The 143,037-nt window shown below is 46.5% G+C and overlaps 3 protein-coding genes and 1 pseudogene across 11 annotated transcripts in view; 1 reads left to right on the top strand and 3 right to left on the bottom strand.

The window, feature by feature from the left end:
- SLC13A3 (solute carrier family 13 member 3) overlaps positions 1–53,525 on the bottom strand; it is an 84,463-nt gene extending 30,938 nt beyond the window's left edge. For 3 of the 6 annotated variants that reach the window (XM_032263671.1, XM_032263673.1, XM_032263672.1), the window contains exons 1-4: positions 53,379–53,525; positions 17,694–17,959; positions 14,936–15,099; positions 114–299 (exon numbers count right to left, since the gene is read on the bottom strand). In XM_032263671.1, coding sequence (XP_032119562.1) covers positions 114–299; positions 14,936–15,099; positions 17,694–17,959; positions 53,379–53,489 — 727 coding nt within the window. In that variant the 5' untranslated portion in view covers positions 53,490–53,525. Of the gene's footprint in view, positions 1–113; positions 300–4,172; positions 4,240–14,935; positions 15,100–17,693; positions 17,960–53,378 lie in introns of all 6 variants that reach the window. The other 3 variants (XM_032263670.1, XM_032263669.1, XM_032263668.1) reach the window with 2 other exon arrangements.
- Positions 53,526–64,533: 11,008 nt separating this feature from the next.
- Positions 64,534–66,095, bottom strand: LOC116540246 (annotated as a pseudogene). The gene has a single exon (XR_004264362.1). The product of XR_004264362.1 is annotated as a histone H2A.Z pseudogene (transcript).
- Positions 66,096–68,541: 2,446 nt separating this feature from the next.
- TP53RK (TP53 regulating kinase) lies at positions 68,542–89,266 on the bottom strand. Of its 3 annotated transcripts, XM_032263664.1 has the most exons (4): positions 88,148–89,266; positions 85,798–86,237; positions 71,843–71,939; positions 68,542–69,198 (listed from the first exon to the last, which is right to left on the bottom strand). In XM_032263664.1, the coding sequence occupies exons 1-4, from the start codon at positions 88,428–88,430 to the stop codon at positions 68,963–68,965; spliced, it is 1,056 nt and encodes a 351-aa protein (XP_032119555.1). In that variant the 5' UTR covers positions 88,431–89,266; the 3' UTR covers positions 68,542–68,962. The 3 variants fall into 3 exon arrangements, with proteins under 3 accessions (XP_032119555.1, XP_032119557.1, XP_032119556.1); XM_032263666.1 differs by lacking the exons at positions 68,542–69,198; positions 71,843–71,939 and adding an exon at positions 80,911–82,110; XM_032263665.1 differs by lacking the exons at positions 68,542–69,198; positions 71,843–71,939 and having other exon boundaries at positions 80,911–86,237.
- Positions 89,267–108,434: 19,168 nt separating this feature from the next.
- On the top strand, positions 108,435–126,861 carry SLC2A10 (solute carrier family 2 member 10). The gene is made up of 5 exons (XM_032263546.1): positions 108,435–108,545; positions 117,517–118,794; positions 119,337–119,459; positions 121,816–121,951; positions 126,497–126,861. The coding sequence occupies exons 1-5, from the start codon at positions 108,542–108,544 to the stop codon at positions 126,573–126,575; spliced, it is 1,620 nt and encodes a 539-aa protein (XP_032119437.1). The 5' UTR covers positions 108,435–108,541; the 3' UTR covers positions 126,576–126,861.
- The last annotated feature ends 16,176 nt before the right edge of the window (positions 126,862–143,037 follow it).

Here is a 143,037-nt window from a genome sequence, read left to right as displayed (position 1 = left end):
CAGAGCCTGGCCCAGAGAAAGCCCTCAATATACATTCTCTGGATGGTGAATGAATGAGGGACGAGGAAGGGGGGAGCAGAACCCTCCCTACCAGTGGGGACTCTTGCTTTTACCTCTTGAGCTGTCCAAGCAGGATGAGGTTAGGGGCCGTGCCCGTGAGTGTGGCTGTGCCCCCAATGCTGGCTGAGTAGGGGATGGAGATGAGGAAGCCCTTCCAGATGTTCCCACGATATTCCTCCTCCTTCCTGGAGTCAGCCAGCAGATCCAGTGGAACCTCCGTCTCCCCAGAGGGGTCTTTGCTTTAAACAAATCCAGAGAGAAGCCATTCAGAACACATGGAGAACAGGCCATAGACTGCCCAGGGATTGGGGGAGCTAAGTGATCTTTCTAGAAGGTAATTTGGCACAGGTATCAAAAAACCTGTAACAAGGTGCAACTTTTGAGCTCAGATATTCTACTCTAAAAATGTATCCTAAAGAAATAGACTAGTGTCTCAGGTATGGGTACAGGGGAATTCACCATGCCACTAAATATAATTTAAGTGAAGAATAGCCTAAATGCCCATAAAAAAGGGGCTGGTAATAAAGATGACCCTCTTCCTGGATGGAACACCAATGCGGCTATTAAACGGATGCTTGGTAAGATGAAAGCTGTCCATTCACAAACTACAGTGGAAAAGCATGTCACAGTAATATGTAGTTTTTTATTTTGTAAATACTCATGTTTCAGCTGGGTGTGGTGGGTCACTCCAGTAACTCTAATACTTTGGGAGACCAAGGCAAAAGGATTGCTTGAGGACAGAAGTTTGAGACCAGCCTGGGCAATATGGTGAGACCCCATCTCTAAAAAATTTTTTTAAATCAGCTGGGTATGGTAGCACACACCTGTAGTCCCAGCTACTCAGGAGGCTGAGGCAGGAGGGTTGATTGAGCCCAGAAGTTTGAGGCTGTGGTGAGCTATGATTGCACCACTGCCCTCTAGCCTGGGTAACAGAGTGAGACCCTGTCTCTAAAAAAATTAATAAACAATAAATAAAAATAAAGGAACAGCCATGTTTCATGAATACAAGAGCATTTAAAGTCTAGAAATAGATGCAAATTGTTTTGCTACTTTTCCCAGGAGTGAAATTATGTATTTTTTTTTTCCTTTTTTATCTTCTGGGTTGTTTTTCTTGTGCAGTTGAAGAGTTTTGGGAAATAATGAAATTAAGAATTATTAAGTACATAATTAAAAGACCATAAGGTTGGCATTATTGAGGTGAAATGATGTCCACTATACTCCATTAAGTAAAATAAGTTTTGAAAACAGGCTGAAATGAAGAAAAAAAGTGAACCAGCAGGTTACAAAACAGCATTAGCAATTTTTATTTTATTTATTTATTTATATTTTTCGAGACGGAGTTTCACTCTTGTCACCCAGGCTGGAGTGCAATGGCGTGAACTCAGCTCACTGCAACATCTGCCTCCCAGGTTCAAGCGATTTTGCTGCCTCAGCCCCCAGAGTAGCTGAGACTATAGGTGCCCACCACCATGCCCAGCTAATTTTTGTATTTTTAGTAGAGATGGGATTTCACCATGTTGGCCTGGCTGGTCTCAAACTCCTGACGCCAGGTGATCTGCCTTCCTTGTCCTCCCAAAGTACTGGGATTACAGGTGTGAGCCACCATGGTAAAAATGCATTTATGTATATAGCTCTCTATCAAGAAATAGTTTAGAATGGTATTCATTTAATGGTTACAATCTACCTCTGGAAGTGAGTTGCTGAATACATTTATTTTTTAGTTTAAGGGTATTTTTGGACATGTGCAATTGTAAAATGTTTATAAGTGAATGAAATTTAGAACTGCTACAGCACTGTAACTAGGTGACAAGATAGATATGTTAATGAGCTTGTGATCATGTCACAATGTACCCATATATCAAAACATTACATTGTATATTTTAAATATATAATTTTTATTTGTCAATTGCAGTTCAATGAAGCTGAAAAAAAGGGAAATTCAGATTTTTTAAAAAGAAAACTGTTCTAACAAGAACACACAGACACAGGGAGGGGAATATCAGACACCAGGGCCTGCGGGATGGGTGACTAGGGGAGGAATAGCGGGGGGGGGGGGGGTTGGGGAGGGATAGCATCAGGAGAAACACCTGATGTAGATGACAGGGCGATGGATGCAGCAAACCACCACCATGGCACGTGTATACCTATGTAACAAACCTGCACTATCTGCAATGTACCCCAGAATTTAAAGTATAATAAATAAAAAATAACAATAAAGTAGTTGCTGTTCAAAAAAAAAAAAAAAACAGAAGAAAAAAGAAAACTATTCTGTGTAATGAATCAAATTTTTAAAATTAAAGTAGAAACTAAAATGAAAATTATTTCCTTAAAGAAGGAATGATAATTCAAATACCCTCTGGCCTGAATCACTACATAACGGACTCCTTCCTCAGAGGACAATGGGGACATGAGCTGGGGTCTGAGTAGCTGATTTCCAGTATGACAGGAAGGCAAAGACTAGAAGCAGCTGGAAACCACCATCATGGTCTGACTTCTCAGGGGTGGCAGGCCCGGGCCAGTACTGTGGCCTCCCTTAGACCTGGGCACCCCAACCATCCTAAGTATCAAAAGAGAAATAGCAGAAAGGGCCCTAGGGTTTATCTAGAGCGACCACTTTTTTGTTCGGGTGAGGAAACCGAGGCCCAGAGAGGGGAAGGGGTTTGCATCCAACATAGACTTCCAGAGAGTGAGGACTGGTTTCCCAATAGACCCAGTGCAAGCACTGCACGGGCAGATGTTTAAAACATATTTCCAGGCTACATGGTCATGAGTGGCTGGACCAATCATATAACCCATGTCTCAAAGGTGGACTCAAAGACCCCAAACATGGGGCCAAGAAGGAGCACAGGCTGTGGGATGAAACAAGCACAAGGTCATGCCCCTCCCCTGTTAAAAACTCCATCAGCTCCCATCTTATTCAAAGTCAAGGCTATAGCCACGGCTCATGAGGTCCCACGTGCTCTGTCCTCCACCATCACTCTCTCCCCACCCAAGAAAACTCTCTGATCCAGCCTCCTACCATGTGCTCTCTCACTCACTCACCTCCAGCCACACTGGCTTCCTGGCCGCTCTTTGACCTCTCAGGAGCTTTGCACGTGCTGGTCCCCATGCTGAGAACACTCTTCCCATGGTTACCCCCAAGATCCCCCACTTCTTGAAGGGATTTGCTCAAGCACGACCTCCTTGTGAGGCCTTCCCTGACCACCCATATTCAAACTGCCCCTTCCCGCTTACCAGCTCACCTCTCCGCCCTCTTTCCTGCTTTGCTCTCCCTCCGAAGCTTATCAACCACCTGGCACACCATGGATTATTCATTTTTCCGTTTCTTGGCACTAGAATCTAAGCCCAAAAGGGCTGGGATTTCTGCCTGTCCCTTGCTGTATCTCCATCCCTAGAATAGTGCCTGGCTTATCATAAGCTCTCAATAACTATTTGCTGAATGAATGAAATAGACCAGATCAATGCCCAGCACTGCCTTGAGCAGATCGCTTGACTCCCTGCTGTGTCATCACTGTTAAATTGAGATCACAATGTACGGTCCAGCCAACCTGCTGTATCTACATTATCTCACATAGCCAGTATGCAGCAGAGCCAGAGTTCCAAGTCAGGTGTTTGTGACTGCAGATCCCATGATCTTAACCACAGTGCCAAAATGCAAAGGATACACTAGACTAAATGTGATTTTGACATCAATGTGAAGATGCTTTCTAAGTCATGTAAGGGTGAAGGGCTGTTATTGTTTTACAGGGTGTTTTGTCTGTATGGACTCCGAACCCTGCCCGCTCCCCTCTCCTGCTTGATTGTCGTTAGTTTGTGCGGTCTTGCTCTTCTGGGTCCCTTCTTTCAAGAGGAAAGTACCTGTGATCCTCAATCTCACCAGACCTTTAGGGATTTAATATACTGCCCTACCCTTTCCATGTCTGCATTTTTTTTTAAAAGGAGGCTGTTGAGGTTCAGTTTAAGCCACAGAGATGAATGATGAAAACTTAGGCATTAGGTTGTTTGGAGAAAAATTCAGGGATGGGAGGAAAATGGTTTGCAGCATTGAATTCTTATTCATTGACTCCTTGAATCAAGCACTGGCTCCTCTACGAATTTCACCAATAACTTACTCTTCTGTGCTGGCGAGAAACTGCATCTCCGTGGGCACAGTGTGTAGGCCGTTTCTCCGCACAGCAGCTAGGAGGAAAGAGCATGATGTCTTTAGTGTAATGCAGCGAACGGGGCAGGAGTGTCCCAAGTCTGTGCAGTCAGTCAAGAATGCTTTCTTTGCCAAGGAACCTATACTATTCATAGAATCAAAAGACAAAGACAGAGAGGAAAGGAAGGAGGGAGGGAGGGAGGGAGAGAGGAAGGTGGGGGAGGGAGAGGGAGGGAGGGAGGAAGGAAGGAAAGAAGGAAGGGAGGGAGGGGAAGGGGGAGGGAGGGAAAGAGAGAGAGAGAAAGAAAGAGAGAGAAAGAGAAAGAGAGAGAGAGAGAGAAAAAGAAAGTACAAGAAAAAGAGAGAAAAAAGAAAGAGAGAAAGAAAAAGAAAGAGAGAGAGAGAAAGAAAAAGAGAAAGAGAGAGAAAGAAAGTGAGAGAGAGAAAAAGAAGGAAGGAAGGAAAGAGAGAAAAAGACGGAAGGAAAGAGAGAGAAAAAGAAGAAAGAAAGAAAGAAAAAGAAAATTAAAAAGATGAGTCAGTCAGCATTCTGTCCCCCTGTGCTACCATCCATCTGTGAAGATGTGCCCAGGCCTGTTGGCAGGGGGTTAACAGGGGTTTAGCTGCAAGGCTAATTGACAATCCATAACTCAAGCCTAGGCTTACCTGAATAGCTATTGCCAAAGTTGTGAAACGCCAGGTCTGATAGTACTGAATCAGCAATGGGTTGGGCGACCCTACTTATCCATTCATTCATGCATTCATTCATCCAAAAAGTGTTTACTGAGCACCTACTATGTGCTATTGACTATGTTCTTGGGATACTCTGTGAATAAGTAGCGCATGTGTTTCAGTTCTTCTTTTGAGGTAAGAGCTTCGTGCAACTTGGAACCCAGAGCCACAGCTTGGGCACTTGAACCCTAGCCAATTAATCCACCGGCAAACCACTGTGGAGCACCTGCCATGTGCCCGGTGCTGAGCGACAAGAGATGAAAGTCCATGTCCCCGTGGAGCTGATCTTCTGGTGGGGGAGACAGGCCACACATGACCAAGTTACATATGCAGTATGTGAAGTGAAGGTGCGTGCCATGCAAAAACACAAGGCGGGGAAGGGCCAGGCACCCTGGGGTGAGGTACCCTCTTCAAGGCTCAAAGAAAGTCTGATAAAGAGGGGAATCTGACTTCAAACCAAGACCTGAAGGTGGGGTGGTGAGCCATGCAAACATCTGGGGCAAGAAAGAACAGGTGCAAAGCCCTGGGTGGGAGCACACCCAGTGTCAGGAAGCAGAGGGGAGGCCGGTGGGGCTGCAGGGGCTGAGGGAGGAGAGTAGGAGCAGGCAAGGTAAGAGAAGTGGCAGGGGGTGGACGGGGCAGGAAGCGGGTGGGGTCATGCAGGAGTCTCAGAGCTCACAGGAAGAACTGTGGCTTCTCCTCTGAGTCAGGTAGGGGCTTGGGTAGCATTTGAGCAGAGGAGGCTCAGGACAGGAGCTGACTTCATCTTTAAAGTTCTTTCTCTGGTCAAGTATGGTGGTTCACGCCTATAATCTCAGCTACTCAGGAGGCTGAGGCAGGAGGATTGCTTGAGCCCAGGAGATTGAAGCCAGCCTGAGCCATGCAGCTAGATCCCATCTCTAAAAGATATTTTAAAAAATTAGCTGGGTGTAGTGGCGCATGCTTGTAGTCCCAACTACTCAGAGGTTGAGGTGGGAGGATCAGTTGAGGCCAGGAGTTGGAGGCTGCAGTGAGGTATAATCATGCCACATAACCAGGCCACTGCTTGGGCAACAGAGAAAGACCTTGTCTCTTAAAGCAAATACACAAAAATGATAAAGTTATTCCTCTGCTTGATGGACCAGACTCCCCAGCAGCCTTTGACAGTGCCTTGGAGACGAGAAAATTAGAACGAGTTAAACGTTCCTGCAGCTGGAACCACCAAGAGTAAAACAACCCAGGCCTGGAAGTTGGGTGTGTGGCTGGTGAACAAACACATAGGCCTTGGGTTCAAATCCTAGCTCCGTCACTGACTATGTGACTTTAGGCCAGTGGCTCTCAGTGAAGGCCAACTCTGTACCCCAGGGATGTTGGGCAGTGTCTGGGGGCATTTTTGGTTATCACAGTTGGGTGGAAGGGCAAAGAATTACTGGCATCTATCAGTTAGAGGCCAGAAATGCTGCTAAACTTCCTGCAATACATAGGTCAGCCCACCCCAGCAAAGACTCATCCCACCCAAATGCCACTGATAATGAAGTTGAGAAACCCTGGTTAGGCTCTATCTCTTAATCTCCCCCTACCTCAGTTCTTTAACTCATAAAATGGAAGTAACACTTCCAGGATCATCAAGAGGATTAAGAGTTAACCTACTGCCGGCGCGGTGGCTCACGGCTATAATCCCAGCACTTTGGGAGGCCGAGGCCGGTGGATCACCTGAGGTTGGGAGTTTGAGACCAGACTGACCAAACTGACCAACATGGAGAAACCCCGCCTCTACTAAAAATATAAAATTAACTGAGCATAGTGGTGCATGCCTATAATCCCAGCTACTCAGGAGGCTGAAGCAGGAGAATCATTTGAACCCAGGAGGCAGAGGTTGCAGTGACCTGGGATTGCGCCTTTGCACTCTAGCCTGGGGGACAAGAGTAAAACTCCGTCTCAAAAAAAAAAAAAAAAAAAGTTAACCTACTAAAACTAGGGATGAGCAAACCTCTTCTGTAAAAAACCAGACAATAAACATTTTAGGTTTTGGGGACCATCAGGTCTTTGCCGTAACAATACATCTCTGCCATGGGAGCAGCAAATCAGCCACAGATGACACATCGGTGATTGGGTTTGGCTAAACTTTAGTTGGGGGACATAAAAAATTTTTTTGAGACAGGGTCTTGCTCTGTTGCCCAGGCTGGAGTGCGGTGGCACGATCATGGCTCACAACCGCCTCGACGTCCTGGACAAAGGTGATCCTCCCACCTCAGTCTCCCAAGTAGCTGGGACCACAGGTGTGTGCCACCATGCCCGGCTAATTGTTGTATTTTTCTGTAGAGTGGAAGTCTATGTTTCTGAGGCTGGTCTCTAACTCTGGGGCTCAAGTGATCCTCTCATCTTAGCCTCTCAAAGTGCTGGGATTACAGACGTGACCTACCAGCCCTGGCCTGAAATTTGAATTTCATATAATTTTTCACATGTCACAAAATATTTTTCTTATGATTTATTTCAACCATTTAAAAATATGAAAACTATTCTTAGCTCCCAGGCTGCATAAAAAATAAGCAGCAGGCTGGATGTGGAGGGTCATGGTTTGTCAATCTTGATATAAAGAATTTAACAGGTCCGTGTAGTCCCAGCTACTTGAGAGGCTGAGGTGGGAGGACTGGTTGAGCTAGGGAGGTTGAGGCTGCAGTGAGCGGTGATCATGCCACCACACGCTACCCTAGGTGGCAGAGCAAGACCCTGTCTCAAAAAGAAAAAAAAGGAAAGGAAGAGAGAGAGAAAGGAAGGAAGGAGGGAGGGAGGGAGGGAGGAAAAAGAAGGAAAGAGGAAGGGAGGGAGGGAACGAAGGGAGAGAGGGAAGGGAAGGAAAGGAAAAAGAAAGAAAAAGAAAAGAGGGAGGGAGGGAGTGAAGGAAGGAAGGAAGGAAGGAGTGAAAGAAGGAAGGAAGGAGGGAGGGAAGGAAGGAAGGAAGGAAGGAAGGAAGGAAGGAAGGAAGGAGTGAAGGAAGGAAGGAAGGAGGGAGGGAGGGAAGGAAGGATTGATTTAACAGGAAGCTGAGTGCTAGCAAAGGTTCAGTAAATGTGGGTTACCCCTGAGAAATAACAAAACAGAGCCCCTGGCACCGGGAACGAGTCTGACTCTCAGAGCCAGGTTACTTTGTTCTCCTGTTGGACTTCCACAATCTAACAGAACACTGACCTCAGACAAAGTCATAAGCAAGGTCGTATTACCACCCTCAAAATCCCGAGCACCCCTCTCTCTTGCTAAATGAGTGACTGCTCCTTCCTTACCCAGGTCAGAATTGCCTCTGGTCTCCCACAGTGCCCAACCTCCAGCCCTGATCCTGTCTTGAGTTCCTTTTAACACCCCCATCCTAAGACACTCAGGGTGGCTCATGCCTGCGTGCCCCCTCCCTGCTGCCATAAATGATAACTCAGCTTGTTTCATGACTAGCATGTTCCTCGGGTCTCTGGTGAAGGCCACTGATGCTCTTCAAGGAGCCTATGCAGGACACAAAACAAGTTTGATTTTTTTTCTTTTTTACATGGGATTTTCCTTCACAGGGATGTCAGGCCACACACCCAGCCACGTGGACATTCCTTGTCTCACCCAGCAGCTTGGGGAAGTCCCTTCCCCACCCTGGGCTGCTCTCGTGGTACCCCATTGGTACCAGATTCCATGGTGGCTGGCCGTGTCATTTTTTCTGTGACTGGCCTTGTTGGTCACCTGCAGGGGTCTAAGGGTGAAAGTCGAGTCAGCTGCTCTGAGCCTTACGGATGAGGGCCCCTGGGCATGAGTGCTGGGAACAGGTCCACACGCCACGCACGAGGCCAGGGTCCAGGGCACTGAAGTAGGAAGCGAGGGGCTATTAATAACACACTAATGTGGAGGGCAAAGTTGCTCCCCGGGGGATGGCCAGACAGGAAAAACTCTGACTTGGTGACTCCCAGCCCCCACCATCTCTAGCTCACTCTACCATCTTCCCACCTGGGCACTGTGCAGGTGAGTCCTTTATGCAGCCAGGGTGAGCAGCAACTTGTCTGAGGTTACAGATAGGGAAACTGAGCTCAGCAGCTGGCCACAGCCCTCACCTGGCCCCGTTTGCTCTGCATCTGAGTTGGAAGAGCCCTGATAAGAGATTGTATGTGGTATAAATAAGGTAGTGGAGGGTATTCATACATGCAGAACTCTAAACGGTAATTAGCTTTATCATGTAAGATCAGGAAGGAAGGAGTTTTGCCTTTTCCCTAGAGACTGGTAATGTGAAAAAAGTTAATAACAGGTATTATTTTCTGATGATGATGAAGTCATGTAGATGAAATTGGAAAGCCTGATGCTGAGCTGAGCTCTTAGGCATTTACCCAGGATCCACCCCTGTGCTTCCTGTGATCTCAGTGGCCCAAGAGACCACGTGGAAACAGGCCAATAAGGCTAAGGCCCCAGAGAGACTTCTCTGGGTCCAGAAATCGCCGGTTGGTTAGAAGCTTGATTCTTCTGTAAAGTGTTATTCAAATCATACCAATCCATGAGTCTGTGTCAGGCCACGGGACTGAGAACTCTCACATTTATAACCTTACAGCTGTCTCCAAGCAGCCTTAGAGAGCTACGCAATGTTTATTACCTTCCTTTTTACAACAGGGGAAACTGAGGCCCAGAGAGGTGGGCTAAAGTTGGGATCAAGAGGACCCAATGAGTCAGTGGCAGAGTCAGGCTTATATGTAGAACTTTGGATCCCCTACCCCTGAACCTCGGTCCATCTCCAAGGCACCCACTTGGCACTCAGCAGGTCTGATGTGAAACTGATAACTGATCTAGCCTCCCTGGTATGCCCGAGGTGTTCTTAAAGTCTGACATGAAGAAGGCCCTCAGGAAAGAGCTCTTGTGTCAGTTAGGTAAAAAGCACTCCAGGGAAGGTCAAAAGCCCCAAGTTAAGCAGGTTTATGTCCATTCATCCATTTAGCACTCATGCCAGCCTAGGTAGTGAGGATTCTTATCCCTGTTTTAGGTTTGAGGAAACTGAGGCATAGAACAATTAGTTAAATGGCCTATTTGCGTATTCATTAATTCTACACATTTATTTAACATCTACTATATCCCAACAGTGTCTTAGGGGAACAAGGCTGCACCAGTGAAGATTCACAACACTGAAAAAGATTGATACACCCCTCGTGGAGCTTGGAGTCCATGGAGGAAACAGATTGTCAACCAGGAAGCGAATAAATCCCGCTCAAGTAGGAGGGGCAATGTCGATGCGCATCAAGGTAGGTCTTAATACCTGTGCCTCCGATTCCGGGACGTCTCAGAGGTCGTTTTTAATACAACTGCCACATATTAACCACTTCCTATGTACCTGGCTCTCGTTTCTCATGCAAGAGTCAGTGTTCTTGTTTTATAGATGAGGAAAGTCGCAGGAGGTGGGTTAGCATTACGGATGAAGTCTGAAGGAGGACAACGCTTCGCCCAATGTAAAACACCTGTGTGTTGTGAAGGGTGGCGTCCTGGACCTTTCTATAAAAGAAAGATGCAGACGGCAAGCTAGCTTTCTATGGACAGAGAAAGGAGGTGAAAGTGTTTAGATTCAAAAGCCAGGTGGAGGGCCAGACGTGGTGGCTCACGCCTGTAATCCCAGTGCTTTGGGAGGCTGCGGCTAGAGGATCACTTGAACCAGGGGTTTGGGGCTGCATTGAGCTAATTACACCACTACACCCCAGCCTGGGAGACAGAACAAGACTCTGTTCTAAAACACAAAAACAAAATCTAGGTGGGCCTTTTACTGGCCAAGGGACACGGGGCCAATCATACCTTGGAGCTTCAGTTTCCTCCTCTGTAAAATGGACATGCTAATACAGCCTCCCTACAGGGTGGCAGAGAATCGAAGGAGAGCATCCATGCAGGGGGACGTTGGCGAAGCCATCACTCACATGGCCCCTGGGTGCCCTAGGCAGTGCAGGGCACAGAACTGGGTAAAGGAACCAGAGAAAGGCAGCAGCGCTGCCCTCCAAGGCTGAGGACCTCTAAAGTCTTATCTAGATAGTCCCACCCTGCCCTAGGTTCTGCCTTCTCTGTACCAGGCCCCACGGCAAGGTGCTTAGAAGCATAGATTCTGGATTCAGACGGAACTCAGCAAATCACCACGTTACTTTGGGCAAATCATTTTGCCTCTCTGAGTCTCAGTCTCTTTATCTATATAATGAGCATCATTACCTCCTAGTGCAATTATGAAGATTAGATGAGCTAATGAGTATTAAAAAAAATAGCACAGGCCAGGCACGGTGGCTGACCCCTGTAATCCCAGCACTTTAGGAGGCAGAGGTGGGTGGATCACAAGGTCAGGAGATCGAGACCAGCTTGGCTAACACAGTGAAATCCTATCTCTACTAAAACTGCAAAAAATCAGCTGGGCATGGTGGCATGTACCTGTAATCCCAGCTACTCAGGAGGCTGAGGCAGGAAAATCGCTTGAACTCAGGAGACAGAGTTTGCAGTGAGCCAAGTTCGTGCCACTGTACTCCAGCCTGGGGGACAGAGTAAGACTCCGTCACACACACACACAAATTAGCACAGTATCTGGCATGTGGTGGTTGCTCAGAACATGAGAGCCTTGCTCACATTATAATTATGGTTGCTGCTGCTGCTACAGATGTCCTCATAAACCTAAAGCCCCGAGGAATTTCCCGGTCCCTCTCCTAGTCCACTGGCAGAATCTCTACTCCCTCCACCCCTGTCCTCACCTCCTGCCACCTGGTCAAAGCTCAGAACTGGTGAAAGTGAATAGCTCTCTTTGCATTGGAATTAGCCTTGTTTTAGGTCTTAGGGGTTGATCATTAACCAATTCCTGCTCCCTGATCCCACAGCCTGTAAAGGTAGGTATCTATCCCAGCCACCAGGGTCCCCTCCCTCCTGACATCCTGCAGCATGGGGGGAAAGACTCCGGACTTCACTGCACGGCCACCACTGTGTGTGGCCTTGGACAAGTCCCTTCCCCTTCCTGAGTCTCAGATTTTTCATCTTCATAATGAAGGACTTGGCTTTCAGTACTTTGCTTGGCCACTTTCAGAGTCTCATGTGGGGGGCAGAATAATGGAGCCTGAGAGCGCAGGCTCTGGTCAGCCAGCCTGGATTCGAAATACCAGAGCCACTGTTTGGAAACTGGGTAACCGGGGGTGGGAGGTACTCTTCTCAATTCCTTCCTCAATTCCGTTTCTCTAAATGAGGTCGATGCTTGCTCCATCTCATTCAGATACAAGGCCCACCTAAGAGTCTGTGCACAGTAAACACTGGTTATTATTGCTTGGAAGTCCAGTGTATAAAATGGATAAAGTGAGCCTAACGAGGGTTGAAATGGGGGAAAGGGCAGAGGCCCAGGTGCTTGCTGCCACCTCAGGGTGACCGTCAGGCCATTCTCTTAGGGGAAACAGTTTGAAAATCAAGAAAGCCAATATTGTACAGCAGGGGTCAGCCACCTACAATATGCACCCCGGATCCAGCCCATCACCCGTTCTTGTGTGACCTGCCAACTAGAAATGGCTTTTACATTTTGCAATGGTTGGAAAAAATCTATAGAAGAATATTTCCTGATGTGAAAATTATATAAAATTTTAATTTCAGCACGCATAAATAAAATCGTGTTGGCACATCGCCACGCCTGCTTGTTTGTTTTGTCTGTGGCTGCTTTCTCTCTGCAAGGGCAGAGTTGAGTGGTTGCAACAGAGCGGCTCACAAAGCCTGCAGTATTTACTATTTGGTCATTTATAGAGAAAGTTTGTTAATCCATGTGATAAAGCTTCTCCTCCCTTCCTCGTGGAAGACTCTGCCCTTGCGTGGAGCTGGCTCTGCTACTGGATCAATGCTATGATTCTGACCACATCATCTCACCTCTCCAAACTCCATCTGCAAAGTACATATAATCAATTCCAGTGTTCAGGACTGTCGTGAAAATAAAATCAGCAGGACCCCTTAGGGTATGACAGGGAAATAATCATGGGACTGTCAGTGAGATGAACTTCGATGGTTCATGGATCAACACTTAAATTTTAACAAATATATATTTAATTTAATTCCTATTTGAAAAAATGGAACTAACACCCAAACCTATGGTTTCATGGATAATGCTTGTCGTGTTCCTTGGGGTAAATGACACAAGGCCACAGGGCAGATCTGCCGTCTATCTCTCGAGATGTGGCTTCTGTCTTTGGATCCCAGGTGCCATCATATTCACATTCCATCCAGCAGGAAGGGCAGAGCCCAGAAACTGCACACATCATTTCCACTCATAGGCCATTGACCAGACTTAGTCACCTGACCACATCTAATCAAAGGGGAGCTGGGAGATTCAGCCTTTCCTAACAGAACAAAGGAAGAGTCGATGCTGGGGTTAAACCAGCCATTTCTGCCCACGTATGTACCGATTCAAAGCTTCCTTTTAGAAGACAGTTATAGAAATTAAAGGTAAGATATTTTAAAGTGACATGATGTGGCAGCTACTTTGCAAACCGTAAGACCAAGGGAACCACAGAGTCGCCAATGAAAAGTCATGACATCCTTGTGCCTCTGACTTGATCCTGAGCTTCTTTAACTTCATTACATGATTTGGGAAAATCATCTCCCTCTCAGAGCCTGTAGGTAGTCACCTAAAAATACAATGGCTGTGTATGTTTTGTTTTGTTAAGAACACAATTTCAGAGGATTGAGGGAACCCAATCCCTCTGTTCATAATACATTATCACTATTTACTGCACAAACCTTCTCTTTTCTATAATTGATTGGGTTTCTTTAGCTTTTTCTCTCCCCATATCCCACTCTCACCCTTTCTGTAGCAACTGTTCCGATATGTTTACTGTGTAGCTTTTCATTACACATTTCTTATAAAATGTTTTGCTATTCATGTGTATTTTCAGCTTACATATTGAAGTTGTGTTCTAGATCTCATTCTAGTTTTTACCCCCAATCATAACTGCTCTATGAGATCTATTTATAGAACTATTTAGTTCACTAATTATTTTTATTTTCTTTTATTTATTTATTTATTTATTTTTGAGATGGAGTCTAGCTTTGTATCCCAGGCTGCGTGATCTTGGCTCACTTCAAACTCCACCTGCCAGGTCCTGGTTCAAGCAATTCTCCTGCCTCAGCCTCCCGAGTAGCTGGGATGGCAGGCATGTGCCATGTCCAGCTAATTTTTGTAATTTTAGCAGAAATAGGGTTTTTACCATGCTGGCCAGGCTGGTCTTGAACTCCTGACCTTGTGATCCACCTGCCTTGGCCTCCCAGAGCGCTAGGATTACAGGTGTGAGCCACCATACTGGCCCTCTCCTTTCAAAGCAGCGTAATGCTCAATGGTGTGTACCCACCATATTTGCCTTTGCTTGTACTAGCGATAAAGCCCACGTAGCCAGCAACTCCCCCCACACAGAGAACGCTACAGTGAATATCACTGTGTGTGTTCCCTCCTGGACCTATGGGAGAATTCCTTTGGTGTCTGGGAGCAAAACTGTGGGTTACAGAGTATAAACACATTTAATGACATTAAATCCTTACAGAAGATCCTTAAGAAATGCTAACCCAGTCTACAGTCTTTCAATCAGTGCACAAGAGTTCCTGTGGTTCCCATTTCTGCCGACATGGGGATTCACCAGCTTTCTTATTTCTGCCTGTCTCATTGATTAAAATGTCATTGTTTCAATTTGCATTTCTCTCAGTGCTGGTGATGCTGAGCATTTCTTTGAATGCTGTAGAACACAGTTTAATTATAGTGCCTACTTTATAGAGCTGTTTTGAGAATTGAGGGAGATAACGTATGTAAAGAGTTTAACTCAGTGCTCAGTATATAGTATGTGCTTAATAAGTAGAAATTTTTTTTACAAAACAAGGTACATGATTTTGTATCTGACGGTCAGTCATTATCATAATTAAAACACCTGACACACAGTAGGTACTCAATAAGTGTGCATGCCCTTGGCCTTCCCTTTGAACATTCCACTCCCACTTCCAAACCCTGGTGGAGTTGGCCCCAATGCCTTTGCACAGCCTCACCTGTGTTCTCTTCACTCTCCTGGCTGGGGTCCTTTTGAACTTCCTTCTGGCCGAAGAGGCTTTTCAGGATGGCATTGGCAATGGGAAGCATCATGGCAGTGGAGGCGGTGTTGCTCAGCCACATGGACAGGAATGAGGTGGTCACCATCATCCCCAGGATGAGCCTGCGGAACAGATGGCATTACAGGCAAATCCAGAGGCCGGGACCCAAGAGATCCTGTGGTCCCAGTTTGCCATCCCTGAGGAATCCAACCATCCATTTTACAGATGGAAGCTTGAGACTCCAAGCAGAAACCAAATCCACTCACGAGGTTTATTTCAGATCTAGGAAAACTGGGGTTCAATGCATTTAAGTGAACTGTCCACAGGTACCCAGGTTCTAAAGACATCCCTAGCCTGATGTTTTCTTTTTCTTGCCCCCAAATCCTCAATGACACCCATTTCAGAATAAAGTTGCCCCGGAACCAAGACATTCCACCATGTTTCTCTCATGGCCTTCCTAGCTTCCTCCCCCTTTGCTCCTCCCACTCTTACCAGCCACCCCCTGCTGAGATTCTGCTGAACTTCTCAGTAACATCCAACACACTTTAACTCTCCTGCCTCCCTGCTTCTGGTTGGTCCATTCCCACCAACAGAATCTAAGCCTCAGGATTTTTTTTTTCTTTATATTGAACTCTGAATCCACCTGAAATTTACTGAGATGCATAGTACAAAGTAAGATGTAAAGAGATTTTTTTTCATGGAACAAACCAATTATCCCAGCTCCCACTATTTATTGGAGAATCCTTCCCTACTGATTTGGATTTCCTTTAGATTTATTCTGTGTTTCAAAAATCTGTTTCCAGACTTGTCTTACTGTTTTCATTACTGTAACTTTAGAATATGTTTAAGAGCAGCCCTACTCATTCTTCAAAGTCAAGCTCAAATGTCATGACCTCCTCCAGGAAGTGTCCCCCTATTCTGCCTACCTCTCATGTGGGCTCTCACACCATGGTGTGCCCTTGGAGATCAAATTCCACTTGGCATTGGAATCAGTTCCATAGATGTGATTTTATCACCCAAACAGCTCTCAAATATATCCAATTTGTCATCTCCACTGCCACCTCCTAGTCTAAGCTGCTACTGTTTCTTGTTAGGACACCCTAAGTGGTCTTCTAACTGGAATGTATCAACTTCTCACACCCGTCCCCTCCCATCTGATCTCTGCTAGGCAGCTAAGAGGAATCTTTAAAAAAGCAGATCTGGCCATATCCCTCCCTGGCTTAGAACCCTTTAAAGCCCAGGTTTATAACAATAAGTCTATGGATATAATTCAGAACTAGATTGGGGGGAAATGTGTATCTTCATTTTGCTAACATCTAATCAAATTAAGCATTTCCTTCAGTGATAAACAGGCAACAAAGTTCAGGCGTATGAGCAGTGCCTGAGGCTCTGTCACACCCAAAAAAATCTCTGACGTTTTCTTTTTTTTTTTCTTTCCTTTTCTTTTTCTTTCTTTCTTTTTTTTTGAGACAAGGTCTCACTGTCACTGAGGTTGGAGTGCAGTGGCGTGATCTTGGCTCACTGTAACCTCCGCCTCCTGGGGTCAAGCGATCTGCCCACCTCAGCCTTTTGAGTAGCTGGGACTGCAAGCAGCACCACGACGCCCAGCTAATTTTTTGTATTTTTAGTAGAGACGGGTGTTTCGCCATGTTGGCCAGGCTGGTCTTGAACTCCTGACCTCAATGATCTGCCTGCCTTGGCCTCCCAAAGAGCTGGGATTACAGGGCGTGAGCCATTGCACCTGGCAAGATCCCTGACATTTTTATGTCACATTATAATCATTGCAGACGTCCTGAAATATCATCGGCACTCAAAGCTGCTCAACATTATGGGTGTGATTAGGCCCATTGCTGGGTCTTGCCATTTGCTGTGTTAATTAAGTAGTTTCGATGGCACCAGGGCACAGGTGTCTGGGTTTAAAAAAAAATTAGGTAATTGCATTTTGCTGTAGTTGTTTCAAACTCTGATGGGCTTTATGCATTTAAAAACGTTATTCTGGGAAGATCCTTGAGATTCACCAAATGCCAAAGGGGTTCATGGAACAAAAATTAAGATGAAAATAACACCCCTATTTTAAAGGCCACCCAATCCTCTAAGAATAAAAGCCGAAATCCTAGCCAGAGGGCCTGAGGCTCTCTGGGATTGGACCCTGCCTCCCTTTCCCTCCAAGGCCATCTTCCCTCCTCCTTCGCCTCCCCCACCTTCAACTCCCATCTGACCTTCATTACCTAGGCAGGTAAATAGCAAACAAGAATGCTAACAGCCAGCATTGCCTGCCCAAGTCTAGGGGATTTACCTGCATTCACTCATCTAATGTAGTGGCGGGTGCCACGACATCCTATTTACAGGCAGACAGACGTTAAGTCAGTTTTCAGAGCAGGTCATCTGGGATTCAGCCCTGAGCAGTCCGGGTCATACGCTCAGTGTAGCCCCCTCCAAAACTGAGGGACTGGAATCCCGGGGTGTGGGGCCTGGGGGTCAGGATCTCAACCCTCTCCCCAGGTAATTCTTCTGCACCTCTGAGAAAAGTTCCCCATGATGGGCCTAGTGCTGTGTCTAGCATGCAGCGGGTGCTTGCTGAATAGCTGAGGAATGAATGGTAGGAACTGATGAGTTTCCTGGCCTGGACGAGTAAACCAAGAAAAGCAGGTATAGGCTTCAGAGCGGCGGTCCCTCCGCCTCCCCACTGTAGTCTGGACCTGTTACCTGTTCTTACCTGGCCGGCTGGACTCCAACGAGCATCAGGATCTTGAGGGCGATTCGCCGGTGCAGGTTCCACTCCTCAATGGCGCTAGCCATGATCAGGCCGCTGAGGAAGAGGAAGTTGGTGTCGAGGAAGTACTGGGGGCAGACCTTGCTGGAAGGCAAGATGCCCATGAAGGGGAAGAGGACGATGGGCAGCAGCGCTGTCACCGAGAGCGGCAGGGCCTCCGTGCACCAGTACACCGCCATGAGCAGGATGATGAACAGGCAGCGGCCTTCCTGCAGGAGAAGAGGCATGCTCAGAGGGTCTGAGAGGCTCGGGAAGACCCGGAAGGAGGCCCGGGGCGGGGTCTGCCCCGGCTCATTCTCAGGGCAACAGCGGAGCAGGTGCGTGCCTTAAGGCATTGACCTTAAGCAGGTGATATCATCTTTCTAAGGCTCGTTTTGCTCACCTATATAATGAGGAAGCTATTTTGGTCCACCACATAGGACTGTCTGAGAATTAAATGAAATACACTATTGTCTTAGAGATAAAGATGAAAATGAGAATAATTTACTCGATAGGGGATCCCAGGAGGTTCTGGAAGGACGTTGGGGAAGTGAAACAGCAGGAACCCTATACAGAGAGTGTCCCATGAGAAAGTCACCACTGTGGACACCTGGAGCTCAATTCTGATGGAGAACCCTGGGGGACAGGGCAGACCATGCCTTAGAGCTGTCTCAACTGGAGGCAAGGAAGTTGAAGCATTTATCTGCCAACTCCTGGCCATCATTGGTTGAGGTAGATATCAAGTTACGTGGGACACGTATGATTAACTTTTAGCACTTCTGGCCTCCTTATGTGCAGCCTGAGCCCGCTCCTGCAGCCGGAGGAAATGCTCCCTCAGAGCATCTCAGATGCAGTAAGAAGCTGCTGGTGTGTGCGGGAATGGTGAGCACCAGCGGGGACGTGGAGAGGGCACAGGGAGCAGCTGCCACATCCTTACGCAGTACTTAGCACAATGCCCAACACAAAATGCATACTCCACAAACAGTAACGGTAGCTGTTATCTGTTGGGCTATTAAGTGCTATTTATTCCTAACAAAGTCCTAGGGAAATAGGTATGATTATTATCCCCACTGGATGGATTAGGAAACTGAGATGCAAGGAGGTCATTAGCAAGGCTGCACAGACCGGGGTAGACCAAGGCAATCTACCTCCACAGCCAGACCTTCACGCAAGTGCCCTGCTGCTGTTCTCAGCTGAATATTAGAATCAATAAAAGGCAGACAAAATTAAGTCTGAACAGTGGTTGCCAGGGCTAGGGTGGAAAGTCTATGTTGTGGGGGTGTAGGTAGGGGTTGCAGAGGAGCACAGAGGAACCTTTTGGGCTGAAGGGAATGTTCTAGACCTACATTGGAGTGGTAGCTACATTAGGGTGCACATTTATCAAAACCTGTCAAACTACACACCTGTTCTCATGATGAGAGTGATAATGACGACCTCACATCTGATGCATCGGTGTCCCACAGGATTCATAATACCTAATGTCTTATTATCTGTGTGGTCACTGGTGGAATGAAACTATTCCTGCCCTGCCCTTGCTCTCTTATGTCCTCTCAAGGCAGCGATCTTGCATGTTCTAGGAAACATGAACTTTTTCTGGGATTTGGTCCCATCTGGAGCCATCTTATGGCTCTTACTTCCTACTCATGATAAGTTTTGTTGACTTTATTCCATGTTCACAGGACACCAAACAAAGCATCATCCTAAGAGCCACCCTCATAGAACATACACTCAGTGAAACCGGGCAGGTATCAAGTTACGTGGCAGACGTGTGATTAGTTAATCCATCTTACAGGGAGGCCAGGGAGGGACCACGGAGACCCATCAGACAGCTGTGGCAACAATCCAAGTGAAAGACACTGGCCACTAGTGTACATTGTGGTGTAGGTAGTGAGAAGTAGCTGAATTCTCGATCTATTTCCAAGGTCACGTCTGACAGCCTGGCTGATAGATCTGTTGTGATATGTGAGGGAAAGAGAAGCCAAGGGCAATTCCAAAGTTGCTGGTCTCAGCAGTGGGAAGGTAGTGTTGTCATTTACTGAGATGGGGAAGACACACTGTCACCAGTTTCCATATCTTAAAAAACACATCCCGAGACTCTGCTCAAAACACCCTACATTGGAAAATGTCCAGATTCCCAAGTCCCTTAGCTTTTGTATCAGTGCTCACATTCACTCATGAAATTTACAGATGTGCACAAGTCTCCCACAGAGGGAATTTCTGTACAGCACCTCCTATTTTCCTATTGACCTAAGATATATTGTTTTAGAGAAAAAATTAAATAAGCTGTCAGAGTTAATACAAAGTTATCCTTCAGAATACCTAAAATGTATTTGTTGGGGTCCAGAGAAAAATGACTGTACAACAAATTAACTCAACTTGAAATGAATATCCCAAGAACCTAGGTTATTGGACACACACGTTAAAGGTTGAAAGCAAAGCAATAATATAGAATCAAATGCCACAATTAAAAAATCCCTAAGTTTCGATCTGTCACCATTCTTTCAGTTTCCCAAATCAGGCAGATCCCTGCATCTCAGAGGTAAGATGCCTTTGAGAATCACAAGACCAGAGTCTATAAATACTTACAAACCCTAGCCCTTTGTTCAAGCAAAATCATATATTGGATCACAATATATAAAACAGACACCTTGAATGTAAAAATCAGAAAAAAAGGCCCTTTTCTGGAGAAGTGGGATGAGGAGCTGTCCATGGGCCTCTCTGTTCTCTCCCTCTCTTCCACCTACCCTGGCAGCCCCTAAGCCTCCACGATTTGGGAATTCAATGGCAGATCATCAGATCATCACCAAGCCCCTATCATTTCCCTGGCTCCACAGATGTGGAGACTGGGACCAGAGAGGGGAAGAGAGAGTCAGCAGGTGAATGTCAGAGTTGCTTCCAGAACCCCAAAACTCCCCCCACAAGAAGCGGAGGCCCTTTTGTGGAAAAAAGCCCTCTTTTGTGGAAAATCTTCAATGTGTGCTCAGAGCCAACGGCCATCATCCCAGAATTCCACAGAGACAAACAGAGGGCAGGCCTGTCCCAGGTATTCCCAGCACCGCAAGTAAGGATGTGGGGAAGCAGTGGCACAATAAACAGCACCCTGTTAAGAGAAGCTCCTGGAATCCCAACATTCTGCCTACAGAGCTTTAGTCACTGCCTGGGGAGCCGTGGACCCAAGGCTTCAGACCTGGCCAAGGCCACTTTGGCCTTCTTAGGCTGGGAACCTGAGTATCAGCTAGGGACAATTGGTTTCCACAGCTCAAAGAGGCAAAAGGGCCTTCCTGAAGACACACAGCTTTGGAGAGATGGAGCCACCTCTCCTCTTGAGTCTTGGCTCCTGGTACAGAAGCAGCATGACGCCCTGTCTCCAGCCCCTTATCCTGCTTCATGTTCTTTTGTGTAACCGGTTAAGCTCTATATGTTTTCTCCTCTATTAGAATGCAAGCTCTAGGAGGGCAGGGATCCTGTTTTCAGTGCCAAGAACAGTGCCTGGCACATAGCAGGCACTCAAATCAGTTGCAGACAAGAGCAGAACTTTCCATGGAAATTTTAAACAAATGGGATCAAGATCCTGAAGCATTTCTTCTAAGAATTGTAACAGGAGATGAAACATGGCTTTGCCAGTGTGATCCTGAAGACAAAGCACAATCAAAGCAATGGCCATCAAGAGTTGGAAGTGGTCTAGTCATGGCAAAAGTGAACTAGTCAAGAGCAAAATTCATGGCAACATTTTTGGGAGGATACTTAAGGCATTTTGCTTGTTGATTTTCTGGAGGGCCAAAGAGCAATAGCATCTGCTCATTATGAGAGTTTCATGAGGGTTAGCCAAAGCTTTAGCAGAAAAATGCCAGGGAAAGCTTCCCAGTCCTTCACCACAGCAATGTGCCTGCTCCTTCCTCTCATCAAACAAGGGCAATTTTGTGAGAGTTTTAATGGGAAATCATTAAGCATCTGTCTTATGGTCCTGATTTGGCTTCTTCTGACTTCTTTTTCTTCTCTAATCTTTAAAAATCTTTAAAGAGGACCCATTTTCTTAATAATGCAAAAACAGATGGCATTGAGATGGTTAAATTCCCCAGACTCTTAGTTCTTTAAGGATGGACTAGCCAGGCGCAGTGGCTCACATCTGTAATCCCAGTACTTTGGGAGACCAAGGCAGGCAGATCATGAGGTCAAGAGATCTAGACCATCCTGGCCAACATGGTGAAACCCCGTCTCTACTAAAACTACAAAAAAAAAAAAATTCGCTGGGCATGGTGGCACGCGCCTGTAGTCCCATCTACTCGGGGGGCTGAGGCAGGAGAATTGCTTGAACCCGGGAGGCGGAGGTTGCAGTAAGCTGAGGTCTCGCCACTGCACTTCAGCCTGGCACCTGGTGATGGAGTGAGACTCTGTCTCAAAAAAATAAATAAATAAAGGATGGACTAAATAGCTGGTATCATCATTATAAAAGTGTCTACAACTTGAGGTGGCTTATGTTGAGAAACAAAGTTTATATTTTTATTTTTGTCTTTTAATTCCATTTTTTTGAACTTCTCTCATCTTATAGATGGTTCTGGAATAGAAGAAGCTGTGACTCCAAATCCAGAAAAATATATTGAGTACATTCTGCACGGATAGAATAACTGGCAGCTGAGTCAGCTGCTAGGGGGCCACCCAGGAGGTCTCAAGCAAAGTCTTTGTGGAACTTCCCAGCACAGCACATCCAAGGTCACGTGGTATCTTTACAAGAAAGGGTTCTAAAACCAAGTAAGTTTTTCAGGAACTGTTCGCCCTACCACTCCCCTAAAAATCCATAAATAGTACACTGAAAGGGCTGACAAATCATGCAGTACATACATTTATTTGACTTTGTCCAACCCAAAGTTTCCAAAATACATTTGACCACAGATTGAAATATTTCTTAAAATCCTCCACAACTTATGCTCCCTGGAAAACAGGGTGGAAATGCTGCCAAATTGTAACCCGCAAAGGTTCATCCATTCAAAATGATTTATGGACGCTGTCTCCTCGACTACAATGAAAGTTCCCTGAGAAGAGGGACCCCATTGCTTTTGTCTTGTTCACGTCTGTGTCCCCAGCACTTGGCACAGTGCCCAACACACTGAGGGGGTTGGTATCAGAGAGTGTGGAATGAGTGAATGAATAAGTCGGTTGTGACCCTGACTCTTTGCTGGCCACCATGCTGGAAGTTCAGGAGGTAGAGATGAGTAAGAGAACATCTGCCCTCGAGGAGCTCAGAGTCTGGGATCAGGCAGTGGATGCAGACTTAAATAACTACAATGGGACCAACATGTCCCATTGCAGATATGGTTATAAGTAAGCTAGGGACACCTAGGGGAAAGTATTTAACTTAACTTAGAGGATAAAGGGAGAGAGCAGGGAACACTTATCTTAGAAAGAGCTATTTAAACAAAATCTTAGAGAATAAAGGCTTTTGCAGATTCCTAAGGTCAGAGCCTCCCTTTTGTCCAGCAGGCACTTGAGAATTTATTTGCCGATTGTATTTTAAAATACGAGGGTGGATTTCTGGAGCAGTAGGGGATCCTTGCAAATTTGCTCCTCTAACTCAACAGGCATTGGTGTATGTTGTGTGTGTGTGCGTGTGTGTGTGTGCGCGCGCGTGTGTGTGCGTGTGTGTGTGTGTGTGTTTCCTCCCAATCCCTCATTCACAGGAACCCCATCCTTCTAGTGTGTGTGTGATCCTCATGAATAGCACCAGTTACAAATTTAAGAAGGCAATATAGCTTCCTGCTAGGGACACTCTAAGGTCAGAACTTAACAGATGACAACAATTTTAAAAAGACATGGCTCAGATCTTACAATATCAAAGGGATACAAAAGGGATAGTCTGAACAACTTTTTTACCAATAACTTGGATAATTTCAAATAACCAGAGAAACTTCTTGATAAACACATACCGTTCTCAACTATCAGAAAAAGAAATTAAAAAGCTGAATATCTCAGTGTCTACTGAAGAAACAGAATCAATCATTAAAAACCTTCCCACAAAAAAGTTCCAAGCCCTTCTGGCTTCAATGGTAATTCTATCGAACACTGAAGGAATAAATAATCCCATCTTGCACAAACTCTTTCAAGAGCAGAGAAAAAGGGAACATTTCCCAATCCATTTTATGAGGAAAGGATAACCCTGTTACCTGGGTGATCCTGATAGGGGCATTAAAAGAAAGGAAAATAGAATAGAACGTTTGAGAATGGTGATAGGCAGTCACCTGGAACCAATTCTGACGAGCTCTGGTGAGTTCCTTTTTCTATCCAGCTTCCCATCACTATGAAGGAGAATAACTGCAGTATAATGACAATCATAATCACCAACATTTTTTGAGGATTCTCTAAGTTTCAGCTATCTTATATGTATTAACTCATTTAATGCCCCTAACAACCTTTTCAGAGAGACATTTTTTTACTCTGTTTTTCTTTTTGAACCAAGGTCTCGCTATGTTGCCTAGGCTGGTCTTGAATTCTTGGGCTCAAGTGAACCTTCTATCTCAGCCTCCCAAGCAGCTGGGATGACAGACATACACCAACACATCTGGCTTCAGGGAGGTACTATTACTTGCCCCCTCTTTTGGGGGGAGAAATTACAAAAAGTCATCAATTTAGTCATGCATATAACACTGTGTCCCAGGTAATTCAGTCCCAGGGTAGTGCTGTGGCTTACAAGCTGCACAGTCTAAACAGGAATTCTGATTAGTAAACTCTTCTTTCTTAAACATATAAGGGACTCAAAGTATAATGATCGCTTGCAATTAATCAGCAAGTAATTTCCAAGTAATTGCATTTATGAACTCATGTTATTCTCACAACAATCCTTTGAGGCAGAGATTATTAGCTCTGTTTTACTGATGGGACAACTGAGGCGAACAAGAAAAGTCAGATAACTTGCCCACCAGCTGCTGAGGCAGTCAGGATTTGAACCCAGGTGGTGGTCTGATCAGAGTTTTCTCTTTATCACTTTGTATTTCTGCATAATTGGTGGGTGTTCTTGCCAAATGCCCCCCTCCTCTCTACTCTCTAGCATGCCGGAAAATCTCTTGCATTTCTAGATGAGGAGTACCTCTCTCAAGCTCCCCGGCTTGTCCTTTCCATTCCTGCTTCTCCGTCACTCCCCATCTCTGCCTCATTGTTTCCCATAAGGCATACTCATAATAACCATCCCGTTTCCTCTCAATCCTTCATTCACAGGAACCCTATCCTTCTAGTTCTGTCTCTGTTTTTCCAGAAAATAACCTATCTATAGGCTCTAGAGCTTCCTCTCTTCATGTGATGGCAAAAACAATCACTATCATCATAATACTAATAATAGTCAATACCCACTGAGAACTTGCTGTAGGAGAGACACTGCCCAAACAATTGTACCTGCATATGATCTCAGTTTAATTGTGATTGTCACAGCAGCCCTATGAAGTACGTTCCATGATTATCTCCATTTAACAGATAAGGCAACTGAAGCACAGAGGAAATAAGTCACCTGACCAGAGTCACAGAGATGAGAGTAGGGGACAGCCTGCTACTATCCCCTCCAAAATAGTGCTGTGATTTCTGTCACTAGGTAGACACCAGGCAAGCTGCTCTTAGTGTTATGCTATTATACAAGGGGGAGATGGGGACAGCTAAGGCAAGCTATTCCCAAATATCCAATCAGTATTAGGATGGACAGCAGCAAATAATTGTTTAGCATAAGTATATCCCATACACTATTTGGGATATACTTATACTTTAAAAACAACTTCTTGTTCATCTGAAAGTGAACTTAACATCCTGTGCGTTATCCCTCAATCCTAGCTGGGACAACTTTCCAAAGACGTGAGGAGGGAAAGCCCAAGTATTTCTAAAGATCAGATGTGGTTATGAGGTGAGAGTTTCAGCCCAAGGCCTCTTTAAGACACTGCCTAAGAGGTCTGCTCCTAAGTGATATAGAACCCCTGAGGGAGATCCCATGTATAGGAAACCAGGAACCAGAGGAGGAGAAGCCAGGGAAAAAACCCAAGGGAAGGACTGTGAAGTGTCCTGAGAAGCGGGGGGACCCTTTAGTCCTCCAACGCTGTAATGCTCACGAGAGAAGTGTCTGCTGTAAAGGGAAGCCGGGGGGCAGGAGTTGGGTACCTGCTGTGCCCCTGCACTCTTCCTGCCCCCTGGCTTCTTTCACTGTGGCTGTCACAAACCTTGCTTAATAAGGAAGAAGAGGAGGTAAGATCGTAAGGGGGAACTCAGGAGACTGATCTCTCTTTCCTGTTTCTTTCCCAGCTTCACGCCTGTAAAGCCCCAGGAAGGGGAGCAGAAAGGATTTCACTTCAAATTGAGTTCCACGTTTTGATGATCACCTGGAACTGACCATTCTAGCTTCTGAATTGAGATGATGTTTGTGTATTAAAGTAATTGGAGAATTTTAATTACATCTCAAGAGTGATAGGAAAAGGCATGTGTCTGCAGGGGGTTTTGTCCAAGTAATAGAAAAAGAACTTCCCCCGCTGAAAATATTTTAGAGCAATAGTTGGAGAAAAAAATAAACATGACTTAAAAAAAAAAAGTCATGAGCTATAGTCATTGGGCTACAGTTTACATAAAAGTTCTAACATATGTTCATATAACCCCCATCCCAATCAAGATACAGGACATTTACATCTCTCCAGAAAGTTCCTGCATACCACTTTCAGGTCAATTCCCACATCCCCTCCAAATTAGTGCTGTGATTTCTATCACTATAGATTGGTTTTGCCTGTTCTGGGACATAATGGAATCTACAGGATGTACTTTTGTCTCTGGTTGTTTTTTAATTTTAATTTTACCAACAAGAATGAGCTTGAAGCGTGTCTGGCTGTTTTGCCCGGCATAATGTCTGTGAGATTCCTCCAGGCAGTTGCGTGTATCAGCAGTCCATTCTTTTTTACTGCTGAGTAGTATTTCATTCTGTGAATAGATGGCAATTTATTTGTACATTTTCTTGCTGGTGGACATTTGGATTATTTCCAGTTTGGGGCTACCACGGAATAAGCTGCTGTAAACATTTGAATCCAACTGCTTTGGAGGTGACATGCTGTGAGTCCTTTTGTGCAATGTATTCATTCTGTACATGACATAAATGGGAGGAAAGGTTGTGGTTTAAATTCTGGCTCCACACTGTTTACAATAGCAAAGACCTGGAAACAACCCAAGTGCCCATCGATGATAGACTGGACAGGGAAAATGTGGCACATATACACCATGGAATATTATGCAGCCATCAAAAACAATGAGTTTGTGTCCTTTGTAGGGACATGGATAAACCTGGAAACCATCATTCTCAGCAAACTGACAGAAGAGCAGAAGATCAAACACCGCATGTTCTCACTCATAGGCGGGTGTTGAACAATGAGAACACATGGACACAGGGAGGGGAGCACTACACACTGGGGTCAGTTGGGGGGAAATAGGGGAGGGACGGTGGGGGGTGGGGAGCTGGGGAGAGATAGCAAGGGGAGAGATGCCAGATGTAGGTGATGGGGAGGAAGGCAGCAAATCACACTGCCACGTGTGTACCTATGCAACAATCTTGCATGTTCTTCACATGTACCCCAAAACCTAAAATGTAATAAAATAAATAAATGGAAAAAAAAATAACAAATAAATAAATTCTGGCTGCAAGGGTTGCTTTGCAATATTCTCTCTCTCTCTCCCCCTCTCCCTCCCTCCTTTCTCTCCTCTCCCTCCTTCATTCCTCCCACTCCCACTCCGTCTTTTCTCTCTGCCTCCCCCTCCCTCTCCTCCCTTTCTCTCTCCCTCCCCCTCCCTTTCTCTCTCCCCCTCCTTCCTCCTCCCTCTCTCTTTTTCCACTCTCCCCTTTCATCACGCCCCCACTTTCTCTCCCTCCTCTCTCTTCTCTCTCTCTCTGGATGCTCCTGTCAGGATGTCAACTCAGCCCTGTGTGAAGAAATGACTCCAGATACAGCACATGTCAGCTGGTGAGGTGACCCAAGAGAAATGGCAGGGGTTGGGAAGTCAATCTTTGGCCCACTTGGGGCTCTGGCAGCAAGTGGGTCAAGAGTGTGTTTTATTACCTTGGTGGAGAGGGACTGGAGCAGGGCCCGAGTGTCCCCATTTGCAGTCACTCTGCTGAGCTTCCTGTGGGTAAATAGATTCAGATTTGCCAGCTGAATTCAGACATCTGATGGAGAATTAGTAGGAAGTGCTGCTGCCCCTCATCCCCCCACTTTCCCATTCTGCCAGGCCTTAAGAACAAAACTAACTTCCGGAGAGCAAAAATCTCTCAGGGGACTTAGAGGCAAGGACTAGAGCACTGCAGCCTGCCTGTAAGACGCTGAATGGTGGGCTCTCAGGACGAGCAGGCCAGGCCTGTTCCCACTTCCGGGTCTTTGCACCTGCTGTTCCCTCTGCCTGGCCCTCTTGACGCCACCCACCCCCCTCCTGTCTCTGGCTGGCTGGCTCCTTGCTGTTCAGCCCTCACTTCAAAGGTCCCCCCTTCAGGGAGTCCGTCTCTGATCACACTGTTGATTGTGGTCTGCTGCACATTGTCCGGCTCCGTCCTTGTGGAGCCGCTGACGGCGAGCCGAAGTTTACTTTTCCTTCATTCGCTTATTATCTCTCTCTCCTCCCTGCAGACCATGAGCACCATGCAAACAGGGCTTTATCTTTGTTCACCTCTGTCCTCAGTGCCTCAATAGGTATTTGTTAGATGAATGAATAAATGATATAAAGTCAGCCACTTCAAACTCAGATGCAGGGGACACTTGAATGAGTAATGTGGGGTGGTGTCAGAAAAGTCACATTTTCTCAAGTCTGATTTGCACTTCCAACAATGCTGTGGGTACAGAAAATTATCATTTTAGCAGGGGATAAAAATGCCCAAGCTTAATGGTAACGTACAGCTGGACTGGACTTCAGTGTCATGAGGGCAATAGGGAGGGGTGGGGACTGTGGTGAAGTGGGGACCACGGGGGCCTTTCCTGCCACGAGGACAGCGACTGCTGCTCAGCTCCTCTGATTGTTGTGATGCCGTAATGTGGGTCCCGTGATGCCAGATCTCCTGATGTTTCAAGAGAAACTTGAAATTGTGCTTCTACGTGAAATCTCACAATTTTAAAAGACTGGCTCATTAAAAGGAAACTGTGGGTCAATTAAAAAAAACACAAAAACTACATCTGCAGGTGGTGTCCAACCCATAGTCACAATTTATGACCTTTCACTTAAGTGATTTGTATTAGTAGAAGGAAGGACCCCTGCGGTAATTAATGAAAACCCCGGAAAAGTGCTCACACACACAGGATACTGAATGTAATGTCAAGGTGTTGACAGATTAGTCGGGATCGCCGGGCTCTATGCTAAAAACCCCTGTTCCATTTTAAAATCCCCATTTTAAAGATATAAACTGAGGTCTGGAGAGGATGGGTGATATCTTCAGGACCATGCAGAGCCTAAGAGTAGATCTCATCGCTCCCAGCCCTGGTTTTGAAACAGTGGAACCACAGAGGGGAGTCCAGGAGGGTCCATGATTTTACTGCACCCAACAGCACCTCCAGCTGCCTCTGCCTCTGGGCCCCCTGTTTCATGAACTCACACCAGCCACAGGGCCACACTGAGGTTCAGCCTGTGTGTTTACAAAATAGAGTCTTCCCCTGGGCCCTCAAGGGCAGATTCAGGCAGGAAGGAGTGCGGGGCCACATAGCCCCGAGGCACTGTTCCTTTCTATTTTAACTTCAGAGTTCAGAGGTTGAGGGAGGTGTCTGATTTTGCAGACTCATTTTCTGGGTCAACCCAGGGTGAGCAGTTTGCCTTCTTGCCACTCGTTTCTGTCCAGAGGCTCCATCTGGGGAGGGAGAATCTTGCTGAATGGGCCCAGGGAAAAAGGAGTAGCGGCTCCGGGTAAAACATGGCTCAACTCCTAGACTATTCCCTCTGCCTTCAGAAGCCAGTGGGACCCAGCTAAAATCTCTAGGGCTGAACGAACTGACAGCAAGGCCTGACAGAGACTGCACCTGGAGAAGACAGGTGGCGCAAGCAAGAAGCCTAGTCGTGATGATCAAGGCTGATCCCAGAGGCCAGACTCAAAGAACTTGATATGGAAGAGGTTGGGAGGGAGGCTGAAATGGAATGCGGTCAGCTGCCTTTGAAGGGGAAAGAATGCCAAGGAACTTTCCAGAGCTGGCCTGTCTAAACAGGGGAGCTCTGGGCCACCTGTGGCATTTAAGTTCAAGTTCTTTAAAATCAAAAGAAATTTAAAATTCCAGTTTCTTAGTAACACTAGCCACATTTCAAGTGCTCGACAGCCACAGGGGACTAGTGTCTACCATTTTGGACAGAGCAAATACGGACCATTTCCAACATCACAGAAAGTTTTATAGGATGGAGCTGTTCTAAAGAACTCAGGCCCAAGGGCCAGGAAGCCTGGGCATAGGTAGTTTTGCTGCTGAATTCTTGCAGCAAATCACTGAACACTCTGAGCCGAAGTTTCTTCATCTTCTAATTAGAAATGATAATATTGGGATGTCTACCTCACAGTGGATTCCATTAGGACAAATGTCTGTGAAAGCATTTTGAAGTGTGTGATTGACAATTCTATCCTAGGGATGAGGTTATGAATAAATTTTGATTTCTTTCTTATATGCTCTGTTTTCCAAATTTCAACAACAAATATGTGTATATTTTTGGAAGAAGGCATTCTCTGAATACAAAAGTGATATATCTGTGAAATTCTTGTTTTTTTCTCTGAGAATTAGTAGATATTTAATTATTGCAGAAATTTGAGGCCAGGCTGATTTCTCCCACCCCACCCCCTTTATAGCTCACTTGAATTTTTTGTCTAGATATCCCTAAGGTTTTTTGATTAAGCTTCAAGTCCATTAATGTTACCACAATTTGTCTTGGTGTTGATGAGAGTCTATATGTTTTTTTCTGGAAGATAGTATGTTCTTTCAACCTGTATGTGTTTTAGTTTTGTTTAGGAGAAATTTTCTTCCATTAAAGATTCCAATATTGTTTCCCGTTTTATTTTCCTCTTCAGTAACACCAATTATGCTGATGGTGGATTTCCTCTGTCTTCCGTATTGATTCTTTTTCATTCATCCTTTATTACTCTTTTTTTCACTTGATTTTGTTCAATCTTTTCAGCCTGTATATCATGTCTCTATGTTTTTAATATTTCCCCATTTTGCTCTAATAGAGCATTTATAATAGAATCGCTTTATTTTCCCTCTTCCACTTCCTGCGTGCTGCCTTTTCACCACCCTCTGCTTCTTAATGTCTCTTCTTTGCCCTGTTTGTTTCTTATTTTGAGATTTGTTTTAGGCAGGCAATGTTGTTTTTATATATGAAACAGAAAAATCTCTGTCCAATAGTTTCTCCTACTTCATAACACAAATCTTCTAGTGTTTATTCTTTTTTTCTCCTATTTTGTGTTTCTTTCCTTTTCATTTCTCACACTCTCATTTTGGCAGATCTCATGCTGGCTGCTTATTATAGAATTGGGGTCATTCTTTTAAGACTGTTCTTTGTTGGAGGAAAGTGTGGGGAAAGGCTGGCCCCCAGGTATCCACGCTCTGTTGACTGTCTCAGAATGCTTTCTCACCAACATGGTCCCTAATATGCATCTCCTCTGAGCAAGCTGGAGCCCCTGACTCAGTGTGAAGACCCAAGAAGGTCACAGTTCTTTGGTGTCTCTTTAGCATTTATGTCTCTTTGACTGACTGGAAGAGAAAACTAGAACCTTTCCAGCCATACGGGTGACCACTATCCACAATCTCTCCCACCTGCCATGCCAACATCCCACTTCTTGACAAGGGTCTTGGAGCCTCCTCAGTCAGTTCATCTAAATGCTGTACTGTCACATGCATCTCAGGGACTCTCCCTCACGTGCATGCTCCAGGCTTTCCCAGTATTAGGAAGTGTTGGAGTTCAAAAACACTTCTGGAGAACTCCCAGTCCTGCCCATGATCTGGAGAAACATGTGCCACTTTTGATTTCTGTCTGCAATTTGGTCAAAGTCCTCTGCCATGGTCAGCTCTTCTCCATATGCTGGGAAGATGGGAGTACGGTCTTTCCTTCTTTCATCAAAGACGGCATATTCTTCTTTCCTTTTGTTGCTTTTGTGGCTGTTTTCACACTGCTTCAGAAAGGTGAATGGAATAGAAAAGTCTTTGTTCTACTAACTTAAACCATAGGTGCCTCCCACCTAGTAATTCTGTGATCAGAAAGTGCTGTTTTCTTTTGCATATCTGTATTTTCTAATCTTTGTACAACAAATATGCACAGTTGAAACAATGGAATTTGGAATCAGAGGAGCCTGAATTCAAGACCCAATTCTTCCACATTCTAGCTGTTGATTGTGGACGTGTTAACTCTCTTCACTTTCAGTTTCCTTGTGTGCTGTAGACATATGACCATAGAACCTTCCTCGGAGAGATAGTTATTAATATAAGATAACCACTGACCCAGTGATTGATACAGTAGCTCAATAAATATATTATGTTGTACTAAATAACATTATTATTAATAATACAGTTAATTTCATAAAGGTGGGCTTCAAAAATGTTGTTCTTAAATCTTAAAATATGAGAGTCAGAATGAAGCTGAGATCATTTAATCCAGTGGTTCTCTACAGGGGGTGACTATGTCCCCCAGGGGACAGGTTTCATTGTCATGACTGGTGGAGGGTGCCCCTGGCATCTAGTGAGTATAGGGCAGGGATGCTGCCAGACACCCTGCAGTGTCCAGGACAGCCCCTCACAATAAAGAATTATTTGCTCCAAGAGTGTCAATGTCCATAGAGCTGAAAGAAGTGGAGGAACCATGGTCTCATCTAACTTCTAGTACATACAGTAGAGGAAATGGTTGCCCTTGGAAGGAAAGTGGCTTGCCTGAGGTCACACAGTGAGCCAGAGGCAGATTGTGCAAGTTAAGGCTGTGCTTTCTCTTAGTTCATTGAAAGATCGTTGTGTCCTGAGCTTTATCAGGCAGCAGGAGTTGGGAGCAGGGCTGCCATGTGGGTGAAGCTTGTGCACGGCCCCGAGTGAGCTCCTCCTTCGATCTTGCTCTCCGACTACCTCATGTGGCCCACCCTAATCCTAGTCTTGGTCCCCACCTCAGTCCTTCTCACACCCACCCAGCCCAGACATATGCTCCAAGGTCTGGCTTTCTTACAGGAAGCCTTATGATCCCTCTGCCAAAGAAATCCCAGCTTCTCAGGCTTAGCCAATACATGACCACAGGGATTAAAGTCTGCAAGCAAAACACGCAGAGGTGAGAGGAGGGTGGAGAGAGAAAGAAAATGCCATGTCAGGTGGTTAATTTTTGAGCTGGAGAATGATTTCCTGGCATACACAAGGCAACTTTTTCCCTACTGACCCCCCAACTTGCCCTCTTCTTGTGGGAAAGGAAAGAAAGAGAAATGGTCTGTTTTCCGGGAGCCAGGGCAGGAGTTTTAAGGACACTGTCTCCACCACCACCTTCCCCTTCCCCTTGCCCCAGCTTCCTACTGGGCTGCAACTGGCATTTTTTGTCAGGGCACTGGGCAGTGACCTGGTTCTTGGCAGGTGCTGGTAGCTCCATGCCAGGCAGAGAGCTGGCTGGCCCGCACTTTGGATACAGGACTGAGGCCAGCTGCCCACAGCAGTGTCCTCCTGCTGCCTGCTAGGGTCCCGCTCCTCAGGCGTGTCCAGGGCTGGGGCTGTGAAGTACTGAATTTTAAACTCTAGCAAGGCAGAAGCCAAGCTTTAAACCTTATGGCCTCTCCTCGCCCAGGACTGATCCTGCACGGTGCTAGAGCCTCTGGAGCCATGTCGGATTTGAAGCATCACGGCTCAGGCACTCAGGACTGGTGTGACTTCCCCACTCTGAGCCTCAGTTCACTCATGGAAAACATGGGAATGACAGCATCACAGAATCACCACAGTGGACATTGCCTGGAAGAAGGCCATCCCCCAAGGGAAAAAAAAAAGCTTTCAGTGTCAGGGGAAAGAGCCACTGGCAGGGAGCTGGGAGCTGGGGTTTGAAATCCTGACCTGATGCCAAGAAGCAAACAAGCCTATGGGTTATGAGCTTCGCATCCAGTGCCTGGGTTCCAATCCTGCCTCTACAGCTTCCGGAGCAAATGACTTAACTTTGTGTTTTGGTTTCCTCATCTGCAAAATGGGAGTGATGATAATAACGATAAGAGTTTCAACCTCATAGAGTTATTGTTGGAAGGATTAAATAAGTTCATGTAGGTAAAGTGCTGGGTACAAGGCATAACGCTGAGTAATCTCTCTCTTCCCTTCCTTCTTCCCTCCCTTTCTCTCTTGAGATAGATAAATAGACAGATGAGTTAGACAGATATATAGATAGATGATAGACAGGTCTGGGTGGATGAAGAGCTATCTATCTGTTTATCTACTGTCTATCTGTCTACATATCTAGTGTCACCTACTACTGGCAGCTGTTTGTTACGTTCCTTGCCCTCATTATGTTAGAAAGTTCACAGTGATCTAAAGCCACTTTAAGTCCACCATTTGGGGATAAAGGTAATGATTTCAGGTGCCACATATATACGGATCCCGAAGGGAAAGGAATTTGGAGCACACCAGCAGGGAAAGGATCCAACCTGGTAAGAAGAGAGAGAACCCAAGAGAAACCCTGTCTGCCAAGGCCAAGAAACACATGGGCATGAGACCTCCACTTGGAAGGAGGAGGGTAAACAAGGCAGGTGAAGCCTCAGGGAAACAAGACCACCAGGAGTCACAGAGAGCGGTGCAAACCTCAGCTCCGCCACTGACAAGCCAGCAGCTTCAGGCTGACTCACTGGCTTTTTGGAGCCTCCTTCTCTCCATCTGTAATTTCGGATGCAGATTAGGTCATCTCAGAGAATGCCTGCGGGAGATGAGAAGGCACGTGGACATGGCTATGCTTTGACAGCCCTGCAATGCTGGGCGTTTCTCCCCAAGCATCTGGGCAACTCTCCCTCATGGCCTCAGTGTCATATCACTGATGTGCGGGATAGCGACACGTGCTGAGCCCTTACTACACGCCAGGCACTGTTCTGCAATTCCCTCGTTAAACTCTACACACTGCCCTAAGAGGCAGCAACAACTACTGTTTATGTGTGGCGCAGTTTACCATGCTCAGAGAGTTCAAGTGACTTGCTCAAGGTCATTCTGCCTCAGTGCAAGCCACAGACAAGAACAAAGCAACTATTTATTGAGGGCTTACTACTCGTTAGGCACCAAACCATGCTTTTTGGGGTGCATTAGCTCACCTGTGTGTCCCAATGACCCTGTTTAGAAACAATAAACCACGCAGAGGTTCGGCAACTTCTCTGCCCATGTGTTTACATCTAGCAAGGGATGGAGCCACGATCCTACCACGGTGGTCTAGCCTAGGGCCCTGGTCCTGATCTTATGAGCCCTAGCCCCTGGGCTCAGCAATGAAGATTACACTGACGGGAGCAGGCAGCATTTACTGAGCACGTACTGTGTGTGGGTGCTGGGTAAGCCCTTTACAGTAATTGCGTCTTTAGCTCTTCCCAGATCTGATAGGTTCTATTAGAAGAAATGAAAGGACAGACACTCAACAGAAGGTGCTTGATAGGCATTTTCACATCCTTTCTGGGGGCTATTCAGACTTTGGAGTGAGCAGAACTGATTTTAGTGTGCCTACTTTCCAGAGGGAGCGACTGAGGCATGGGGGGTTAATCCAGAGGTGATGCAGATGGAAGTTGTTGAGGCCACCCAGAAGTCTTGTCTCTGATTGCCAACCGAGGCTCCCTCTTGCCTTGTCCCATGCCCCCAAACACTCTGAGAACGCAGCTAGGGGCCACCTGTGTCCATCTGGGCACAAGACTCAGTGGGGGAAACAGAAAGGGTAGCAAGCTCCCCCCAGGCGATGTCTGAGCCCTGCCACCCACCCCTCCCCCAGAGTGGAGTGCGTTAGACCCCTGGACTCATTAGTGGATGTTGTGACAAGTTCAAGTTCTTGGAGCCATTCATTAAAAGTGTTCCTGCAGTGGCTTACAACCCTGTGGCTGCCCAGGCCTCACTAATCATTCACAAGCCAGACAGGAGGGTGGTGTTGGGGTGGTGCCCTGGACACAGGAGCTCCTGGTGGCCTCAGCCCCAGGCGGGTAGAACACATTCCGATCACGGTGTGACCTTGGGCAGCTGGCCTCTCTCTTTGCCTCAGTCTTCCCATCTCTCCAGCTGGTTCCTTCATCCCAACCTGGAGAGGGGTGGTGGGGGCACTGAAAGCTCCCCTCAGGGCCCCTCCACCTCCCTTTTCCCCTGTCAGCCTCTCCCACACCTTTGCAGCTGGTGCTAATAGGAGGCCTTTCTCCAGGTGAGGTGAGACCCTGCCCAAAGACACTGGGGTGGGATGAACCTTTAAATCCCATCTGGTCTCTTAAGTTTAGTTTTTCTGTGACCAGCGGACCCAGGATCAGTCTCCTGGAAAAGGCTGTTATGAGAACCAAGGAAGACCATATGCTGTTTCTTGGACCCCTGCCATGCTCCCGTCCTTCTTTAGGTTAGAAGGTTCATTCCAGGCCGGGCGCGGTGGCTCACGCCTGTAATCCCAGTACTTTGGGAGGCCGAGGGGTGCGGATCACGAGGTCAAGAAATCAAGACCGTCCTGGCCAACATGGTGAAACCCCGTCTCTACTAAAAAATTAGCTGGGCATGGTGGCAGGCGCCTGTAATCCCAGCTACTCGGGAGGCTGAGGAAGGAGAATTGCTTGAACCCGGGAGGTGGAGATTGCAGTGAGCCGAGATCGCGCCACTGCACTTCAGCCTGGCAAGAGAGCGAGACTCTGTCTTTACAAAAAAAAAAAAAAAAAAAGAAGTTCATCCCAATGATCTGTAAGCCACTTCAAGTCTGCCATTTGGAGATAACGTAATGATTCCAGGTACCACATACATACAGGCCCCAAAGGGAAAGGAATTTAGAGCACACGTGGCAGGCCCAGGGAAAGGACCCAGCCTGGTTAGATGAGAGAGAACCCAAGAGAAACCTTCTGCCAAGGCCAAGAAGCACACCCAGGTCTGTGCCGAGGACTTTGCACTTGCTGTTCCCTATGCCTGGAATGTTCTATTTTTATGAATGCGTAGGGCTTGCTCCTTCACCTTCTTCAGGTCTTTGCTCAAATGTCCTCTCCTTTTGATATGCGTTCAGATGCTCCCTTTTCCAGGACACCTTCCAGACTCTACAATTGCACTACCCTCATCCCCAACTCCCTCCCTTCCCTGCTTTTGTTCTCCATAAAAACTATCATCGTTGGACCTACTGTCAGAGGCGTTTGAACCAGAGCGACTCCATCTTGAACAGGGGCTGGGGAAATGAGGCTGAGACCTACTGGGCTGCATTCCCAGGAGGTTAGGCAGCCTAAGTCACAGAATGAGACAGGAGGTCAGCAGGACTGGTTTCACAAGATACAGGTCACAGGGACCCAACTCATGAAAGAGGGTGCAGCAAAGAAGCCAGCCAAAACCAAGATGTCAAGGAAAGCGAACTCTAGCTGTCCTCACTGCTCATTCTAAGCTAATTCGAATGCATTAGCTTGCTAAAAGACACTGCCACCAGTGCCATGACAGTTTATCAATGCATGGCAGCATCCGACAGTTACTCTATATGGTCTAAAAAGGGGAGGAACCCTCAGTTCCAGGAACTTCCCACCCATTTCCCAGAAAACTCATGAATAATCCACCCCTTGTTTAGCATCTGATCAAGAAATCACCACCAGTGTACTCGGGTGAGCAGCCCAGGTCACTGCTCTGCCTGTGGAGTAGACATTCTTTGTTTTTTTCACCTTTCTAATAAATTCCCTTTACTCTGTGGACTAACCCCGAATTCTTACTTGCAGAAGATCCAAGGACCCTCTCTTGAGGGGGATTGGGACCCCTTTCCGGTAACAATACTATAGATCTTGCTTATTTATCCTTCTCTAGAATGTCAGCTGCATAGCTGAAAGGATTTGTGACTGTCTGGTTCACTGCCATGTCCCCCTTGAATAGTAGCAGGTGCTCAATGGAAACTTTCTGACTGATTGCATTAGTCACTTGTGGGTAGCACCTGGCACACAGGGAACACTGAGGAAATTCCTCAGTGTTTGATTCCACAATCATTCAGGACACATGGATTAAGCGCCTATTGTGCACCAGGTACTGGGGTGCGTTGGTGGACAAGATGGACAAAGTCCCTATTAACCCCTCGCTATTTGCAGGGCACTCTTTTGTTTTACAAAGCTCAGGGTTTCCCCGGCTCCTCATCACAGCCGCATGATGCTGGTGGGCCCGTGGGACAGATGAGAAAACTGAGGCTGGCTAGGAAAGTGCCTGGCATTACTCACAAGGAAGTTCTTGGCCAAACCTGGCTCTGCCCGGGATCATCCGAGCCCACATCCTGTGCCCCCACTGCTTCTTGGGCACTGGGGTCTGCCCTACCCTTGACATTTTCAGTTTTCTTGTGTTTACCATCATTCCAGCTCCACCCAGGTCCAGCTGGTCCTGCCCCAGGCATGTTGGGAGGGGGCGCAGTTGGGAAACCAGTGAGTGAAGGGGAAGCTGGTCCCAGGGGAAGCCGGCCCTGCTGGGAAGCCCCGACCTGTTTCCAGGCCCTATTTGACAATGCACCTCTGCTGCTCACAGTCCCTCACTTCTCAGGCATCTGGACTTCGGGATTTTGGCCAAGAACAAGAATGACAGGGGAACACTCACTGAGATTTTTCTCTGAATAAGCATTATCTCAGTTAATCTTCCCAGCAGTCCCTAGGCGATGAGCTTTATTCCATTTTATAGGGGAGGAAATGGAGGCTCAGAGAACCCAAGAACTCACACAATGAGTAAAGGGATGAGGCCAAGATAATTCGAGAACAAACTTCAACCCTCGTAAAGCCCTTCCAGACCCAGAGCCACGAGCTCACTGGTAAAGCAAATCACACCACTGCGACTGCTACTGACAATGGCAAACATTCACCTAGCACCTGTGCTGGGCCAGGCACACCCCTAAGTACTCTGGGCATAGGAGCCCATCATGACAGCATTCCTATGAGGTAGGCCCGATCAATATTCTCATGTTACAGAGGAGGAGACTGAGGCACAGGGAGGCTAAGTAACTTGCCCAAGGTCACATGGCCAGGAAGTAGGAAAGCAAAGCTGGAATCCAGGAAGGCTGGTGCTGGGGTGTATGCTCTCGGGCTGCCATCCCTCCTCCTCCGCCCCCCAGGAAGGGATTCTGGGGGACACACCACGTGACACAGACTCCTCCAGGAAGGGAAAGCCAAGGTCTGGAAAAGTACAGATTCCATGCAAGAAAAAAGTCAAGAGCAGGGAGCAGTTGATGTCTGGTTTAGTGGGGGTGAGAATGTCCTCTCGGAACAGGCCTCAGTCTCCCCTATCACCCCCAATGGGAGGTGACAGCGAGGCCTTGGCAGGGCTCCCCAGGCCTGGACGTCCCATGATTCTGGTCCCAGACATTGGCAGAGCAGGACTGGCTGCTCGGTGAGCTGCCCACGCTCGTGGCTGGGGACTCTATGCTGCAAAACGCGCGACTCAGGCACCACGAGAAGTTTTGCTGACTGGTTCCAGCCCTTTCTAGAGAAGTCTGAGGGGGCTACAGGCGGGGGCAGGGAAAGGTTAATAAGAGGAGCTGGAAGAATGTTCCTTTGCCCTGTCCTTCACCCCGAGGCCCCCAGAGCCAGCGCTTCAGCTTGTCAAGAGAGAAAGGTACAGGAGGCATGGTGAAACCCAGGGCAGAAGCAGGGCTGTGGGTGGCGGCGAACAAGGGCCTGTTTTGTTATTTCCCTTGCAAGGGAAACGCGGCTACCCTGACTGCTGAGGACAGAGGGGCCGTCAGCTCCGTCCAGCCAGGAGCTGGCCTCTGAGAGGGACTGAGGGCAGGGGTGCCTCTGCAGTGCCTGGAACGCCCTCCATTTCCAAATCCTCTCCTCTCTGCCAGGCCCTCTGCCTCCAGGCTGCCTGCTCATAGGCTAGCATGTCCCTGTTTAGGCCTCTGTTTCCTCATCAGCAAAACTGGACTCTGGATCATGCCTGCCTCCCAGCATGTCAGAGAGATCAAAGGAACTAATGCGTTTGAGGCAGGGGTTCTCAGCCTTGGCACCGCTGACATTTGAGGTCTGAGGATTCTCTGTGGGGGGCTGTCCTGTGCATGACAGGATATTTAGCAGCATCCCTGGCCTCCAACCACCAGCTACAGTAGCACCCTCCTCCCACTGTGACGCTCCAAATTGCCTCCAGATGTTGCCACATGTCTCCTGGGACAAATTTGCTGGAAGACTACTGATTTAAAGCATGTCCTCTAAGGCCTGAGACACAGTAGGTGCTTTGTTCCTGAAGGTAGCCAACGTTTTTGAGCTCTTTACAAGCATCATCTATTATTATCATACCCATTTTACAGATGAAGAAACTGAGGCACAAAAAGGTTAAGTAACTGGCCCAAGTCACAACATTGGTTAAAAAGCCAGAATTGGGGCCAGGAGCAGTGGCTCACACCTGTAATCCTAGCACTTTGGAAGGCCAAGTGGGGGGCGGATCATCTGAGGTCAGGAGTTCGAGACCAGCCTGGCCAACATGGCGAAACCTTGTCTTTACTAAAAATACAAAAATTAGCTGGGCATGGTGGCAGGCGCTTGTAATCCCAGCTACTCGGGAGGCTGAGGCAGGAGAATTGCTTGAACCTGGGAGGCGAGGGTTGCAGTGAGCCGAGATCGCGCCACTGCACTCCAGCCTGGGTGACAGAGCAAGACTCCGTCTCAAAAAAAAAAAAAAAAAAAAAAAAGCCAGGATTGGAACCCAAGCAGCCGAATCCAAGCTCCTACCCACACTGACGGATTACTCATGTTAGTTCTTGTCTCCATAAACTCCAATCTTCAGAAAGCCCCCTGAGACTTCCAAACTCCCACTCCAGTCTCTGGATGATGTCACTGTCCTCTGGGAGGCCTGCCTTGATGTCCCACCTTCCCCAACCAGCACAACTGCTCCGTTCCCCGCTGGCCTCCACTGAATCACAAAGGAGTGTGGGTTTTCAACAAGGCAGACCTGGGCTCAAGTGCCAGCCCCACTACTCTTTCAATGGCTATGAGACGCTGGGCAAATGGCTTAATCTCTCGGAGCCTCACTCTCCTCATCTGTAAAATGGGTCTATCATCCCTGGGTCATACTGCATGACTGGAAACGCAGACCCTGGAGCCAGAATGGTGAGGTTTGAATCTTACCTCGGCCACTTCCCAGCTGTGGGAGCTTGGGCAAGTGACGGAAGCACTCAGTGCCTCGGTTTCTTCGTCGGCAAATGTGGATAATAACACACCAGCCCACAGAGCCACAACGAACATAAAAAAGCACGCAAGCATATCGTGAGTGCTTAGAACCACGCCTGGCACGTAGTAGATGCTAGAGAGGTGCTGGCTATAGCTCTTACGAGGTCTCCTCGGGAGACAGAAGAGAGTGCAAGAATAAGGCGTGTGATGTCGCCCAGGACATCAATAAAGCTGAGGTCACTTCCTGCAGCCTCCCAGGTACCAGCACTTTCCTGTAGGGGTGCTTAGTAGAGTGGAATTGAAAGTTGTCCCGGGCCGGGCGCGGTGGCTCAAGCCTGTAATCCCAGCACTTTGGGAGGCCGAGGCGGGTGGATCACGAGGTCAAGAGATCGAGACCATCCTGGTCAACATGGTGAAACCCCGTCTCTACTAAAACTACAAAAAATTAGCTGGGCATGGTGGCGCGTGCCTGTAATCCCAGCTACTCAGGAGGCTGAGGCAGGAGAATTGCCTGAACCCAGGACGCAGAGGTTGCGGTGAGCCCAGATTGCGCCATTGCACTCCAGCCTGGGTAACAAGAGCGAAACTCCGTCTCAAAAAAAAAAAAAAAAGAAAAGAAAGTCGTCTCTCTGCCCAGAGGGCTGGTAAGGTCCTGCAGGAGAGTAGAGCTAAGAGGATGGGAAGGGACTGCACCCAGCTGACCGGCAGAACAGGGGCTTGATGGCCTTCTCAGCTCTACTCCCGAGTCTTTTTCCAGCTGGGGCTCACTGTTGTCTTCTGACTATGGGTGTTCCCACCAGCATCACACGCACTTTCCCACAGCTGTCCCCCTTCATGTGAATTTCAAGGAGAAGCAGAAAGAGCAGAGAGCCTGAACTCTGCAGATAATAGCAACAGCAGCAATCCTTTATTGAGCACCTACAACGTGTCAGCACCTTTACGTCTTCCGGGCAGGTGAGTATCATTATGCCCACCTTGCAGATGAAGAAACTGAGGCTCAGGGGAGGGAACTGACTTGCCAGGAAGCGGGGTGACCTCATGTGGCTTTTCCCAAGTGCCTGATGCATCTCAGCTGAAGAGAGGAGTTTGGACACACGTGTCTGACTTGTTCCAGACCCTGGCCGGGTCTGCCGCTACCTAGGGTGCTGACTTCATGTCTTCAAGGTCTGGGGATGTCAGAGAAATCTGCTCATCAGTCCAGAGGGCACTGTCCCGTTGCGTTGGGTCAGGAAACACAATCTTGCTCCCTGCGGCATCACTGGGAGTCATGCCAGTCTGTTTACACACCTGGCAGGAGTGCCGGGAAAGTGGAAAGTTGGCTGGACCTCAGAGGAATTGTTCTGGGCTCTATGTGCCCACTTGAGGGATGGGGCAATGGGTCAAACCAGGTGGGGAGAGTGTGTTGGGGCACAGATGAGGGATCTGGGTCCACTAGGCTGAGAGAAGTTAGCAAAGTCTCTGCAGTCATCTTCTGGGCCTGTCTTTCCAGCTCAAAATAGAAAGGGCTGGAAACCCTGATTTGTACTCAAACGTTACGCAAACCGGGAAGCAGTCTAGGGTTTCAGACCCTGTACAGGTTCTGAAATCAGAACGTGCGTTCAAATTCAAATTCATGGAATGAATCTTTTTACTGAGCACCTACTGTGTGTCAGGCACTCCTCTGGGTACAGGGCTGCCGTAGAGCGCACCATAGACATGAACCTGCTGTTAGGTCACTCACAGCGAAGGAAGAGAGGCAGACACTAGACAAAGAAATGACCATTTCAGATCGGGATGAATGCCACAAAGAAAATAAAACAGGAAGCTGTTTTAGAGAGTGATTTGTGGGGTAAAGAGGGCAGGTGTGCTGCAGAAGCATTAATCAGGGAGAACTCCTAGGAGGCATTACCAGTGGAGCCGAGACCTAAATGACCAGAAGCATGCAGCTGGGAAAGATCTGGGGCAAGAGTGGCCCAGGGAATAGCAAGTGCAAAGGGCCTGGGGCAGGAGCAAGCTTGGCAGCTTTGAAGAACCAAAAGAAGGCCCTTGAGGCTGGGGCATAGCTAAAAAACAGAAAGGCAGGTGAAGTTGTAAAATCACGTTTTCTAATTTCTGTATTTGAGGCTCTGACACCCTGGAGAGACTGCCCCTTCCCAGGGCTAACCAACTCCTAGAAATAATAAACAACTAGGCCGGGCGCGGTGGCTCAAGCCTGTAATCCCAGCACTTTGGGAGGCCGAGGCGGGTGGAACACGAGGTCAAGAGATCGAGACCCTCCTGGTCAACATGGTGAAACCCCGTCTCTACTAAAAATACAAAACATTAGCTGGGCATGGTGGCGCGTGCCTGTAATCCCAGCTACTCAGGAGGTTGAGGCAGGAGAATTGCCTGAACCCAGGAGGCGGAGGTTGCGGTGAGCCGAGATCGCGCCATTGCACTCCAGCCTGGGTAACAAGAGCGAAACTCCGTCTCAAAAAAAAAAGTTGTTAATTAAAATTAATAATAATAATAATAATAAACAACTAGCCTGCAAGCATTTCTTCACATGCGAAACCGCCAATCCAGAGGCGGCACTCCCTACCACCTCTCTTTGAGGGCTCTCACATGAACCCACCTGCCCTAATCACCCCAGACCCAGGGACGAGACAACTAGGGGCAGTCTCCATGCCCCAGAGCCACTGAAATTATTCAAATTAACTAACCGATCCTAAACCTGCCCGCCCTGCCTTGCCGGGACATAGTCCCCACAGTAAAAAAGGCTCATGCCCATGTTTTCTCTTACTCCCCCTGCCTCCCAGCAGGCCCTGCTGCTTCCCTGTGTGACGCTGTGTGACATGATGTGCCTTCTGCTTCTAGGGCCCTGTGAGTATAAAAACTGCTTCTTTGATGATGGTGATTTATGTGTCCGTGTGTTTATCATAAACAAATGATTACAAGAGGATTAAAACAAATACCAGTAACATTAAAACAGACACAGGGAACATGTGGGCAGGAGCTAGATGACACAGGGCTCTGGGGCCACAGCTGTGAGGTGGCTCATGCCTGTAATCCCAGCACTTTGGGAGGCCGAGTTGGGCAGATCACAAGATCAAGAAATCGAGACCAGCCTGGCCAACATGGTGAAACCCCATCTCTACTAAAAATACAAAAATTAGCTGGGCATCGTGGCGGGCCCCTGGAGTCCCAGCTACTCAGGAGGCTGAGGCAGGAGAATAGCTTGAACCCAGGAGGCGGAGGTTGCAGCGAGCGAAATTCCACCACTGCACTCCAGCCTAGAGGCAGAGCTCTCAGAAAATTTAAAAAAAAAAAAAAAAAATCTACTTGCCAGCTGGAGACCTTGGGGTACAACAGTGCACTGTGCCAACACTGCGGCCTCCTCGCGGGCCTCCCTGGTCGGGATGTTCTATACACTGGCTGCAATGCATGTGCAGTACCCAGCACAACACCTGGTGCTTAGTAGGTGCTCAGTCTACGGTCGCTTTTGTCAGTTTCTGCCCTCCTGGGTTGCTGTGCACTGGAAGTCTGCATCAAAAGAGTTGGGAAGATGGACTTCTTGCCCTGTCCCCTGCTCAGGACTCTTCCTGCTCCTGGCCTCTTGCTCCTCCCATTCTCCAGGAACATGCTTCCTCCCTGTCTTCATCTCACCACGTTCAGTCCAAGCGCAAAGCCAGCCAGAGGCAGGAAGCCTTCCCAGCCTGCCAGCCTGACCCCAGAGCTTTATGGCGAGTCACAACCTGTCCCTGTCCCTGGATTGCCAACCTGGCTCTCGAATTAGCCTCTGATTATTCCCAGAGTGCCCAGGGTAAGCATCTTTCTGCAGGAGGCAAAGGGCCTGGGGAGGTAGGCAACAGCAGTGTGGAAGTCAGCCTGGGAGCCAAGCCCACAGCCGCCATCTGTCAGCCTAATGTGGGTAGGGGGCTCCTCCTGTCTGCACCTTGGGCTCTTCATTGGGCAAATGGAGAGAATCGTACTAGCTCTTTCTTGGGGTCATGGGCAAATGGAATCGTGCTAGCTCCTTCTTGGGGTCGTGGTGAGGATTCATGAGAAAATGCATGCCAAGAACTTAGCACACAACTGGCATTCTTTCTGTCACTTATTCAATACATACTTATTGAGCACCTACTATGTGCCAAGCACTGAGCTAGGCACCAAAGAGACAACGGTGAGCAGGACAAACAAAATCTCCCTGCCCTTGTAAGTTCACACCCCATGGGTGGGGAGGCAGGGAAGGGGGCAATACAGAAATGCACTGGCAGCTACATAATTAAATACATAATACATGGCCAGGTAGTGACAAAGACCATGAAGAAAAATAAGGCAGAATGCAGAGAAAAGGATTTTTCATTTTGTATTTTAGGAAGGGTCTAAAGATGGGAAGGGCTTTTCAGAGGAAAGATCCAAACGGAGATCAGTGAAGGGAAGGAACAAGCCTTGCAGACATCTGGGAGAACAGAGGTTCAGACCGAGGGAGCAGCAAGTGCAAAGGTCCTGGAGTGAGAGCAAGCTTGGGATATTTAGAAGCAGTAAGAAAGCCAGAGTGGTGGGAACAGAGGGCGTGAGAGGGGGAGTGGGGTTGGAAGATGGGATCAGCAAGGAAATGGGGACCAGAGCTCCTAATAAGCACACAGGAAACATCAGCTCTCCTTAACCTTTGTTGAGAGCCAGGTATGATCTGAATAGAAATAAGTAAACTTGACCTCTGACCAGTTAGCCATCAGAGATTAAATAAAATGTCTTTAGAATTAAACATTGATGAGGCCAGATGTGGTTGCTCATGCCTATAATCCCAGAATCTGGGGAGGCTGAGAGGGGCGGACAGCTTGAGTCCAGGAGTTTGAGACCAGCTAAGCTGCATGACCCCGTGTCTACAAAAAAAATACAAAAATTAGCCAGGTATGATAGTGCGTGCCTGTAGTCCCAGCCACTGGGGAGGCTAACGTGAGAGGATGGCTTGAGCCCAGGAGGTGGAGGTTGCAGTGAGCCGTGATCACGTCACTGCACTGTAACCTGGACAACAGAGCAAGACCCTGTCTCAAAAATAATTAATTAAAATAAAAACATTGTTGACCGATGCCCCGGACGGGGTGCTCCCTGGAGGGGGGGGATGGAAGTGCTCATCCCTGCCTTTCCCATCAGTGAAGCCTTTGGAAAATTCACCTCCTTCTCTAGACCTCAGTTTCCTTTTTGTGACGGTTAAACTAGAACGATCACCAGTTTCAAAATGTTGTGATGGCAACGGTAATAATAAGAGCTGACAGTTACTCAGTGCTTCCCAGGAGCCAGCACTTCACTAAGTACCTCACACATACGAACTCGTTTCCTCCCCTCAACGCTATGTGGCTGAACTATGATTAGACCCAATCTCCAGATAAGAAAACTGAGGCACAGGACTGACCATTTCAACATAGTCCTTTGCACCAAATGCTACCAGCATCTTCTATTTTTTTTCCAAATCAGTTTCAAAGATTCCAGCCAGAAAAGCATGTGTAAAGGTTAAGTTGCCAAAAAATAAAATAAAATTTACATGTCCTCACATGTAAAAAGAAAAAAAAAAAGACACATGTTTTGCATATATGAACTTATTTATTCATTACAAAATCCTGTGAAGAAGGGAGTAAGGACATTTCCATTTTTCATATGGGGAACTGAGTTCCCAGAAGTGAAGACGCTCTTCACACAGCTCGTCAGGGTAAAGGCCAGAGATTAATTCGTATCCAAATGAATCCAAAACCTGGAACCTTTTTGACCAAGCCAGGCTCTGTCCTGAGCACCAGGGTTTGCATCCCAGGAACAAGAGGCCCACATAATGGGCAATTACTGCATCAAACTTCAGAGGCAGACATGGGGCCAAACTTCCCAACCACTCCTGGGAGAACCAGTCTGGTGGGGCGGGTTTACCATGTATTCCTCTTTCCTTTTGCTGTAACAAATGACCCCAAAAGGAGTGGCTTAAGAAACACAAATGTATTCTTTTAGAGTTTTGGAAGCCAGAAGTCTGAAATCATTTTCACTGGGCCAAAGTCAAGGTGTTGGCCAGGCTGGTTCCTCCTGGAAGCTCCGGGAGAGAAAATCCATTCCTTGCCTGTTCCAGCTTCTGGGGGCCGCCTGCATTCCTTGGCTCATAGCCCCACCTCACGTTGCTTTTCCTGTCTCTGCTTCCATCATCCTATTACCTTCTGACTTCAACTTCTCCTGCCTGCCTCTCAGAAGGCCCCTTGGGAAGTACATCGGGCCCACCTGGATACTGCACAATAACGTCCCTATCTCAAGATCCTTCTCCTAATCCCATCTGCAAAGTCCCCCCCCTTTTTTTTTTCCATATAAATTAACATTCACTGGGTCGGGGGATTAGGACACCAACATCTTTGGTGGGTCGCTGTTCAGCTGACTTAACGGCCCACCAAGCATCATGGTGGCAAGAAGGCCATCGATGTTCAGATGTGGAAACGGAGGTGCTGGGGCTGTCAGTCGACCTCAGCACCCCCAGACAAGGCACGAGTCCAATATTTCTTGAAGTATAAAAAGCCAACTCCAGAAGACTTTGGGTAGAACAATGAGGTTTCCTCCCTCTAATTCTTTCCCTCTCATTATTTCCAAAACAAAGTCTCAGTTTGGTACTAGCTTGTCTTTAATGGCTCACTTGATGATGTCCCTCCCTTTGCAAGAAAAAGAGGGCAGGTCACAGGTCCACAGCTTCAAGCAGGCAGCAGTGTGTACCCAGTAGTAATCAGCATTAAATATTTACCTATTTATTGCTAGTTTTCTTTTTCTAATCATCCATGATGATCCCGATTCTCCATAAACGACACCCACATAAAATCTCCTTTTAAAGTTGCATTTAAGTTTTTTTTCTTTTTTTAAAAAAAGGAGAAGGCAGTATGGCATTAATGTAAAAAAAAATAATAATAACAGGAATGTAATTAAGTCAGTAATATTGGCAGAGCGCGGTGGCTCACACCTGTAATCCCAGGACTTTGAGAGGGCAAGGCGGATGGATCACAAGGTCAGGAGATCAAGACCATCCTGGCCAACATGGTAAAACCCCTTCTCTACTAAAATGAAAAAAAAGAAAATCAGCTGGGGGTGGTGGCACATACCTGTAGTCCCAGCTACTCGGGAGGCTGAGGCAGGAGAATTGCTTGAACCCGGGAGGCGAGGGTTGCACTGAGCTGAGACTGAGCCACTGCACTCCAGCCTGGTGACAGAGTGAGACTTCGTCTCAAAAAAAAAAAAAAAAAAAAAAAAACCAAAATAATATTGAGCCGTGAGGGATTCTGGCAAAAACGATGTGAGTGGTACTTGGATGATGGAAACCAAACCAGACTCACTCCATTCTGGGGTGCCTTTGGAAAAATCCCTGTCTGATTTCCCTGAGGTTCAAATGAGATGCAGAAGTTAAAATCAGCAGGTGGTGTCTGGCCAGAGAAGGTGCTCAGTCCGCAGAGCTGGACTTGCAGTGTTTTTCCAGAAAACCTCTATTGGGGAAAACTCAAGGGCCTCTCTGAACCCTGGCCACCCTCTCTTCCAGAATCCAGGACCAAGAGAGAAGGAGAAGGACTGACTGAAGTTGTGTTTAGTAGCTGTGTGACCTTGGGAATTTAACTTTTCTCATTTCTAAAAATGGGGATACTTATTGTTTGAGCTTCCTACATCTGATGTGAAGAGTAAATGAGCTGAAATTGGAAAGGAACGTAAAACAGCATTTGGTAAATGTGAGAAAAATGTGTGGCCATTGCTCTAATTATAAACTCCCATTATGTGCTGGGCACTGCACTGGATACATAAGGTATCTTCCCCTGATTCTCATAACAAAATGGGAGGGTGTGAGTCCTCCCCACTTCACAAATGAGACTGAGGCTCAGGAATTCAAGGTCTCTAGCCCAGTCTCCCCTCTTTCATAGTCTGACGCAGCCAAGACGCAGATCCAGGTCTTCCCAACACAAAGCCCATGTTCTCTCCATCATTTAACTTCTCTGAGCCTTAGTTTCCTCATCTGCAAAATGAAAGAACTAAAGCATACTTTCAGCATTAAATATGAATATAAGAACTTATAGTGCAGGTGCAATGTATTAACTCATTGAGCCCAGAAAATAACTGGGAAGGAATATAATATTGTTATAAATGAAGAATCTAAGGCCAGAGACATAAAATGACTTGCCCAGCAAGTATGTGGAATGCAAATGCAGTACTGATTCCAAAGCCTCAAAACTGGGAATGAAAGGACCAACTTCCTGGTCATCTACCTGCCCACAAATTGGGCAAAATCTGACCTTATCAGTGTACTACCATCCCTCCACAAGATCTCTACCCCAGGGCAAGTCTGCTGCTAGCCCACGCGACACCTTTGTACAAATTAGAAAAAAAGGTCCTTCGTCAGGTGGATCCAGCTCTGCACCAGGATGTACAGCTTGGCGCGGGGAATGCCGGTTGGTTCAGCCTTACTTGCAAGCACCTTGTGCAGTGCACAGCCTGCACAACACTCTGTAGCAGCCTTGCCAACAACATCCCCAACTCTTCCTTCTCAGAGCATCTTTAGAGTCACCTGTGAACCCCCAGGGCTAAGAACTCCTCTTGGACATTTGGTCAGTATCATTTAATTTGCTGTTGGGGGTATAAGGCAGGAAAGAGGGCAAGACTTCTCTGCAAACATGTGGGGCTGGAGCTTATTTATTAATAACAGCCTCGTCTGTACCCACTAGGTAAGATCACTCCCCAAACCTCTAACTCCCAGGATGGCCATTCTTGGAAAACGTTAATGTAGTCTAAAGCTGGGGTAGAATCCCAGCTTCCTGAGCCCCCGGCACTCTTCAATAGCAAGAGCCGGGATCCCTAGTGGCACTGGAAGTGGCAGCCATGCATTCCAGAGCTCATCCCACTCCTTTTCAACCCTGCTGACAGCATTTCTGAGCCAGAGACCATAATGTAAGAATTGTTCCAGCTCTGCTCTGATTGACTCCAGCCTCCCCGCAGACCAGCTCACCAGTCCCAGGGACAGGTGCAGGAGAACCAACCCTCTTGACCACACAGACTCCTATGACAGCAAAGCAGCAATGGACAGGAGCTGTCACCAGTTGTCTCCCATTCCACACTGCCTGGGAAATGACACATGAACAAGCATCTCCAACTTCTTTCCTGATCTGATATCTGCAACTTCGCAAGCTTTTAGTAACCAATGTGTACAATACGACCTGCATTTGTGGCGCCAGAATACCCACGTGGAAGAGGCTGAGAAGTGGCAATCCGAAGTTGGAGCGGACCTGAGGACACCTGTCTTGACTTGCCCAGCAAGCATGTTTGGAAGTTAGTCCACCAGCTTCTGTTTGGGGGGCTATCACACGGAGTGACTGGTTAAGATAACCAGGGTTGTCCTGAAGCTCCGTGTGCAGAGCAAACCTACTATGCTTGCTTTAACCCATTTCCCGTTTTGCCCCAAGAATACCGCACCAGCAGTCAGTTGCACTTCTTTTTTCTAAATGGGAAATGGTTTAAATGTATGTCCCAGATCAATAAAGAGGGCAATGTTTTCTAAGGATACTTTTTATTCACATTGTATATTAGATTGAGAAACACATCTGTTCTTAATGGCAGAGAATCTAATAATGATAATCATATAAATATTGTTATATGGGAGGGGGGGCTTTGGGTATGCCAATAGAGATTTTGAGGGAGGCTAAGGTCTTCCAAGCAGTCAGACCTGCCCCCTGGGAGGAGGCCCTGGCTCATCAACCACTTAAAGAGGCAGTGACATCTAGAACCACATAAAGAGTCCCCACGAAGGAACTATAGGAAACAAAGGAGTGGTTTGTATTGAATTATAACTAAGAAGAGCATGTGAGGCACAGCAGTTGGAAAGAAGTATAGACTCTTGCCTGTAACCTCAGCACTTTGGGAGGCCAAGGCTGGTGGATTGATTGAGTCCAGGAGTTAGAGACCAAACTGGGTGACATAGGGAAACCCTATCTCTACTAAAAATATAAAAAATTAGCCCGGTGTGGTGGCAGGAGCCTATAGTCCCAGCTACTTGGGAGGCTGAGGCAGGAGGATGGCTTGAGCCTGGAAGGCGGAGGTTGCAGTGAGCAGAGATTGTGCCACTGCACTCCCGTCTGGGTGACACAGCAAGACCCTATCACAAAATTAAAAAAAAAAAAAAGTTCAGACTCTACATTCTGGCTTAGCAGCTGTGTGACCTTAAGCAAGTCACTTAACCCCGCTGAGCTTCCATTTCTTCACCTGTCAAACAGGGATGCAAATAACAGCTGCCTCTCTGGTTGTTGTGGGGATTACATGGGACAAGACTGACAAACTCCTAGTGCGTGGTAAGAGCTAAGCATTCAATAAACCACCTTCCTCGTCAGCCTTAGCACCATCAGTAGTGGGGGGGGTGTTACATCCCAGGGGCTCTCCCTGTTATCTCTCCCTGCCTTCCATTCAGTTGTGCACATTGGGGTTCAGATGGGAAGAGGATACCTTGTGAAGCTCAAGCTTCAGAGCCTCTCCCAAGCCTTGTACCCAATGTTCCAGGCCCCATAACCCTCAGATCTTCTCCTGGGCTCGTGCTCTTCCTAGAGAACAGAGCAGAGAGAAGCTGTCGGGACCCCTGCTGAGAATAGACACCCTGTGTTTCATTTCTTCTTGCCGGAGAGCTCTGACCAGGGCCTCACAGACAGCAATCAGTCAAGGCTCAGCCACTCACACTTCCACCAGAGACGTTTCGCAAAGCCTTACTCAATCCCTCACATCAATCCCAGAAGCTTGCATCGCGATCACTCCAGTTTATAGAGAAGAAAAGCAGGACCCAAAGAGGAAAGGAGATTGATCCCAGATCCCAAGATCCGCAGGTCAGAAAGTGGCCCAGGGTGGGCCAGTTTTGGAAAAGGTGGCCTCATCCTTATTCCATCGTTTATCAGTTTTTTTCTCTTCCACGTCGAGAAAGTCTAATAGCTTAGATAATTCCACACTAAAGAAACTGCTTGTGTGTTAGCCCTGGGTCTCCTCGGAACCACCTGGTGTCACCTTCTTACTCCACATGCTCAAGGAGGGCTCCTTCTTCCAGAACTTTCCTGGCCTCAGCTGATCAGTGCTGGGTAATGCACCACTAAATTACACCTCTTTACTTTTTGTGAACATGTAATATCTCACTGAGAGATGGTGAAGCAACTTTCTGGAGGTAGAAGCCGTATCTTGCAAGCCCAGTGCCCTCTCCTGATACCCTGGATGGGCTGAGCACAGGTGAAGAACCCAGAAGGGACCTGTGGGACCATCTCCTTCCAGCCCCCACTAGTGTTGATTTCAGTTATGACTCCTGAACTCCACCTGCAGCCTTTGATCTTACAGGGATTACTTTCTTGGAGAGACTGAAAACAGCTAGAGTTCTGGATTCCAACAAGCCCAGGACTGAATACCGACACAGTTACTTGTTGTGTGACCTGGGGCAAGTCACTTAACCTCTCTGAAGTCACTTTCTCTCTCTCAGCCTTGGTTTTCTCTTCTGGAAAATGGGTCAAATAATCTTTCCCCTCTGAGAGGCATTGAAAGGATTAAATAAAATGATACACAAAAGGCATATTCTCACTCCTGGTAAACACCTATGAATCTTACCGTCCTCATAATGTAAAGACCTCGTGCAGAAAACGATGAGCCACTGCTATTAGGCATTTACACTGTACCAGGTTTTGTTCTAAGAGATTTATTTATATTGCCTCATTGATATTCACCACTGCCCTATGGGTGGGCACTATCATTTTCCCCATTTTTACACATGTGTAGACTGAAGTTCAAAGAGGTTAAGTGACTTGCCCCAGGTCACACAGCTTGGCACACAGTAAGCGTTCATTGTGACTGTCAGGTAAAATGTGCAACACAGCACGAAGCACGGAGTTAGAGCTCAGGAAAGAAAGAACTCTCCTGGGCACAGTGGCTCACGTCTGGAATCCCAGCACTTTGGGAGGCCAAGGTGGGAGAATTTCTTGAGTCGAGACCAGCCTGGACAACATAGCGAGACCCTATCTATATTTTTAAAAAAATTAGCTGGGAATGCACCTGTAGCTCTAGCCACTAGGGAGGCTGCAGAAGGAGGATCGCTTGAGCCCAGGAGTTGGAGGTTGCAGCGAGCTATGATCACACCACTGCACTCCAGCCTGGGTGACAAGAAAGACCCTGTCTCTAAGGCAAAAAGAAATTACTCCACTATCCCATGGAAGTGAGATCCAGAAGGCAGGTGGGACTCAAGCTCTAAGGAGCAGCTGCAAAGAGGGAAGAGACGTTAGCAGGGTTCACAGCAGTCCGTTGCAAGGGAGGGCGCGCGAGGGGGTCTAGTGGAGCCTGTCTACACCGGGACCTCAGCGGTCTCCCAACTTGGAGGCTTGGGAGAAGAGGATCCCGTCCGTGGCGGACTGGGGGCGCACGGGCGGAGGAGGTGTTACCTTGGGCGGGAGCGCGAAGACCACCGGCAGCAGCGCGAGCGGCGTGAACAGCAGCACCAGCAGCCGCCGCGCGCTCCACACCTTCTTGGCCGCCGCCGCCAGCGCCGCCATCAGCGCGATCTCCGGGCGGAGCGGGCCGGCCCGGGACTGCCCCGCCTGGCCCCGGCGCCTGCTTAAAGCCTGGGGGAGGGTCGAGGAGGGGACTGCGCCGGGGAACCCGCCCTCTCCCTGCTCCTCCCGGAGGAAAAGGGTGGTGCCTGGGCCCCTGGGACCGGGTGAAAGAGGCGCGGGAACGTTGGGGAAAGTTAGGCAGGAGAACTGGAGAACCGGGACCCCAGCCGCAGGGCCGCGTGGCCTTGGGTCTCATCCTCGCGGCCTCCCAGCAATGTGGCCTGGGGCAGCTGGCTTGTCCTCTCCTCGCCTCTGTTTACTCTCCTATGAGATGGCTGAGGATGACAAGGCGAGGATTAAGGCGCCTGCTCCTATTACCCGGGTTCAAATCCTGGCACTGCCACTTGCTAACTGCGTGGCCTTAAACAGCAGCCTCTGAGGCTGAAAGTGGAGTGGTGAGAACAATGGTCTACACCCTGGAGTACTATGCAGCCATAAAAAAGAAGGACATCAAGTTTTTTGCAGGAACATGGATGGAGCTGGAGGCCATTATCCTTAGCAAACTAACACAGGAACAGAAAACCAAATACGCATATTCTCACTTATAGGCGGGAGCTACATGATGAGAACACATGGACACAGAGAGGGGAACAACACACACTGGGGCCTATCAGAGGCTGGAGGGTGGGAGGAGACAGAGGATCAGGGAAAATAACTAATGGATACTAGGCTTAACACCTGGGTGATGAAATAATCCATACAACAAATCCCCATGACACAAGTTCACCTATACAACAAATCTGTAAATGTACCCCTGAACTTAAAAGTTAAATTTTAAAAAATAGTCTACACCAGACAAGAGATCTGTTAGGAAGTTTAAATGAGATAACACATGTAATGTGATTAACAGTGTCAGGCAGAGCAGGTGCTCAATGAGCGTTATTGCTGTTGATGAGTTATTCTTATTTTATTTATTTTTTTGAGATGGAGTCTCACTCTGTTGCCCAGGCTGGAGTGCAGCGTGGTGTGATCTCTGCTCACTGCAACCTCCCCCTCCTGGGTTCAAGAGATTTTCCTGCCTCAGCCTCTGGAGAAGCTGGGATTATAGGTGTGCACCACCACACTTGACTAATTTTTGTATTTTTAGTAGAGATGGGGTTTCATCATGTTGGTCAGGCTGGTCTCGAACTTCTGACCTTGTGTTCTGCCTGCCTCAGCCTCCCAAAGTCCTGAGATTACACGCGTGAGCCACTTCGTCTGGCCTATTCTTATTTTTTTAAGATGGGTAAGTCACTTCGATTTACTCTCAGGTAAACATACAGGAGTGCAACTGCTAGGTTGCCCAGTAATTGCATCCTTAGCTTTGTAAGACACTGTCAAACTGTTTTCCAAAGTGATTGTACTATTTTGCATTTCCATCAACAATGTATGAATCGTCCAATTTCTCTGCATCTTTGCCAACCTTTGGTGTTGTCACTTTTTAAAAAAAATTTTATCCATTCTGATAGGGATGCAGCGATAGCTCATTGTGGCTTTAATTTATATTTCCCTAATGGTTAGTGATGTTTACCATCTTTTCACATGCTAATTTGCCATCTCTGTATCCCCTTTGGTGAACTACCTCTTCCTGTCATTTACTCATTTTCTAGTTGTATTCTTTGCTTTTTTTTTTTTTTCACTGTTGAGTTTTGAGAGTTCTTTGCCAATTCTAGATATTTGAGTTTTGAGAGATTTTGCAAATTCTAGATATCAGTCCTTTGTCAGATGTTGTGTGCAACTATTTTTCCCTATCTGTAGCTTGTCTTTTCAGCCTCTTAACTATATTTCACCAAGCAAATATTTCTAATTTTGATGTAGTTAAATTTATCAGATTTCCCTTCAGATCATGCTTTCGGGGTTGAGCTCTCTGCATAGCCTTAGATCCCAAAAAGTTTCTCTTAGATTCAGTTTGTTTGGTTCTCACAGAGGTGTCCAAGGGAGCGAATACAGTCACGGGTTGTTAGTTTCTGTTTCTGGTTGGGCCAGTAAAGCCCCTTCCTCATCCCTCTTTTCCACTCATCACTAGGGACAGAAACTAAAAACCATGGCTTCAGGCTGCTAAAAGCCTAAAAAAAAAAAGAAAAAAAAAGAAAGAACAACAACAAAATAAGTCAGGTTGGATAAGCTTGTCAGAAATCTTACAGTTTTGAAACTCTGAATTCATTACAAAATAACTTCATTCTCTCCTCCCACAGCCTCTGGAATCCATCATTCTGTTTTCCGTCTCTTTAAATTTGATTCTTCTGGATAGCTCACACAAGCGGTATCATGCAATATTTATCCTTTTGTGACTAGCTTTGTGTCCCTAAGATTCATCCATGTTGTAGCATGTGCCACAATTCCTTTTTAAGGCTGAATAATATTCCGCTGTATGGATATACCATATCGTGTTTATCCATTTATTTGTTGATAGACATTGGGTTGTTTCTACCTTTTGGCTATTGTGAGTAATGCAGCTATACACATGGATGTACAAAGAATATCTGTCTGGGTCCCTGCTTTCAGTTCTTTTGGGTATACACCCAGTAGTGGAATTGCTGGATCATAAGGTAATTCTGTGCTTTTTAAAAATTAGGATTGAGAAATGGCCATACTGTTTTTCAGAGGCTGCACCGTTTTACATTCCCACAAACAGTGCACAAAGTTTCCGGTTTCATCACATCCTCACCAACACTTATTTTCTGTGATTTTTTTAAGTAATAGCCATCCTAATAGGTGTGAAGTGGTATCTCATTGTGATTTTGATGTGTCTCTCTAATGATGATTGATGTTGAACATCTGTATATCTTCTCTGGAGAAATGCCTAGCCAGGGCCTTTGTCCATTTCTTTAGCGTTTTGGTTTTTGTCATTTGCATGGCTTTTTTCAGTAATTGCTCAAGGTATTACATTGTATGTACATAACTTAAAAGATAATACACTGGTATTGCTATTTTACCAATTCCAGCAAAGGTACAGAAACCTTACTTCATGCCTCTTTACCTTACCCAGTTGAAAACAGTGTTTTCAATATTTTCTCTACATATGTTTAGAACTACATCAGTGTTCTAACTTTTGCTTTAACTATCAAATATAATTTTTTTTTCGAAATGGAGTTTTGTTCCTGTTGCCCAGACTGGCGTGCAATGGTGCCATCTTGGCTCACTGCAACCTCCACCTCCCGGGTTCAAGTGATTCTCCTGCCTCAGCCTCCTGAGTAGCTGGGATTACAGGTGCGTGCCACCATGCCCGGCTACTTTTTTGTATTTTTATTAGAGACAAGATTCCACCATGTTGGGCAGGCTGGTCTTGAACTCCTGACCTCAGGTGATCTGCCCGCCTTGGCCTCCCAAAATGCTGGGATTACAGGTGTGAGCCACTGAGCCCGGCCAAGAACTTCCTTTAATCATTCTTTGAGACTAGGTCTGCAGGCAACAAATTCTCTTAGTTTTCCATCAGCTGAGAAGGTCTTGATTTCCCCTTGGTTCCTATTTTCAGTGGATATAGAATCCTGTTATTTTCTTTCAGCACTTGAGAAATGTTATACACCTACTTTCTGGCCTCCATGGTCTCTGGTGAAAAATCTGATATCACTGGAATTATTTCTTCCCTGTAGGTAAGGTTCATTTCTCTTTCTCTTGAAAAAAATCTTTTTCAAGATTTTTTGTCTTTGTTTTGAGAAGTTTGGCCATGAATGTCTTGGTGTGGATTTCGTTGGCTTATCCTAGTAATATTTGGAGTTCACTCAGCTTCTTAGGTCTGTAGATTTTTTTATATATGGCCAAATTCAGGAAGTTTTCAGCCATTATTTCTTTGAATAATTTTATGCCCACCCTCTTTTTCCTCTCCTTCCATAATTCTGGTGACACAGATGTTAGATGTTTTGCTGTAACTCCCCCTGTCCCTGCAGCTCTCTTTGCTTTTCAGTCTATTCTGTTTCTGTGGTTCATGTTGGGTAATTAATATCGTTCTGTGTAGCAGTTCACTGACCCTTCTGCCCTCTCCACTTAATGTTGAACCCATCCGTTGTGTTTCTCCTTTTAACGATATTTTTCAGTTATACAATTTTCACTTGATTCTTCTTTGTGTTTTCATTACTTTGCTAAGTCTTCTGTTTCTTCGCTGAAGTTTTCTACTTTTTTCATTTGTTTCCAGTGTAACACCATCACTGTCATCTTGATATTAAGCATCTATCATCAAAAGTCAGTTTGACCAGCCTCGTCAATACGGCAAAATCTTATCTCTACTAAAAATACAAAAAAAAAAAAAAAAAAGAACAAAAAAACTTTTACCATGATCTGGGGCATCATCAGAGGGCACTGGCTTGTAAGATAAGGCTTCTACCTCCAGGAAGTAGCTGGGTGTGATGGCACGCTTGTAATCCTGGCTACTCGGGAGGCTGAGGCACGAAAATCATTTGAACCTGGGAGAAAGAAATTGCAGTGAGCCGAGATCGCCCTACTCACTGCATTCCAGCCTGGATAACAGAGTGAGACACTGTCTCAAAAAAAGGTCAGTTTGAGACACTTCTCTTATACAATAAGTGACTTTTATTTGGAACTTGGACATTTTGGATATTGTATTATAAGATTTTGGCTCTTATTGAAACCTTCTGTTTTTGCTGACTTCTTTCAGTGCTCTCACAAAGGAAATGGGGATGTCACCTAATTACCACCAGATGAAAGTAGGAGTCCAAGTTCCCTATCTCATCCTCCATTCATATCTGAGGTCATGGGTGTGGGAGGGGGTGTTAGGCTGTTCTTGCATTGCTATAAAGAAATATGTGAGGCTGAGTAATTTATAAAGAAAATAGGTTTAATTAGCTCATGGTTCTGTGAGCTGTAGAGGAAGCATGGTGCCGGCATCTGCTTGGCTTCCAGGGAGGCCTCAGGGAGCTTTTACTCATGGCAGAAAATGAAGCAGAAGCAGGCACATCACATGACACGAGCAGGAGCAAGGCGGTGGAGGGAGGTGCCACACACTTAAACAATCAGATTCATGAGAACTCACATCTCAAGGACAGCACCAAGCCATGAGAGATCCAACTCCGTGACCCAAACACTTCCCACCAGGCCCCACCTCCAACATTGGGAATTATATTTCAACATGAGATTTGTACAGGACAAACACTGAAACCATTTCAGGGGGTTCATTACTGCTGGGGAGTGCTGAGAGTTTAGCTCCCATAAGCCCTTTCCTGATACCTCCCTGGCTGGAGGGGTAGGAGTGCCTTGTTTTTGCTCCCCACATGGCTTCCATTGACACGGCTGGAGGGTGGTGTCCTTGTTACTGCTGGGTGGTAGTTACTCTGGAATATTGATACATGCAACACTATAGATAAATATTTTTTAAAAACCATTATGCTATATGAAAGAAGCTGAACACACAAGAACACTACATACTGTATAATTGTATTTATATGAAGGGTTAGAAGAGGCAAAATTTCGTTACAGAAACCAGATCAGTGATTGCCAAGCAATGGGGGTCAAAAGACAAGATCAATCGGAAAGACCATGAGGAAACGTATAGGGTAATAGATGTGTCCTATTGACTGTGGTGGTGGTAATACAGTTGCATATAATTATTAAATTCCATCAAACTGATCATTTAAAATGGGTGAATTTTATTATATATTGTTAAACCTCAATAAAGCCAAAACAGAAGTGCATTGAGGTCAGGTGCAGTGGCTCACAACTATAATCTCAGCACTTTGGGAGGCCAGGGCAGGAGGATCGCTTGAACCCAGGAGTTTGAGACCAGCCTGGGCAACACAGTAAGACCCTGTCTCTAATTTTTTAAATAATTGTTTTTAAAAAGCAATTGAGTATATTTAGTGATAAAAAGTATTCATTGGGTCAAGTTGACTGATCATGATCTTGAAATTTAGATTCTTAAAATCTCCAGTTTAACTGTGGATTTGTCTCTTTCTCACTTTAGTTCTGTCAGTTTTTACTTCACAGATTTTGAAGCTCTGTTATTAAATGTGTACACACTTAAGACTCATGTCATCTTGGGTGGATTCATCTTTCTATCACTCTAGAGTTTATCACTCTCAAATCTCTCTCTTTATCTCCATACATGCCCTTTATCTTGAAGTCCAGTTTATCTAATATTTAAATAGCCACAGTAGCTTTCTTATGCTTAATGTTTGTATTGTATATCTTTTTCCACTTTTTAAAAATGTCAACCTGTCTGTTTCTATATGTACAGTATGTTTCTTATATACAGTGTATTGACGAACTCTGCTTTTTTTTTAATCTAGTCTAACATTCTCTGATATTTTAATTGAAGTGTGTAATCAATTTACATTTAACGTAATTATTTATCTGGTTGGATTTAAGTGTCTCTTTTTGCTGTTTGCTTTCTATTGATCTTATTTGTTCTTTGTTCCTCTCTTCCACCTCTCTGGCTTTCTTTTGTATCAGTTGATTATATTTTGGTGTATTTTATTTTCTCTATTAACTTTTTTTTTTTTTTCTTTTTCTTTTTTTTGAGACGGAGTTTCGCTCTTGTTACCCAGGCTGGAGTGCAATGGCGCGATCTCGGCTCACCGCAACCTCCCCCTCCTGGGTTCAGGCAATTCTCCTGCCTCAGCCTCCTGAGTAGCTGGGATTACAGGCACGCGCCACCATGCCCAGCTAATTTTTTGTATTTTTAGTAGAGACGGGGTTTCACCGTGTTGACCAGGATGGACTTGATCTCTTGACCTCGTGATCCACCCGCCTCGGCCTCCCAAAGTGCTGGGATTACAGGCTTGAGCCACCGCGCCCGGCCTCTCTATTAACTTTTTAGCCTCTCTTCTGTTTTATTATTTTAGCAGTTTCTCTAGGGATTATGATATGCATCTTTATCACAGTCTACCTTCGAATAATAATCTATTATTTTAGGAGCAATATAAGAGCCTTACAATAATGGTGGCTGAGTATAGTTGTTCATGCCCGTAATCCTAGCAATCTGGGAGGCCAAAGAGGGTGTCACTTGAGTTCAGGAGTTCGAGACTAGCCTGGCCAACATAGTGAAACCCCATCTCCACAAAAAATACAAAAATTAGCCAAGTGTGGTAGCAGGCACCTGTAGTCCCAGCTACTCAGGAGGCTGAGGTGGGAGGATAGCTCAAGCATGGAAGGTGGAGGTTGCAGTGAGCTGCGATCACAGCACTGCACTCCAGTCTGGGTGACAGAGTGAGACCCTGTCTCAGAAAGAAAGAAAGAAAGACAGAGAGGATGGAAGGAAGGAAGGAAGGAAGGAAGGAAGGAAGGAAGGAAGGAAGGAAGGAAGGAAGGAAGGTAGGAAGGAAGGAAGGAAGGAAGGAAGGTAGGTAGGAAGGAAGGAAGGAAGGAAGTTTAAGCTCCATGCCCTCCTATATGATTCACAGCTGAAGCCTCCTTCTGGCTTTTGCTGTCTTCATCCTGCCTTTTCTGATCCATCCCAACAGCCCCAGGAAAGTGCAGTTGTTCCTGATCTGTTCCTCATTAGCTATGTCTAAAGACAAAATCACTTTATGTGATCTTTCAACTTTATGTCTAAAGTTGAAAGATCTCAATTGGCTTTATTTGCAATTCTAACATTGAGCAACACTTCATTTCCTCAAATAGAATAAATGTTCCAATAAGCCGAGCAGCAGAGGTTGGCTTTATAAAGACAGAGAAGGACTGAAGAAAGCAGAAACAAAGAACAAAAAGTCTATTAGTTACTTTAGACAGAGCAATAGAAACTCATTAACATCCGGTTACTTTAGGCTACCTTTTTTAGTGTAAGGATTAAAGCAGAGGAACTTCATCATCACGCTGACTGAAGATTTAAGCTGGCCTGTTTGGGAAATGGGCTGTTATCTCTCTTTCTCCTGATTTCTGAAAAGGTCAGATAACAACTTAGTTTAGGTTTTGTGACCTGGAACTCTAGCATGGGTGACTCCATTGTGTTCAATTTTACATTGTTCCTGGTAAGAAATTAGCCATCACTTCATATCATTGTTCCCCTGTAAGTAATGTCCTGTTTTTTCTCTGGCTACTTGTAATATCTCTTTATCTTTGGCTTTCAGCAGTTTGACTGAAACATTTAGGTGCAGCATTTCCTTTGTATTTATCTACTGGGAGTTTGCTGAGCTGCTTGGATCTGTGCATTGACATCTTTCATCAATTTGGGAATATTTTCAGTCATTATATCTTCAAACACCTCTTTTGCTCTTCTAGAATTATGATAACATTTATGTTAGAGCATTTGGTATCACCTTCCAAATTTCAGACTCTTTTTTTTTTTCTTCACTTTTTCTTGTCTACATTTCAAACAGGCATTTTCTGTGACCTGTCTTTACTGATTCCTGTCTCTGTTGTGCCCAGAACGTTATCAATCTAAGCCTTCATTTCTGATGTTGTATTTTTCATCTCTGGAATTTTCACTAGTTCTTTTAATAGTTTCCAGGTCTCTGCTGAAGTTTTCCGTTTGTTTATGCATGTTGTCCTTTAGATTCTTTCATTTTTGGCATTTTTGTTGTAGATTTTTAAAGTCTTTGAAGTTTTCCATTTGTTTATGCCTGTTGTTCTTTAGAGTCTTTCATTTTTAGCATTTTTGTTATAGATTTTTAAAGTCTCTGGGAATTCCAAAATCTAGGCTAAATCTGAATCTGCTTCTATTAATACTTTTCTCTGATAACTGTCGGTGTGTTTGCTAATCTCTGAAGGTGTTTTAGCCATTTTTCACAGAAGGAACAGTAGAGAATGAAGTAAATAATATTTACCTCCAGAAGGGGGTACTCCCCTTTTTCTGTAAAACTGATAAGAGTATGCAGTACCAATCTTACCTGCAGTATGGAGTTAATCGGTTTTACCTGTAGTGTGAAGTTAACCAATCTTACTTGTGATTGAGCTGGGTTTCAGGTTTGGTGCAGTTTTAGTTTATTTCAGTTCATCACTGGCTCTAAATATTTTGAAAGTTGGTTTAGAACTTTTCCTTCAGCAGGATTTGAGACTTGAGCACTGTTGAGATTTTAGGAATCTGCTGATGCTTCCCAGTAGAGCTGCCCAATTTTGGAATGTTGGGAGTTCTCTCTCTTGTGTAAACCAAGTTGCCATGAGGTTTTATGGTGGTTGGTGAGTTCTCTTTTTTCTCAAATCCTGCCCCCCATTTCCTGCATCTGAGAGGATTTCTTTCAGCCCAGTTATTGTTCATCTGGCCTTTGGAGGGTTATGGTTCTACACATTTTGAATGCTTGGAATGACTGGTAGGGGTGTCTTTTCACTATCAGCCTCTGATAGTCAAAAGCCAGACATGCCTGGGAGGGGAGGGAATCTCTCAATTCTTCCACCCTCAGGTTTTCTCTCAGTTCTCCTGACCTGCTCCCCTGTGCCTACTTTTGAAAGTGTCTTATACTTAAGAGATGCCCTCTTGCTCTCAGGGGAATCCTTCTTTGCCCTCCTCTTATCGTCTGTTTGGTGTAATATGCCTGCACTTGATAAATCCCACGGTAAGACTTGGTGGGCAGATTCAGACCTATTCAGTTAGTAGAGTTCATCTTCATTATAATTTACACAGAAGCTCCCATGCTGTTGAAAATTTAGCTGGTTTCTTCCTGCCCATCCATGACAGGCTCCTCTTTCTCCAGCAGTTGTGCCAGGACTTGGAGCCGCTGTGAGTCTCTTCTCCCCTATGATGATACTGGCACTTCCTCTTGGAGTTTAGCTCCTTTAGGTTTCTTTGTGTCCTCAGCTTTCCATTAAGTTTTTAAAACTATGATCTTATAGCTAATACAGCCTATTTTGATGGGGTGGTGTTAGAGTGGGAGCAACAGTCTCATCATTTTCTATAGTAGAACCAGAAATGGAACTCTTTCAAAAACATGTTTCTAATAATGCCATCAGACATTGTTGCAGTCTATCAAAATACCAGGACCATTGGGTCACTCCTGCCTACCACACGAAACTTAAAGAATATTTCCTTTGTCGGGGGGAGCTCAAGTCTTTCAAGATTAAGCTTCATAGAATATAGAGACTTATGGGCACCTGATATAGCAGAGGAAAATGATATTACAAAAAGGAAGTAAGCCCCTGCTATAGCAGGGGAAAATTATATTACAGAAAGGAACTAAGCACACTGCTCAAACACTCTGGATCATTCAAGATGGACCTGAATCATCTTGAAATATACGACAAGATCCAAAATGTTCTGATCAGAAGTCAGCCAGTTGGTAACTCAGCTCCTATAGACATAGCATGTTTGAGACAGCACTCCTTTGCTTTTGAGTCTGGGTGAGATTACCAAAATGCCCATGAAGATTTTTTTCTTTGTTGTTGTATCTAGGAGAGGTAAAAATTAGAACCTTGCAAAGTCCTGAAAATATAAATAAAAAACAAAGTAAATTCTATGAGTTCAGCACTTTTATAACTGACCTTGGCGTAAAGATAAGAATTTATAAGTCTTATCAGCAAAGAAGTTGTGTACATTTGGTCTGCTGTTTAATATGCTTGAACCATTCAAAATAATCTGCTCGGAGGCCGGCGATGGTGGCTTGCACCTGTAATCCCAGCAGTTTGGGAGCCCGAGGTAGAAGAGCTGATTGAGACAAGGAGTTTGATACCAATCTGGGCAACATACTGAGATACCACCTCTCTTTTAAAAATAAAATAAAAAAGGATCAGCTCACCTGGGTGCAGTGGCTCACGCCTGTAATTTCAGCACTCTGGGAGGCTGAGGCAGGAGGATCATTTGATCTCAGGAGTTTGAGACCAGCCTGGGCAACATAGCAAGACCTGTCTGTACAAAGAAACCACAAAAATTAGCAGGGCATGGTGGTGCATGCCTGTAGTCTCAGCTACTCGAGAGGCTGAAGTGCAAGGATTGATTAAGCCCCGGAGGTGAAGGCTGCAGTGAGCTATAATTACTACACTCCAGCCTGGGTGACAGATCAAGACCCTATCTCAAAGAAAAAAAAAAAAGGCTTTACTAAGATTTATAATTGCAGTTTATATTGTTCAAGAGAATTTAATCTATTTTTTTTTAATTTTTTAAATTTAAAATATTTTTTTTGGGGGGGGGATATGACCTTTATTGAGCTTATCCACCAGAGTGGAAATAATGTCTGTACAAAACCAAATGTTTGTCACTATAACTTCTGCATCACAATTAAAATCCAAACAGTTTTTTAAAAACAGTCAACTCAATCAAAACCCACTACTTCAGAATCAATAGCTTTTTTGAAACCACAGTAACACTTAAATATGGTTAAGACTCGAATGCAGAAATTAGGTTGGTTGGAAAGCTAATTGAACTTCCAACTTGCTCAAATAGAATTACCAAAAGGCAAAATTGTGTTTTTCACAGAGATACAGTCCACTGGAATCACCAACCCTGGACAGCTGTTAGAGTATTTCGAGTCCTGAGATGACAAGGAATCCAGGCATCCTTTAGACGGTCTTCTGTTGTCCTTTCTTCCCAATCAGAGATTTGTGGATATGTGGAATGACACCACCACCAGCCATTGTAGCCTTGATGAGAGAATCCAACTCTTCATCTCCACGAATAGCAAGTTGCAAGTGACGAGGGGTCATACCTTTACCTTTAAGTCTTTTGATGCATTTCCTGCCAGTTCCAGCATCTCTGCAGTCAGGTACTCCAGAATGGCTGCGCTGTACACAGCGGCAGTCGCGCCCGCACGTCCATGGCTGGTCGTCCTGGATTTCAGGTGTCGATGAATACGGCCCACTGGGAACTGCAAGCCGGCTCTCTGTGAGCGAGAAACCGCCTTTGTCTTGGCCTTTCCGGAGTCCTTCCCAGCCTTACCTCCAGCCATTTCGAATTCTGCTGAAGCTCAAGCCAGCAAGGCGGAGAAAGAGCTAATCAGACCCACGGCGAGATCCCACCACCTACTCCTCCGTCGCACCGTGATTCAAACTGCCGAAAGTATTCATATTAAAGGAGTTGTCGACACTTTGAGTGTGTTCGGTCAGGAGACTGTTTCCCAACACTCATTCCCCTCGGATAACAAGGGTGCTACCCGCCCTTCTCTAAACTTCTAGCACAGTGGTTCTCAGCCCTGGCTGCACATCGGAATCACCTGAGGAGCATTAAAAGTGCTGATGCTCCATCCTCAGAGAGTCTGATTTCGTTGTCTAGGGTGTGGCTTGGGCATCAGGATTTTTTTTTTCAAGCTCCCAGCAGATTCTAATGTGTAGCTTGGATTGAGAACCACTGTCCCTAAAAATCTAATTCATCCTTTGCCAGATTCTGGTGAAAGCTGGGAAATGTGAATTTGCTTTTTATCACATCACATCTAAAAGGCTTCAACCTAGGTCTTGCAACCCTCCTAAGTTAGTACAGAATCTTGACACCCAGCACCTCTGGGACCTGGGCATGGTCTATGCTAGGTGCCTTGTCAGTGTTTACTTAACTATTAATAATATTTGAATACCTACCAGACTTGGTTTTGCTCGTTAGTAAACTTGGGATTAATCAGACATACCTTTCATCATGTTTTTTTATTTTTATACCAGGCTGTATATATAGTAATGAATAAGTCTAAAAAACTAAAATCCCTGACCTCATGAAACTTACATGATGACAGGTGCAAATAATAAACAAACAAATGAGTAAAATGTATTTTACTCATTTTTGAGTATAATCAAAAGATGAAGATATGACAAGTCTGGGGAGAAAACACAGGAAGCAGCACAGGGAAGTAGACAGCGATGCGTTGGAGGTGCTGTTGTAGGCAAGGTGGTCAGGGAAGATGTCCAACAAGAGGACCCTAAGTTAAACCGAGACCTAAAGAAACTGAACAAGTGAACTTCTGGGTATGCAAAGGAAGCATTCTAGGAAGGAGAAGTCCAATGCAATGGCTCTAAGGCAGCAGCCAACATGGCAGTTCTTAGCATCATCAAGGAACCGGAGTGCAGAGACAGGGTCACAGACAGCCAGCAAGGACTCAAAGCAGGATCCCAAAAGCCCACGTAAGGACTTTCACACTCAGCGACAAGAGCAGCCATTATAGAGATTTAAGCAGAGTGGCATATTCTGCTTTCATTTTTTTTAAAAAAGTCAGTGTTAATGAGATATAGTTCACAGAGCATATAATTCACCTATTTAAAAGTCAATATGCCAATTAGCGAGGCATGGTGGCATGTGCCTGTATTCCCAGCTACTCGGAAGGCTCAGACAGGAGGACGTCAAGGCTGCAGTGAATGGTGTTTGCACCACTATACTGCAGCCTGAGCAATAGAGCGAGACCCTGTCTCGAAAATAAAAAATATTTTTTTAAAGTATATGTAATTTAATGGTTTTATAGGACACTCACAATGCAACCATTATTACAATCAATTTACAACATTTTCATCACCCCAAAAGGAAACCTCATGCCCATTAACAGTCACTCCCCACCCCCCTGCAACCTCACCAGTCCCAGGCAACTACTAAGATACTTTCTGTCTATATAGACTCGCCTATCCTGGACATTTCATATAAATGGAGTCATATACTATGCGGTCCTTTTGTGTCTGGCTTCTCTTACTTAACATAATGCTTTCAAGATTCATCTATGTCATAGCATGCATTGGCACTACATTTCTTTTTATTGCTGAGTAATATTTCATTGTATAGATGTACCCTACTTTATGACTCATTCATCAGTTAAGACACATTTGGACTGTTTGAACTTTCTAGCTATGATGAATAACGCCGCCCTGACCATTAGTGTACAAGTTTTTGGACATGTTTATATTTCTTTTAGGTACCTACCTATGAGTGGAATTTCTGGATCATAAGGTAACTCTGTGTCTAACGTTTTGTTAGAGTGCTTTTGTTTGAGGAACTGCCAGGCTGTTTTCCAGGGTGTCTGCACTATTTCACAATCCCGCCAGCAGTGTAAGAGGGGTCCAGTTTCTCTACAGCTTCCCAACACTTGTTATTATTTGCCTTTCTTATGATAGCCATCCTCGTGCGTGTGCTTTTTATTTCAAAGATACCTCAGGCTAAGATGATGGTGGCTTGGACCAGAGTAGTAAGAGCAGAGGCGGTAGAAAGGATTCCATGCTGGATGTACTTTGCCAGCAGAGCTGGCAGGTCTTGTGGAAAGTCTGATGAGGCTATGAGAGAGGAACTGGTACTGGGATCAAATATGAGATGGTGGAATATTTCTCAAAGTGTGAGAGGCGTACCAGTGAGGAAACACAGATAAATTCACGTCGGGCATTTAAATAACACTGAATCACAGAAAGTGCAAGTTATCCTGTGTCGCTTTTCTTTAACTCCTCATTATACCATGGAGAGAGTCTCAGCTGGGTGTCAGCATCTTTTTAAGACCTCATCGCCGGCCAGACGCGGTGTCTCACACCTGTAATCCCAGCACTTTGGGAAGCCAAGATAGGAGGATCGCCTGAGGTCAGGAGTTCAAGACCAGCCTGGCTAACATGGCGAAACCCCATTTCTACTAAAAATACCAAAAAAAAAAAAAAAAAAAAAAGCCAGGCGTGGGGGCATGCGCTTGTAATCCCAGCTACTTGGGAGGTTGAGGCAGGAGAATCACTTGAACCTGGGAGCACCATTGCACTCCAGTTTGGACAAGAAGAGAAAAACTTCATCTCAAAAAAAAAAAGACCTCATCACCTATAAACCTTCCTTTGTAACAGACAGAGAAGGGGTTTGGAGTCAGAAACAGTGGCCTCTTTCTGAACCGGACAATATTATTTTATTTTTATTTAATTTATTCCTATAATAACTTTTGACTTCTTAAGGACAGTGCTTTTTGGTTTTGGTTTTGGCTTTGTTGGTTTTGTTTGTGTGTTTGTTTGTTGTTGTTGTTGTTGTTGCTTCCACACAGGGCCTCGCTCTGTTACCCAGGCTGGAGTGCAGTCGCCTGATCACAGCTCACTGCAGCCTGACTTCTCTGGCTTAAGCAATCTTCCCACTTCAGCATCCTGAGTAGCTGGAACTACAGGCACGCACCACCATGCCTGCCTAATTTCTTTTATTTTTTGTAGAGATAGGGTCCTGCTATGTTGCCCAGTCTGGCCTCAAACTCCTGGGCTCAAGTGATCCTCCTGCCTTGGCCTCTCAAAGTGTTGAGATTACAGACATAAGCCACCACACCTGGCTGTGATTTTTGTTTTTTTATTAAAGCCTACAACTTTTTCTAAAAGGCTCTCCTTTTAACTTAAATCTATTTAAGTTTACAATGTAAAGCAACTCAAAGAAAAATGCCAAGTAACTCAGAGTGCCGGAGCACACGGCAATGGCAAAATTCCAAAAATTTGATGACAAAATCTGAAATTTGGGAGGCCAAGAGATAGCAAGAGAAAGACCCAAGAAGAGGTGTAGCACTCGCCTCCCACCCAGATCATGCTGATGCCGTTCCTATAAACCCTGAGGGCCAGTTATTTCCCAATGGACCCATTCCAAGCTATGATGAAACTGTCTTCCATGACCTTTCAGGCTGGGACTTGATCCTGAGTCAGTCCAATAGCCGGCTTCATCAAAGGCTCCAGGCAACAGTGTATGAGGGACAAGGCCCCCAGGGAGCACTTTGGACCTTCAAGGTCTGGGCATGGGAGGATGGGGTACTCCAAACCGGAAAAGCTACTTCAAGAGAATTGGACTCATTGGCATCCAAGGAACTCTGGTCCATACCCCAAAGGCTGAGTGGAGGCAGCTGGGACCACGGCATATTTTCCCGGTGGCCCTGGGTGGAATTCCCTGTTCCAGAACCAGCTAAGAGATTAAGAGTGCAAAATTTGGTGTTAGAGCAGAGGTTTCAATCTGGTGGTTCAAAGGTCGTTGTCATCATAATATTAATATTAGCAAGCGCATATGCCACGCTTACTATTTGCCAGGCTCCGCTCACCTGCCTTAACTCATTCCATCCTTTAAAAATCCATTTGCATGACCTGTGTGAGTCTGTCATCCCTGCATTAGACAAAGCTACATTCACATTCTGGCTGGGCCACTTGCTTGCTGCTGGGCAGGAGGCTTCACTCGGACTGAGTTTCCTCATCTGAAATGAGAACTATAATGTGTACAGGCATAGCTCGTCTCATTGTGCTTTACAGATACTGCATTTTTCTGGCAACCCTGCAGTGAGCAATTCTCTTGGCATCATTTTTCTAACAGCATGTGCTCACTTTATGTTTCTAGGTCATGTTTTGGAAATTCTTGCACAATTTCAAACTTTTTAATTATTGTTATATCTATTATGGTGATCTGTGATCAGTGATCTTTGATGTTACTATTGTCATTGCTTTGAGGTGAACTGTGCCCATATAAGATGGCAAACTTAGTGGATAGATGTTGTGTGTGTTCTGATTGCTCCAAAGACTGGCTGTTCCCCAATGTCTCTCCCTCTCCTCAGGCTTCCCTATTCCCTGAGACACAATACTACTGAAATTAGTCCAACTAGGAATCCTTCATGGCCTCAAAGTGTTCAAGTGAAAGAAAGAGTCATACATCTTTCACTTTAAATCAAAAGCTAGAAATGATTACACTTAATGAGAAAGGCATGTCGAAAGCCAACACAGGCCAAAAACTAGGCCTCTTGTGCCAGTTAGCCAACTTGTGAGTGTAAAGGAACAGTTCTGGAAGGATATTAAAAGTGGTACTCCAGTGAACACATGGATAATAAGAAAGCAAAACAGCCTGATGGTGATATGTAGAAAGTTTTAGTAGTCTAACATAGAAGATCAAACCGGCCACAACGTTCCCAAGCCAAAGCCTAATCCAGAGCAAGACCCTGACTCTCGTTAATTCTTTGAAGACTGAGAGAGGTGAGGAAGCTGCAGAAGAAGTTTGAAGTGAGCACAGTTCACGAGGTTTAAGGAAAGAAGCCATCTGTGTAACACAGAAGTGCAAAGTGAAGCAGTAAGTGATGATGTAGAAGCTGCACCAACTTAATCAGAAGATGAAGCTAAGGTCACTGAGGAGGGTGGCTACACTAAACAACAGATTTTCAACATAGATGAAATTCTTTTCTATTGGAAGAACATGCCATTGAGGACTTTCATAGCCAGGGAGAAGTCAATGCCTGGCTTCAAAGCTTCAAAGGACAAGTTGACTCTCTGGTTAGGGCCTAATGCAGCTGTTAACTCTAAGTTGAAACTATGCTCATTTACCATTCTGAAAATCTTAAGGCCCATAAGAATTATGCTAAATCTATGCTGCTTGTGCTCTATAAATGGAGCAACAAAGTCTAGATGACAGTACATCTCTTTACAGCATGTTTTACTGAATATTTTAAGCCTACTGTTGAGATATACTGTTGAGTAGACTGTGGAAGGGAATTCTTAAGGAACTTCCACAGTCAATGGATGGCTTGACCAACATTAATTTTCATTCCTTACTAGGTATGTCCATTGGACAGATGAGGAAACTGAGACCCAGAGGGATTAAGACATTTGTCACAGGTCACACAGCTGGTACATGACAGAATTGAAATTCCAATGATACACACTGCTATTCCCATATTCCCACACAAATGCTGAGATTTTTTTTCTTGTTGGAGCCATCAGAAGATCAGGAGGTTATTATGTATATTGAGTGAAGAAATGTAACACATGGCCTGAAATCCAGAGACACACTTCAGCTAAAGGAGAAATCTTGTGTTCCATCCTCTTACCCCCCACCCACTTAACTTACTTTTAAAGATTGTCAGAGAGACGGGTGAAGAGGCATCCCATACCATTTATTGAGCACCTACTATGCACCAGACACTATGCGCAATGCTTCTTCAGCTTTTCTCGTTTTAGTTTTACAACCACCCTTCCAGATGGGTGTGGTTACCTTCATTACAGAGGAAGGGACTGAAACTCAGAGATGGGTCTTCTGACTCCAAAGTCTGTGTTGCTCACCCTCAACTAGACTGTTCCCAAGCCTACCATCTTGCCCACCTTAGGGCAAAGTTGGAAAAAACCCAGGTTGATGGGAGCTGTTGGCAAGAGACCACATGAGCTGGGTGGGTCTGACCACTGGCATCCAAGGCAAACTAGAGAATGTGACTCAAGGCACCCATGATTTCATTGTACTACTATTTGTATAATAATAAATACCATTTTTTGAGGAACGATACCTACAATTTATGAAATTGTTTTCCAAGCACTGTGCTAAGAACATGATACAGACGCTTCCTGATTTTTGATGGTTAGATTTAGAATTTTTCAACTTTACAATGGATTTATTGGGAGTATTAAGTACATTTTTAACTTAGGATATTTTCAACTTACAATGGGTTTATTGAGGGGTAACCCCATTGTAAGTTAAGATCTATATAGAAATACATTTAAAAAACTTTATGCTGGCCAGTGTGTAAAAAAAAAAATTACATGCATTACCAATAATACAGAAGGATAAATAAAAAATTGGTTACCTGGCTTGTCTCCTAGAAGGTGCACTAGGAAGCTTGGGATGCTGGTGTAGCAGGGACCACCCATATGCAGCTTCCCTTGGTCCTTGGTGCCACTTCCCTGGAATACATGGCCAGCTTTAAAAACAATCCTCAGGCTCCCCTACAGTTGGGGTATCTATGTGATTAAGATCTGGCCAATGAGAAGTTAATAGAAGTTGTTATGTGGGACATTTAAGACCGTGTCTTTAAAGAAGCATACCCTTTATTCTTTCCTCTCCCTTCTTTCTTCCTGACTCATGGCTTAAGCTCCAGCAGCATTGTAAATCAGGAAGTGTAAGGCATGTGTTATACTGGTGCCCTCCACAGACCCATGCCTCCTGGTATTCACACCCCTATGTAGTTCCCTCCCACAGTGACTCTGAGCTTGGCCGTGTAACTTGCTTTGGCCAATGAAACATCAGCAAATGTCATGCAAAAAAAGGCTTAATAACCATTTGCACATTAAGGATTGTCTTCTTTAATCACTCCCTCTTGGCAGCCAATGTCACACCATAAAGAAGCACGGACTAGACTACCAAATGATTAATGACTCTATAGAGAGGAACCCTGAAAGACAGGAAGCTATTTTAGATGTTTCAGCCCCAGCAGAGCTCCCACTAAATGTAACCCCCTAAGTGATCTCAGCTGCACCATGTGGAGCAGAAGAACCACCCAACTGAGCCCAGTCAATCATGGAATTATGAGAAATAACAAAATTAATGTTGTTGCAAGTTGTGAGATGATTTGAGAGAGAAATAAGTACAAACCGACCTTAAGAATGAAAGGTATACATAAGGATAGAAAAGCAGAAAGATGGGAGTTGGGATCCTTCATGAATTCATGGAACCACCTCTGTACTTTGTTTACAAGGCAGTAGAAAGCCTAATATGTTGAGCCTTATGTGTCTGTTTTCAGTTAGGTGTGACTGAAGTTGTTATTTTGGGGACATGAGCAAGCAGAAGACTTATTTGCACATCATACTCTGTTATGAATGTTGGAATGCACTGCCCAATGCCCCTTTAGGAATTAAAAACTCCATCTGCTTGGAATGCTTCCAGCAGTCAAGCCTCAGCTATGAGCCCATTTGATGATTGCCTCAGCAAACAGTGCCACTTTAGCCAAGGTCATGTGTCCTTCCCAGAGTGGCTGGCATCCAGTTACTGACTGAAACAGGAATGCCCAGCCTCCTCACCCCAACTTGAGACAACTTTGAGGGGCCATCCCCCTTCAAAGAACTCATGCAATTGCCCAAGGGCTCTGTCAAGGCTGCATTTCAGCTCAACATCTCCCTTCACCATACCTTTGTTTCCCTCCCTTGCCTTACACAGGTGTGGATCCCAAAGGCATGCCCTAAAAAATTTCCTACACACTAGTCTCCAAATCCTGGAAAACCCAACCTACAACACAGTGTTTTTCAACTCTTTGAATGTTATACTATATGTCCATACTACTCACTTAAAAAAAAAAAAGGTGAATAAGACAGAATTCAGATGTAGAACCATATCACAGTGTGGGTTCTCTAGGAAACAGGGGGTTAGGACTGCCTAAGATTTATTGGGAATAACACCTGTGAAAAGGAAAAGGAACAGGGAGAAGCAGGATTGGGCAAAGGGAGCCACCAGGCAGCATTCAGGCAGGACAAAGTCTCTGCCAGCACAATGGAGAGCCCCAGGCAAAGCTCACCCATTGGAGGAGTCCTGCACCAGGTGGGTAGATACTTGTACCCTCATCTTGCTCAACAAGCCTATGGGCTGAGGGCCTCCCTGAGGAGAGTATGACTTTAACTTGACAACTGAGGCAGTTACCAAAGGAGCTAATAACGGCTGGGCTGAGAGTCCCAGTTTGAAGGGGAATCTGAGCCATGCGTGTCTATGACTCCCACTAGCTGGAGGGGATTTTTTGTAGTCATCCAATCTGATACACCTATCCAACTTAATAGGTCAACAAACAGAGGGTCACAGTGTCTGTTCCAATACCACCCAGAGAGTCAGGGTCTGAATTATGGCCAGTACCCAGTCCAGGCGTCCTTCCATCAGACTTCAAGCCAACTCATGTGAAGAGAAAGAAAGCATGGCTTTGAGCTTCCTGTAGGCAGAGGCCATGCCTGCTCAGACACAGCTGTCTCTCCACTGCCTGGCACATGGGTGGGAAATCAATATGAGTTGGGTTGAATTGAATTGATGTGCAAAGTCCAACATTTGCTGACCTCCCACCAGAAGTGCTTTTCCTTTAGTCGTTTAGCACAGAACCAGGTACCTATCAACCCCTAATTACAGGGAAGTATGATTTCTAATTGGGAAATAACAAGCTATGTGAGGTATGAATAAATATATTAACTATGGTCATCAGCCCAGTTATGGTGGCTGGCTGTGTGCCAAGCACAGTGCTAGGCATTTACATGAACGATCAGGTCCTGCCTGGTCTTTCAACCCTCCCTCCCTCCCCTTCATTGCTGGGGGCTTTCCTCTTTGCAGCCTTCTTTCTGCTTCTTGAGCATAAATCCAAGTTCTCTGCTTTTAAAAACGTTCAGTCTGCCTGGATCTCCTTGTGCATCCTCCCCAAGCTCCCGCCACCATCACAGTGACTGGTTCCTTCTCCTCACTCAGTCCTCAACTCAAATGTCACCTCCTCAGAGGGTCTCCCACCCCCAACCTCCTGATCTAATGAAATGCAGCCTTCTTCAAGTCCACGTCACTCACCCTGTACAAAATCCCCCTGAGTTATTCCTTCATAGCATGATTTGTTGTCTGAAAGTGTTCACTACTAGATTGAACTCCAGGGGAACAAGGGAGCGTCAATCGCCCTCTTCCACACTCCCAGTGCCTGGAACATGGAGAGGAGCAATAAATATCGAAGGATGAAACGCGCTCTATATTACTGGGTTTTATTGTTAGGAACATCAGTCAAAATCATGACCATTGTTCATGCCACAAGGATTAATTGAGCACCTATTGTGTACCAGGCATTATTCTGGGTGCTGGGGACACAACAGTGATCAAAGCAGACACCGGTTTTGCTCTCACAGAGCTTTCATTTTAGTAGCTCTGATAAGATGCATGTGTGAAATGCCCAGCGTGTCACGTGGACCTTGGTGCTATGAAGAAAAATAAGGTAGGCAGTAGGAGAGAGTACGAGGGGAATCTTGGCACCAAATTTCATTCTTCCCTCCACAGAAGGGACTTTCAGTTCCCCTCCCCTCCACCTCCGCACCCTGACCCCCAAACCCTGTCAACATTTCTCAGTGTGACATTTGGTCTGAGGTCTCTGCAGCTCCAAGAACAATATTGGCTTTGATGCAGGTCCCAGGAGAGAGCCCTCAGACTGGAGTGGGGATTAGACCCCGCTTCTTTCTCCTGGAGGGGAAGTCAAGCAGTTTGACCTTGTGGGGCCTTTCCTCACTGTGGGAAAGGGGGCAGGCCTGGGCCCTCCTGGTGTGGAGCTATGGCTAACCCCGGGTTCTGGGTCATCCTCAGGCCTCCTCCGTCCTGGACAGAGGGTCGAGGTTGACAAACATGAACAGGCCTTTGATTGGCAGCAGACACCTAGTGTTCTGTTTTTTGTTCCAAACCTCAGGCCAGAAACATACTCTGTTTTGCCTCCAGCAGGGAAGACAGTGGGTAGGCGGGGCATGCGTGTGTGTGTTTGTGTGTGTGTGTGTGCACACGCTTGTGTGTGTGTGTGTGTGTGTGTGTGTTTGGGGCAGTGGGAGGAATCAGAGGAAGGCTCACATGGATCCTTGATTTTCTTTCCAACAAGCAGGCTAGGTTTGGAAGAGAGAATTCAATTCAATTCAAAATATCTAAGGAGCACCTACTAAATCCCAGGCACCACGGTGCAAACTAGGACTAGAGCAGTGAACCAAACAGAGCTCCCTGCCCAGAGCCCAGGTTCTACAGGGGGCCACAGACAGCAAACAAATGAACAAGTGAATATAGAGGCTGTCGGGGGCCATGATGTGCTGGAGAGGAATGAAGCTGGGCAGCCGATGGGGCTGGGGTGAGGGTGCCCAGACAAAGTGGCATTTGGTAGAGACCTGAAGGAAATGAGGAGGCAGCCATGTGATGATCAGTGGGAACAGTGTTTCAGGGAAAGGGAACAGCGCTACGAAGGCCTGAGATGCGCCGAGGCTGGCATGTTGGAAGGACAGCAAGGAGCCCAGTGTGGCTTACCCAGGGGAACATGGGGAGAAGAACAGCAGGGGGGTCAGAACCAGGAGTGCTGGGGTAGGTGGGGGGAGGTTGAGCTATTGATCTTCTCCCCCGGGTGAGGTGGGGACCCCAAGAGTGGTTTTTCCTTTTTTTTTTAGTTTTTTAAATTTATTATTATTTTTTAGTTTTGTTTTGTTTCTTTTTAGAGACAGGCCCTCACTGTGTCATCCAGGCTGGAGTGCAGTGGTTCAATCACAGCTCACTGCAACCTTGAACTCCTGGGCTCAAGTGATCCTTCCCGCCTCAGCCTCCCCAGTGGCTGGCACTATGGGCACGCACCACCTTGCCCAGCAGATCTGAACTGAGGTTTAATAGAGTTCCCGGGCTATGTGGAAACAGTGGGGATGAGGGCAGAAGTGGGGAGAACCATGAGGGGCCACTGCCGGGGTTCAGGGAAAAGATCACATGGTCACATGGCCTACGCCAGGGTGGCCAGGAGGGGAACAGATTGCAGGTCCAAATTCATCAGCACTTTTTTTTTTTTTTTTTTAACAGAGTCTCGCTCTGTCACCCAGGCTGGAGTGCAGTGGCATGATCTCGGCTCACTGCAACCTCTGCCTACTGGGTTCAAGCGATTCTCTTGCCTCAGCCTCCTGAGTAGCTGGGACTACAGGTACCCGCCAACACACCCAGCTAATTTTTGTGTTTTTAGTAGAAACAGGGTTTCACCATGTCGGCCAGTCTGGTCTCAAACTCCTGACCTCAGGTGATCCGCCCACCTCGGCCTCCAAAGTGCTGGGATTACAGGTGTGAGCCACCACGCCCAGCCTTATCAGCTTTTTATTGAAGTGAAACATAAATACTGAAAAGCACACACATAAACATGCCGCAGTTTGATGAAGTTATTTACAAACCCAATCCACCCACATAACCAGCATCAAACTCAAGAATTAGAACTTGTCCCTCCCCCCCGAAGTCCCCAGAAGCCCCCTCCAAATCACTGCCCCTCCTCCAAGGGCAGCCGCTCTCCCCACTTTTTAATTATATTTTGAAAGTGACTCTGGCTGGATCTGCTGCTGGACTGAATGGGATCAAGGGGAGCTGGTGAAAGATGGGAGTTGAAGAGAGCCTGCAGGTTTGGGGTGAATCTGTGGATTCCTGGGGCTGCCATTTACTAAGACAAAAGTTTGTGGTGAGGGCAGAGACCAAAGGTGAAACTAGGGGTTTGTTTGGGGACATGTTGAGTTTTGAGATGCCTGTAAGACCCCTGGGGAAGATACAAGCTGTCTTATCTAAAGGCTGCAAATTCAAATGCTCTCAGGAAAAAGTAACAGGAGGGGTAAGACATAGCTCACGCTCCTCTTACCTCTATAAGAAGTCCAATGGGACCAGCGTGTGATAAACAGTGACTCAGAGCCAAGGAGCAATGGGGGCAGTGGAGACTGGAGCAAACTGGAAAGCACAGGCCCCTCTAAAAAGAGGAGTTAGAACAGGGTCCCAGTGTGGCCAGATCTCCTGATGATGCTTCCAGAGAAGCCTGATGTCTGGATTTTTGCATATGAAACCATCCCAATTGTTTAACATCGGCAACTAAAAAGCAAGCATTATGTGGACCCAACAAAACTGCCTACAGTTATAGCAACTCACTGGATCTAGATCAAACCCTCTACTTTACAAATGCAGAAACTGAGGCACGGGGAAGTCTATAATTTTCCCCAAACTCACAGAGGGAATTGGTGGCAGACTTTGGCCAGGCCTTGAGTAGGCTGGGACTCAGTGTGGGGTTCCCACCTCCCAGGCCTTGGCAAGAAGGGGCTGGAGTCAGTCCGTCTCCTTGACTTTGATCTAGATAGAGAGGCCCCAACCTGACCATGAAAGGCAGCAAGATGCTATGAACAAATATGGCTTTGGGGACCTGAGATCACTGTCTGTGTTGCTTAGGAATAATTTTGGCTTCAAGTGATGGAAAACCTGATTTGCAGTGGCTTCAGCATTGGAGATATTTGCCTGTCCATGTAATAAGTACAGAAAGCGAGGTCTGAGGTCACTAAGGGAAGACTCACACTCTGCCCACTCCTCTACCTCATCATCTTCCTCTCACTGACTCTTCACTGTCAGGGGTGGCCTCATGGTCTCCAGATGGCTGCTGAACCTCGTTATCGCCATTGCAATGAAAAGCAGAAATTGTTGATGGCGATGTGCTGGTGTCAGGGAGGGACAGAGTTCTTACACCTCCTCACCTTCTAGGAGAAGCAAAATCTTCTGCAGAAGCAATCTTCACAAATTTGCTCTTGTATCTTATTGGTCAGAAAAGGATCGCATGCTGATATGGTTAGGAGGTTTGTCCTCTTCAAATCTCAGGTTGAAATGTGACCTCCAGTGCAGGAGGTGGGGCTGGTGGGAGGTGCTGGATCACGGGGGCAGATCCCTCGTGAATGGCTTGGTGCCCTCTCCGTGGTAACCTCTGAGTGAGCTCTGGCTCTGTTAGTTCACAAGAGAGCTGATTGTTTAAAGGAATCTGGCTCCCCCCCCTTCTCTCTCTTTTTCCTGCTCTTGCCATGTGACACTGTCTGCCCTCCCTTTACCTTCCGCCATGATTGGAAGCTTCCTGAGGCCCTCATCAGAAGCAGAGGCTGGAGCCATGCTTGGACAGCCTGCAGAACTATCAGCCAATTAAACCCCTTTTCTCTGTAATTTACCCAGCCTCAGGTGTTTCTTTATAGCAATGCAAACAGCCTAATACACATGTCCCTTTCTAATCAGGGACCAATCTGACCTCTCTCCTGAGATGAAGCTGTCTTCACCTAACTAATATCTAGACTAACTGGGGTTCTGTCCAAAAGGAATAAGGAGGGTAGGCCAGGTGCCGTGGCTCATGCCTGTAATCCCAGCACTTTGGGAGGCCAAGGTGGGTGGATCACTTGAGGTCAGGAGTTCGAGACCAGCCTGTCCAACATGGTGAAACCCTGTCTCTACTAAAAATTACAAAAATTAGCCAGGCATGGTGGCATGTGCCTGTAATCCCAGCTACCTGGAAGGCTGAGGCAGGAGAATCGCTTGAACCTAGGAGGTAGACATTGCAGTGAGCTAACACCACTGTACTCTAGCCTGGGTGACAGAGCGAGACTCTGTCTCAAAAAAAAAAAGAAAAAAAAGAAAGAAAAAAAAGGAGGGTGACTTTTGGTAGGCAATAATGCCTGGCACAAACTCTACCATTTCCAGGCTGATGACTCTGGGAAAGTTGCTTAGCACCTCTGAGCCACTACTCCCCGTCTGTAAAATGGGTATGGCAGGTGGATATGTTGTTTCTTGCCCTCTCGGGCATCCATTTCCTATTTTTCTGATAATATACTTTGATTTTCCTTCAGGTAGGAGTACTCAGAACAGCAGCCTCAGCATCATCTGGGAGCTTGTTAGAAATGCAGATTCTCAGGGCAGTCTCAGACCTTTGATTCAGAAGCTTTGGAATGGCAGCCTGGTGATGCGGGAGAGTGCATCTCGTCGACCCTTGGCTTATAAGGGGAACACATGAAGCTGTATTACAATCGCCTGTTGGTTGTTCTCTAAGAACAGTAGCCACCTAAATGACATCATAACAACATTGCTCACTGTCACCACGTGCCATGCCCTGTGCTCCAAGTTCTCCACGCACTTCTTCATATGAATGCTTGTGGTGGACGTGGATGTGCGACCCAGACCCCTTCAAGGAAGGACTGATTGCCCCAGTGGCAGGGAGAGTGGTCTGCAGTCAGCTTCTGTGTTCAGCCCCTCCACGGATCACCTCACAGTGGGCGGAGAGTGGCCTTGCCTGAGCTCGGTCCCTTCCAGGGGTTACCACCCAATGACTGCACAATGTGAGATTGCAAAGTCCTGGCCATCTCAGGCCATCTTGCGACATCTCTGAAGAGCCATTCCAGCCGCAGAGCTCCCACGGGATTGGCTGTAGCTGCTGCTAGGTCTCAGTTCCACTTCTCCCTCCCCCTCTCCTGCTTCCTCCATGCTGTGGAGTTGATCCCAAGGGCCAGCCTTCACAAACACCCTGCAGCTCAGCTGCATCTCAGAGGCTGCTTCCCGGGGATCCTGACCAGTGACAATACTCACAGTAACTCCACCATGCAGCACCATTGTGAGCCCATTTTTCAGATGAGGACACTGAGGCTCAGAGAGGTACAAGGAAGGGATCCCAGGCCATGCACCTGGTAAACAAGGAGACATGGGCTGGGAAGCCAGCATACTTGTGAATAGAGAAGTGGCACGTTCTGGCTTTAAAAGGGTTCCCTGGGCTGCTGAGTGACAAAGAACGAAGGGGCCAGGACAGAGGCCAGGGGCTCCCAGGCGGCAGCTGGACCTTGTCACCACCGCTGCAGCTTTTTCGGAAGAGCCAGACACAGCCCATGTGCTCACTAAATACCCAGTAAAGGAGTGAGTGAAGAGAGAATGGATGAAACATTAAGACCGGAAGGAACTAAATATCCTTACGTCCGTCTCGATCACTACATGGTGCACAATTAGCACAGTGCCTGCTACATATAGGTGCTCAGCTAAGGGGGTGTTGAGTGAATAAATGAACACGTTCAAGGAAGGGAGGGAGGGAGGGGAGGAAGGAAGGCAGGGACTTGGGAAGAAAAGATGGAAGTAGAGGAAGGAGTAGGGGAGAAAAGAAAGGGAGGAAGAAAGCGGAAGGAGGGAGGAGGAAGAGAAGAAAGAGAAGGGAGGTTTCTTTACTTGTCGGCACCGAGAATGACAGTAAATTATGACCCCTGGTGGCAGAAAAGTGCACAGTCCTTTGAAATTGCGGTGCCTAGAATTAAGGACCCAAGGGGAGACTCCTAGCTCCCCAAGAGGTTAGGGCTGCATTCAGTTGCTTTCTATTGCTCTTAAAAGAATACTTTAAACTGGGTAATTTATAAAGAAAAGGAGTTTATTCCTTACTGTTATGGAGGAGTACGAGGTCAAGGGGGCACATCTGGTGACAGCCTTCTTGAAGTTGGGGATTCTACGGAGACCCGAGGCAGCACATGGCATCACAAAGCAAGGATGGTGGGCGTGCTAGCTCAGGTCCCTCTTCCTCTTATAAAGCCGCCAGTCCTGCTTTCATAATACCCATTAATCTATGAATCCACACGTGGATTAATCCACCATGAGGGCAGAGCCCTCAGGATCCAATCACCTCTTAAAGGCTCCATCTTTCCATACTGCTACATTGGGCATTAAGTTTCCAACACCTGAAATTTGGACGCATTCAAACCACAGCAGGTGCAGACACTTGTAAGAACACGGGCTCCTCCATCAGGGTTCTGGCAGTCAGTGACAGCTGGGTTAGGACTAGAGTGAAGCAAGTGAGGCACGAATTTAAGGGGGCACCAAAAAAACTCAATAATCAAGACAAATATCTTAATGGGATGGTTTTAAATATCAAATTGGCAAACTATGGCCCACAGGCTGTCTGATTTGTAAATAAAGTTTTATTGGAAGCAGGGCCAGGAATATGGTTGACTCTCTCAGTTAAATCAGAGATTATGCCCTGCATGCCTTCACTAACGCAGGTGTTCCCAACCCCTAAGGTAGCACGAGGTGTGGGCGTGGTCAGCTCAGCCCATCCAACAATAAGAACACCGCTTGTCTGGCGCACTTACTACGCCAGCTTTAAAGCAGCTCTGCTCTGGAACTACCTCTCTTGGCCCCATGGACTGGGCCCAGAAGCACTTTTAAATGTTCCAGGAATGTGGGCCTGTGTCAAGTGTTGGTCGCATCTCAGTGTCATACCACATTTCCCTGGCTCTGCCATTCACTGAGTGGCCTGGGGCAAGGCTTAATTTCTCTTGTGTCTCATTTGCATCTTCTGTAAAATGGGTTAATACATGCAAAGAACGTAGTCACTCTATAATAAAGTCAGCTGCTGTTAAAAGCATGGGCTGAATCCCAGCTCTGTCACTAACACCCTAGAACAGGTTATTTCCCGTTGCCGAAGGTTTCCTCCACTGTAAAATGGAGCTTATAATCCTCACCTGGCTGGGTTCAGGTGGGGATTCACACAAAACTGCTGATGTGTTGGCTCAGCTCTGTAAAGCACCTGCTGCTCCCCCGTGGACGTCAAGGGATCTGAAAGTGCAGAGGGCTCCTTAGCCATCTGTAAGATTGAACTAGGGAAGAAATCCACTGTTCACATAGGAACGTTTGTTAACCCTTTATTTCCCACTGTGGGCTAAGTGCACAGATGGACAATTCTCCTGGGGGCATTTGTGAAGTTTCTCCAGTCTCCAATCTCGATACTTGCAAAGATCATGACTGTTTTCTGACAGCTGCAGCTACCCCCACCACCACTGGCCACTGACACAGGAGGCAGAAAGAAATTATTTAGGCGGATATTGAGGGCAAAAGAATCCTCGGCAGAATTTCCCTTCTAACAAAAAGCAGCCCCAGAAATCATTCATTTTCTAACAAAGAGCAGCCTGAAAAATCCAGCTGCAAACATAGATAAGGAAGCTGGACGCCTGCACAGGGGAATGCTGGTAGCTGTGCCAACAGAAAAGGGATGCCTGGGAGCCCGGCATGTCCAGCACGGAGGCTCCATCTTCCCTTTTCTTTCACCAAGTGTACAGTCATAAAGAAGTGGGCGACATGGCACAGCCCAGACAGAGAACTCGCATGCACAAAAGATTGCGGTGGGGGCACCGAGATTCATACGCTATGCAAATGGCACACCTGGTCCAACCAGTTTTTCATGCCCTCTGTAGATCAGACACCACCTCCTCACCAGCTCATCTATAAAGACCCCTGCATTTCACTGCAGATCCAGCAACCCATTTTTCCAGGACCCTTCTTGTAGCAGAGAGCTATTCTCTTTCTTTCACCTATTAAATTTCTGTTCTTAACCTCACTCTTTGTGGGTCCACATCCTTGACCTCTGTGACCATGAGACAAGAAACCTCCGGTGTTACCCCAGACAAGGCTGCTCCTCCATCATTCTTCCTGCCTCGATGGCTGCCTGGTCCTGTGCCAACCAGTTGGCGCATGCTCACCATGGCTTCTACCCTGGCTAATGTTTTCACGGGTCCAGCTGCTTTTAGTTGCCTTCTCACTTCCAGGTTTCCTGCTTCCACTCTTGCCCTCTAGGTTTTCTGCCAGCAACCAATGCAACCTTGTTACAGGGCCCTTCAGGATCTGGCTCTGCCTCTCCCATCTCAGGTTCTGCTCCTTGCTCGCTGATGCCGGCCACATCCGCCTTGCCGTTGGGGATGTTCCTTCTTCACCAACTTTATGCGCCACAGCCTGCCTGGGATATGCTCCCGTCATCTCCTGTGTTTTCAGGTTTTCCTTCACATCGTCACTCACCGCTGTCTGAAACTGTCTTATGTTCCCCTCTATTATAGCAATCTCCAGTGCCTGGCACCTAGTACTTATTCGTCCATTCTCACGCTGCTAATAAAGTCATACCCAAGGCTGGGTAATTTATAAAGGAGAAATTTAATTACAGTTCAGCATGGCTGGGGATGCTCAGGAAACTTACAATCATGGCCAAAGGGGAGCCAAAAACTCCCCTTTTTTCATATGGCGGCAGGAAGAAGTACTGAACAAGAGAAAAGCCCCTTATAAAACCATCAGCTCCTGTGAGAACTCACTATCACGAGAACAGCCCCCAGGATCAAATTACCTCCCACAGGGTCCCTCTGGGGATTATGGAAACTACAATTCAAGATGAGATTTGGGTGGGGACACAGCCAAACCGTATCAGCTAAGGGATTTGTTGACTTAATGCACAAAAGCACAAAGCAGGTACTAGCCTTATAGTACATGTGAGGAAACTGAGGAATGAGCCATCTCAGTCATGTTGGGAATATTAATTGAAAAACTTGTCAGCTCCTCTGGCCCTGGGAGTTCCTAAAAAATAATGTTATATGCCAATACTTATTACAGTGCTATAAAGAAGCACCATATCCCATATCTCGTTTGTCAGTGGAAAGAATACAGATTTGGAGCCAGGTAAAAGTGCCTCTTGCTACCTGTGATGTCTTGGACAAGTTCCCACCTTTTGGGATCAGTTTCTCCATCTATAAAATGGGGACAATGCCTAACTTAAGAGTTATTTTAGATCCAGTGTAAAAATTCCTAGCCCAAATGCCTGACATGCAGTAAGCAGGCAATATTAGTTTTCCTCTCTGCTAGTGACAACTACCCCGGAAGGGAAGTTTTCCCTCATTCCCAGCCATCCACTCCGTGTTTGGCATTTGGGGCGTGCTGACTGTGATGAATGAAACAGACATGGTACTGGTCCCACCATTACAGAATGTTTGCTTCACGTGAACAGGCACGGACTGTATCATCTCTGAACACAATGGAATGAAGCTAGGAATGAGTAACAAAAGAAAAACTGGAACATTCATAAGTGTGTGGAAATACAGATTTCTAAAGAATCAAGGAGTCAAAGAAGAAATCACAAGAGAAATTAGAAAATACATTGAGATGAATGAAAACAAAAGCACAAAATACCAAAACCGATAGCGTGTGATGAAAGCAGTGTGTGGAGGGAAATGCACAGCTGTAAATGTCCATAGTAAGAAACAAGACAGTAACTATGTGAGGCGATGGGTGTTAAGTAGCTCAGCTGTAGTAATCATTTCATAATGTATATGAAAACATCATACTGTATACTTTATGTTTTTATAAAAATAAATTTTCTTACAAAAGAATAGGCGCTGTGTCTGCCTGGCTCACCACTGTATCCCATCCCCAATATGGTGCCAAGGAACAGAGAAAGCACTAAAAATATGTTTGTTGAATGGAGTTTACAAGGAAGACAGGTATTTTATACCTCCCTTCCCTCCTCACCCACACATGGCTTCTTCTGGGGAAAGAAATTGAGGCTGCGCAAGGTTAAAAGCTAGCTCCTAGTACTTCTAAATCCACACTCAGTTTACCTGTGCCTTAGGCCAGACTTCATCAAACTTCAGTCTTCATGAGTCACTTTACCATTTTGGCTCTACCTACTTATTGCCTGTGATAGAAATCAACTCAGTTTGCTTACCTGTATAAACTTAAAAGGAATTTTATATCAATCACTTGTCTTACTTAGAAGGTAACCACAAAAATACAGAGCAATAAAAACAATGTTAACATGAATCTCAGTTGCCTGAAAGTTGTAAGTCTGCTTTTTTACGAGAGAAATCGGAGTTAAACAGAGTTTTCATTTTTTGATTATGACCCTGAAAGAGAAATATATTTGACATCAAAACTCAGTACATAGCCTTGTCTCACATGAGAAAGTTTCATAAAACAATACGCTGATATTGTCTATTCTGTAATTCTACTTCATTTTAAAAAATTCTAGTTGTATTCCCATTAAACTGGTTTCAAGATAAATATATCATGTGCAACAAAAAAACATTAGGTTATGGGGCTGATAAAGACATACTATCAGCAACTGAGACTTCACCCTTGTCTCACAGGGACTAAAAAGAGAATGAAGTTCTCATGTGGTTCAATGCTCCACCCATGTACCTGAGATTTACAAGTCACAACCTGGGAGAAAGCCTGTCCCAGATTTACTTTTAAATACCCAATTCCACCTAGAACGTGTCTTAGATACATAGAAAGCTCCACTAGTGCAGATGATGACACACCAGGCACGATCACACACCACTTAAAAATATCTTAACACCTTTACTTAGATCTACTCTCTTACTCGCAGCATTTCTTCAAATGTACTTTGAAAAAACAGCTTCACTGTGTGTGGTTGTCAGACACATTCTTCTACCCAACCATGGACCTCTTTCGTCCTCTCAGGCGTACTTCATCTAATTTTTTTAGCACTGGCCTGGCCTTTTTGGAGGAGGTGGAGTAGCTCTTCAGAAAGGTTTCAAACACAGTTTCAGTGTTGGGATGGGTACTGAGGAAGGCCTTCTCCAGGACATAGAGGTCTACTCCCTTATCCTCTGGAAGTGCTGAAATGAAACTCAGCCCAAAGTCTATCAGCACAATGTTCAGCTGTTCCGGGGGGGGTTTCAGGAGCATGTTGGAAGTGGTGAGATCACCATGAATGAGGTCTTCGTCATGCATTCGAGCCAAAACCTGCCCAATTGCCTTGGCTAAGTTGGAGAGACTCTGGGGAGTTTTTTCAGTCTCCATAGTGGACTGAATATAATCTCGAACAGTCACCGAGCCTTCAATCTCTTCCATATATAAGCAGTTGGAAGCATAGTCCACAAAAAAGACAACTGGGGCAGATATTCCTGAAATCAAGACGTAAGTGGTTATTGGGTTGGATTTTCTTTTTTAATGGTAAACTTAATTTTCAAAGATTAAGCCAGTTTTTCCAACTATATCTACTTATTTCAGGATGATTTAGGAATGCTGCATGAAATGGTACAACTTAACTCATCTGGAATATTCCCCTGCTCATGCCCTCTGCAGGACTATGCCTGGGACCACCCCACAGCTAAGTTGAGGAGGCAAAAGCTTCCTCCTCCCTTCCAAACCACCCTTTCTCACTGAACTTCATTTATCACACTCTCTCCCTGAAAAAACAAAACAAAGGCCAGGTGCAGTGGCTCATGCCTGTAATCCCAGCACTTTGGGAGGCTGAGGCAAGAGGATCACTTGAGGTAAGAAGTTCGAGACCAGCCTGGCAAACATGGTAAAACCCCATCTCTACTAAAAATACAAAAATACAAGTAGCTTGTAGTACCAGCTACTTGGGAGGCTGAGGCAGGAGAATAGCTTGACCCAGGGCGTAGAAGTTGCAGTGAGCCAAGATCACGCCACTGCACCACTCCAGCCTTGGTGACAGAGCGAGACACTGTCTCAAAAACCAAAAACAAAAACAAAGAGCAAGGCACAGCCCAGTCAGGGCAGGTTCTACTGATGAGGTCACAAACAGGAGGCCAAGCAGTGGCTGACTTCGAGGTTTATCTTCAGAGAGGACAGTGTTCAAATCCCATCTCCTTTTCTTATTAGTTGTCTAATCTTAAAGTTGCATTAACTTCTCTAAGCTTCAGTTTCTGCTGCTATAACATAGAACAATAGCACCAATAAACTCAACGAATCTTTACCGAAAGTCAACCAGGCTCAGTATACTTTTCTAGAAACTTAGAGATAAATCAATGGGGATATAGCAATAAACAAGGCAGTTATAATACAATCCCTGCTTAACATATCATAAGAGGCCGAAAACGGAAATATGAACACACAAATAACTTCATGAAATCTTAAGTCTTTACAAGGGCAGCATGTGCCTGCTTGTTGGCTAATGAATTTCTCGGCTCCCCTCCCCCTGATCTCCCAGCACTTAACAATGTTCTGGTGCCCACCGCTGTCTAAAAAATACCGATAAAAGAAAGAAAGGCAAAAAGTGTAAAAGTGAAAAGCCAGTGCTTCTGAGTCAGAGGCACACGGACCTGAGGGCCTGGACCGGCCACTTAGTAGCTGTGCAACCTTGGGCAAGTTACTTCTCTCTTGAGTGTCAATCTCCCATCTGAGGACAAGGTTTATGGTGCTGGCGTACAATGATGTTTAATGAAAAAATAAATAGGCAACTTAATGAAGTCCAGCATTTATTGAGCACTATGTGCCAGGCACACATTCGAACATAATACATGGCACATATACCTTCTCTAATGGTCACAACATCCCTATGACATGGATACTGCTACTATGGCTCCCATTTCACAGGTGAGAAAAATGAGGTTGAGAGGCTAAATAACTTGTTGAAAGGCTACATAAGAAGCAGCATAGTTAGTATATCAACCCAAAGAGCCTGGCTCCAGGGCAAATACTTGTAATTACATCTGTTTCTTAAGACTAGTAAGTGAATAGATAATGATCGAAAATTGAAACCAGTCAAATAGGGAAACCAAGGCTCAGAGAAGTTAAACATGTTCAACGTTGAGCAATAATGACAGAGCCCAGATCTGAGCCAAGCAGAACGGCCCAGGACAAACGCTTGACCCTGCAAGGCCACGTGGTTTCTTAAGACTTCACGAAGAAAGGGATGAAAGAATAACATTTCCGAAAGGCAGGCCACGGCAGAAGGCACATAAGGAGAAGCTGAGGCAAATCGAGGCTCGGAGAGCAGGAAAGTCCCTCACCCATCCAAGGCCCAGAGCCCCGGGGCCACCCACGCCGCGATCCGGGCCCACCTTACCCGCGCGGCGGCAGCGGAGGAGCGCCCGGGCCTCCTGCACCGTCCGCCGCCTGCCAAGCCGTGCCTCCAGCGCCGGGTGCCGGTAACCCTTGGGAAAGCGGTGCTTCACCACCGCCGCGCGGCCCTGGAAGCGGCCGCGGAACACGCGCGCCTCGGCGCCCTGCTTCACCAGCTCCAGGCCGCTCAAGAAGCGGCTGCTCCGCTCCCGGGCCGCGGCCAGAGCCTCAGCCTCCGGCGCTGGTTCCTCGCCACCGTCCGGCACAGCAGCTCTGGGTGCCGCCATGACTGTGGGCCGCGAAACAGCTCCGACCGATCAGCTGTCCCTGAAAACGATCGCGATGCCTCGGCTCGCTTCGGAAATCCTCGGACTTCTTCTGCTACCCGAATGCGTCTACCCCGGAAACTTCCGGCCTGTGAGTGGTTACGCCTTTCAACTTTTAGACTCTGAAGCCTTGGGTTCCCTGCAGGAATGGCTCTTGCGGCCCCGCCTTCCAACTCTTCCGTTATCTCCGTAGCGTTCGGCAACTCTCGGAAAGCGGCCCTTCCCCACTCCTCGGCTCTCTCCGGAAATCTTCGGTGACTCTCGCAGCCGGCTTTGGGGCCCACCTCCAAGCTGGTTGTCTCTTTCCGGAAAACTTCGGCGCCTGTCGAGAAAAACGTCGGAAGCTCTTTGCTCTTTTCAGGAGTCTTCCTGGACAGCTGCACCCCCTAGTAGTTTGTTTTTGGAACTCCTCTTCCCCTGACTCCTAAATTTTCCCCAAAATGTACTCAAACTAGTCAGAGTCGCGCGGATCAAGACAATGAACCATGTTTCCGACATCGTCTTAAGTGGTAGGTTAACTACCATTTAGTGCATTCAGAAGAAATAAGGTTAAATGATGAAAACCCTTCTTACGGAAAAGAAAATGGAGACTCAGAGAGGGCAATGGGGGTGGTGGGATGGGGCGGGGAGTGGGGGCTGGGGAATCCAGGAAAATTTTCCGGAGACAGAACCTAAACTGAATTGGGAGTAATTTAACTTTTCGGTTTCTACCTGTTTCGTTGTAAAGCTAATACAGGCCGTAGCAAATTCTTACAATACAGAACTTTGCACACGCGCACACACATCAAAACCTGCCTCTCCCCTTGCAATCTGTGACGCCTCTGGCCGTTAGTTTCTTTCCAGACTTTTCTTTTATTCAATGTGCACACTCACACATAGTTGTGGCGTTTTTTCCAATATAAATGACATCATACTGTGGGTTCTTTTGCAACTTGCTTTTCATTTTCCTAGACAATTTATCTCGGACTACATTCTATTTCAGTACACACAGAGCTACCACGTCCTTCTACCTGGTCAGGTAGTTTCTTGCTGCTAAACAGTTGTTTCCAGTTTGTTGATTTTCAGGAAAACATTTTACTTACTATTACCAGTTTATTATAAAAGATAGTATAAGAGATAAAAATGAACAGCCAAATGAAGCGATACATAGGGAAAATTAAATATGGTAAGTATCGTAAATAGTTTTGGAATATGTATATATTGTGTAATGGCTAAATCCAGCTAGTTAATATTACCTCACATACTGATCATTTTGGGGCTATTATCTTGGCATTTTTTCAAGAATACAACACATTGTTATTATCTACAGTCACCATGTTCAATAGATCTCATGAATGTATTCCTCTTGTCTAACTGAAAGTTTGTGAGTTCAGTTTTTTTACCTTCCTTATGTAAGTGAGATCATGAGATATTTGTCTTTCTGTGGCTGGCTTATTTCCTTTAACACAATGTCCTCCAGTTCCAGTTCCATGTATGTTGCTGTAAACGACAACGTTTTTCTTTTCTTTTCTTTTTCTTTTTCTTTTTTTTTTTTTTTTTTTTGAGACCGCGTTTCACTCTTGTTGCCCAAGCTGGAGTGCAATCGCATGATCTTAGCCCACCGCAACCTCTGCCTCCCTGGTTCAAAAGATTCTCCTGCCCCAGCCTCCTGGGTAGCTGGGATTACAGGTGCATGCTAATTTTGTATTTTTAGTAGAGATGGGGTTTCTCCATGTTGGTCACGCTGGCTAATTTTGTATTTTTAGTAGAGACGGGGTTTCTATATGTTCGTCGCGCTGATCTCGAACTGCTGACTTCAGGTGATCCACCCTCCTGGGCCTCCCAAAATGCTGGGATTATAGGCATGAGCCACCGCGCCCAGCCTCATTTCGTTACTTTTTAAAGGTGAATAGTATTCCATTGTGTATATATGTACCACATTTCTATCCATTCATTCGTTGATGAACACTTAGATTGAGTCTATGACTTGGCTATTGCGAATGATGCTGCAATTAACAGAGGAATGCAGCTATCTCTTCAATATACTGATTTTGTTTCCTTTGGTTATGTATCCAGTAGTAGGGTTGCTGGATCATAAGGTAGTTCTATTTTTAATTTTTTGAAGAACCTCCATACTGTTTTCCATAATGTCTGTACTAATTTACATTCCTATCAGCAGTGCAACAGTTCCCTTTTCTCCACATCCCTGCCAACACTTTTTATCTTTCATATGTTTAATAACAGCCATTCTAACAGGTCTGAGGTGATATCTCATTGCGGGTTTAATTTGCATTTCTCTGATGATTAGTGATGTTAAACATTTTTAAAAATATATTTGTCCATTTAATGTCTTCTTTTGAGAAATATCTCTTTGGATCTTTTGCCCATTTTTAATTCAGGCTTTGTGCTTTCTTACTATTGGATTGAGTTCCTTATATATTTGGATATTAACCCTTTATCATATGTATGGTTTACAAAATTTTTTGCCCATTCTATAGCTTGTCTTTTCACTCTTTTTTTTTTTTATTGACTATGCAGAATCGTTTTAGTTTGATGCAATTCCATTTGTCTATTTTCACTTTTGCTGCCGTGTTTTGGGGGTCATATGCAAAAAGTCATTGCTTAGTCTGATGCTATGGCATTTTGCCTGTTTTCTTATAATCGTTTTGGATCTTACATTTAAGTCGAATCCATTTTGAGTTGATTTTTTTGCATATGATCTAATTTCTTTCACATGAATATTCATTTGTCTCAACACCATTTATTGAAAAGACTGTCCTTTCTCCATTATGTGTTCTTGGCATGTTCAATGACAATCAATTGACTGTAAGTATGTGGATTTATTTCTGGGCTCTCTATTCTGTTCCATTGGTCTGTGTGTGTGGGCTTTTATGCCAGTGCCATGCTATTTTGATTATGATAACTTTGTAGTATATTTTGAAGTCAGCTGGTATGATGCATCAGGCTTTGTTCTTTTTACTCAAGACTGCTTTGACTATATGGAGTCTATTATGATTCTTTATAAATTTTAGAATTTTAGAATTTGTTTATCTCTACAAAAAAAGTCATTGGAATGTTGATTGGAATTACATGGAATCTGTAGGACATTTTAACAGTGTTAATTCTTCTCCAGTTTCATTACTTTTTTTTTTTGTTTTTTGGTCTCTTATAAACAGGGCTGCAGTGACCAGGGTTATTCAGCCATCTTTGTACACACAAATGAGTGTTTCTGAGGACATCTTTCTACAAGTGATATTGCTGAGTTGTAGATGAAATTCTACACCTGTATATGTCGAATTCTACTTTGAAATTCGACACCTCAGCCAAACTACTCTCCCAAAGTTTTGTGCTTATTTACACTTCAGCCAAACTCATGCCTCATTTTCGCATATCTTCAAGTTCATCAAGTTCAGGTGCTGGAACGCTCAATCAGGGGGTGGAGTGGAGGGTGCTCAGGTTCCAGACAGCAAGAATGGACACAGGCTATGGTTGTGTTGGAAAAGGACCAGCAGCTACACATGGCTGGAGCAAGTTGGCACTGGGGACAGGTTGGGAGCTGAAAGAACAAGGACCGTGGTCTGGTCCCAAAGAGGTGGGGACCTTCTTGCTGGACGAGAGGTGCTGTGAGCCTGAGGTGACTGCAGCAAGCATGGCCCTTTGAGGCCTTGACCTCTGATGGTGGAATAAGCAGCTGGGCTCTGAGTAGAACAGCCAAGCAGTAAAGGGGAGAGAGGCTTCTACTTTTCAGCCCTTTCTGAGCCTGAAAGAGAACCTATGGCCTCTTCCTCACTTCCCACCCATTAGCACCAGATGCCCATTCATTCATGTATTTACTAATTCTTTCAATAAATATTTACTGAGTGACTACTATGGGCCAGGCACTATACTAGACCCTGGGGACAGAGCTGTAAACAAAATAGAGAATAGTTATTACTGCCTTCATGGAGTTTATATTCTAGTGGGTGGAAACCGACAATAGACAAATAAGGAAAATGTGACCTTGGCAGGGCTAACAGGTAAAATGGTGTGAAATCAAGCAGGGAAGGGGGATGGGAAGAATGGCATGTATCTGGGCTTGCCAGGGACCGCTCCAGTTTTTGCCTGTTGCCCTGGCATAACTTTTTTTTTTTTTTTTTTTTTTTTTTTTGGGAGATAGAGTCTCATTCTGTTGCCCAGACTGGAGTGCAGTGGTACAATCTTGGCTCACTGCAACCTCCACCTCCCAGGTTCAAGTGATTCTGGTGCCTCAGCCTCCCGAGTAGCTGGGACTACAGGCATGTGCCATGACCATGCCCGACCGATTTTTTTTTGTATTTTTAGTGGAGATGGGATTTCACCATGTCAGCCAGGCTGATCTTGATCTCCTGACCTCAAGTGATCTGCCTGCCTCGGCCTCCCAAAATGCTAGGATTACAGGCATGAGCCACTGCACCCAACTTAGTATCCCCTTTTTACTCTCAAAAGCATCCTAGTTTGGATGATATAATATATGGTTACCCTATGGGTGGTAGAATGGAGATGGGAGGGAGTGATGCAATTTTATTTTATGTTAGTTTTTATTTTTGTTTTAATTGAGACAGGGTCTTGCTCTATTGCCCAGGCTGGAGTGCAGTGGTGCAACCTCCTGGGTCTCAAGCAATCCTACCTCAGCCTCCCAAGTACCTGGGACCGCAGGCATGTGAAAAAGATACCAAATTCATTCATTGTCTCTATGTTTACCAAATTCACCATGCTCAGCCAATTGTTATCATATTTTGTAGAGACAGGTTTCCCTGTGTAGTGCAGGTTGGTCACAAACTCCTGGCCTCAAGTGATCCTCCTGCCTCACCCTTCCTCCTGATCTTCTGGGATTACACACGTGAGTTACCATGCCCAGGCTAATTTTAAATAAAGTGGTTGAGAAGGTGTCAATGAAAAGGTGACATTTGAGCCTTGTGAATGGATTCCTGGGGGAAGATCTTTCCAGACAGGAGGGGCCCCAGGGAGGAAGTGTGCTTGACATGTTTGAGGAAGAGTGAGTTCTTTAACCTTTCTGTGCTTTAGTTTCCTCATCTGTAAAATACGATTTTACATAACATCTACCTTGTAGGGTTTTTGTGATGATTCAATGAGTAATGAGAGGTAAAACACATAGAATTGTGCTGGGCACATGATACACACTTGAAATGGAAGCTGTTATTATGATGGAGTGTTTAGTACGATGACTATTACAATTGGACCCCCAGTATCCAACCACCACTCCTTATAGGGGACGGGGCTTCACATTGTGTGGTGTCTCAGGGAACACAGAAACCACCTCCCACTATAGATGCCTCTCCTTTGCCCTATCCTCGTGTGGCTTGCAACAAGAACCCTGACTTGTACCACTCCTGAGTGGAGGTGTGTTGTGGTTACTGTATTAATTAGCTAGGAAACAAAATAAACTGCTGTAACAAAGTAACCTACAAATAGGGGCTTAAATATCTGTGAGATTTATTTCTTGCTTATGTAACAGTTCAGATTTGTCATTCTCAACTTCTGGCTTCCTCCTGAGTCTATTCCACTTGTTGCCCTCTCCATGCAGCAAAAAGGGTGATAAGGATCAGGAAAAAGAGATCAACCAGCTAAGAACTTGGCCCAATACATATGTCATTTCCACTCTCATCCTATTGGCCAGAACGTAGTCACATGAAAGATGCAAAGGAAGCTGGGAAATGTATTCTTTAGCAGGGCAGCCACAGACTCAGCTAAAACCATAGGGGATTATTACTAAAAGGAAGTAGGAGAGGAATGATACTGGGGGACAATTAATAGACTGCAATGGTTTGATATTTTAAATTGCAAGTAACATCAGTCAACTAATTAACAATAAGTTGATTTATTATCTTACAAAATTTCAAGAGGTGTAGCCTGGTACCGTGGCTCATGCCTGTAATCCCAAAACTTTGGGAGGCCAAGGCAAGTGCATAACCTGAGGTCAGGAGTTCCAGACCAGCCTGGCCAACAGAGCAAAACCCCAACTCTACTAAAAATACAAAAAGTTAGCCAAGCGTGGCAGTCTACACCTGTAGTCAGGAGTCTGAGGCAGGAGAATCACTTGAACCCAGAGGCAGAGGTTGCAGTGAGCCAAGATCACACCATTGCACTCCAGCCTGGGCAACGATAGTGAAATTCCATCTCAAAAATAAAATTTTTCAAGAGGTGGAAGATCCCAGCTGTCATTAGATACCAAGGACACAGGGTCTTTTCATTCTTTTCCACCAGCCTCAGCATGTTGTTTTGGTCCTGATTCTTGTCACCTTATGATCTCAAGATGGCTACCAAAGTTCCACATGTTATCTGAAGACACAAAAACATTTGGTTCAAGAAGAGGGGTAGTACCTCCTGTATACTTCTCTTTATCTGGGAGAAAATCCTTTGCTGAAGTCTCTTCTCTCCCTGTCACTTCCTGTAAAGGGCATTGGTCACAGTTGTGTGTGACCAAAGACACATAGTTGTGCGTCTTTGGCTTAACTACAGAGGAAGCTGGAAAAGTCAGGATCTGGCATCTTCAGCCCCTGAAGATGGAGATGTATTCATCTCCATCAATCAACGAGGAAGGGAGCTGGGCATAGCTACTAGAAAGGCAGCCACCAATGGCTGGCACACTGTGATGCACCCACCAACATTTCTCTGAATTTCAGTTTCATCATCTTCAGAATCGGGATAATTAGTTCTACTTTGGCAAGCGCTTATAAAAATTAAATAAGATGCTCAACATGAGGGTACCTGGTGGATAGCAGACGCTCTTCATTTGTTAATTTTTCTTCCTTCCACCCTTCAGTCATTGGGGCCCTGTTTGAAATACCAAGGAAAAGCCCATTGGTCTGAGGGTTGCTATGACACCAACGCCTTGGGGTCTTCAGTCCTTCGGTTTCATTCATACACAAGGCAGGTCGCTTTTTCAAACATAAGACCCTTTATGTTGGTATAATGTGGTTTCCAGCACCTTTCATCAGCCCGACGGAAAGCTCAAAGCTCACCCAGGATCAATTCTATTTGTAACTCACAGTTTCCCAAGTTTGTGGCTTCATTATCATAATTGTTAGCGTCCACATAGTTGTTGCTATGGTGACCAAATTCATCTGAGCCCCCGCCTTAGAAATCTGCATGAAAACATATTTACATAGCCTGGGCTTGCTATGGTCAGACTAGATCTGGCTGCTCTGGCAGAAACTCAATTTAAAGCCTTTCAATGGCTCCCCACTGCACTTGGGTTAAAGATTCAATCCTTGATTTAGCCCAGGAGGCCCTGCATGAGATCCCTGCATCCTCTTTGAAACTCATCTCCCACAAAACTCCCCCTTCTCCTTGGTCTCTGCTTTTTTTTTTTTTTTTTTTCTTTTTCTTTTTTAAGAAACAGGGTCTCACTCTGTCACCCAGGCTGGAGTGCAGTGGCATGATCTCGGCTCACTGCAGCCTCAAACCTCCTGCTCTCAAATGATTTTCTGGCCTCAGCTTCCTGAGTAGCTGAGACTACAGGCATGAGCCACCACACCTGGCTAATTTTTGTATTTTTTATAGAGATGGAGTCTCACTGTGTTACCCAGGATGGTCTCCAACTCCTAGACAACTGTACTCTCAAGAAACACCAGAATAGTGAAGTAAGCACAGGAAGGCAGCCAATGAAAGGTGAGCCCATTTCCACTCTGGGCAACTAGAGCTGAATCCCGCTGGGAATCGGAAACCAGTGTAGATGACTCAGGCCTCAGACCCAAGGGGCACGGGAGCCGGGTACTTAGACACCAGTCGTTGATTGAGGGTTGTTCCCAAGATGTTACTCTCTCTGTGCTCCTGGACTGCCACTGAGTAGCAGAGCCGGGGCAGGGAGGCCTAGACGCAGATGCCAGCTTGACTGTCAGCCACGTGCACTGAAGGGCAAGGCGGCCAGAGGACTGGGCGGAGCACTGCCAGTGACTGCCCAATAGGAATACATTTTGCATTATTCATCACCATGGTGGCTGCAAATGACAGAAATGAGCTTAAACGCAAAAAGAAATTTATTTTAGATGCAGGCGGACCCAGGGCCTCACACGGTGTATCTGGCTGCCTCTCAACGTTGCTTTCTTCTTTGATGGCTTTATCCCCAAGAGTGCTCCCCTTCTCGTGATGAGCTCCATGTCAACCAGTCCAGCATCCCAGCAGAAGGACAGACTTTTCTACATTGGTTTCTTATTGCTGCTGTAACAAATTGCCATATGCTTAGTAGCTTACATGACATTTTTTTTTTTTTTTAAGATAGGGTCTCACTCTGTCACCCAGGCTGGATGGAGTGCAGTGGCACAATCAGGGCTCACTGTAGCCTCGACCTTTCCACATGCTCAAGCAATCCTCCTGCTGCAGCCGCCCGAGTAGCCGGGACTATGGGACTACAGGTGTGAGCCACCACGCCCTCCGATTTTTTTGTATTTGTAGTAGAGGTGGCCAGGTCTCAAAATCCTGGACTCAAGTAATCTGCCTGCCTTGTCCTCCCGATGTGTTGGGATTACTGGCATGAGCCACCACGCCCAGCCTTAAATGGCATCTATTATCTTACAGTTCTAGAGATCAGAAGTCTGAAATGGGTCTCGTTGGGGTGAAATTAAGGGGTCAGCAGGGCTGTGTGCCTTTCTGGGGGCTTTAGGAGGAGAATCTGTTTACCTGCTTTTCTAGTTTCTAAAAGCTGCCCACATTCTTTGGCTGATGGCCCCCTTTGTCTGTCTTCAAGACCAGCAACATCCAGTCAAGTCCTTCTGTGTAAGGACATTCTGTGTTGCCATAGAGGAATACCTGAGGCTGGGTGATTTATAGAGAAAAGAGGTTTATTTTGGCTCATGGTTCTGTAGGCTATAGAAGTGCCACACCAGCATCTGCTTCTGCTGAGGCCTCGGGAAGCTTGCAATCATGGCAGACGGGGAAGGCGAAGCAGACATGCCACATGGCGAGACAGGGAGCAAAACGGAAGGGAGGAGGTGCCAGGCTCTTTGAAGAAACCAGATCTCACAGGGACTAATACGGCAAGAACTCACTCATGAACACACAGAGGGCACCAAGCCATTCATGAGAGATCTGCCCCCATGACCCAAACACCTCCTAGTAGGCCCCTCCTGCAACATTGGGGGTCATATTTCAGCATCAGATTTGGAGGGAACACACATGCAAATCATATCACCTTCTCAGGCTGCCATCTCCTAAGTCTCCTCTGCTGCCTCCTCCTTCCACTTTTAAGGATCCTTGTGATTACATTAGGCACACCTGGCTAATCCAGGATAATCTCTCCAAAATCTGCTGGCTAGCAACTTTATTTATTTATTTATTTATTTTTTTGAGGCAAAGTTTTAACTTACTCTGCCCCCCATGCTGGAGTGCAGTGGCCTGATCTCTGTTCACTGCAACCTCCGCCTCCTGGATTCAAGCAATTCTCCTGCCCCAGCCTCCCGAGTAGCTGAGGCGACAGATGTGTGCCACCATGCCTGGCTAATTTTTATATGTTTAGTAGAGATGGGGTCTCGCCGTCTTGGCCAGGTTGGTCTTGAACTCCTGACCTCAAGCAATCCACCCACCTCGGCCTCCCAAAGTGCAGGGATTACAGGTGTGAGCCACTGCACCCAGCCTAACACCTCTAATTCTATCTGCAGCCTGAATTCCCCTCTGCCATGTGGCCTATATTCACAATTTCCAGAGATGAGAATAGGAACATCTTTGTGGATTATTTTGCCCACTACACTTTTTTTCCCCAACAGTTCTAGCAAAAATCCCAGGATCAATTTTCACTGAGCTGCCTTGGGTCACATGACTGTTTCTGGACAGACCGCTGTAGACAAAACAAAGGAAAAGACTGATTGGCCAGATCTGGGTCATGTGGAAAGCGAGGTGGGGCCAGCCCCATTGGACTTCACACGGAGAGTGGAGGAGGTGTGGCTTCCCAAAGGAAAATCCAAGTGGGCTTACGAGGAAAAGGGATAATGAATACCAGGCAGGCAAATGTCAGAGATACTCGACTGCAGGTCAGCAGGCCAGAATTCCCTGTTGTAGGAAGAAGCTGATACATGTTTAGAATTGTAATGTTGAGTTTTAAGTTAAAAGAAAATTTCGGCACTAAACCTACAATAAATATAACCACATACATCGCCTCCTCCACGACTCCAAAGTTGTAAGAAAAATGGATCAATTATTACGGGAATTAAGACTTGAGCAGTGATAGGGAATTAGGCAAGAGTACAGGAAAAAAAGCAAGACGTGATCAGGAGAAATTTCAGCCTCCTCCATCTACCCTTCTCCTAGAATCCAGCTCCAGAACATTCGATTTCCCTTTATATGAGTGTAGCGGCATAATATTTGCTTAATTATGATTTTTAAAAACTACATCTTTATTCCATTACTGTTAAAACATACTAGAAATGATTTGTTCGTTTGTGAATAATAGAGAAACTCACAATAGCAGTGACTCAAACAATCAAGCAGTTTATCTTTGAAGTATAGAGATAGTGGGGCTAGGGCTGAAATGGTGCACAATGGAGTTCGGAACCCAGATTTCTGCTGTGGGGTTGCTCTGCTGGGTTCAGTTTCTACTCTCAAGGTCTCATGGCACAAAATGGTTGCTGGACATCTATCAATCATAACTGCATTCTGGCTGGCCTTAAGGACACTTCCAATAAATTGCATACAGTACCTATGCTTGTATCCATAACCATTATGCTACACGCATCCATTCAACCCAGTGCTTCTCAAATGGAAGAGATTTTGCCTCCCAGGGAACATTTGGCAATGCGAGGAGCAATGAGTGTGCTGCCATCTAGTGGGAAGAGGCCAGTGATGCTGCTAAACATCCTACAGTTCCCAGGGCAGCTTCCTACAACGTCATTCAGTCCAAAATGTCAATAGCGCTGAGGTTGAGAAACCTGGTTTAACCTTTCTGAGCCTCAGTTTCCTCAGCTGTAAAACAAGATGAATTATACAGGACTCACGAGTTCTTACGGAACTCAAATTTGATCAGTCACGTGAAGATTTTACAAACGAAGGCACTACTTAGGGGACAAATCTGTGATTGTATCAAATCAGCTGAGTAGCGTTCAGTGAGAGTGGAGCAGGCAGAGCAGGGATAAAGGACTATTTGCAACGATTCAAGCCTAGCATTTGGGAACCAGAAGGGGAGGGATGGTGCTGTACCCCAGAGAGGGTAACCGTGGAGCTGTCACCATCCTTGCGCCCCAGGGGTGAAGAAAGGAGTAAAAGAAAGTCAGAGAGAAAAAAAGGCTGTTTGGAGAGAAGCAACGAGCATTGCACTAGGAGACAGAAGCCCTCAAAAGCCCCGCCCACCTCTCATCCCCTCTGTCCCCCCCTCACTCTCTCCCCCTCACTCTGCTCCAGTCTTCCTGGCCTCCCTGCTCTTCCTCAGACACACGCCTGCCTCGGGGCTCTGGCACTGCTGTTTCTTCTGCCTGGAATGCTGGTCCCACAAGTATCCCGCCCATTCTCTCACCTCATTCAGGTCTTTACCCAAGTGTCACCTTCTCACTGAGGACTTCCCGAACCACCTGATTAGGAATTGTCACACTGCCATTCCTCTTGGAACTTTAATCCTCTTTCCCTGCTTTATTTTTCTCCATATTGTTTATCATTATCTGGCACACTGTACATTTCACGTATTTATCTTGTATTGTGCTGTATTTTACAGATTGAGCTGTTATCTGTCTCCCTTTACTGAATGTAAGCTCCATGGAGACAAGAGTTTTTCTCTGTTTTGATCATTTCTCGGTTCCCAGCGCTTAGATAAGTTCTCAGCATAAATACTCAATCGATACCTGTTGAATCAAAAATTAAACATAAGAATGAATTTATTCATTCATGAAATTAATTGTTCATGAATCTCATTAATTATTTTAAAGTAATTGAATCAGTAAACCACTCCTCTTCCATGTGAATCAGAACTGACTCATTAGCGTATTCCACTAACTCCCAGCCTGGCCAATAAGAATCAATTCTGAGACTTTGGAGAGAACTCTTTGAAAAGAGACGCTCTCTTTATACCTAGGAAAATAAACTGTGAGAATGTGAGTCTGAGACTACCCAGTAAACCTGCCTGAGAGGGAACCCCAATTAAAAGAAGCAAAGAGAGAATCACAGAGATCTGATGAAACCATTTAAGCCTGGATCCAGCCATGCCTGAAGCAGATTTTTAACCAATATACATTTATTGGTTAATGTATATTTTTTTTTTCTTAAGCTGCTTTCAGTTAGGTCTCTGTCACTTGCAACTGAAAGCATCCTGACCACCAGGATGAGACATGTGGAGACGAGATGATGTTGCAGACAAACGAGAGAACCAGACAAATTGCAGACATGGGAAAGAACAGCACAGATCCTGGAAAAGAAACAAAGATTTTTCTATGTCTCTGAGGTTTTGTGGGATTTTTTTGTTGTCGTTCTGTTTATTTGCCGTGTAGCAATTTTGTGGCAAGTTAACCATGACAAATACCATGTGGCAAATGGAATCTGTCTGGCCCAACATCATACTTTCCAATGCCCCAGTCAGGTTTAGAGTGCCTAGCTACCCTGAGCAGCATGTGGCACATGGGGGGAGCTTTGTGGAGGTTGTCTGTGTCCTATCCACTTAACTTGATATGGATTCTGGTGGCCTCTGGGTTGAATCCAGTTTGCTAACACATTGTGTTAAAACATAATATCTCTTGCTTCATAAAAAAAAAAAAAAAAAACTCAGGGAAGTTCACATTCCTATAATGAAAAATGTTAGCATTGGGCCCACATTCCTACCTAGCCAGCCTGCTGAGCTCTGCCCAGCTGCCCCTGTTAGTCTTTTTGTTGGGGGTGGTGGGGGGCAGGGAATTGGTCTTACTCTGTCACCCAGGCGGGAGTGCAATGGCAAAATCTCGGTTCACTGCAACCTCCACTTCCTGGTTCAAGTGATCTTCCAGCCTCAGCCCCCTGAGTAGCTGGGACCACAGGCACAAGCCACCATGCCCGGCTCATTTTTGTATTTTTTTGTAGTGGCAGGGTTTTGCCATGTTGCCCAGGCTGGTTTCAGACTCCTGAGCTCAAAGCAATCCTCCCACCTCCACCTCCCAAAGTGCTAGGATTATGGCAGGCGTGAGCCACCGCATCTGGCCCCCTGTCAGTCTTGACCTGTGGTTGTCAAACTTTCTCTGTAAAGGCCAGATAGTAAATATTTAAAGCACTGTGGGCCATACCATCATGTCTGTTACAACTGCTCAACTTTGCTGTTGTAGTGCAAAAGCAACCATGGACAATATGGAAATGCACAAGCATGACTGCGTTCCAATAAGGCTTTATAGACAAAACAGTCAGCCGGTTGTAGTCTGCTGACTTCTGCCCTAAACGTACAGCCTCCAGCTTGCCACGGTCCTCACCACTCCACACTGTCTTATGCCTGGCTCACTTCCCTCATTTATAAGATCTGAGTGGGCCCTGTAGGCATTTGAATGTGCGGCCTCTAATCTAAGTTCTTTTTAAGGTTAGAGTTTGGGGAACAAAAACCAGACAGCCTTGTAAGCTGGCTGCTTGGGTGAACAAGACGAAGGTAAGATCCTTCAACAGTTATGATTTAGCAACTAGAATGTGCTAGGCATAGCTCTAGATGTTTATCCTGAACCAAAACACTGGGGATACAGAAGAGAAAAAGGGAGATTTTAAAAAATTCCCAGCCAGGTGTGGTGACTCATGCCTGTAATCCCAGCACTTTGGGAGGCCGAGGCAAGTGGGTCAGTTGAGCCCCGGAAACTAGACTGGGTAATATGGCAAAGCCCCATTTCGTGAGAAAATACAACAAAATTAGTCCACTGTGGTGGTGCACGTCTATAGTCCTAGCTACTTGGGAGGCTGAGGTGAGGGGAATCACTGGATCCCAGGAAGGTCAAGGCTGCAGTGAGCTGCGATTGCTCTGCTGTACTCCAGCCTAGGCCAGAACACAAGATCCTGTCTCAGAAAAAAACAAATCCCATTCATGGAGCTCCATTTTAAGGGAGAAGACAGAAGAAATAAGTACATGAGCGATATAATGTGTTAAGGATAATAGACGTGGTCCTTAATTGTGATGGTGGTTTCACAGGTGTAAATGCGTGAAAATGTGTCAAACTATTCACTGGAAGCATGTGCAGCTTATTATATGCTAACTGTACTTCTGTTAAGTTTAGCCTAAAGCTGCCTTCTTACCTGTTTCTAGTTTAGCCTAAAGGTTTCTCTGTACAAAATGTACTGTGACCTAACTAGATGTGTAAACAGACTACACAACTAACTCTTGTACCAATCACCAAGTTTCGGTCAATGGTGGCCAACTGTTCAAACTGTTTTCAAATAAGACAAATGCCAAGCTGTAACCAACCCAATTGTTTCTATACCTCACGTTTTCTCTCTGTCGCTTTCCTTTCTCTGTTCATAACCATACGGTAACACCTATTCTGGCTCAGGGGGGCTGCCCAATTCACAAATTATCCTCTGCTCAATTAAACTCTGTTAAAGTTTTTCTTTTCACACCTCAATAAAGCTTTTTAAAATTATTTTTATAAAAGAAGGAATGAAGAAAAAACACTGCTTATCTAGAAAGATACAAAAATGTAACTAGGTTTTTGTTTGAGTCTTGTTCCAAATATGTATTATTTTTAACATATGATGTTCTTTAATGTGACATATATTGCTATTTTAATAACGAGCTCTGTTTTTTTGTTCAAAAAAGATATATAGTGTATCAGATGGTGATAAATGCAACAGACAGAAATATGCAAAGAAGAGATATAGAGAGAGTTGGGAGGTGATTATAAATGGTAAACGAGAAGACAGAGAAAAACAGTAATTAAGAGCTCATAGTGGCCGGGTGCGGTGGCTCACACCTGTAATCCCAGTACTTTGGGAGGCCAAGGCGGGCAGATCACTTGAGGCCAGGAATTTGAGACCAGCCTGGCCAACATGGTGAAACCCTGTCTCAAAATACAAAAATTAGCTGGCCATGGTGGCATGCACCTCTAATCTCAGCTATTTGGGAGGCTGAGGCAGGAGACTCTCTTGAACCAAGGAGGCAGAGGCGGCAGCCAGCCAAGATCATGCCACTGTACTCCAGCCTGAGTGACAGAGCGAGAGTTTGTCTCAAAAAAAAAAAAGGTCTCCAAGTAAGCTGACTATGGTTGTGACTCAAAGGGTTGCAGCAGAGAAAGAATTAAAACATCTTAGGGCGGCTGAATGAATGAGGAGACAGAAGGCAACCTAAAATCCACCTCCTGGAGGAGTTTCAGTCTTGGGGTTTTAAGGGTTTTGGAGTGGGCTGAGGTGTAGGGATTATTGTTTGGTCAAAGAATACGGGGTGAAATCACAGGATAGGGGGATTTTTAAAAATGCATTCTTAGGCTGATTTAGTTCCTCTGTGGGGGTCTTCAAGCTGGTTGGCATCTGCCAGTCCACTGGAATTTAGGATCTGAAGAACATCTGAAGCAATTCCTACACAAAAAGCCTTATGATTCTAAGGTCAGAAATCCTATCTAAAGGAACAATGGGGATGAAAAGGCAGTGTCTAGTGCCACATGACTTTGAGTTACAATGAAGGAGCCAAAGTGCAGCCAAATTAATGCTTCATTATAACTATATTTCTGCCAGAGCCCAGCATGTAATTCTTGTTAACCCTATGAGGACAATTTCATGGTGGCACATGCCTGTAGTCCTAGCTACTCGAAAGACTGAGGCAGGAGGATCACTTGAGCCAGGAGTGAGAAGCTGTAGGGCACCACTGTCATACCTGTGAATAGCCACTGCACTCAAGCCTGGGCAACATAGTGAGACTCCACCGCAAAAAATACAAAATAAAATCTCAGAGCAGAATCCACTTCAAAACGAACTCTAAATGTGCAAGTTATACTCCCTTTCTCAGCCCTAATCCAACCCTCCATCATTCCTGCTAAACGTCAGGGTTGCCGCCAGCTGAGTTTAAGCTGCGCGCCTTCCTACATGATTCACAGCTGAAGCCTCCTTCTGGCTCTTGCTGTCTTCATCCCGCCTCTTCTGATCCATCCTTACAGCCCCAGGGAAGTGCAGTTGTTCCTGGTCTGTTCCTTGTTAGCTGTGTCCAAAGACAAAATCACAACAAGTTTAAAGATCTCAGTTGGCTTTATCTGCAATTCTAAAATCGGGCAACACTTCATTTCCTCAAATAGAATAAATGTTCCAATAAGCCGAGCAGCAGAGGTTGGCTTTATAAAGACAGAGAAGGACTGAAGAAAGCAGAAACAAAGAACAAAAAGTCTATTAGTTACTTTAGACAGAGCAATAGAAAAATAACTCGTTAACATCCGGTTACTTTAGGCTACCTTTTTTAGTGTAAGGATTAAAGCAGAGGAACTTCATCATCACGCTGACTGAAGATTTAAGCTGGCCTGTTTGGGAAATGGGCTGTTCTCTCTCTTTCTCCTGATTTCAGGAAAGGTCAGATAACAACTTAGTTTAGGTTTGGTGACCTGGAACTCTAGCATGGGTGACTCCATTTTGATTTTCAGTCTGTTCTGTTGCGGACTAGTGCAGGAGCTCAGTCCAAATCCATGGTTGGTAAGGTTGCCAGGTTCAGCAAAAACAACAACAAATAGTATGCCCAGTTAGACGTGAATTTCAGATACACATCAAATAATTTTGTAGTAAAAGTATGTCCCATGTTTTATCTGAAATTCACATTTAACTGGGCATCCTGTATTTTATCTAAATTCTGTGTCACTCCCCAAGAAATCAACTTGGGTTCTGAGGCCGTCTGTAAAAGGAAGTTTAGTAAAGTGGCTTTTTAAGGGATTGTTTTTTAAATCAGAGAAACTCCTTTTTCCATGACAGACCCCCAAGCTAATGAATAGGCTTTTTAAATAGTGAGTGAGAGGTTCACAACTCTTAGAGACAGACGTTGGTTAGAAGGGCTTTTCAGCAAAGCCCTATAATCACCTAGTGGGTTCTTCTTGCTCACTGCATAGACAAAACCATTCACCGAGACTGCAGTATTGCGTAGAGATAGAGTTTTATTAATGCAGAGCTAACCAAGTGGGCTAAGTGGAGTTATTACTCAAATCAGTCTTTCTGAAAACTTCAGAAGCCATGGTTTTTATAAATAATGTGGTGGGCAGGGAGCTAGGGAATGGGTGGTGCTGATTGGTTGAGGGGTGAAATCATTGAGATGGAAAATGGCCCCATGCACTGAGTCTGCCTCTAGATGGGGACCACAGGACTCGCTGAGTCAACAATCTTCAGTCCAGAGCGGGTCCGCTGGTTGCCAGGACGCAAAAGTATGAAAACCATCTAAGGTTCTACAATAGTGATGTTATCTACAGGAGCAGTTGGGAAAATTACAAACCTTGTGACCTCTGGCTACATGACTCCTGAGCAATAGGAATTATAGAAACGACACCTGCATGTTAGCATAATTCAGGCCCATCCCATAATCTGAACCTCACGGTCTTTCATTAATTTTACAAAGGTGGCTCAGCCCCTGAGCAAGAAGGGGGTTAGATTTAGGGAGGGATTATTACCATCCTTCCTTTAAAGTTAAAAACTAAATTCCTCCCATGGTTAGCTTGGCCTATGTGCAGAAATCAGTAAGTGAAGAGAGGTAGCCTGTGAGATTAGAGGCAAAATGGAGTCAACCGTGCCAGATTTCTCTCACACTCTGATCTTTGCAAAGGCATTTTCAGTCCCTTAAGATTACATTAAATTAAAGTTAGATGCTACTCTCACTGATTTCTCAGCTTCTGATGGTTAACTGCTCAAGGGCTGAAAGAGAGATTCTAGGCCTCCCAGTGATAAGCCTCCCAATGTCCATGTAGATATAACTGAATCCCTACTTTCTCCTGGAGATGATCCAGTTCCTTTTTCTAATCAAGATAATTAACAATAATAAAATGTATGTTAGTTATTTATCACTGTGTAACAAATTACCCCCAACATTTAGTGGCTTAAAGAAACAAACATTTATTATCTCATGCCTTCTAGGATAAAGAACTTAGCATAGCTTAGCTCTGGGCAAGAGCTTAGAGTCTTGCAAGGTTGAAATCAAGGTGTCAGCCAGGACTAGAGTCACCTCCAGGCTAGGCTGAGGGAAGATTCACCTCCAAGCTCACCGCAAGCTTGTTGGCCAGATTTAGTTCCCCAGGAGCTGCTGATCTAAGCGCTTTAGTCCCTCCTGGCTATTGCCTGGAGGCATTAGCTATGTGATTCAATAGCTTGGTTCCATGTGGGCCTCTCCATTGGGAAGCTCAAAACATGGCAGCTCAAAGATTTCAACGGAGCAAATGAATGAGAGATCCCGAGACCGAACAACACAGAAATCACCATCATTTATAACCTAATCTGAAAATGACATCCACCACATTTGCCGTATTCTATTCCTTAGAAGTAAGTTGCTAAGTGATACTTCTTGTGACATCTAGAAGGGAGGGGATGCCACTAGGCCACAAATACTAGGAGGGTCTCAGGGTAATTGGACTTCTTACATGAAGGTTCAGGGCTCCAGGTGCCAGTGTTCCAATGACCCAACCTCGGAAGTTACATGGTGTCACTCTGCAGGCTACTGATCAAACCAGTCACAAGCCCACTTTGATTTCAAGGGAAGGAACAACGAATTCTGAAGCCATGTTTTCAAACTGCCCCAGCTATTATTATTTCCGGAACTGTACAAGGATTCCCTTGGCTCAGAGGTCTTGCAGATGCTGTCATCTTTGCTGAGATACCTGCTTGTGTCTGGAGCTTGGAAGAATGCCTGTGTATCCACCTGTACGGTAGGGGTCGCTGTGACTTTATCTGGTGAGGGTACAGCTATTGGTGCACGTGTGCGAAGGTGCCTATCTGTGAACACGTATTAGAGGCTGGATAAGGCTGCGCCCATGTGAGTGCTGGGCTTGTACATGTATTTTTGCCTGAGTGAGCATTAGTGGTGGTGTCCCCAGCCTACCCCTTTCCAGAACCCCAGGCTCATGGCCAACTGCCCATCTATTTCCACAAGGCTGCCTGATGAGCACCTCAAATGTCACACAGCCAAGACAGAACTCTGGATCTCCTTCTCCAGCCCCAAGCTGCCCCTCTTCCAGTCTGTAAGTTCTGACCGAGTCTGTATGTGATCGGCCTACTTTTCTCCAACCTCACCGCTGTGACATGAGCCCAAACCAACTTCTCACCTTGCCTCCCAAGTGGTCTCCCTCTTCCTGCCCTTAACCAGTTAGAACTCCCCAGTTATCTCTCCTGCTGATGGGGATGAAATCCACATTCCTGACCCTGGCCCACCAAAGCCCCTCCCTTAGCCCCCATCTCCCTCCACTCTCCCTGCCTCCTCCTCTGCTCCAGACACTGGCTTAATTTCTGGGTTCTTTATACCTTCCCACCCCAGAGCCTTTGCCTTTGCTGTTCCCTCTGTGGGGAATGCCTGGTCTCTGCCCCGACATCCTCGCCTCAGATCAGTGAGCTAAAGCCGCCACCTGTGCCGGCCTCACCCACCACCCTAGCTTAACTCTGCCTAGTCTTTATCACCAGCTGGTATTTCTCAGGATCCTTTAGTTATTTCTTTTTCGTCTTCCCTTCCTAGAATGTAAACTCTTCCCCTCCTAGAATGTAAACGAAAGGCTTGTCTGTTTTGTTCTTCGGCCCATCCCAAGCCTAGGACAGCGTCTGCATGAGGTAGGTGTTCAAATCCAAGCGTGGAGTGAACGAGGGATGAATCCACGGGAGAGCCAGCGGCACAAGTGCGTATGCGTGAGCGTCTCACGGGACCTGGGGAGGACCGCGGGCTGGAGTGACCCCCCAGGGGAGGATTATCTATGGGGGACTCAGAAGACAGCCCATGGGGGTCCTTGGGAGGAGAGCGGGCGAGGGAGGGGGGTCCCCGCCAGGCCGGCGCGGCCGGGGGCGGTCCCGGACTCCCTTCCGTCCCGCCTCCAGGTCCCGGGACCCGGCTGGCCGACGTGGCGTTGGCGGCGCTGCGAGCGGGCGGGCAGTGCAGGAGGGGGCGGGCCGGAAAGTTTGTCCCGCGGCGGCGGCGGCGTTGGGGACTCCGGCCCGGGGGATGCGCGCCCGGCCCTCCAGCGCCCCCAGCACGCCGCGGAGTCCCGTTCGCCATGGGTAAGTTTCAATCGGGCGCCACGGGCAGGAGCCCTACCCCTTCCCGGGGTGTAGACACCGCCCCCGCGCCCCCAACAGTGCGCGACCCCTGGCTCCGCCTGCGCCGCCCCGGCCGGATTCCGCCTCTCGGGGCCCGCGGGGCTGCAGGCCTGCGGCGGGGGCTGGGACGGGGCTCGGTGGTGCTTCCTTCCAGCGTCCTTTCTGCCCCGGAAAAAGTGGCCCCCCACTTGCTGTGGCGCCCACTAGGACCCCGGAGCTCTCCCGGGCGCCTCATCCCACAGCCCGGGGCAAGTGCAGTGGTTCCTGGTCTGCCGATGAAGAAATGGAGGCTCCGAAAGGAGCAAAGCCGTTCGTCGATTCACTGAGCGCGGTTGCGCCCTCGGCGCTGTGGTGGGCCAGGGGACGCTGCCGCGAACGAAACCGGGAACAAAACACAACCCGCTGCGCTGGACGTGCTTCTGCAGAGAGGGGACAGAGAAGGAGATTCTACAGCATTGGGGTGGGACGAGTAGGGAATGGCTTTGTCGCGACTCGGAACTAGGGCTCTGTTTTTCTCTCTGCATTCAGAAGTCTCAAAGCGTCAGTCAGTCATTGATTTTTCAGTGAGCACCTACTATGTGCCAGACATTGATGCAGGGGTTGGAGATCCAGCAGTGAACAAAATAGACAGTCATCCTCTCTCTCATGGAGCTGGCATTCTGGTTAAGTAGCTGGGTAAACACGTTTATGAATAATTTCAGAGAGAGATAAGGTGCTGTGGAACACATATAATGGGGTGGCGTGATGCTGAGGGCGTGGGTTCCGTAGGGTCAGGGTGGGTTTTCTGGAATAGGAGGTTAGGAACTGAGAGCTTTCTCAGAAGCGGGGCTTGCTGAGATCTGGAGAAACAGCTTCCAGGTAGCAGCAACAGTGCAAAGGTCCTGGGGCAGGAATGAGCTTGTGTGTGGCCCAGGCCAGGGTGGCCAGAGCACAGCCGGCAGGCAGGGCACTGAGATCAAAGGGATGTCAGAGAGGTGTACAGGGTTTTGCAAGCCCTGGTGAGAAGTTCGGATTTTATTGCAAACGCCATGGGAAGCTGGAGAAGGGTTTTAAGCTGGAGCTGGGGGGTGACCTGAATTCTCTTTTCAAAGCTGGCTGTGAGTCGTTCTATGGAGAATCAGAGTAGCTAACACTGGCCATGAAGTAGGGAGGCAGAGGAGGTAGGCATTATTATCCCATTTGTAGATGGGGAAGCCCAGAGAGGTGAAGTGAATTCCCCAAGGTCACACAGCTCTGGGGAGGAGAAGCTGGGAAGAACCCCCCAGCATTCTGGCTCCAGTCTGCAATCCTAACCACTGCACCACCCGGCCTCTCATGGTGGGTTAATGATAAAACTGGTGACCACACCCAGCTCTGACTTGAGAGTCCATCCTTTTAACCCCCATGGCACAGTGCCCTGAGAAAAAACCGAGGCCCAGAGAGGTCAAGGTCTTCTTAAGGACACTCAGCTCAGCCCTGGCCCCTTGCTTCTGCACCTCCCACTCCTGCTAAGTCAACTCAACAGCTGTTTGCGAGTGTGTTCTATGGGCAGAGCGAGGGCTGGGTGCTAGTGCTGGGGAAGGCACAAGTCACAGCTGCTGGTCTCTGTCCTCCCCAGAATTCTTACACTGCTCACTTCACAGCAGGGACCAGGGATTGGGCTCTCTGTATAGCCTTTTGGGGCAGAACTGGGTTCCAGCCCCAATTCCTCCCACTTTCTCACAGTCCCACTTTGACCTGGGAGACCCTGCCAACTTCTCTGGTCACTATAAAATGCCCTTATCACAGGGCAGCCGTGAGAGTGACATGAAAAAGCCAACTTACAGCGCTTGGCTCATTACCTATAGTTACTAAATGGTGAGCAAAGGTGAGTTTTTATTTTATATTGCACCTAATATTGGCATTCTGGAGTCAGACCACCCAAGTTCAAGTTCCTGCTGTGTTATTTACAAGCTATGTTACCTTGGGCAAATGTCTTCACCTCTCAGTGTGGTTGTTATTTCTGTAAAATGGGAATGACAATAGTGATTGTCATAGGATTGTCTAGGGATTAACCCAGCTGGTACAAACACAGCCCCTTAGGAGAGTGGCCGGCTCTAGTGGGTGCTCCAAGTATCAACTGTGGCTGCAGTGGCTGGGACATTGGAAGCTGGCCTTCTGCAAGAGGGTATTCAGACAGTTCAGTTTTTCTCCTGGCTTCTCCCTGGAGCTTCAGGGAAGGCCACAGCAGGTCTCCGGTGCAGGAGGGACACAGTGCTCTGTGACTTCTGGTTGAGACGCTGCTCTAGTGTCACCAACAGGATCCTGACTTGTAGCTGGAGAAACTTGCATCTAAACTGGGTTCCCTCCCCTCTGCCTGCCCCCTGACTCTCCCTGGGAATCTCTGCCCTCCACAGTGAGGGGCTTGGAGGATTAAGGGATTTCTTCTAGCGAGGGACATCTTCATGTGCAACCTGTGTTTAGGCAGATGATTAGTAGAAAGGAAACTCACTTGCTCAACTTAGGTCAAGCCATCTTAATTTGTTCTCCTTAATTTTTTTCTTTTCTTTTTATTTTTCTTCTTTCTTTTCTTTTTTCTTTCTTTCTTTTTTTTGTTGGGGTTGGGGGGACAAAGTCTGGCTCTCTCATCCAGGCTACAGTGCAGTGGCGCAGTCTTGGCGCACTGCAACCTCTGCCTCCCAGGCTCAAGCCATCCTCCTACCTCAGCCTCCTGAGTAGCTGGAATTACATGTGTGTGCCACTACGCCTGGCTAATTTTTGTATTTTTGGTAGAGATGGGGTTTCACTACGTTGCCCAGACTGGTCTTGAACTCATGAGCTCAAGCGATCTACTCGTCTTGGCCTCCCAAAGTATCGGGATTACAGGCATGAGCCACCGTGCCTGGCCTAAGCCATCTTAATCTGAGGACCAGGCTTTACTCTGCTTCCTGTCCATGGCCACTTCCAGACCCTGGACCTTTCCAGATGTTCAAGAGCCAAGATCCTTTCTCTCTGGATTTCTTACGTCCCCACAGTTCATTTGTTTGTTCATTCATTCATTCGATCAACAAATATTGATTGAACAAGTGCTGAGTAACCTTCCTTGGCATCAGGGAGACAGCTGAGAATAAACAAACCATTCCTGTTCCCTTGAGGCTGACTTTCAGGTCAGGGAGACCAATAAATATGTAAAATATGTAGTTATTTTGGATGATGAAAAGTGCCACACAACAGCTGTTGGTATGACTTAGCAGAAAAAACAAGTAGAGAAGGGGATATAAAGTGCTAGACGCTACGGGAAGGTTGAATTTTAGGTAGAAGGCCAGGGACAGCCTCACCGCGAAGGGAATGTTTCAGCAAAGATCGGAAGGGAGGAGGGAAGGAGCCGCTGGCGTGGAGGGAAAGGACTTCCCAGGCAGAGAGGTTGGTGGGTACCAAGCTTTGGGTTGGGACATGCTAGGAGTGGGAGTAGCAGCAAGGAACCAGGGTGGCTGGAGCCTAGTGAGAGGGGATGGATCCTGCAGAGCCTTGACGGTTACAGTGAGGATGTTGGCTTTTCTCAGGTGAAATCGGAGCCTTGGAGGACTCTGAGCAGAGAGTGATGAGGCCTGACCTAGGTTGTCTCAGGATCCCTCTGGCTGCTGTGTAGAATTAGTCAGCCGGATGTGGCGGCTCACGCCTGTAATCCCAGCACTTTGGGAGGCTGAGGTGGGCGGATCACGAGGTCAAGAGATCAAGACCATCCTGGCCAACAGATCAAGACCATCCTGGCCAACATGGTGAAACCCCATCTCTACTAAAAATACAAAAATTAGCTGGGCATGGTGGTGTGCCTGGAAGCTGAGATAGGAGAATCACTTCCCAGCTGAACCCAGGAAGCGGAGGTTGCAGTGAGCGGAGACTGCGTCACTGCACTCCAGCCTGGGTGACAAAGTGAGACTCTGTCTAAAAAAAAAAAAAAGAAAAAAAAATTAGGTTCAGTGGTATCTGACACAGCCCCAGAAATGCCACTAGGTGAAACAGCCCTGGTCCCCTACCCAGTCATTTGTTAATTCAGCAGAAACTTCACTGAGTCCCTCTTGGGTGTCAAAGCAGGGCTGGGGCTCCGGAGGCTCAGGATGAGTCAGCCTCTATCCCTGCCCTCCTTAGTTGAATATGGAAGACTCACAAAGGAACTTGCAGCGTGGGCAAGTGAAGGGAGCGCACCAGAGAGTTGAGGAAGGTGCATGGGACTTCGTCTGGAACTCCCTCAGACTTTTCCACTGAAAGGCACTAAGCAAACGTCGCTGTCTGTTGACATAAAAGGTACTTGGGGACTGAGATTAAGAAAAAAATCTCAGGCAAACCTTTGGAAAAATAAAGAAATTGGTAATGAGTATTTATTGTTTACTGAAGTCTATGGCTTCAGGCGCAGTTGGATCTAGAGGCTCAGACAGTGTTGTCAGGAATCCTTCATCTGGGAAGATGGCCCCCAGTGGCTCCAGCCAGGTAAACCACCAGCTTGGCACCCCCGGTGAGCACACAGGCTGGGGCTGACTCTCACTGGCCCAGGTTTGGCCACGTGGTATTCGTCTCAGCCTGGGGCCCAAGAATCCGCTGATTGGTTGGATGCGGATTGTGAACACCACCGTGGGGCTGGGCACGAGGGTGGAGGTTGGGGCGGTCATCTTCACCCAAACCCGGAGACTGAGAGACAAGGGAGAGAGCGACTCCCACAATGGCAGACAAGGAGAGGATGCCAAGTAACAGATGTGTATACCTAGAGGCTCGTTTGGGAGGCGGCGCAGGACCTGGGACCGAGGAGGGAGAGTAGAGGAACAAAGGCACCTTTCCCTGGGGAACAAGGGCAGTGCATGTAGGAGGCCCAGCACGTGTGGAGGTGGAGCAGCATGAAAGCGTGCAGTCTGTGCCGCGAACACACGTGTCGGCAGAGCGTGTGGGGGAGGCTGCAGCCACAGGGTCCAGGATGAGGCGAAGTGGCCGAGGAGTTAGGTCAGCCCATCAAGAGCCTCGGCTGTCGTGCTAAGGTGGCGGGACTGACTCAGGTGATGGGAACCATGGAGGGAGAATGTTCTTCCTCATCTTCCTGACAGCCCTGACTGCTTTGGGGTGCTCCTTTCCATCTACAGTCCCGCCGTGCCACAGTACCGTTTCACCATGTTTTATCCCTTGGGGTTTTCCCTCTTTCCCCTCCACCTCTGCCCCTGTACCCCAGCTGTCTCCTACCCCGCCTATCTCTGATTGGCTCTTGCTGGAAAGTCGTTGCAGCAGAGCTCTTCAGGGCATGGGTTTGGGAGGCAGGCAGGTCAGCGTTTCTGCCCCGATCCTGTTGCTTCCTAGCTGTGAGAACACTCTGAGCCTTCGCTCCCGCATCTGTAAGATGGAATAATTGCAGCAGTCTCACCTAGGATTGTTATTAGGATGAACTGAGGGAAGGAAAGTAAAGCCTTTGCACAGAGGAGGTCTCCATACATGATACCTGGTATTATTACTATTTTACTTCATGTTTGTTTGTTTTGATTATCCATTGGTTTTATTGTCCATTGCAACCTGAATCCGCACTGATGTGTTTTCCAGTGGAACTGGTGGGAGGAACCTGTGAGTCCTTTGGCTGGGTTCCCTTTCGCTGCAGGAGGAACCCAGGAAATGGCAAACAAATCCTGGGCTTTCACCTCGATTGCTTCACATGGCCTGGAAGGACTTTCCTTTCTGGAAGAAAACCCCAGGAATGAGGGAGGAGGGGCAAAGGGGGCGAAGACAGAGCAGGATCTGAGCAGCATCTTCCAGGATGTTTACCGGCAGTGAGGAACAGGAAGGACAGGCCAGCCAGGCAGTGACAAGAGCTTGTTTCCTTGGAGGGCAGGAGTGTCAGGGGAGAGGGGTGAGCAGAACGGCGGGGTGAGGCGAGGGGGAGATGATTCCTTCGCCCGTGGAACTCCTCCCTCTGCACAAAAATTGCCTGACACAGCTAGGAAGGGGCTGAAGCAAGAGAACAGAGTGAAATCACGTTGCACCAAAGTTTTATAATGGGGTGGTCAAGAGTTTTTTAACTGTGGAGCCAGACTGCCTGGCTTTCATTCTAGCCTCAGCTGCTTACAACTTTTTTTTTTACCCACCCCCACAGGGAAACTTTTTTTTTTTTTTTTTTTTAGGGTCAGGGTCTCAGTCTGTCACCAGGCTGGAGTGCAGTGTCACGATCATAGCTCACTGTAACCTCAAGCTCCTGGGCTCAAGCGATCCTCACACTCAACCTCTTGAGTAACCAGGACTACAGGCTCCCACCACTATGCCTGGGCAATTTTAAAATGTTTTGTAGAGACAGGATCTTGCTGTGTTGCCCAGTTGCACTTACTGCTTTTGACCTTAGGTGAGTCACTTCACTCCTCCAATGATCACTTTATTCATTCGTAAATAATATAAGAGCCTGCCTCATAATGTTGGGGTGAGAACTAAATGTGGTTTTGTTTGCTTGTTTGTTTATTTTAGACAGAGTCTCACTCTGTTGCCGAGGCTGGAGTACAGTGACACGATCTTGGCTCACTGCAATCTCCACCTTCCAGGTTCAAATGATTCTCCGGACTCAGCCTCCCAAGTAGCTGGGATTATAGGCGAGTGCCACCACGCCCCGCTAATTTTTGTATTTTCAGTTGAGACAGGGTCTCACCACGTTGGCCAGACTGGTCTTGGACTCCTGGCCTCACGGACTCCTGCGCTCCAGCCTGGGAAACAGAGTAAAACAGTCTCAAAAAAAAAAAAAAATTAGTTCCTGCATCCCATTAGCCTATCATATTGGATGGCACAGGTAGAGATAATTCTGTGATTGCAGAAAATGCTGTTAGATAATGCTGCTCTAAGAGAAAAGGAAAACATAGGAAGTGTAACATTCAAATCAGTTGGGGGGAATATGGAACAATTTTATTTATTTGGGAGGCTGCCTCAGCCTCCCAGAGTGTTGGGATTATAGGCGTGCGCCGCTGTGCCCAGCCCTAAATGTGTTCTTAAAGTGCTCAAAGCAGTGCCTGGTCCAGAGAAACTCCCCGTACATCTGGCTATAATATTGCAGATGTTCTTGTCAGGTCCAGGGTGGGGGTGCATGACATAGATACTGCTGAATTATTCTAGATGCTTCCAGAAATATATACATTTAACTGTATGAATTAAAAATTAAGAGTGAGCTGACAATAGGGTAGCCACCATCCATATGTGGCTATTTTTATCTGTACTTAATTAAAATAAAATAAAAAATTCAGGCTAGACATGGTGACTCATACCTGTAAGTAATCTCAGCACTTTGGGAGGATGAGGCAGGTGGATCACCTGAGGTCAGGAGTTTGAGACCAGCCTGGCCAACATGATGAAATCCTGTCTCTGTTAAAAATATAAAAATATGCTGGGTATAGTGACACATGCCTATAGTCCCAGCTACTCAGGAAGCCGAGGCAGGAGAATCCCTTGAACCCAGGAAGCGGAGTTTGCAGTGAGCCAAGATCACAACACTGTGCTCCAGGCTGGGCAACAGAGTAAGACTGTCTCAAAAGAAAGAATAGAAAATAAAATTACTTCCTGCATCCCATTAGCCACATTTCCAGGGCTCATTATCTGCACGTGGTTAGTGACTATCATATTGGATGGCACAGGTAGAGACCTTTCTCTCATTGCAGAAAATGCTGTTGGTGCTGCTCTAAGAGAAAAGGAAAACGTAGAAAGTGTAACACTCAAATCAGTGGAGAAAAGAATAAAACAAAAACCCAGCTATAATTGACCCACCAGAAGCAGAAATGGAGGTAAAAAGAAATATCGTACAGTACAGTAAATAGAAGATACAAAAGTAAATGGCAGAAGCTATTTCAATCGTATCAGTCATTGCAATAAATGTGAATAAGTTCGCCTCTTGTTTTATTTATTTATTTATTTTTGAGATGGAGTCTCACTCTGTTGCCCAGGCTAGAGTGCAATGGTGTGATCTCAGCTCACTGCAACCTCCGCCTCCCAGATTCAATCGATTCTCCCACCTCAGCCTCTTTGGTAGCTGGGATTACAAGTGCCTGCCACCATGCCTAGCTAATTTTTGTATTTTTAGTAGAGATGGGTTTCGCCATGTTGGCCAGGCTGGTCTCGAACTCCTGACCACCCACCTTGGCCTCCCAAAGTGCTGAGATTACAGGCATGAGCCACCACACCCGGCCAAGGTCACCTTTTAAAAGAAGAAACTCAGATTTTCCTAGGACTTTTGTTCTCACATCGCTCAGATCTCTACCCAAATTTTTGCTCTTTAGAAAGGCCCTAAAATGGTGCTACTCCATCAGTCTTAATTCTCTTTCCCTGCTTCATTTTTCATGATATCTTTACCACCTGAAACTATATACTTATTATCATCTTCCTATTTCTTCTAGGACGTTAGATCCTGGACAACATTACTGTATTACAGCCCTAAGAACGCTTCCTGGCATGTTGTAGATGCCAGATAAATAAATTTGGATGGATGGATGGATGTGTGAATGAGTGAAATGGATGAAATATAGAGATGGGTGGATGAATGGATGGATTTGTAGATAGATGGATCAATAAATTGATGGATGGTTGGGTGAATTAAGGGACAGATAAATGGACATAGAGATGGATAAATATTTGGATGGATGGAGTAGATGAATGGGTGGAGTATGCATAGTTGGTGGATGGGTGGTTGAATAAATGGAGTGGATGGAAGAATGGATGGAAGGCTGAATGGATGATTGAACAGATGGTGTAGATGGATGGATGGTTGAATAGATGGATGGATGGATCAAGGGACAGTTGAATGGGTGGTTGAACAGATGGAGTAGATGGATGGATAGAGGATGAATGGATGGATGGTTAAATTGATGGAGTGGATGGATGGATGGATGGAGGTATTGACAGATGGAGGGAAGGTTGAATGGATTGATAGTATGGCAAGGAACCATTCTAACTCTTCCCTGTCACTTTTGTTTTTTAGGCCGCCCCCCACCTGTCCTGACCTTGTGTGCCTCTGTGTCTTTGCTGGGTGGCCTGACCTTTGGTTATGAACTGGCAGTCATATCAGGTGCCCTGCTGCCACTGCAGCTTGACTTTGGGCTAAGCTGCTTGGAGCAGGAGCTCCTGGTCGGCAGCCTGCTCCTGGGGGCTCTCCTTGCCTCCCTGGTCGGGGGCTTCCTCATTGACTGCTATGGCAGGAAACAAGCCATCCTTGGGAGCAACTTGGTGCTGCTGGCAGGCAGCCTGAGCCTGGGCCTGGCTGGTTCCCTGGCCTGGCTGGTCCTGGGCCGCTCTGTGGTTGGCTTCGCCATCTCCCTCTCCTCCATGGCCTGCTGTATCTACGTGTCAGAGCTGGTGGGGCCACGGCAGCGGGGAGTGCTGGTGTCCCTCTATGAGGCAGGGATCACCGTGGGCATCCTGCTCTCCTATGCCCTCAACTATGCACTGGCTGGTGTCCCCTGGGGATGGAGGCACATGTTCGGCTGGGCCACTGCACCTGCTGTCCTGCAGTCCCTCAGCCTCCTTTTCCTCCCGGCTGATGCAGATGAGACTGCAGCACACAAGGACCTCATCCCACTCCAGGGAGGTGAGACCCCCAGGCTGGGCCTGGGAAGGCCACGGTACTCCTTTTTGGACCTCTTCAGGACAAGGGATAACATGCGAGGCCGGACCACAGTGGGCCTGGGGCTGGTGCTCTTCCAGCAACTAACAGGGCAGCCCAACGTGCTGTCCTATGCCTCCACCATCTTCCTGTCCGTTGGCTTCCATGGGGGATCTTCAGCCGTGCTGGCCTCCGTGGGGCTTGGTGCAGTGAAGGTGGCAGCTACCCTGATCGCCATGGGGCTGGTGGACCGCGCAGGCCGCAGGGCTCTGTTGCTAGCTGGCTGTGCCTTCATGGCCCTGTCGATCAGTGGTATAGGCCTTGTCAGCTTTGCCGTGCCCATGGACTCAGGCCCAAGCTGCCTGGCTGTGCCCAATGCCACCGGGCAGACAAGCTTCCCTGGAGACCCTCATCTGCTGCAAGGCTCCTCTCTACCTCCCATGCCAAAAACCAATGAGGACCAAAGGGAGCCAATCTTGTTCGCTGCTAAGAAAACCAAGCCCCATCCCAGATCTGGAGCAACCCCTCCTCAGCCGGCCCTGAGCTCTGCCTTCCCTGGGCCCCCTCTGCCCGCCCCAGGGCATGCACTGCTGCGCTGGACTGCACTGCTCTGCCTGATGGTCTTTGTCAGTGCCTTCTCCTTTGGGTTTGGGCCAGGTAAGTGGAGTTTTCTTGCAGGTGACTCTGGAGCCTTCTACCCCTCTTAGGGGGAAGTGGGACATCTCACCCTGACTATCCGGCAGGGCGTTAGAGGGGCATGAGAGGTGGGTTGACCATGAAGCCTCAGGGCCTTCACTTACTTGCAGTTGCTCCTCCCAGGGCCAGTGCCTAATTTTATGTTTGTAAATTGTATTCCTTAAGAGGCTCCCCAAGTCATTTAAGCTTCAAGTCCCTTAAAGCCTGGATCTTTCCCTGGAGAGCTCACAACTGGAAGGAAATTAATGAATATGGTGAAAACCAATCATCCCAGTTCATCCAAGACTGTTCCCATCTCAGTATTGAAAGTCTCGTGTCCCAGAAAACCTCTTAGTCTTCAGCAAACCGAGACCCTACCGAGATTCTTACAGCAGTATGGGGGGAGTTTGGTCAAGAGCCCAACACTGCAAAATCCCATTGTTGCAAAGCTGTGTGTTTGACCTGATGGTGCCAGGCTCCAGGTCCCACCAAAGCCCAGGAGCCCTCCTGCTCTCCCACCCCAGTGACCTGGCTTGTCCTCAGCGAGATCTACCCTGTGGAGATACGAGGAAGAGCCTTTGCCTTCTGTAACAGCTTCAACTGGGCGGCCAACCTCTTGATCAGCCTCTCCTTCCTCGATCTCATTGGTGAGTGCTTCCCAGACAAGTCCATTTTTTTCTGTAGCCCAAGCTCCCTACTTGAAAGCAGACATTTTTGGACTTTCCTATGTGTTAGCTGCAGAACTATTATTCTGTGCAGAAACATTACCAAGTGTCCAAGGTGACATCCAGGACCCTCAAACGCGCTGTTAAGCTCCCCAGGCCAGCTAATGGGTGATAGTCTACACTCGGTACTGGCGAGAGGTTGTCTGAGGTCGACTGGCAGGTTTAAGAGCAGCAATGTCTATTTGCTCCCAGTTGGTTTAAACTGGTTCATGCCACCTGCCAGCTGGAAGTTTTTCTCTTTTTAATTTTTAATTTCTTTTGAGATGGAGTCTTGCTCTGTCGCCCAGGCTGGAGGACAGTGGCACAATCTCACCTCACCGCAGCCTCCATCTTCTGGGTTTAAACGATTCTCCTGCCTCAGTCAATAGCCAGGACTACAGGTGCGCCACCATGCCCGGCTAATTTTTGTATTTTTCCCAAAGACAGGGTTTCACAGGTTGGCCAGGCTGGTCTTGAACTCCTGACCTCAAAGGATCCACCTGCCTCCGCCTCCCAAAGTGCTGGGATGACAGGCATGAGCCACTATGTCTGGTCTGGAAGTTTTTCTCAGATCAAGTTTATGTGATATCATCTCTTTCTCCCTAGCATTGAAACCCAGTCTGAGGGATGGGGTGGAAATTATGTGGGCCCAAGAACACCAGGGGATGGCTCTGAGATGCTGAGATGCTCATGGCTCCAAGCCCTGGTCTTCGGTGGGTATTGCTCACCTGGGCCACAGTACATAGGCTCCTTCACTGTGGACCCCAAGGCACAGTGTTTAGGGTTCAGTTATTTTCCTGTTCCCTATGGCCATTAGTTTCCTTCTCAAAGGTGCAGCCAACTTGGGAGGCGGGGGACAATGCTGTGGGAAACACCAGTGGAAGAACTCCTCCCCCACATTATAACTGTCTTAGGGAATCCAAGCTTCTCCCTGCAGCCTCAGTCTTCAAGCATTTTCCTTTTCGTGGAGTAAATGAGTGAGAGAGGAGAAGAAAGGAGAGAAACAAGGAAGGGAGGAAGGAAGGGAGGGAGGGAGACAGGAAGGAATTTATTAGAATTGTGTCATGTATCATCCCTATTTCACAGATGGGAAAATACATCCTTCCCCATCCAGCCAGGGAATCAAAAGACTAGAACCAGCCTCCCTGACTTCTAGCCTGTTGCTCTCCCTGCTGGCGATCGGTCCAGCTGGTCATGGGAGGCTGCCTAAAGGAGGTATGGACATGGCTGTCAGAGGTGAGGATGGCTTCCAAAACAAAATTTATCTTCCACCTTGACAAAGATCCTTCCACCATAGCCTCTGCTCTGACTTGGGCTGGATGACATCAGAGGACTCAGGATGATCCCCATCCTGGCTGCTGGCTCTGAGACCCACCGGAGGCTCCAGGAGGAGGCAGGGGCTAGGATGTTGAGCCACCCGCTGCCCCAAACCCCTGCCAACCCCCTGCCGACTCCAGGACTGAACTGCGGCTTTTGTTCTCTGTCCCAAACCAGTCACGAGCCAAACTGGCTGAAACTCACTTTTCTGAGTGATGAATTCACTGAATGACCAATTCATGGAATTTCTGGTGTTCTCTTTTTTTTTTTTTCAGGGTCTGTATCACCTTGAGTGCAGTGGCATGATCTCGGCTCACTATAGCCTTGACCTCTGGGCTCAAATGATCCTCCCACCTCAGCCTCCCAAGTCGCTGGGGCTACAGACGTATGCCTCCCTGCCCAGCTAATTTTTTTATTCTTTATTTTTAGTAGAGACAGGATTTTGCCATATTCCCCAGGCTGGTCTCGAGCTCCTGAGCTCAAGTGATCCTCCTACCTCAACCTCCCAAAGTGCTGAGGTTACAGGTGTGAGTCACTGCGCCATTCCCAATTCATGGAATTTCTAAGGATTTTTTTTTTTGTTTTAACTGAGCTTTGCCAAGGTCATATCCGTGCAGCTGTTTGGCCACTCAGCTGGATCCACATTCCGTCAGGTCAGGCTTTCGGAGCCCAGGTGCAGTCTACGGAATAGTGCCCTAGATGTGGGTGAGGGCTCATTCCCGTAAACACAAGTTACCATCGTCTCTGTGCTTTGCTTGTGGACTTGCATCCTGGCTCATCCCCGCCTCTGGGACAATGAGTGAGATTTCTGCTTTAAGGTACTTCCCTGACAGCTTATTGGTCACTCTGCAAATTGACCATTGGGAACATTTGCTTTGAGTGAACTGACTTTCCATGCCTGACCTGGAGTCCACCGGTTGGTCTAGGCTGCGGGGCCAGAGTGCTCGGTCCTGGGCCAACACTCCTGCCCTTCTGTTTCCAGGCACCATCGGCTTGTCCTGGACCTTTCTGCTCTACGGACTGACCGCTGTCCTCGGCCTGGGCTTCATCTATGTATTTGTTCCTGAAACAAAGGGCCAGTCGTTGGCAGAGATAGACCAGCAGTTCCAAAAGAGACGGTAGGGAGCTGACGGGGGGGTCTCGGGGAAGAACTGTCACACCTCAAGCACGCAGCTCCAGGATTTTGGGCTTTGTACTTTCTCTTTGCAAGCGAGCATCCGTCCTGTCTTCCCTATTGCCTGGGCACTGTGAGTTTTGTCCGGCCATACACAAGTTGTTTTCCTTGGGTTGTCCTGTGTTTCCCTACAGTGCCTTTTCATTTGACTTTAAGACACAGTTCACAGGGATTTAAAAATCAATGGATTAAGGCATCACAAGGGGCTAGAAGAGCAGAATCTTAAAACCATAAACTATCTTAGTCACGGGACTTTGGAGAAGCAAAACATTATAACATGGCCTTCAAACACTGCATGCAAAACACTTGTGGGTTCACGCATTCATTCCATGGCTATTTATTAAGTCCTTACAATGTGCCAGACTGTGTTTAGAGCCTTAGAAAACATGCTGAGATTAAGGAAGACAAAGTTCTTATCCTCAAGGAGCTTCCATTTGATGGGGCAGAGAAGCCAACTAATGCATAAACAAGAGCATTTTCATTGGTGACGGGTAATTAGGAGAAAATAAAACAGAGCAAAATATGTTGAGAGGGCCAGGTGGACACAGGGGAGCAAAGAAGAAAGGGGTTGTGGCTGAAGTGGAGAGGGCGGTCAGGGAGGAAAGTCCTCTCCGAGGAGTGGAATTTAAGTTAGTGAGAGGGAGGCCGCCATGTAACGATGAAGACAGAAGGAACAGTGAGTGCGAAGGCCTTGAGGTGGGTGTGTATCTGGCATGTACAAGGAACAGCAGGGAAGCCAGCGTGCCTGGAATAGAGGGAAGGAGGGAGGGAAGGGTGTGGAGGGTCAGATGGGCCAGACGGGAAGGCGCTAGATCACATCAGGTCTTAAGGTCACTGAGGGAAGTTCAGAATCTTAGCATCATGAGACCTTAGGCTTTCAAATAAGAGTGGAACGGGAGCTTTGGAAGGGACTTCAACATGCTACAATCCTAAGCATCCTTGGCAAATGTTCCCAGTTACCTCTTGTAAGCAGGTCATAGTCACCAGCTCCTGACTGCCCATTCTGATTCCGGGAAGTCATAAAAAGTTTTTAAAAAATCATTCTAACATTGACTAGCTAACCCTGAACCAGCTGCTAAGCCCCATCCCTATCTGGCTCCTGGTGTAGGAGCCTGTAGCCTGGTCCTCCCCACCCCAGAATGCTCTCTCCTACTTCGTTGAGTGACACCTTCTGCAGTTTTGGCAGGCCCCTCAGCATCCCAGCTGCATTAGTTGGGAAATCGATTTGGCTGCTTGAAGTTGTTCAAATGTCTGTTGGTGTCTACGGTTGGGTGGCAGCGGTGTGCCATAAGGTCATGCAGGGTCCCAGGCTCCTTCCGTCTTATTGCTCTGCCAATCTTCCATATCACCTTTCCTGCATGGCGCAAAGAGGTACACCCCCACATACCTGCCAGAGAATGGGGGAGGGGAAGGGGTGGGCATAGTCCTCAGGGTCACTTCTACCAACGTGCTTTTGTATAGGACTTGGCTACACCTATGTGCAGGGGAGGCTAAGAAATGTGGTCTTCAACCTGGACAGCCATGTGCCCAGCTAAAAATCAAGGGTTCTGTTACTAGACAGCTGTCTGGAATCTCTGCCATACTGGTTTTCTTGGGAGAAGATTCCAAATCCATCTTCTGGTACAAAAAGCAAAGGAGGCAGAAAGGCACGTGAGAGCCAGCTTTGGGATAAGGGAGGATGTGATTGTAGCTGGGGGTGTCAGGCTGGGTCTGGGGTCACATGAGGGAGCTGGGGCCAGCCCTTGGGGACTGGAGACTGGGTCTGCTATGACTCTGGAGAAGACAGGAAGTTAGGGGTTTTGGTGGAGTCTGGAGGCAGGTCTGTGTTTTATCATCTCTGTCCCTAAAGTTCAGGGGGCTCTTGATATCAGAGGCCACACAGAGAGAAACTTGACTTTGGGAACACAGGGACCAGGGCATGTCCAGGGAGTCTGACAGCAGGAACATTCGGCATCAACTATTTTCACTCCTGTGTGCTCCATGCAAGAGTCATGGTCTCAGGGGAAAGTCTGATTGGCCAAGCCCGATTTATGTGCCCACCTCCTAACCCCTAATTTAGCCAGGATAGGGCAGAGCTCCTTGACTGACAGTCCAGTCAAGCCAAATACACAGAGTCGACTAGTTCCCCCCAAATTGGAGGCACATGTGGTAGAGCAGACACTCACTACTGTGGGCTGACTGCTGCCTCCCTCTGCCTCAGGTGCGCTTGTTGGAAAAGGAGACCTACAACTTACAGACCCAGCTCTTCTACCTGCTGTAGGAGCATTAGTAACACAAGGGGCTCAGATCGCCTTACAATCAATCAGTGGCAATCAGTTGCCGAAATGTTGTTTATTTTGCTTTCTTATCAGGTTATTTCTGTTCAAAAGAGACCTTTACTAATCCCTTGGGGGATATAATAACAAAAATACACCTTCAAAAATTTCTGTTTCATCCCAATTTCTCAGGAATCAATTCATTCAACTTTCAGCAAATATTTTCAAATGCCAGGCACTGTCGTAGGCTCTGGGGACAGACTCAGGACCAAGAGAGACTTTATCTCTGGACTTAGAAGGAAGTTACATTTTAATGTACAGGAGAGAGATAGACTACAAAACTCAAAATGTACAAATAAGATAATTCAGAATTTTTTATATCATGAAGAAAATAAGACAGGTTAACCTACCAGGGAGTGAATGGCAGATTTGGGAGATGGATACGGTTTCGTTAGCTAAGGTGCAAATAGCTATGGGTGCATTTGTGTTACGAGTGTATTGGGAATTTTCAACAAGCACAATGATACTTTTGTGTATTGGTTCCACTCACTACCCTGTCCCAGGGCTTAGAACAGTGCCTGGCACTGCCGTCTTTAATCATACCTCTGGCTGAATGAATGATACTGACGGAAACCTGCTCTGAGCTGAGACTGGAATTATGAGAAAAAAACCAATGGTTTCAAGAGCAGGAAGAAATGTTCAAGCAGAAGAAACAGTTTCAAGAACTGGAAGAAATGTTCTAGATGGCCAGACATGATGGCTCACTCCCGTAATCCCAGTACTTTGGGAGGCTGAGGTGGGCAGATCACGAGGTCAGGAGATCAAGACCATTCTGATCAACATGGTGAAACCCCATCTCTACAAAAAATACAAAAATTAGCTGGGCATGGTGGTGCACACCTGTAATCCCAGCTACTCCAGAGGCTGAGGCAGGAGAATCACTTGAACCTAGGAGGCGGGGGTTGCAGTGAGCCAAGATTGCATCATTGCACTCCAGCCTGGCAACAGAGCAAGACTCCGTCTCAAAAAAAGAAAAAAGAAATGTTTTAGGTGGAGGGAACAGCAAGAGCAAAGGCCCTGAGGTGGAAACAAGTTAGGGATTTTGAAGGGAGAGACATAGGAGGCCCATGTGTCCAGGGTGTGATAAGCCAAGGGACTGGAAGGGTTGGTGTCGGGGAGGCCAGCCCTGGGGAGGAGATGGGATGTTAGGCTGAGCATGATGACAGTCTCCTTCTGAGCAGGTGTATCAGACCATTCTCGCATTGCTATGAAGAAATACTGGGTAATTTATAAAGAAACGAAGTTTAATTGGCTCACAGTTCTGTACTCTGTACAGGAAGAATGATGCTGGTGTCTGCTCAGTTTCTGGGGAAGCCTCACAAAACTTACAATCATGGCAGAAGGTGAACGTCAGCCAGCGCATCTTACATGGCGGGAGCAGGGAGTGGTGCTACACACTTTCAAACGACCAGATTTCACGAGAACTCACTCACCATCTCGAGGACAGAACTAAAACGGACGGTGGTAAACTGTTCTTGAGAAACTGCCGCCATGATCCAGTCACCTCCCGTCAGTCCCTACCTCCAACACTGGGAATTACAACTGAACATGAGATTTTGGTGGGGACAGATCCAAATCATATCAGTGAGGAGGGACAGATTTTTGTGTTTAGAAAGGTCACTATGGGGCAGGCACGGTGGCTCACACCTGTAATCCCAGAACTATGGGAGGCCAAGACAGGTGGATCACAAGGTCAGGAGTTCGAGACCAACCTGGCCAACATGGTGAAATCCCATCTCTACTAAAATATACAAAAAAATTAGCCAGGTACATTGGTATGCACCTGTAGTCCCAGGTACTTGGGAGGCTGAGACAGGAGAATTGGCTGAACCTGAGAGGCGTTGCAGTGAGCGGAGATCGCACCACTGTACTTCAGCATGGGCAATGGGGCAAGGCTCCATCTCAAAAAAAAAAAAAGGAAGAAAAAAGAAAGGTCACTATGGATGTAATGGTGAGAAGGGGCTATAGGAGGCCAGGGAAGATCCAGGGAGACCAGGAAGGAGCTGCTGGGGTGTCCAGGTGAGAGAAGGTAGACATCTGTACTAATAGAAGCAGGAAGGATCATAGTAGGAGTGAAGATGAGATTGGGGAGTGGAAACCCCAGTGGAAGGCCCACTCCGCAGGGAAGGCCCCAGGCCCTGCCACGCCCTGATCCCACACATTCTGTTTGACAGGTTTGCCCTGAGCTTTGGCCACAGGCAGAACTCCACTGGCATCCAGTACAGCCGCATCGAGGTCTCTGCGGCCTCCTGAGGAATCCTTCTTCCTGGAAATTCTGGAACCATGGCTTTGGCGACCATCTCCAGCGTCCTGCTTCCTAGCCCCCAGAGCACAAGTTCCACCTTGTCATTTGGGAGTGCCCCGTACCCCAAAGGAGGTCTTTTTTTTTGCTGGGGCAAAAAGGATTAAAGTCTGAGAATGTCCAACTTTTCATTTTGAGTCTCAGGCCCTGAGGGTTTCTGAAGATCTAGCTTTGTGCCTCAGTTTCCCCATTGACTTGCACATATCTGCAGTATTTATAATAAGAATATTTTATGGAGTCTTTGTTGCACCATGGACTTTCTCAAAGAATCTCAAGGGTACCAATCCTGGCGGGAAGTCTCTCCTGATATCACCTCTAAATCCAAATGAGGCTATCATCTTCTCTAATCTCTTTTTTCAACTGGCTGGGACATTTTGGGGTGGGGGAAGTCTCTTTTTTGACTCTTCATTTTTTCTTGAGACAGAGTCTCACTGTGTTGCCCAGGCTGGAGTACACTGGCAGGATCTTGGCTCACTGCAATCTCTGCCTCCTGGGTTCAAGCAGTTCTTGTGCCTCAGCCTTCCAAGCAGCTAGGACTACAGGCGCATGCCACCATGCCTGGCTAACTTTTTGTATTTTTAGTAGAAATGGGGTTTTGCCGTGTTGGCCAGGCTAGTCTCAAAATCCTGGCCTCAAGTGATTCACCTGCCTCAGCCTCCCAAAGTGCTGGGATTACAGGCCTTTTGACTCTTTTATCTGAGTTTTATTCAGCTCCTCTAATTCTCTTACCCAGAATATTTATCCTTTGCCAGCAACTCTGTCTGGTTGATGGGAGGCCTCAGCTCTAGTCCTTGGTCAGCTGGTGTCATTGCTGTATGAATGACCACAGGCCTCAGTTTGCCCTCATGTACAATGGGAATTTTGGACCAGGTCATTCTTAAGATTTATTTCCACTCCAGTGAACTGGAATTCTGAATGCTGGTCCAGGAGCTGGTCTCCAGGATGGTGCAGCATGGCTTTGCGGAAAGGAGACTGGTTTGGAGGCCAACAAACCTGCTTGACAATATTGCCTTTGCCGCTCAGCAGACCTTGAACTTGGGAAAATAATAACTCCCTCAACCCTAAGTTTCCTCATCTGCAGAATGGGGACAATTATGTCCCAGGGGTATATTTAGACCCTATTTCCCTTCAGGGAATATTTTTACTCATCCTCCATTACCCAGATCCCTCCTTTGGACCCTGTAAAGGGTCAGGGTGAATCAGATGGGGGACTGAGCAAGTAGCTAAGACCAGAGATCACTTAAGGAAGGGATTGTCAAGAAGCTCCCAGATGCTGGGGAGAATGGAGAGCTAACACAGATGCTGGATGATTTGTCATCCATCCCTGCACATGTGGGTGCTGGCTGAGCCTCCAAGGACCCTGGCCCCTTGAGTTCTCCTATCTTCTCTGTTCTAGATGCTTCTCCCTTGTATCCAGTGGTGTGCTGGCACTGGCTTTGCTGGCTTGTGAAAGCTGATTGCTACATTTTCAGGATTTTTGCAAGTTGGTAAACAGACATTATTTTAAAAATTAAATGATTTAAGTTTATAATTAAATTATATTATAACAAAAATAATTATACTCAAAATTCATTACCTAATTTCACTACATTTTACTATCATCTGTGCCCTTGAGGCTATTTATAGATAGTAACTCTTACAGAGACCTAGGAGAGATACTGCACATCTCTCCCTGATTCTCCCCTCAATGACATCACGTTAGTCTTTGGTTGAAAAAGAAATACCTTCTAGCTCATTTAAGCCACTGCTATTTTATGTGTCTGTTGCTTGCAGCCAAACAGCCTGACCAATACAGAGGGCCACTACCAAAATTACAGACGTGTCCATTATCTCTGCCCTATTCTCCATCCTTCTACCTTAGGACTATCCCCTTACCTGGACTGCTGGGGAGATACCAACCCCACATTACACCTTGGTGAGCTTCTCTGTCTCCTGAATCACCAACCTCACTTTCCATTGGACCATTCCAAGTCCCTTGTTAATTTCCTCCATGATACTTATTTTGCCTTCTAATTATGTTGAGTGTCTGTGTACTAGGATTCAAATTAAAATTCTTCCGTCTCTCCTTTCTATCCTTTTTCTCCATCCAATCCTCCTTTCCAAAAATAGTTTGATTGGGAATGAGGATTTGAACCAGGAATTTTCTATTTATTTGCCCCAACAAATTCGACCTCTACCTCCTCTTCATCAGCAGGTTGACCTGTTTGGGCTCCATCAGTGGGCTGCTCCATGCTCAGCTTCTGGTTGGGTTAGGAGACCTGACGTTTGGTAGTAGGCAGGGAGAAGAATGAGTAGGAATATTTCTCCCGCGGATCCGTCCCTAGCTTACAGCTCTTTTCACCTTTCTCTCCAGGTTCACGTAATTCCTACCTGCTTTGTCCCAGCAAGTCTGATGGTGGTAACACTCTCTCAATTACTCATCCTGGGGCACTGCACCATGCCTTGTGATTTCCCTATATCCTGCCTTCAACTTTGAAAATAGATCCTTTATTAAACTTTGAGTTATCCAATTTGAGCGTGCTCAGGGATATGATTAAGATTGCTCCAGTTTTTTTTGGAGGGGGGGTCAGAGTCTTGCTCTGTCATCCAGGCTGGAGTGCAGTGGCGCAATCTTGGCTCACTGCAAACTTTGCCTCCCAGGTTCAAGCAGTTCTCATGCCTCAGCCTGCCAAGTAGCTGGGACTGCAGGCACACACTACCACACCAGCTAATTTTTGTGTTAGTAGAGATGGGGTTTCACCATATTGGCCAGGCTGGTCTCAAACTCCTGACCTCAAGTGATCTGCCCACCTCAGTCTCCCAAAGTGCTGGATTATAGGCATTAGCCACTAGGTGGAGCCAAGATTTAGTGGCAAACAAGAGTATCCACACTAAGCAAAAAAAAAAAAAAAAAAAAAAAAGTTATTAAGTTATTAAAGGATATTACACAGTTCAGTGAATTTCTAGGAGGGGCAGAGAACTGGGCTTAGAACTACATAGCCAGGACTGTGCCTCACCATAGCAAGATCAAGACTGTCCAGTGGGACGCCTTGGCTACCATCACCAAGCCCAGAAAGAGCAGTGCTTCCCTGCCAATGCTGAGTGGCGAAGGCCACTGCTAGAGACTCCTCTATCCGTGCTGCCTCTGGAAACTGAATGCTTTCCCCAGGGGTGGCTTTGCATGTACTTGCACCTCTGCATCGCCAATTCTGGAATCAAAGACTTGAGTGGAGGCATCTGATTGGCAGAGTGATGTCACATGACTATAGCTCCCTGGGATGCTGGGAAAGCACAGTTCTGTCTTCTACTTGGGGAAGGCACAGGCTCACAAAATTCCTATGGGGACTTCATGCTTTCCTCATCATCTATTTGTCAGCATCGGCAAGGGCAGACATTAGAGGTCAAGGGACCCAAAAGGGTGGATGAATAGGGTGGAGAAAGAGAATGGTTAGGTTATTCCCAAGCAGGAACAGATGAAGTACAGGATCAGACAAGCAGGAAATTGAGGGATTTCACCTGTGCATACTGGAGACCAGGTCCCTCTATTGACATAAAGCCCAGTTGTGGGCTTCAGGCATGGCTGGATCTAGGGGTTCAAGCAATGTCACCAGGAATCTGGCCCTTTCCATGCACTGCCTCTGCTTTCTGCTGTGGCATCTTTTTTGTAAGGTGGGCCCTTCCCACAGATGACAAAAATGTCTCCCAGCAGCTTCAGGCTGACATCCTCCTGGCTTAGCAGTCCTAAAGGAAAGAGACTCCCAGAGGCTGACTTACGTTACCCCAGATTAAGGCAAATGCCATCTCTGAGCCAATCAAGGTGACCCTGCTTGACCAGGTTTTAGTCACACATCCACCCCAAGGACACATATTAAGGGTCAGCTTCCGTACCCTGGTCCTGGACTGATCAGAGCTGGAGGGCTGCCAGCACTGCCACCACGTTCATTTGGCATCAGTGTTCCTTTGCCCCTGACCAGCCTTATCTTTGACCCCAAAGAGAAGGATCAGAAAAAGATGTGGCTCCACTTCCTGCTTGGGACTCTAAGCAAAGTGTTCACAGCCACTTTCCCCTTGCCCTGCCTTCGAGGACCGGCCAGGCGGGAGGTGAAACGGGCTGTCGAGAACCCAGAGAAGCTGGACAAGAGAAGGTGGAGGCATCTGTAGGGAGCCACTGCCAATGGCAGTCAGAGGGCTGGAGTTTCCTGCCCACTTGCCCAAGGCAGGAAGCATCACGAGGCCCAAGGGTGAAGTGAGATACAACAACACAATGATGAGTTGTGGACCCGAAGGAAATTTCTCTAAAACATCAATTTAAAAAAATGAGTTTAAAGTGAACATGCCTAGACAGGGCGTGGTGGCTTATGCCTGTAATCCCAGCACTTTGGGAGGCCGAGATGGGCAGATCACTTGAGGCCAGGAGTTCGAGACCAGCCTGGCCAACATGGTGAAACCCTATCTCTACTAAAAATACAAAAATTAGCCAGGTATAATGGTGCGCACCTGTAATCTCAGCTACTCTGGAGGCTGAGGCAGGAGAATCACTTGAACCCGGGAGGTGGAGGTTGCAGTGAGCTGAGATTGCGCCACTGCACTCCAGCGTGGGTGACAAAATGAGACTCCATCTCAAAAATAAATAAATAAATAAAATAAAGTGAACGTGCCTAAAGAAAATATTAAATTACCTTCTTATTGTCACTGTAGAAAAGAATCCTATGAAATTGTTATAAGAGAATCTGCAGCCAAACTGGAGTAAAACAGGCACAATAGAGGTGGGTCAGGCAGCTGGTAGGGATGACGATTTGTTATTTACTTTGATTTTCAGGTGTTCATGGTATTTGCCAACTTTCTAACATTTCCAATTTGCAGTGATTCCTTTTCCCACTTTAAATAAATATTCACGTCCATACTTAACTTTATATGTGTAGTTTGGTTTTTCCTTAAAAGGAGTCCTTAACATTGAATCAGCCTGGATGAGCCCCCTGCTGGCCAGAGAGGTGCTCGGACAGAGGATGGCAGGTCAGCTGCAAACTGAGCGTCCTCCTGTCCCTGGAGCCCCGGCCTGAGTTCTCCCCCTCGTCCTCCCTTCCTCCCTCCACTGTCCACCCCCAGGATCCAGCTGGAAGAGCCAAATCTTGCCTCTCAGAAGGGGTCAGTCACAGGGCAGGCTTTGTTGAAAGCACCTGTGGCCTCCCGTGTTGGGCAGGAGGTTTCCTTCAAAGCCTCATCAGGTGGAAATGTCATGGCACCTGAATTGATTTTTCTGCAAAGGAGAGACCATTATATTTTCCCCACATCTCAATCGTTCCCAGGATTCAGGATCAACTAGGACTAACTGGAAATCCCCGAATATGTGTTTGTAACGCCACCTTCTCAATTACGTCCCCCATTTAGGAGTGGAATGCAGGGAATGCCAGAAGAATTCAGAATTTATTTCTAGGTGTATTAATGTACAGGGTTAGAAGGCATGAGTGAAGAAAAAAAAGATCATCAAGACTGTTTGGACCACACAGCCATCCAATGCTTGACTCCCTGGATTACTTAGAAAGCTTTTAGACAGAAACGGAAACCGAGCAGGCTTAAGTGACCCGGGAACCCACTCATTCCGGACTAAAAACGTCATAGTTAGTTCTGGTTTCAGAAAGGCTCAGCTTGATCTAGGACTAGGATGATGCTATTTCCTTTTGCCTCTGTTCTCCGTTTTTTTTTCTATCACAAAACCTCTCTTCTTTTAGCACTAACTCTGGCTACGCCCTTCCAGGTTCACATAGAGCGGGAGAGGGTTTCCTTTTCCCCAAGCCCCAGCACATATGTTGTAGAATCCCACTGGCTCTCTGTGGGTTAAATGTGCATCTCTAGACCCAGTCATGGGGAGCAGGGTGCTGGGAGATGTAGACGGGCTTCCCTCGAGCTGCTGGAGATGGGGCTTGCATTGGCTTCGTAGGGCTGCATTAACAAAGCAGCACATAGCAGGGGGTTTAACACAAGAGAAGTTTATTCCCACACCATCTGGACCTAAGAAGTCTGAAATCAAGGTGTCAGCAGCTCCCTCTGAAGGCTCCAGGGAAGAACCCTTCCTCGCCTCTTCCAGCTTCTGCTGCTTGCCTGCAATTCTCGGCATTCCCTGGCTGACAGCTACAGCCGTCCAAATCTCTGCCTCCACCCTCCTGTGGCCCTCCTCCCTCTGTGTGTCTCCTCTGTGTCTCTGTGTTACATTTCCCTCTTCCTAAAACCACCCAAGTCATTGGAGGGAGGGCCCGCCCAAAATCAGTGTGACTTGATTATGTCGGCAAAAACCTTATTTCCAAATAAGCTCACATTCACAGGGGCCAGGTAGACATGAAGTTTATGACACTATTCAACCCAGTACAGGGGCCAATGGCCCCAGATCCTGTGGCTGAGCAGGGAAGGAATGGACGGCATAAAGTTAGCAAGAGAAGAGGAAGAAGATACTGGAAATCACTTTGCACATTTCCCGGGGCCACGTTGCATCCTATGTCTAGCTCTGCTTGCATACCCCCATGGACGGGGGAGTCACTACCGAGCCAGGCAGGCTCTGGCTGGTGCCCTGTAGTGCGGCCCTGCCCTCATGTTCACCAGGGGTTTTATGTGTAGTCTTGATCATGACTTGATGGAGAATCATGGGATTCTTGGGTGCAAAACGGAACTGTGAGAGGAGCTACAGGAGGGAGGGTTGGGGGTGCAGACAGAGCAGGTAGAGAGGGGTGGCCTGGCCAAGAGGAAGGGTTCAGAAGGTGCAGTAAGGAGATCAGGGTTTGATTCTGCTGCAGCTACTTTGCTACTTTTGTGAATCTGGGCAGGTGATTTAACGTCCCTGAGCCTCAGTTCCCTCAACTGTAACACATGGGCAGCAGCAGTCCCCATCTCAAAGGGCTGCCGGGCAATTCCACTGAGATGCTGGATAGTGAAGCTCTTTCCCAGCTGTGAAGAGCAGTGTGACCACAGGGTGGGGATCCACCAAAATTTTTCCCCAGAAGCGGGCAGGGCTTCTTGCCCCACCCAGGGCTGTCCCCAGCTCCCGCTGTCCCAGTTTCCATATTTGTTCATTTTACTTTCCAGAACAAATATTTTTTCTTCTGTGGCAGAGGGAGGAGGATGGCATTTTGATGTGAGACACAGCATTTTCAGAGACACCCTCTGAAAGCATTTCCAGACTCTCACATGCTGGGTCCCATCCAAGGGCAGAAAGTGACTTACCGTGGATGGTTTGGCATGTGCTTTTGGAGTTTTTCCTCCTTGTGAAATGTTTAATTGGAAAAGCTGACATTCTGCCTTTAATAGATTCCCACAAGATGAGAAAAATTTCCAGGTAGGTTATTAGGTTGAAAGTCTCCTATTCTGAGTGAAATTAAATAATAAATAAAATTCAGTTCTTAAAAATGATTCTGTTTAACATTCTGAAAGGTGACACACCAAAACGTTATTATATTTTTTCAGATTATAGTAAACTCTATTTAGTTTTGCTTTGTATTAAAATTGTATTAAAATCAAAATATTTGTTGACTCAATTTGGATCTTTGAGATTATCTAGTAAATATACTCTCAATAGTTATATGAATTCCTTTCTGTTAAAATATTTGAATCTTTAGCAATTGTTTCTGCATATTAAATCACAGCTTTTATAATCCCTCTGTGTGTGTGTGTGTGTGTGTGTGTGTGTGTGTGTGTGTGTGTGTTTCCACTGAATTTGGCAGACCATGAAGTTGCTAAATTCTTCCAGATTTGGGGTCTGATGCTGTCTTGGCTCTCCTGGTTTGACAGGTTGGGTTGTTGGTTACTGAGGCATAATCCCCAAAGCTTCCTCTGCAGCATGATAAATATCACATGGGTCCTTAAACTGATTAATAGAATTTCAACATCTAAAGAAATGAAGAGATTAAAAAAACAAACAAACCTCCAAGTTACTTCTTGATGATGAATAACATGCCTTGCGTGTTTTTTTATTAGATTGATAGAAACCCGGCCAGGTGAGGTGGCTCACGCCTGTAATCCCAACACTTTGGGAGGCCAAGGTGGGTGGATCACTAGGTCAAGAGATCGAGACCATCCTGGCCAACATGGTGAAACCCCATCTCTACTAAAAATACAAAAATTAGCCGGGTATGGTGACACACACCTCTGGTCCCAGCTACTTGGGAGGCTGAGGTGGAAGAACTGCTTGAACCCAGGAGGCAGAGGTTGCAGTGAGCCAAGATTGTGCCACTGCACTCCAGCCTGGTGACAGAGCAAGACTCCTTCTCAAAAAAAAAAAAAAAAAAAAAAAGAAAACCCACAGAATCTCTGATGATACACAGTGTTAAGGATGCCAGGACTAACTATAAAGTGGGTATTTGTCTTTTTGACTTTTCAAAAGCCAATGCTAGACCTAGTGCCAAACAGTGATTATCATCTGTATACTATTGCCATAGGACAGACAGATTTGTATACCCGCTGTGCAGTAACCGACTCATTGCACTGAAACAGCAGAAATGAAGCAGAGAAAGAGTTTAATGATCACAGAGATATCTGGAGCTCAGGTCCTAGGATGAAAAACCTGGAATAGACCTGAACTTGACCTGCAGTCTAAAGCAGGGCTGCCCCAGCCAACCCACATATCAGAAAGTGAGAAAGAAATGCTAATTAAGAGCCTGGAGGCTGGGTGCAGTGGCTCACGTCTGCAATCCCAGCACTTTGGGAGACCGAGGTGGAGAGATCACTTGAGGTCAGGAGTTCAAGATCAGCCTGGCCCACAAGACGAAACCCCATCTTAACTAAAAATACAAAAATTAGTGGGGTGTGGTGGCATATGCCTGTAGTCCCAGGTACTTGGAAGGCTGAGGCATGAGAATCTCTTGAACCGGGAGGCAGAGGTTACAGTGAGTCAAGATCACGCCACTGCATTCTAGCCTAAGCAACAGAGTGTGACTCTGTCTCAAAAAAAGAAAAAAAAAGAGCCTGGGGTTGTTTTGTTATGCAGCAGATGCTGACTAATACAGAATTCAACAAGGTAGAAAGTGTTTTTACCTGGTCCGTTGAGTATACCCCTGCCATGCCTGCCCCAAATTTTAACAAATAATAATAACAATCCAGATTTTATATTCAAAAATGAAAAATACTGAAAAACAGAAAGAAAACTAAAATCACATATGCCCTACCATGCAGACGTAACTGTTAACAATATTTTAATAATATCCATCCAGCCTCTTTTCACTGATGACAGATCAAGTTACCTACATAGGAAGATGGTGAAAAGGCAATCCTAACCTTCCAATTGTTCAGATCAAAAACTTTGGAGGGGCCAAACACAGTGGCTAACACCTGTAATCTCAGCACTTTGGGAGAGGATTACCCAAAGTCAGGAGTTTGAGACCAGCCTGGAAAATATAGTGAGACTCTGTCTCTACAAAAAAAAAAAAAGCCAAGTGTGGTGGTGTACACCTGTGATCCCAGCTACTTGGAAGGCTGAGGCAGGAGGATTGCTTGAGCCCAGGAGTCTGAGGCAGCAGTGAGCTATGATTGTACCACTGCATTCCAGCCTGGGTGATAGAGAGAGACCCTGTCATTAAAAAATAAGCAAAACTGAACCAAACCAACAACAACAGCAAACCTCGCAGGCACCCCTCACTTCTCTTTTGCACTCCCATGCCCAATCTGTTAGCGAATCCTGCAGGCTCTGCAGAATTTGACCTTTCTCATCACCTCCTACGTCACCATCATCACCATCAAGCCCTAGATTGAGGCTGCCACCACTTCCTATCAGGTCTCTTCGCTTCGCCCCTTGCCCCCGTCTATCTTCCATGCAGCAGCCATAATGGGCTTTTAAAACCCAAGTCAGTTCATGTGACTCTTCTGAGCTGGTCTCCCTATGTCCACCCGCCCTCCTCCCCGCACCATTACTCAAAGGGTTCCTTATCAGAACCTCTCAGACCCCCCATAAGCTGTCCACCCTTTTCCTCCAATCTCATCTTCTCCCATTCTGCTCCTTGCTCAGTTATCTCAGACTTTCCCCATCCCTCCAACACCCCAGCCACACCCTGCCTCGTGTCCTTGGCTCTTTCCGTGTTGTTTGTTAGGAACTTGCACACGCCTCATACTTGTATGGCTCCCTCCCTTCCATCAAGAGTTATCTGCTCAGAAAGGCCTTTCCTGGCTACCCTAGCTAATATATCACACTCACATTAGCTCATACACATGCACACACTCAACATGTACACACACCCCTGCACATGCATGCATGCATGCATGCACACTCATGCTGCACATTCCTTTCTCCTTGCTTTATTGCTTCCCCTTGACCCTTTGCCACCCTCTAACATATGATACAGCTGTGTTATTTGTTCATTTAATATCTATATCCCTTGATACAATATTCATTCCCCAAGGGCAGGGCGTTTTGCCTGCTTTGTTTACTGCTGTACTCCCGGTGTCTAGGAAAGTGCTTGGCACATAAGTAGACAATTAATATTTAATATTTGCTGAATAAATAAATGAATGAGTGAATGCAAAGTGCCTGGAACGTTGCAGACATGCAATAATAATAAAGTATAATCATTAGCACCAAACAGGTAAAAAAAGGACTTTCTTCCTTTTTCATCATAGATGCTGTAAAAAGTTCATGGAATTGAAAATGGAGTTTAAATATATTACATAAAACCATAAAGGCCACTGGTAAGAGAATTAGTGATAATATAACTAATAAAAACAAGGAGGTGAGAGGAATAAGGGGCAGTGGATGGAAGGCTTATGAACAAAATTCCTCATCTCTTCCCTAGACATTGACAATATATGCAACATTCAACATCTATTTCTTAAAGCAGAGACCTCAATGCTTTGAACACTGGCCCTCAAATGTTGTTATTTATTCCAGACTTTACTTAAAAAATTTTTTTAGTTAGTTGCCAGCCTTTGAAATTTGGAATATTTCCCAGAGAACTTGGTATTTCTGGCTTCTTTTGAAGATCTGGTTACGATGGGCCTGCATTCTGCAAACGAGCCACCAGGTGGCGAAGAGTCACAGACACTCTTTTTCCACGTTTGGTACAGATTACTAGCGCTTTTCACTCCTGGTATAAATGTTTCATAGAAAGAGTCTGTGGGCCGGGCGCGGTGGCTCACGCCTGTAATCCCAGCACTTTGGGAGGCCGAGGTGGGTGGATCACTAGGTCAAGAGATCGAGACCAGCCTGGCCAACATAATGAAACCCCATCTTTACTAAAAATACAAAAATTGACCTGGCATGGTGGCTCGTGCCTGTAATCGCAGCTACCTGGGAGCCTGAGGCAGGAGAATTGCTTGAACCTGGGAGGTGGAGGTTGCAGTGAGCCGAGATCATGGCACTGCACTTCAGCTTGGGCAACAGAGTAAGACTTTGTCTCCCCCCGACCCCGGCAAAAAAAAAAAAAAAAAAAAGAAAAGAATAAACCTTCTATACTGTATATATGTTTCTGTGAATTCTCATTCATGTCTTGCTTCTATAATCAAAGGGCTATTACAGTAAAAGAAAAAAATTCAAAATAATTTTTAGTACTTTGGAAAACTATAAAGATTAAAAATAAAAACTGCCCATTTTCTACTAGTTACTAACAACATTTTGGCAGATATTCATTCATCTACTCTTTTGTCTATGATGATAAATCAGGCTAGTTAGAAACGAGGACAGGTATTGGTATACATAGACACTCTAACATCATTGAGACCACACAGTGTATAAAATGCTACGGCATTTACCTTTTGAGATTATCAAGCATTTCACATGAGGCTGAGTTCACAATTATATTGCTTTGCCAATGTTACGAACAGTATCCGCGATTTCTCCCAGGGTCTGGCTCTTACTTTACTTCTGCGTGTGTAGAAAAATGAATTATGTGCCTACCAAGTCAACATTCCAGTTTCCCTGGCAAAGGCTAATTCTGCCGATGGAAACAGAGCGTTTTCATTTTCTTTCTTTCTCCCCACCATTCTATGCTTTTCTGGTTTCTCTGTGTGCATATTTTCCCCCTGGATTTGACATTATGAAGTTGCTAAGTTCTTCCAGATTTAAGGTCCTATATGCCATCCTAAATCTCAGGATTTGACAGGCTGGGCCAGTGGTTACTGAGATGTGATCCAAGAAGCTTTCTCTGGGGCCATCTGTCAATCAGATGTCAGCTCATAAGGGGGAAGAACTTGGCTGCTGCCCTGCGCTTGGATGCCAGAGTTGGTTACCTTTTCCTTGAATCGTGTCTGCACAGTGCTGGGCACCCAGTAAGTTCTCACGGCATCCCTGATGGTTGAAACCTGATCGGGTAGCTCTTGGACGGAGGTATGAAATGTTTGCCTTGCATCGACTCTTCCTTGCTTCTTTTGACCCGTGTCTTATGATCTGAACAGCATTTAAAGCTTTCTTTCATTGTAGCACCTAGGGCCATATTAACTTGTCTGATCCCATCGTGGGTTAATTTTTGAAGGCAACTGTAATCCAGCCCACATGTCAGCACCTGAGATTTCTAGTCTTCCAGTGTCACCCATTCTCAAACCCGATTCAAAGCCTCGTTCCATGCAATGTAGAGAACCAAGAACTACCACCCCCACCCCATCATCGCTGTATCTTTGAAGTCATTTACCTGGCGTTTGTGTCTGGTATGTTGAAACAGTGGAAGTTGGAAGTTAGAGGGGTGCAAGTAGCAACTTGGTTTTCCCTCCCAGCTCCCATCCAAACACACCAGGTGGGATAGTTCTTTACCTGCCCTGAATGATCCATTAGGCAGATCCCTTGGCCCTTCTCCTCACCCTTAGATCATGATAAATAACGATATGGTGATGATGAAAATCATAACACGTCTCCAAGTCACTTCTGAGTGTCGTAACAGTCTAAGTTAAGTCATTAAAATGTTGAGTCATGTCAAAACTCCGAACTTCATTCACATTACACGTCTCCACTCCTCCACTCTCAGTTCTTCTCCTCCCCAGCCCCCTTGGGCTCTGAAGAGGTGAGGGGCAGGGTCGTTTTACTTGGCTATTGTTGTGCTTTCGGAGCTTAGAGGGCCAGTTCCTTCTCTCCTTAGTTTGTGTGTCCCAGGCGAGGGATGGCGGTTCTTGGCTTTTCTTCCACTGGCAACCTCCAGATTTGCTTCCTGGGATGCAGGCGATGTGTCTCCTCTGGACGGCCACTCTTGAGTGTGCCCGTGGGTCCTGGGCATCCTGTGGTCCAGCAGCCCCATCTGGCTCCCTCACATTTTCAGAGAGTCCTGCACTGGGAATCCCAAATAGCCCCAGGCTGGCTGCCTCTGAGGTTCAGAACCTGCTGGAAGAAACTTACACCTTTGGCCTGATGCACTAATCCATAATTCTGCAGAGGCTAAGCGCCCATGGTCCCTAACTTCTGCCCGTTCCCAGACATAGGTTTAGCCCTGGTCTCTCCAGAAGACACAGGGCAAGCTCTTTGGGTGGTTTCCTCACATCTCTCAGACTCAGCATTTGGTGAAGAGTTGGAACGGCTTTTTCTTCAGCATAGCGTCGGCTTTTTCTTCAGCATAGCGTCGGAGGTGCTCATGGCAAGGAAATACCACAGGACCCCAAGTAATAATAGTTTCTCCAAAGACGTGTCTCCAAACCTGTATTAGTCCTTTCTCACACTGCTATGAAAAAATACCTGAGACCAGGTAATTTACAAAGAAAAGAAGTTTAGCTGGCCCATGGTTCCACAAGCTGTACAAGGCAAAGGGGAGGAAGGCACATGTTCACATGGCTGGGGCAGGAGGAAGAGTGAGAAATGGAAGACACTACACACTTCTAAACAACCGGATCTCATGAGAACTCACTATCACCAGAATAGCAGGGGAAATCTGCCCCCAAGACCCAATCACCTCCCACTGGTCCCTCCTCCAACACTGGGATTACACAGGGGAGATTTGGGTGGAGACACAAATCCAAACCATATCAAAACCAGTTCTCTCTTTCAGCCTCTCCAACCTCCTTGAGCACTGGGCTAAAGTCACTGGTCAATTTTTTACATTGCTTTTTGCGATTCCTGCAGAGGTCGAGGGAAGGGTGCTTGCTACCCGTGAGTTACTCCTGGCGTTTGGAGCTTCAGCCAAATGGAAGACAGAAAGAGTCCCATCCTCACACCATAGCATTCATTTATCCCTTCAACAGGTGCCTGGATCCTCCGGTTCCACTTCTCAAGGTGTTCGCCTTGCAGCTGTTGTCTCTAGCCTGCATCAACTCAGATATGGAAAACGCCCACGTTTTCTTTTCGTGTTCCTGCCACTTTCTAACAGTATCACTCATACAAGGCAGAGAGTCCCATAGACTTTCTGTGAGGGGTGGAGTCACAGAAACGGGCATCTGTTGCTTGGACACCATCCACTTCCATTCGCCCCTAAGGTGATAGCTCTTGCAGATCTTCTCCTCAGGGACCCTGCCCATCTCCTATTTAGCCAATAAGAGCACTCCATCCCCACCATCCCAGCAACAATGATTGGTTCAGGGATGAGGGTGTGGCCAAAGCTAAGCCAATCAAATCCAATGATACTGGATCCTGGGAAAAAGTTTTAAAGCTCCTAAGAAAAAGTTTTGGTACATCCTGGATTGCTGAGAGAATAGGATATAAGGTCTGAACTCATATCTACCCTCATGCTACCAGCAAAGAGAACCTCAACGTCAAGTGCCCTGTATCCAGTAGGTGCTTCATAGTAGTTTATCGAGTGAAGGAAATAATGGGTATCTGCCAATGCAAGTAGTGCCAGTGCTATGATTCAAAGTGGTACTAAGTGCCCCCAGTAGAGGGCTGCATACACATGCAATTCCAAGTCTAAGAACTTGTCCCACAGATACATTTGCACATGGACCCATTTCAGTGTTATGGTGAAAGGTTGGGCAGGTTGTGCACTGTCCAACATTAGTGTGCACCATTCCCATCAGGCGGAACAGAGTGGGAGGAGATGACTTTGCTGTAAACCTTTGTGTCCTGTGTGATTTTTTTCTTTTAATGGAGTCTCCCTCTGTCACCCAGGCTGGAGTGCAGTGGCGCGATCTCGGCTTACTGCAACCTCTGCCTCCCGGCTTCAAGCGATTCTCCTGCTTTAGCCTCCCAAGTAGCTGGGACAACAGGTGCGTGCCACCAAGCCCGGCTAATTTTTGTATTTTTAGTAGAAACGGGGTTTCACCATGTTGGCCAGGCTGGTCTCGAACTCCTGACCTCAGGAGATCCACCTGCCTCAGCCTCCCAAAGTGCTGGGATTACAGTCGTGAGCCACCGCGCCAGAACCCTGTGTGAATTTTTTTGGGTAGGAGTGGAAGATAACTTTGCTGTAAACCTTTGTGCCCTGTGTAATTTTTTTTAAACCATGGTCATATATAGTTTCTTCAGCAGAAAAATTTTATATCAAAGCCGAAGCTGTGCATTTACATTTCTTTATACAGCGCTTGGCATATCAGCGCTTGATAGATATCAGCAGCCATCACTGTTATTTCTAAACCTGTTTTGAAAACCTTACAATGTTATTACACCATGGAGACACAGGAGGGCGCGCCAGGCATCTATGTAAAATGTGTTTTCATAGCTTTTCTTGGAGGATGTAATTTTAAGTGTGTGCAGGAGACCGGGGGTGGGAGGAGTCTTGAGGGTCCCCTGTGAGTGACAAGGGCAAGTCTTAGTTCCAACTTGGTCCAGTCTGCCAACCTTGTCAATGAAAGGATTCCCTTCCTGAATGCTCCATAGTGAAATCAGGGTGAGAGTCCACTCTAGGTCCTTGGAGGGGGGAGCTGGTGGAGGGCGGGGACTGGCGGCGGGCGGGGGGGCGGTGGGAGCTGCTGCACGCGGACCCGTGTTCTCATCCATGCAGCAGAAACAATCAAATCCACCTTGCAGGCCATTGTGGGATTAAGTAGGGTCTCTCAGATAGCAAAAAAAAAAAAAAGCCTGAACGACTTTCTATAGTGAAGGACTGGAAAGGAGAGAGACAAAGAAGGAAAAGAAAGCCTAAAACAATTACCGAGATCGAAGTCACTCTTACAAGGTTAAATTTTACGACTCACACCTCTGCCTCCTACGCACAGCAACCTAACAGTGTCAAGCAGAGATGTTGGGATTTATTTTAAAACAGTAACTCGTATGGTCTGATAGAAGGACCCAAGCTTAATAATTTCTTTCTGACCTCATCTGCTATCAGTTCTGGCGCTGCTTCTGTGTGACTAGGATGTAAGTTTATTCGATAAGCTTACACGTATACACATAAGGTAATACACTAAAGCATATGCAGAGGCCTGCGGCAGACAGATTGCCGGTCTACTGGAAAGCCAGCTTCCCTCCTTGCCTAAGAGAATACTCGATTTGTTCCGTGCACAGCAGATAACAATGTGCTCAATGGAGAGATGCTTCAGCCCCAGCTCCAGGGCATCAATTGTGATTGAGCTAAGTCATCCCCTTCTGCCAGTAGTTGGTTTATAGGCAGGAACCTG

This window comes from Sapajus apella, unplaced genomic scaffold (genome assembly GCF_009761245.1).
Source record: "Sapajus apella isolate SASKATOON/1434 unplaced genomic scaffold, GSC_monkey_1.0 scaffold137, whole genome shotgun sequence".
NCBI lineage: Eukaryota > Metazoa > Chordata > Mammalia > Primates > Cebidae > Sapajus > Sapajus apella.
This window is presented reverse-complemented; position numbering and strand designations above follow the sequence as displayed.

Coding starts and splice junctions, on each gene's coding strand:
- TP53RK (XM_032263664.1), bottom strand. CDS start 88,430: ATGGCGGCACCCAGAGCTGCTGTGCCGGACGGTGGCGAGGAACCAGCG. Junction 86,238..88,147: donor CCTCCGCTGCCGCCGCGCGG/GTAAGGTGGGCC, acceptor TCTTGATTTCAG/GAATATCTGCCCCAGTTGTC. Junction 71,940..85,797: donor TGCTAAAAAAATTAGATGAA/GTACGCCTGAGA, acceptor CATGTATTCCAG/GGAAGTGGCACCAAGGACCA.
- SLC2A10 (XM_032263546.1), top strand. Junction 118,795..119,336: donor CTCCTTTGGGTTTGGGCCAG/GTAAGTGGAGTT, acceptor CTCCCACCCCAG/TGACCTGGCTTGTCCTCAGC. Junction 119,460..121,815: donor CTCCTTCCTCGATCTCATTG/GTGAGTGCTTCC, acceptor TTCTGTTTCCAG/GCACCATCGGCTTGTCCTGG.